Source organism: Sarcophilus harrisii, chromosome 1 (genome assembly GCF_902635505.1).
Source record: "Sarcophilus harrisii chromosome 1, mSarHar1.11, whole genome shotgun sequence".
NCBI lineage: Eukaryota > Metazoa > Chordata > Mammalia > Dasyuromorphia > Dasyuridae > Sarcophilus > Sarcophilus harrisii.
The window spans coordinates 666,200,230-666,340,645 of NC_045426.1; the positions used below are offsets into that span (position 1 = coordinate 666,200,230).

General features: G+C 38.5%; 1 protein-coding gene and 1 long non-coding RNA gene across 4 annotated transcripts; both read left to right on the forward strand.

The window, feature by feature from the left end:
• The first annotated feature begins 7,131 nt into the window (after positions 1-7,131).
• REXO1 (RNA exonuclease 1 homolog) lies at positions 7,132-119,989 on the forward strand. 3 transcript variants are annotated; one of them, XM_031948131.1, is made up of 16 exons: positions 7,133-7,536; positions 49,743-51,589; positions 76,367-76,468; positions 78,521-78,743; positions 91,492-91,652; positions 94,718-94,855; positions 96,122-96,245; positions 100,224-100,337; positions 101,490-101,627; positions 105,536-105,649; positions 107,103-107,176; positions 114,011-114,121; positions 115,395-115,510; positions 116,560-116,698; positions 118,985-119,105; positions 119,776-119,989. In XM_031948131.1, the coding sequence occupies exons 1-16, from the start codon at positions 7,335-7,337 to the stop codon at positions 119,862-119,864; spliced, it is 3,813 nt and encodes a 1,270-aa protein (XP_031803991.1). In that variant the 5' UTR covers positions 7,133-7,334; the 3' UTR covers positions 119,865-119,989. The 3 variants fall into 3 exon arrangements, with proteins under 3 accessions (XP_031803992.1, XP_031803991.1, XP_031803993.1); XM_031948133.1 differs by lacking the exon at positions 7,133-7,536 and adding an exon at positions 26,423-26,547; XM_031948132.1 differs by lacking the exons at positions 118,985-119,105; positions 119,776-119,989 and adding an exon at positions 118,333-118,978 and having other exon boundaries at positions 7,132-7,536.
• LOC116420794 lies at positions 7,543-14,790 on the forward strand. Its single transcript, XR_004231242.1, has 2 exons — positions 7,543-10,064; positions 13,125-14,790. It is a non-coding gene; the product is annotated as an uncharacterized LOC116420794 (long non-coding RNA).
• Positions 119,990-140,416: the final 20,427 nt, after the last annotated feature.

The window sequence follows — 140,416 nt, forward strand, 5'->3', positions numbered from 1 at the left end:
TGGTAGCAAAAAGCTGGAGACAAATAAGAGCATTGTCTTTTCTGTCCTTGTGTTTCCATGCTTAATACAGTACCTGGCGCAAAATAGTCATTTAATAAATAAATGTTTGTTGAATTAAATTGAATGTATGAATCAACATGGGAACAACTGAATGAACTGTCTCTAGAGGTAATGAAATATTACTGCATTGTAAGGAAGCATGAGGGAAGAATTCAAAGATGCCTGGGAAGCCTTGAAGCCAAAGTGATCTCCCAGCAGGATGTTGTAATAGTGTTCAATGATGAGGGTCTTCAGAGAATCCAAAAAGGTGAAATTGACAGGACTTGGCAACAGCTGGAATATGGTGGATGACAGACAGTGAAGAGTCCCACAACTCCTAGGTTGGGAACCTAAGGGATTAGGAGGTTGGTATTGCCCTCAACAGTTAGGCAAGAAGTTAGAAAGAGGAAAGGGGTTGGTGGAAAAAAGATAACAAGTTTAATTTTTTTAATGGTCTTTGTTGTTGTTTTTTGAGACAGTTGTGCTTAAATGACTTGCCCAGAGGCACACAATTAGTAAGAGCTAAGTTTCTGAGGTTCGATTTGAACTCAGGTCCTCCTGATTGCAGGACTGGCGCTCTAACCATTTTGACATCTAGCTGCCCCTATTTTTTTTTTAAATAGTATTTGATTTTTTCCAAATAAATGCAAAGATAATTTTCAACATTCACCTTTGGAAGGAAAGGCACCCACATGTGTAAGAATGTTTGTGGCAGCCCTTTTTGTAGTGGCAAGAAACTGGAAACTGAGTGGATGCCCATCAGTTGGAGAATGGTTGGGTAAATTGTGGTATATGAATGTTATGGAATATTATTGTTCTATAAGAAATGATGAGGAGTGGTTAGAGAACTAGCCCTGAAGTGAGGAGGACCTGAGTTCAAATCTGACCTCAGACACTGAACACTTCCTAGCTGGGTAACCCTGAGCAAGTCACTTAACCCCAATTGACTCAGCAAAAAAAAAGGAAAAAAAAAATGATCAGGAGGATGATTTTAGAGAGGCCTAGAGAGACTTATATGAACTAATGGTAAGTGAAGTGAGCAGAACCAGGAGATCACTGTACACAGCAACAACAAAACTATGATAATCAATTCTGATGGACGTGGCTCTCCTCAACAATGAGATGATTCACACCAGTTCCCATGATCTTGTGATGAAGAGAGCCATAAACCCAGAGAGAGACTGTGGGAACTGAGTGTGAATCACAACATAACATTATTACTCTTTTTGTTGTTGTTCGCTTGCATTGTTTGCTTTCTCATTTACTTCCCTATTTGACTTGATTTTTCCTGTGCAGCAAGAGAATTGTATAAATATGTTTACACATACTGGATTTAACATATATTTTAATATGTTTAACATATATTGGATTGTTTGCCATCTAGGGAGGGGGTGGGGGAAAGAAGGGGAAAATCTGAAACACAAGGCTATGCAAGAGTCAATGTTGACAAATTATCCATGCATATGTTTTGAAAATAAAAAACTTTAAAAATAAAAAAAATTCACCTTTGCAAAAACTTACGTTCCAAATTTTTTCCCCTCTCCCCTATCTCAACCCAAGACAGAAAGCAATTCAATGTAAGTTATACATGTTACATGTATAATCCTTCTAAACATATTTCCATATTCATCATGCTGCACAAGAAAATTCAGATCAAAAGTGAAAAAAAAAAAACATGAGAAAGAAAAAAAAAAGAAGCAAACAACAATAAAAGGTGAAAAAACTATGCTTTGATCCACATTCAGTCTCCATAGTACTTTCTCTGGTTGCAGATAGTACTTTCCATTACAAGTCTATTGAAATTGTACAAGTTCAACTTTGAAAAACATTGAGTTTAAGATGTCTGCCAGAACCTAGTTCATTTGGATTTAGATTTGGCTTGGAGGCAAGCAAAGCAAAGAATGGAAGATGGTCTAGCTGAGACAATTGATATGAGTCCCAGTACTAGAGAAATCAGAGGTACGACAACAGGTTTAGTGGGAGAGAGAAGAGAGAAAACAGATGATAAGACTTGACATTTAGGTTGGCTAAGATTTGTAAGTGGATTTGCCTAAATAAAATCATTGAATCTCTACAACAAGCCCCTCAAGGTAGGCACTATAGGTATGGTTATTCCCATTCAACAGACAAAATAACTTGAGGTGCAGAGAGGTTCAGTTATTTACCAATCTTCAAACAACCAGTTGATGTCAGAAGTTTCACATGTCTTCAAGAACTTTATTCATCTCTATAAACTTTCTTTGATCATCCGTAGTACTTGCTTTTCCTTACACAAAATATCCCATTTCTAATTTCTAGGCCTTTGCACTAGTTGTTCATACCTTTAAGACTCTTCCTTCTTACTGCCTACTCTTGAAATCCTGGGTTTCCTTCAAAACTCAAAACTTCTGCAGGAGGCCTGTGGGGTCCCTCATTAAGATTTTCTCTTAATTAACTATTGCATCTAAATTCTATATAAATATATGTCCATGTGTACATCTGTAATTATATATCTATATAATCTACAATCACTTATTATATATAAATTCTATATAAATATATTTATATATACATATATCTCTCTTGCATTTACCTATTTATAGCCTTTCTTTACCCTTTTACTCTAATGTTGACAGTCAAGGTCACTTCTTTCTTTGTCTCCCTAGTGGCACTAACTAGGTGCTTAATAAAAGTTTGTTGATTAGTTGATTTAAAGTTGTGGGCAGAGAATAGACTTTCAAGGTTAAAGATTTTCAATGTGGGGCAATCCCCAGAGAGGGTGAGGTCTAAATGATGGACTGGAGGCAGCTCCAAGAGGACTATTAAATTTTCAGGATGAGTGTTTACACTTCAGAAAATAGGACAGACTCCACAAACTAGGCCTTGATTTATCCTTCTATTGATTGTCTAGACTTCAGAAAGTGATCCAAAAAATGTTAATAATAGAGATTAAATGTTTTGCCATAGAACTGGTTCTTAAAACACTTACTAGCCCATCTCTGTAAGATGCTGGTGGATGGCTGAAGGAGAGTGGAGAGGGATGTTGGAGTTGGAGTTTGCTGAATTGAGAAGTTAGATTATTTGGGAGATTATTACCAGCAATATTGAAGTCCCAGAGAGCAAGATAAGGAACTAAAGTCACTGAGAAATTTGAAAGAATAACCTGGAGGTAGGGAATGGCAGTTAATCAATGAACATTTATTAAGTCCATACATCTATCAGGAACTGAGAGTACCAAGAGAAAAAAAATGATCCCTGCCCTTAAGGAGCTTCCATTCTAGTGGGGGAGACAACATATAGAAATCATAACATGCAAGAATAATATAGAATAGATAGAAAATAGCCTTAGAAAGGATGGGGTCAGCAACTGGGAAGACCAAGGAAAGGCCAAGGATATTGAGTCCTAAAGGAGCCTGAGGTTATGAGGGAGAATGTTTTAGGCTTGGGGGAATAGCCAATTCAAAGGCATGGAGACTGGAGATGGAATATCATTGAGGAAGAATAGCAAGATTTTGGATTGTTAATTAAATTAATTATGTAAAAATAATTAAATAAATTTAAAAGAGAGAGGTTGTGAAGAGCTTTAGAAGCCAAAGAGAAGATTTTAATAGTTGGTCTTGGAAATTCTAGAGTATATTGAGTGTAGTGGGGCAACATTGTCACTTTGGCAGCTGAGAGGAAGATGGATTGAATGGGGTGAGGCTTCAGACTGGGTGACCTATGAGGAAGCCATTACAATAATCCAGGTGAAAGGGGATGAGGGCCTGGGCTAGGGCAATTATCCAGGATATGAAGAGAAGGGGGCCATAGGAGAGGTACTATAGAGAAGAGGGCAAAACCAAAGTTTTGAACCTGGGTGACTGTGATGTGACAAGAATGGGGAGAGAATTGGATTGCATGAACCTTGAAAGAGACAAGGTATAGTGATGGGGAGAGGTCTGGAAGGGAAGGAAGCAGGCCTTTACCATGGAAGGAAGCAGGGCACCCATGATATGGATGAAAAGGTTATTGAAGCTGGTCAGAGGGCTGGGGAGGATTAAGTCCAATGTGAATGGCGCTGGATGAATGAATTAAAAAACATTTATTGAGGGTTTGCTCTGTGCCAAGGGGATACAAATAAAAAGAGAAAAAGAGAGAGACAGAAAGAGAAAGAGAGAGACAGGGACAGAGAGAGAAAGAGAGAAAGAGAGAGAGAGAGAGAGAGAGAGAGAGAGAGAGAGAGAGAGAGAGAAAGAAAGAGAGAGAGAGAAAAAGAGAAACACACAGAGAGAGGATCTGCTTCAAGAAGCTTACATTCTAATAGGGGATGTCAGGATATATTGGGGAATGGTGTTTGAGGGAGTCACTGGGGTGGTGAGCTGATGTCTATGGCAGTCAGAGTTTATTCCTGTTCCAGCGGTAATAGATTTAATTAAAGTCTTCTGAGCAAGAGGTGGAAGAAAAGGGGTGAGCAGATAACAAGATGGCCTGAGTGGACAACTGGATAGGATGAGAAGTTAACATAGGAGCCCTTCTAGAAACTGGAAAATGAATGGATGCCCATCAATTGGAGAATGATTGGGTAAACTGTGGTATATGAATGTTATGGAATATTATTGTTCTGTAAGAAATGACCAGCAAGATGAATATAGAGAGGCTTGGAGAGAATTACATGAACTGATGCTAAGTGAAATGAGCAGAACCAAGAGATCATTATATACGTCAACAACGATACTGTATGAAGATGTAATCTGATGGAAGTGGATTTCTTTGACAAAGAGACCTAATTCAGTTTCAATTGATCAATGATGGACAGAAGCAGCTACACCCAAAGAAAAAACACTGGGAATTGAAACTGTTTGCATTTTTGTTTTTCTTCCCGGGTTATTTTTACCTTCTGAATCCAATTCTCCCTGTGCAACAAGAAAACTGTTTGGTTCTGCACACATACATTGTATCTAGGATATACTATGACATATTCAACATATATAGGACTGCTTGCCATCTAGGGGAGGGGGTGGAGGGAAAAATTGGAACAGAAGTGAGTGCAAGGGATAATGTTGTAAAAAATTACCCTGGCATGGGTTCTGTCAATAAAAAGTTATTAAAAAAAAAAAAAACATGTCCCTCCTCCCTTTTTAATGATAATTATTTCTCTCATAATGTGTATATATAATTTGATTGGAAATCAATAATCCAAGTTCCAGAAACCATCTGAGCCTGCCACTGTAAAAGTAATGACTTCAACCAAGAATTTCTTAGTTTATGTCATTTGATTTTTTTAAAAATAAAATTACTTACTTTCAACAACAACAACAAGAAACATAGGAGCCCTTGTTTGGGGTCAGTTGGTAGATATAGAGGCAATGTGGAGTAGACAGGGTCAAACTTGGACTCAAAACTTGCCTAAAATACTAATTATGCAAGTTAGTCACTCAATGGCTCTGTACTGGTGTACCTGAGGGATACCTCAGGGCAGTGTGTGACACCATGGATAGAGCACCAGGTGTAGAATCTAGATCTGAGTTCAAACCCAGCCTGAGATATTTCCTGAACAAAGTCATTTGATCCTCCTTGCCTCAGTTTTCTCCTAATGTAAAATGAGCTGGAGAAGGAAATGGCAAATTACTCCAGTATCTTTGCCATAAAAACCTCCAATGGGGTCATCCAGTCAGACACGTCCGAATAGCAGCCACGCTGCCCCCTCAGTTTATCATCTGTAAAATGAGTGCGTTAGACTCAACGCCCTTTAAGAGCCCTTCTGGCTCTAACGTACACTTCTGTGAGACAGGAGGCCAGTTTGTATTGTCACCAATCGTCTGAGCTGAGTTCTAAGGTAGGGGCCTAACAAACATTTCCTGAATAGAACCGAGTCGAGCTGGGATCTCCAGCACAGAACAAGGTGAAATAATTCTTTGGAGCCAATCCCTAGTCTAGGTATCACAAGACCTGGCTGTCTTACTGGCTTTGCAAGGGGGCTGCTGGCTGATCTTGGACAAATGCCTTTATCTCCCTGGATCTTAGCGTCCTCATTGGTTAAAATAAGTTTATTCGATGCAGCCAAGATTAGAAGGCAAGTAAAAGAAAGCTGGGAAATAATCCTTACAGCTAGTGTTTCTGATGAAGGTCTCATTTCTAAAATATGTAGAAAATTGAGTCAAATGTATAAGACTGATAAATGCTCAAAAGACACGAACAGGCATTAAAGAAATTAAAACCATTTATAGTCGTATAAAAATGTTCTCAACCATTATTGATTGGAGAAATACAAATCAAGATAATTCTGAGTGACTACCTCCCATGGGCTAACACGGCAGAAAAGGAAAAATTATAAATGTCGGAGAGGATATGGAAAAATTGGAATACTAGTGCATTGTTGGTGGAGTTGTGAACGGATCCAACCGTTCTGGAGAGCTTTTTTTTTTTTTTTTTTCCATTTCTGGTTATTTTATTTTATTTTTTTCCCAAGAGTATTTCATTTTTCAAAATACAGATAAAGGCACTTTTCAGCGCTCAAGCTTTTTCCCCTTCCTTCCCAAGACAGCAAGCAATCTTTTAGGTTAAATTGGGGCAAGTGGAGAGCAATTTGGAACTATGCCCAAAGAGCCAAACCCTGCGATCCAGCAGCGCCTCTCCGTGGGTCTGCATCCCAAAGAGATTTTACAAAAATGTTCCTTCTAGTTCCGAGTTTTTCATGAAAGAGTGGGGGTGGGGCGGGAAAGGCGGAGTGTAATGTCCCCATTTCATAGGGAAGACTACTGAGGACTCTTAGCTTCTGGCTCCCAGCCCATAGATTTTTCCTTGGATTCTCCAGGTCTCCAAGTTCGTGACCTTCTTCTACCCCGAAGCAGTGTTTCCTCAAACCGCCCCCTAGGGGTTTGGTTGAGAACGGCCATTGCTGCTCGGCCCCCGCACTCTGAATTTCCCGGGTTCCATTACCACCACAAGCCAGAGGGGGGCGCCCCGGGGGAGATATTCAAATATATGACAACGCAAATTGCGGGGCGGGATCCTGGGAAGAGGGCGCGTGCTTAGTGGAAGAAACCCCGCCCCGCTCCTAGCAGCGGAGGGTGCCTTACTTTTGCTCAGGCGCGCCTCAGGGCAGCCCCGCCGCTTCCTGCGTCCTCTAGGGGCCCTTCGTAGAGGGCGGGGACGGGGGGGCGGGCCTCGCGCGGCAAGATGGCAGCCGCGGCTGAGGAGGCTGAGGCGGCAACGCGGCCTGCGGGGCCCCGGAACCCCCAGAGGGACCTGTAAAAGGGGCCGGCGGCTCCGGCGGCTCCGGGCCCCGGCCCGGGCTGTGAGGACGGCGGTGGCGGTTGCGGCGGGGCCTCGGGACGATGCTGCGCTCCACCGGCTTTTTCCGGGCCATCGACTGTCCCTACTGGGCCGGGGCCGGCGCGGGGGCGTCCTGCTGTCGGAGGCCCTACTGCCACTTCCGGCACCGCGGCTCCGAGCGCGGCCCGGCCCGGAGCGAGGCGTCCGCTGCAGCCGCTAACGGCCCCGGCCCTGGCGGCGGGGGCGCGGCCCGGAGTGCGGGAGGTAAGGCTCCGCCCTGGCCCTGGCCCGGGTCCGACTCCTCCGACTCCTCCTCTGTGTCAGCCTCCTTTCCTTTCTCTGCTCCCTGTGCCTGGTCCCCCCTCCCCCCCCTCTAACAGCTCTCCCCTCCTTTTATGCCTTCCTTGTACCAGGGCGCTTCCCTCAGTCATTGACAGCCCCCGCCCCATCCTTGTGTCAGCTCCCCTCATCCCTGTGTCGGATTCCCTCCATGGGACAGCCTCCATTTCTGTATAGGATTCCCTCCGTGTGTCTCTCCGTGTGACAGCCCCCCAACTCAGTATGGCGTTCCTCCATGTACCAGCCCTCCATCTCTGTAGGGATTTCCTCCATGTACCAGCCCTCCATCTCCGTATGGGTTCTCCATGTGACAGCCCCCTCCATCCCTTTAGCAAGACTCTTTGGTCCCAGTGACAACACCCCCACTCCTGTGGATCAATCAGCCCCCCAGCTCCATCCCTTTGTCAGGCCCCTCCCCTTCTTCCCTCTTCCATAATCCCTATTTCAGGCCGCTTCCATCAACATAGCAGATTTTTCCTGTTAGCGCTTTCTCTCTTCCCCATCTTTTTGCAGGGTTTCTTTTCCATCACTTTGCTTCTCTGCTCCTCTTAAGTCTCTTTTTCTTCACTATCCTATGCCTTTAATATATTCATTGACCATTATTTATTGTTGTACCCAGCTCAGGGCTGGGGGTATGTGGAGTTTAGGAAAAAGGAGCCACATGGTCTTTTTATTGGGGGAATTTATAGTCTTAATTAATTCATCACTTTATTGTGTTCCGCTGGAGAGACTGCAGAGTGCATGACCTTAAAGAAATTCGGGAAGTTTCATAGAGGCCAGAGAGTTCCTAGAGGAACTAGGCCTTAGGGTGGATCAGGAAGAATATTTGGGAAGTTTTGTTGAGGGAGGTAAGGGAGGGCTTTCCAGAATGGAACAGAAAATGAACAAAGTCCCAGATATGGTGAAATCACAAAATCATAGATTCAGAGCCAAGCGGGACTCAGAAATTACTTATACCAAAGAACATATTTATAGGTGGAAAAACTGAGGCTTGGAGAGGTTAAATAACTCAAGGTCACATAGCTAAGTAAATAACACAGGTAAGATTTAGCATGACTTCCATTGTATCACAAGGGACAAATACTTCTTTTAAGGGACTGTTTGATCATCTCACGAGTGACAACTTCATCTTGCTTACACTCCTCGGTAACAGCTGCATCTGGTCACTCTAGGCTCTCATTTACAGGAGCCCAGGTCCAGCTGTTTTACCTTTGCACGTTTTAGCCTCTTATTTATCTTTCCTCTTTATCAGTCCTCACATCTACAGAAACTGATCTGTATTGAAAAGCACATTCAGTTTTTCCCTTTCCCCTCTCCATTGCACCTTTCTGTGATAGTAGATAGCTCTTAACTACTTTGGTACCAATTCCATCTCTTTTAATTCTTGGTTTTACCCCTTGCCAGACAAAGGACTACCTTTCTTTGTTTCCAGTTCTTCAAGGGAATGAGTTGTTACCTCTCCACCAGAGGGCTGTCTGTCCTGTGTGAGGCAAGGCCAATTACTCCCCTCCATTCATCCCTAGCCTGATTAGTTCCCTGTTTTCTTATGCTTCTGGCAGTAGTCTCCATTGATGATTGATTTTTTTTTTTTTTTTTTTTTTTTTTTACAGTAGCTTTGGAATAAGTTGGAGATAGAAATGGAAAATGATTCCTCTTTTTATGTATGATTTTATTAATTCTGTAACTTGTATAGTGTTTTTTAAGAACCAATTCATTTTCCTAAGTCTGTTTTGGGAAATATGGGGTCTTTAAACAGAGGGAGAATAGAATTTACTCTTTTTGCTCCAGAGGACAGAACGAGGAGCAATGGATAGAATTTAATAGGGAGGCAGATTTCAGCTCAGTATAAGGAAACACAATAATTAGAGCCTTCTAGCAGTGAAGTGGGTCACCAAGGGTAGTAAATTTCTCCTTCCTGCAGGTCTCTGACCTGAAGCTGAGTGATCACTTATTAAGGATTATGTAGAAAGGAGTCATATTTTAGGAAGGTATTGAACCTAGATACTCTCAGGTCCCTTTAGAAGCATATAATTTTAAACTATGCAGAAGCTACTGATAGAGAATGCTTGTTTAGGTGCCATTGTATGATTTGCCAAATGAATGTTTTACCCTGACATGTGGTCAGTTAGTCTTGTTGTTGACAAAGATAACAAAGTATTAGAGCAACTAGAAATAAGTTTTATTGTACCATTGAGGGCAATTCTATACCAGTCACTTAGGTGGTAACAGTCTGAGAAATGGATTGTAATCCTTCCTTTAATGGCAGTGTCAGGATGTTTGTTGAAAGTGATATTCCTGTGTTTTTTTTGCATCTTTTTTCCCCTAGGTGCAGGCCATTTCACAGATAGGAGAAAACATGCTGTTTGATTAAAAAGACCATGGGCTTAGTAGCTTGATTAGTAACTTCAGGAATTAAGTGTGAAGGAATTTCAGGAATTAAATGTGAAGATTTGGTATGTATATTTAAAGGTTTGGCCATGTATATGCAACTAAGATAGCACTAATTGAGAACAAGTAGTACTTTTCCCTTTTTTTATTACAGTCATTTGAAAGTTTCTCTGCTGTAGGCCTCAGGCTGTGGACTTGATTGATCCCGATTTCTGAAAGACTTTGCCAATAGAGCACAGTTTCCAGAAGTTTTTTTTAAAATCAAATTGGAAGCTTAGAATATGGCCCAGTAATATATGATGTGTCTGTTGCCTATGTGGGGAGAAGCTCATCACCGGAAAAGCTCCAACACCATGGAGTGGAGGGGAGGAGAGTTCATGGTGGACCGGGTACCTTTGATAGTCTTTGCCTTAGGACTAGGATGATTGCCTTTCAGCTCTGAGGAGTGATATATGACATGCCCAGTGCTGTAAGAATTTACACACTTCACTCACTATAGTCCTGTGAAGGAGGGATAAATAAAGTTCTCCTCGTTTTGTAGAAGGAAAATGAGAATTTACTTGGTAAATTGACCTGTTCGGGATCACACATCAGATAAGTGTTCAAATGTTTGCAGTAACCACCCCCTAAGACTCTAAGGGCACTAAGTATCATTATATGAGGTCTGTAACAAAATCTGAAAGGAGATGTGGGTAGATTAATCAGCAAGCATTTATTAAGAATTCTAGGTACCTTTCTTGGCTTTGGGAATACTAAGACAAATGTCAAGCAGCCTCTGCTCTTGAGCATATGATCTATCCACAGGATACATATATAGTTATAAATATATATTTAAATATATGTATATATATATATATTTACATATATATGTTATAAAATCTATGTAAGGTAATTTTTTGGGTAGAATCAGAAGAGATTTCATGTAAAAAGATGGTACTTGATGGACTAAACCTTGAAACAAGCTAGGGAAGGAGTACCTTCCAAACCAGAGGAACAGCCTAGTTAAAGACATGGAGACAAGAGGCTGTGTGTGAAGAAAGGTTAGAAGGCCAATTTAGCTAGTCTTGGGTGTGTAAAGGGGAGTAATTTAGAATGCAGCTTGTAAAAGTAGCTTGGGGCTGGGAAGGGTTTTAAGTACCCAATGGAGCAGTTCCCTTTTGATTACCGAATTGATAGGGAACCCATGGAGTTGGAATGACTCGATAATATCTGAACTTCACTTTGAGAGCTGTGTACAGGGGCAGCTTGGGCAGGGAAGCTCATTTGGGGCCTGGGAGTGTGGCAACTGGGGAGGAGGCCTCACTAGGGGTCTTGGCTCAGGTGAGCAGGAGAGAGAGTTAGAGGTCTGGATTTCAAAGTCCCCTCATTGATGGGGATGTGGCTCACAGCCAAGGGGTTCTGCCTCACTGGGTCCCAAAGAGCAGAGGATGTGTGGGTTCAGTTATGAACACATTCATCCATAAGGGAAAAAGACCTTGACATCCAAGAGGCTGGTCCTGGATTTGATTTTTCTTCTACTGTCTCAAACAGTTCACTTAACCTGTCAGACCTCAGTTTCCTTCTCTCCAAATGACCTTTAGGATTCCTTCTAGTTCTAAATTATAACCATGTCACTTCTCTAGGCCTCAGTTTCCCCCTCTTTAAAATGACACTATTGAACAACAGGATTTTGAAGGTCCTCGGACTTCTTTAAATAGCTTTTGAGGGTCTGAAAGGAGTATTGCTATTTTTATCATTTTTACATTTTACCCTTTATTATTCTACAGCTTGAGACAGCCTAGTATATTATAAAGTCTGAAGCTGCATGTTCATGTCATCTGATTTCAAAGAAGTTCTATGACATTTGGCCTGAATTTGAAATTATAAATCCTGAAAAATACATATGTACATATATGTGGGCAGGCTGTTTGTTTATGGATAAACCGCTTTTGTTGTAGATTAGAGGGATCTTAGAAGACAGCTGTTTTTATATAAATTTAAAATTGAGCCTGTGAAGTAGGGAATGACTATCTTAGTCACAGCTATAAATATTTATGTGCTTCATGCAAGTGAAGTACTTTACTCAGTGCTGTGGGGGATATGAACATGTAACTCAGGTTTGTTCTCAAGGACCTTACCTTTTAGTTGGAGAGACAACAGAGATTTCAGTTTAACAAAAGGAAGAATTTAACTGTTAGTATTGTGCAGTAGTGAAATGAGCTATCTCCTTACAGCTAGATATGTTTAAGGTGAGGCTTTGTGACTGATTGAAGGCTGATTGTTGAGGGCCAGGCTTCAAGGAAGGATTTGGCTAGACTTCTTTCTGGTTTTATTGTTAAAAATGGGGATTGGATTAGATGATTTTTATGGTCTAGATCAGGTTTTCTATAGAATTCGTTGTCTTCTTTTTGGCATTACTACCCTGCAATCCTTCTGTCCAGAAAAGTAAAGGAGGGTAAGTATACAACTGGTAGAAAATAACTTTTTTCTATTAAAAGACTTTTCTGAACTGCTTTGAGATTGGGGGCAGTATATGAGAAATAGAGCCTCCATGGTACTGGCTGACCATTGGTGATGTAAATAGTTTAAGAACACATTGTTTTACTGAAATTGTGGCATATAATTATGAGGTATTCACTGGGGATGGTATGATTTCTTCTCAAAATTATAGTTTCTCCACCCAATACAAACTTGATTTCCTGAAATTTAATTCTAATTGAAGATGAATTGTGAGTCTTCTCAAAGTGATTAAACTAGTATCAGTAAAGAGTAAAAACAAAGCCCAAAGGAAACATGCTAGAGAGACTAAAACTTGGGACATTTGAGGATTTTTAGAAATGGGTCACTAATTATGCTTGGAGTAATAGTTTAAGTTGGGAATTTTTTATCTGAATCCTGGTGCTACCTGTATTACATTTTCTCTCTTTCCTAGTGTGCTGGGATGGGGGTGGAGTCCTGAAAGTCAGGAAGAGCTCAGAGGTCTGTCTGGGACCAGATTGTGGTGGCTTTTAGTAGCAGGAAATGATTGAGGGGATTCTCTAGGAAAAAAAGGAGCCTTTACCATAGCTTGTAAACATACTTCCCCCAACTCTGCATAGCTAAGTTATTCCTTTGTAGAAACTGACATATTATTTGTCCTTCTCTAGCACATGCAGGATGCCCTTGGCTGCTTCAACCATGCCATTCGGAAAGGCTTGGGAATTCTTACACTGAAGATCAGTAAAATAAAAAAAAATCAATTTCACATGTAATGCTGCTGAGAGATGACCTTCAGGTGAACGGTTCTTCACTCTCTGATGTGTCTTCTGGTCACCACAAAGTTGTTTGCTAATAGGAGTTGAAATTCTCAAGAGCTGAATCTCTAAGAGGTCCTGACTCTGCATCAGTATGTACAACCATCATTCACCTTACAACTCACAGAAACAATATCTTATTCAATTTCATTGTTACACATTTTGAATTTACTTTCCCAGAAAGTCTGGAAATACATTTATTTCAGTTGAATTGCTATTAAAATGTCCTTCAAGATAAGGCAGAGAATACTGGAATAGAAATCAGGAAACCTAGCTCTAGTCCTGGCTTTGCCATTTAATAGCTATATGTCAGGGGACAGTAGCTTTTCCTACTCTGGGCTTTAGTTATCTCTCTGTCAAATGGAAAGGGGGAGGTGGACTAGATTATCTTCTAAGATACATTCCAGCTCTAATATTCTATGGTTTTAAATAGTCTTGGATGATTTTGGTTTAGGGCATTAAGGAGATAAGCTGGATTTAAGATATTTAAAAATAATGAGAGTTGTTAAAAAACAAACAAAATCACAACATTTAATTTGAAGTCAGATGCTCTGCATTTGAATCTCAGTTTTATACAGGCTATCCATATAATGTAGAGGAAGTTATTTCTCTTTAGACTTTAATTTCCTCATCTCTAAATTGAGGTGTTTGGACTGCATGAATTCTAAGATTCTTTCTAGATATGATGCTATAACCATAGAAGCATTCTAATGCAATCATTACTCAGAATATGAATCATTTCTACAAAGCTTTCTTGACAGGTGGCTGTTAAACTTCTGTGGCAACACCTCTCAACCCACTCCACTGTTAGATAGCTCTGAGGGTTAGACAGTTTCTAAACTGAACTGAAATCTGGCTTCTTATAATTGCCCCCACTGATTTTAATTATTTCCTCTGGAGCCAAAGGAAAAGTATATTTAATTCCTTTTCCATGTGATAGATGATGCTTTAGATTTTTGCATAGACTCTGGCAATCATGTTCTCATTAGTTCTTCTAATAGAAATCTCATATATCTTACAGTGCTTCACATATTTCAAAAATGCTTTTCTACACATTGAATTATTTGAAAATCACTAAATACTTGCAACTAAAAACTGCTGGGTTAGTATATATTTCAGTAAACCTTTGCTGAACAATACCTGTGTTCTAGGGAAGACCCTAACCTGTAGGATGTCAGAGCTGGAAGGGACCGTAGAATTTAATCACCTCATTTTTTGGAAAATTAGTAGTCAGTAAAAGGAATGATCTTCTCCCAGGTTATGTGATGACTAGTGGCTGAGCCAGTACTGCCTGGACCTCCAGATTCCCAGATTCCCTGGCCTCTTTTATTTCACTGCCTCCTGACGCTATTCTAGGGAGAAGAGATTGGGTGGAGCCATTGTTTCATCTATTTACTCTTATTCCTGGCAAGTGACATTTTACTTGGCTTATCAACATTGAATTTAACAACTATTTCCTTAAGAAGCCTAATTTGCTTAGTTCCAAGTACTTTCTTTGTGGAAGTGTTTCCTCTTTCCATAGATAGAAAGCTTTTAGAATCATAGACTCACAGAGCTGGAGGGTCCTTAGAAGTCATCTAGTACAACTTCTTGCCTGATGGATGAATCCCTTCCACAGCATCTCTGCTCTGCTTATGGTCATCCAGTTTCTGCTTGAACACCTTCACCAGTGAGAGGCTTTTGTTACAGCACCCATCACACAATGTTAAGTAATAAAAATAAAATATTTCGATCTTGGCTTCTGGGCTTTTTTTTAGGGGAGTGGGGAAGCATTAACCAATCAGAACTTTGCATCTAAATGTGTTGCTGCCCGTTCTTTTAAAACTATTGGCTGGCTAGGTTTAATACAGAACCACCTAAGGTCCTGGAGCGGGGTAGAAAAGGGGCTGCCAAAGTTGGCTGCATAAAGATCTGGCCTTGAGCTTGAGTATTCTAGGCAAGTGCTTCCCTTCTCTAAGCCTCCGTGTGTTCTGTATAAATGGGGATAATTCAGATGACCGTGTGGTGCATTGAAAACTTAAGTCAGGAGAGAGCTAGGTTGGAATCTTAAACTGATTTGATACATGGCCCTAAATAAGCCATTCACCTGACCTTTCTGAGCTTTAGTTCTTCTGTAAAATAGGGTTACTGATGACAGTGAGAAGTAGCTGAATCGAAGGATTGTGGGGAACTGCTCCTCTTAGTAATTTTTAAATGTGAAGTCATAACCATGTAAGCATTGGTCACTAGAGAGATCACACAGGACCCTTATTGCATACTCAACTAAGTGGAAAATTGAAAAAGACTAGGGTTAATATAAATTTTTACAGTGCTTCATAATTTTTAAAGATTTTTTTTTTTTTTAATCTAAGATGATTGGATTATATGATTTACAATTGAAAAAGACCTAAAACATTTTCCTGATTTTATACAGGAGTAACTTCTGGCTTAAAGTCTTTTTGCCCCCTTCTCCCTCCCCAAAGATCTAGTCACTTGCCAGTAGTCACAAGGCTAATAAGTGGTGAAGCAAATCTCATGTTCTTTTTGCTTTCTCATAGTGCCTCACGAATTCTCATTTGAGCCTCCTAATACCTCTGAAAGGATCAGCTCATGACTCCTAATGATTATAGCTAGCATTTATGTAGTGCTTTAGGTTTACAAAGTGTTTAGGATCTCATTTGCTCCTCAAAACAACTTGTGAAGTAGGTGCTATTATTAGCCCCATTTTATAGTTGAAACTGAGGCAAAAAAAAGTTGTGACTATGTAAGGTCATAGGTAGAATGCGAAGCCAGATCTGAACTCCAGACCTAGAGCTCTATCTACTGAACAACCTTAGGTGCCTCTATATTGAAATATCTGGTGTTCTTTATTGAAAGCAAAAACTAAAGTGTTTTTCTTTTCCCATCTTTTATCAGAAAAGATAGGAATAGGAGATAAGAATTGAGCAGGTGACTCGAGAAATTGTTTTTTACATTTGAAACTGCAAAGCAAAGTTCCTTTTAATCTCCAAACCTTGATTTTTCTTGAACTTTTGAAATCTTTGAATACTTTGAACTTGTGTAGTTGTCTCCCTAGCTAATGTAAACTCTGTGGGGGGTCAGGCGTGGACCCTATGCTTAATGTCTCTTTGTGTCTTTCTAACTAGTCCCAATAGGATCTTGCACATAGTGGATATCTAAGTTTTAGGTATTTGTTTATAATCTTATCAGACTCGGTCTATGAAGGCAAAGGCTTGATCTAGATTGTTTTTTTCTCCCCCCATCACAGTGCTGGTTGATTAGTTAAAATATCCCTGTGAAACTAATAGAGCAGATATGATTATACCCATTTTCTAGATGTAGAAACAGACTCACTGAGGAAATTGAATGACTTAAGGTCACACAGTAAGTGGTTGTGATGATGTCGGTAGATCACAGCTTTTGTTACTACAACTTTAGTTATCTTTTCTCTGAACCATACCTTATGGATGGTAGCCTTGACTGGGAAGTCTAGCCTTACTAAATCCATGTGTTTCTAAAAGCAGCCTTTCTGGACCTTAGTTTCTTCATCTGTAAGATAGGCTAATAATAACTATTTCCCTTGTAAAGGATTTAAGGGAATGAAATACTTCAGTGGTGGTAATTTTATAAATGGAATACATTATTACATGGCATTGTCCTTGCTCAATAGGATCAACCATTTAATAGGTACTCAGTCAATATTTGTTAAATCAGTAAATTAGTATTTAAAGATGTTGGAGGGTTTTTTTTTTTTAAACTCTTGGATGTAATGATGTTACCTTTAATTTAAATAAAATTACAGAATGTTAGAACTAGAACATTGACTGAGAGGCTCAGAAAGGTCATTTGACAGATGAGGTTACTGCCCAGAGAGAGAAAGGGGAAGCCCAAAGTCACTTGGCTATTTAATGTTAGATGTAGGACAAAAGTTTTAAGTCTTTTAACTCTCACAATACCAGTTACCCTTGTACAATAACCACACTTCCTATTCCATGGCCAGTTCCTTATTACTAACAACATGTGTTTGATGATGCCTAAAAACTGGTAAACATTATGATACATATATTTTGCTACATATGACATAGATAAAATCCTGAGAATTATTAACATTAGCCCAGTAACACATCTGAAAAAAGGCTTTTGGATCCTAAAAACAAGATGCCAGTCTACTGACTTCCTCTTGCTTCCTTTTGTTTATAAGTGTTTTTATTATTAGCAGTGACTAATCTGTGAAGTATTAACATGTGTAGTGTTTTAGCATATGGATTGTTTTGCTTTATCACAGAGCTGAACTAGCACAATTGGGTATAAATTATAGGAAACAGATTTCAGCTAATTATAAGAGAAACCTTAACAGTAATTATCATCAACAGTGTAATGAGCTACCACTAGAGACCTTTAAAAGGGATCAATCGATCATTTCTTGGAAATATTATAGGATGGATTCATGAATTGGACAAGATGTCCTCTGAGGTCTCCTTTAGCTCTGAGGTTTTTTGCTTTGTACCAAAAAGGTAGCAAGCACCTACAAGATTAAGGCTGATTTTCATCTTTGCATCCCATAATTAACAGTGCTTTACAGATTAATAATATTTACTGAATGGAATTAATGCCACGTTTTGAATTAAGCGGGCTTTTGAGGGCCTGTCAACCTAACTGCCATTTATGGAAAAATGTGCCCATTTTTAGACTATTGGAGTTACTATTTGGACATAGCCTGTTGCTAAGCTAAGGGACTGCCTGTAAGAGTGATGCTTTTGTAGTGATGGGCTATTTTCCCTGGTAGCCAAAGTCTGGAATCAGTGTGTTTTCTGAAAAACTTGTGAAGCAAAGCAACTCATTTATCTCTAAGGTTATCTTCATTTTTCTTTTGAGCCAGTTAGCCCAGGTACAAGTGCTATTTGGTACTAATATATCTCCTCAAGATTGAGAAAGGAAAAAGTTGATTTTTTTGTTTATACTCCTAGAGTGTCGACTGGAAGGGGCCTTAGTGATCATCTGGTCTACTTTATTTTACAATCAATGCAGCTGAGTCCCATAGTGGGTACATGACTTATTTATGGTCACACAAAGGCAAACCCAGGTCTCCTGAATTCCTTGATTTGACTTCTTTACATTGTGCTGATTTAGAGCAGTATGAGGTACTTGCACAAAATACCATGACATTTGCTCAGATGATTTCTTACTTTCTTTCTGTGAAATTTTTATTCTGTCACAGTACAACAGCAAATTAGCCAATAACTAACTGGTTTTGATATCTCTTAACAATAGTGAAATGAGCTCTGGACTTGAAGAAAGGAGACCTGGCTTTTAATTTTGGGTTTGCCATTTTCTAGCAGCCATGGGCAAATCAGTTTGCTTTCTCTTAGCTGGAATTTATACATTTGTAAACTAGGTAATTGTGAGGAAAGCATTTTGTAAACCTTAAAATGCTGTAGACATAAATGTGTTATTATTTGGAGGTAGCTGCTTCCAGTTAATAAAGTAAATTAAGCACCTACTATTCTTAAGGCACTGAGGATAACTACAAATAAAACAGTTCTTGTTGTCAATGGTACAAATTAATATTATAGAGTATGCTAATATTGACAGTGTTTTATATATATTATCTGACTTGCTTAGTCATAAAGCTAATAAGTGTTGGAGGCAGGATTTGACCCTAGGTCTTCTAAACTGTAAGTCTAGCATTCTCTCCACTGTGCCCCATAACCTCTCCCAAAGGAACTACTTGAGCTTTCAAATACTGGCAAGGGGAAATTCAGGGTCAAGGAGTAAATTGAAATATGTGGGAATGACTTATGTGCATGCACAGAGATGAGCGATATGCAGAGAATGGCTAGCAAATAGTCTGAATTGGTAGAATCATAAAGCAAGGTGAAATAAAGCTGGAAAAATAGTTTGGAGTCAAATTGGGAAAACCTTAGATTTCAAACTGAGGATTTTGCATTTTTCCATAAAAGTAGTGGGAACTATTGCAAAGAAGTGATATAGTCAGAACTATATATTAGTCAGAACTGTACATTACAAAGATTATTTTCAGTGTTGTGAAAATTAGCCTCAAGGATGAATAAAATAGAAAGAAAAGCTAGGAATCTAATGTATTAGTGTAGATGAAAGCAAATGAAAGCCTAAAGTAAGTAATAGTTGTAAACAGAGAGGAAGAGACTGATTTGAAAGATGATGAATCTATAGGATTCTATAGAATATATAGGAATCTATATATTCATTGATTGGATTTTGGGGAGGAGGGAAGACTCAAAAGTAGCACTGTGCTTTTGGATCTGGGAGTCTGGGAATGTGGTGGCAACCTGAACAGAAACGGAGAAAGGCAGATTTAAGCAAATCATGATTTCTATTTGGGAATATTGAGTTCAAGGTTATGGGACTTGGTTATTGTCCAGCAGGCAATTCGATTTGTGGTGCTGGAATTCAGAAGAGAATTGGGATGAATATATAGTTTGGGGAATCATCTGCTTAGAGGTGATAATTTAACAACAAAAAGCTGTAGGAAATAATTAAAACATGGTGATTGAGTCTACTACAAATTTGTTATCCATTCTCTCTTGGGCCTTTCTTGAGCTCCCTCTTTTCCATATCTCTTTTTACATCACTTGGCTCTGCCATTGTCACCTCCTTTATCCTTGTCTCACATGAAGTGCCCTTTCTCTTTGCCATGCACAAAAGATCCATTCTATTCCTATTTTTCCCCAGTACATTTACCCCTTTATCCTTTTGTCCCCTCATCCCACTAATCTTCAATCTTCCTGTGTCTAGTAGTTGCTTACCTGCTACCTACAGACATGTCCATGGTTCCTACAGTCCTCAAGAAATCCTCACTTGATCCTGCCATCCCCATTAGCTATCTTCCCATATCTTTAATCCCTTTGATTAAACTTAGGCTTTAATTCTCTCTTACTCTCAAACTTTCAGCAGTCTGTCTTCTGACCTCATCATTCCACTAAAATTGCTCTCTCCAGAGTTAACAATGATCTCTTAATTGCCAGTTGTGGTGACCTTTTCTCTCTCTTTTTTTTATTATAATAACTTTATTGACATAACCCATGCCAGGGTAATTTTTTTACAACATTATCCTTTGCACTCACTTCTGTTCCGATTTTTCCCTCCCACCCTCCACCCCCTCCCCTAGATGGCAAGCAGTCCTATATATGTTGAATATGTCGTAGTATATCCTAGATACAATATATGTGTGCAGAACCAAACAGTTTTCTTGTTGCACAGGGAGAATTGGATTCAGAAAGTAAAAATAACCCGGGAAGAAAAACAAAAATGCAAACAGTTTACATTAATTTCCCAGTGTTCTGTCTTTGGGTGTAGCTGCTTCTGTCCATCATTGATCAATTGAAACTGAATTAGGTCTCTTTGTCAAAGAAATCCACTTCCATCAGAGTACATCTTCATACAATATCGTTGTTGATGTGTATAGTGATCTCTTGGTTCTGCACATTTCACTTAGCATCAGTTCATGTAGGTCTCTCCAAGCCTCTCTGTATTCATCCTGCTGGTCATTTCTTACAGAATAATAATCCATAACATTCATATACCACAATTTACCCAACCATTCTCCAGTTGATGGACATCCATTCATTTTCCAGTTTCTAGCCACTACAAACAGGGCTGCCACAAACATTTTGGCACATACAGGTCCCTTTCCCTTCTTTAGTATCTCCTTGGGGTATATAAGCCCAGTAGAAACACTGCTGGATCAAAGGGTATGCACAGTTTGATAACTTTTTGGGCATAGTTCCAAATAGCTCTCCAGAATGGTTGGATTCGTTCACAACTCCACCAGCAATGCATCAGTGTCCCAGTTTTCCCACATCCCCTCCAACACTCATCATTATTTTTTCCTGTCATCTTAGCCAATCTGACAGGTGTGTAGTGGTATCTCAGAGTTGTCTTAATTTGCATTTCTCTGATTAATAATGATTTGGAACACTCTTTCATATGAGTAGTAATAGTTTCAGTTTCACCATCTGAAAACTGTTGGTTCATATCCTTTGACCATTTGTCAAATGGAGAATGGCTTGGTTTCTTATAAATTAGAGTCAGTTCTCTATATATTTTGGAAATGAGGCCTTTATCAGAACCTTTAACTGTGAAGATGTTTTCCCAGTTTGTTGCTTCCCTTCTAATCTTGTTTGCATTAGTTTTGTTTGTACAGAAGCTTTTTAATTTGATGTAATCGAAATTTTCTATTTTGTGATCAGTAATGGTCTCTAGTTCGTCTTTGGTCACAAATTTCTTCCTCCTCCACAAGTCTGAGAGATAAACTATCCTATGTTCCTCCAATTTATTTATAATCTCATTCTTTATGTCTAAATCATGGACCCATTTTGATCTTATCTTGGTATACAGTGTTAAGTGTGGGTCCATGCCTAATTTCTGCCATACTAATTTCCAATTATCCCAGCAGTTTTTGTCAAATAATGAATTCTTATCCCAAAAGTGAGGATCTTTGGGTTTGTCAAACACTAGATTGCTATAGTTGATTATTCTGTCTTGTGAACCTAACCTGTTCCAGTGATCAACTAATCTATTTCTTAGCCAATACCAAATAGTTTTGGTGACTGCTGCTTTATAATATAGTTTTAGATCAGGTACAGCTAGGCCATGTGGTGGCCTTTTCTCAACCTTCCTCCTCCTTCTAGAGCAGTCTATGACCTTTGATGTTCTTGCTCACCCTCTTCTTGATACTCTCTTCCCTTAAGTTTTCAGGGCTCTGCTCTCCCCTGCTTCTTCTCCCAGTCTGACCATTCTTCAGTTCCCTTTGGTGGATCTTCATCCAGGCCACAGTTATTATTAACCCTAGGTTTTTGACTGCCTGCTTTCCATCTTTCCCTGCACATGTCACCAGAGGGAAGGCTCCAGTGCTCTGGCCCAGTCTTCCATCTGCCCAGAGCAAATTCCACCTGAACCAAGAGTGTTTAGATTGAGTGCTGTCTCCTGATTATCTCCTCAGGTGAGAGGAAGAGCCAAACATTCCTCTGATTGAGCACCTTCTGTCTCCTTTTATCTTTGGTGGGAAGATGTGTGGGGGGGACTTCTTTCTGTTCCAGCGCAAGGTAATTCCCAAGTCCTGCTGCATGTCTCATCTTCCAACCTTTGGTGCACCTAGGAGCAACTTTCCTTATGACCTACGCCCTTCAATCCCCTGCTGTGTCTGCCCTTCGAGGGAAGAGGAAGAGGAAAGTCAGTGGGGGTGTGTGTGTGAGGCTTCTTTCTCATGCTGTGTGGTTCAGCTTCCATCTGCTATACTGTTTTCCTGCTTAATCTCCAGTCTTCAGATAAAAAAGTAGTAAATTGGGCCTCCCATCTGACCATCTGAGTTTTTGCTTTCCTCTCATGCTACATTTGTCTCCAGCTTGATCTCCGTACTGCTTTGGAAAAAGGAGTGATGCCTTTCACTGAGTGATGAAGTCTCACACTTGGTCATCCCTTACACATCCTAAAGATTCTGAACCCCTTTGATTATCCAAATCCCATTCACCCACTACTTGAGTCTTTATTTCCAATATTCTCCAGCTACAAGTCCTAACTCTTTTCTACTGTGCCTTCTGCAATTCTTGTTCCATAGGCAATGAACTTTCTTCCTAAATCTTCCCAAATGGTCCATGTGAACATTTGGGGTAGCTTCTCTAATTTTGTGTATTTTGTGTTTCCTTTGGGGTAATTCAGTTCTGCTTTGCTCATAGAGCACACCATTTTCCTTAATGAGGGCACGCCATACTGAGTGATCCTGTTTTAGTATCTCCTGTGTCATACAATTGATTCTAAAGTTCTTGAGACCTTGAGAGTATTCTTGCATCACTTTTTCTGACCACCTTGTGAGCCCTTGCCCTGTGTAAGTTCTTCCTTATATAGCTAGTAAGCTTTAAGTGTCTGAGTCTGAATTTGAACTTCTCCTGACTCCAGGGCCAGTCCTTTATCTTTGGGTCTACTGGCTACTTCCCTACTGTTTGCAAAGATGTTCATGGCTCCCTACATTGTCAAGAAATCCTCATTTGATTCTTGATAACTTTTATCTTTTTTTCTTCATGGCTAAATTCTTTTACAATAGATGTTTCCTCTTTGTTTCCTTATAACTGGGTGCCTACCTCATGATTTCATCAAATTGGTTCCAAAGTTACTAATATCTCTTAGTTGCCAGATCCAGTAGCCTTTTCTGAAACCTCATTTTTCTTGCTCCCTGTGGCCTTTGACATTGTGGGTGACCCTCTTCTCCTTGATACTCTTGCTTTAGATTTTCAGGACAGCATTTTCTCCTGGTTGCATTGGAATGCTCTTTCTCAGCTTCTTTTGTAGAGTCCTGATCTGGATCCTGGCCCCTAACTATGTAGGTGTCTCTCAAGCTCCTGTCATGGACTCTCTCACTTGGTGATCTCTTCAGCTTCCAAGGAGTTAAGTATGAACTCTGCTGCTGATTTGCAAAACTGCCTGTCCTGCCCCACCTCTCTGCAGGCTGTCCAGCCTCAAATCTGCAACTGCCATTCAGACATCTCAAACTGGATGTCCAGTAGATAGATGTCTTAAAACTCCCCATGCTAGTCCCCAGTTACCAAGTTTTCAGATCAAGTGATTTTCCTAAATTGCCAGTCTAATCATGTAATCTCTAGGAAAACTCTAGGGACTCTATAAGCCTTCGAGATCAAATACAGAATTGTCCAGTAGCTCCTCCTGCCTTTTTAGTCTTCTTGATGAGGTTTAGCTCCCCTCGATTTCCGGTGGTCAGGGAACCAAATGATGAGGTTAGTGGCAGGTTCAGGGTTCAGGGAACCAAATGAAGAGGTTTAGGATTCCTGAGGTCAGGGAGTCAAATGATGAGGTTCGGTGCAGGATCCCCTTGATTCCCCTAGGATTCGGCGCAGAGCAGGGAGTTGTGGGAATCCCCTTCTGGCAGCGCAGAGGTCCTTCATAAAGGAATTTACAAACCTGAAAAACTAGACTGATAAAAGTTTATTATTGACATTGGGAAGTCAGCCTTTGCTGTGCATGAATAGAAAGACTGAATTCCTTAGTGGCAAGGTCCTGACAGAGAAGTAAAGTTTCTAGCAGAGAAATATCCCAACAAAGAGATATAAAGTCTTGTTAGGGAAATAGGTGAGAACAATAAAGAGAGGGTAACTCTGAAGGAGTATCATTTTAGCGGGCAGAGGGTTGCTGCTATGCCAAGGAGAGGCAGAGGTTCGTTGGCATGGCATGTTAGGTCCTCTGCAAGGACTGAGCCCCAAGTTGGCTCATTTTATTGCTAGAAGCTGGGGGTTGCTCTTGATGGGGGCTGGGTGCAGTTTGAGCTGGAATCTGAATAGAAAATCTTGGAATTGAATGAGTGTCTCTGGGCTAATCTTCACCTTCATAGAGAACTTAATAGTGATATCAATAGGGGTGGTGTTCTTTCAGGATAACAGAATGAAGCTGTTTCCCTCCAGCAGGGTCTTTTACTGAGGCCAGAATTCAAGGAGACTTTGTCCTTGAAGGAGTTTCAGAGAGAGTTTGGGGGAGGGCCCTTCAGTTTCAGGCTCCCCTCCTCATTCTGATACTTTAGGCTAGTTCAGGTGCTCTTTGATATAGTGACAGTGGCTTCCTTATTTTGTGAACAAAGCACTTTAGTTCTCAGCACTGGGCATTCTCTCTGTCTTCCATGCTTGGGACACTCTCCTTTCTCCACTCCCAACTGCTGATCTCCCTGGATTTAAGTCCCAAATCAAATCCCATCTTTTATGGGAAATCTTTCACAACCCCTCTTAATTCTAGTACTTTTTCTCTTAGTTATCTTGTATACCACTTGTTTATATGTTTGTTTGCTTGTTACCCCCATTAAATTGTGAGCTTCTTGAGGACAGCAACTGTCTTTTTCATTATCAGGGATTAACACGGTACCTAGTACATAGTAGGAGCTTAATGTTTATTGGTTGTCAGATCTTTGTTCAGACTTCTCTTTTCTCTCAATAAGTTCATTAGCTTTTGTGGATTCAGTTTTCCTTGTGCTGTTGATTCTCAGATCTACTTACCAAGCCCTGATCCTCCAATCTCAAATTTCCAATTGCCTATTGGAAATCTTGAACTGTGTGTACTATAGACATTTAGGAATTAAGCTCAAGATGTTTAAAACTGAACTTAATTTCTTTCCTCCACCCCTAGTCCATCCCTCTTCTTAACTTTCCTTTTACTGTATAGAGTACTGCTTCATAATTTACAAATAGTTTCTCCCTAGAAACTCTGAGAGGCCTAAGATTCATTGATGTAGATCTAAATGGACCCCTAAAGCCAGATGGGGGAAGTCCAGGGTCTTCATTTTATAGTTGAGGAAATTTGAATCTCTGATTCAGACTGTGACAGACTGTGATTTTCCAAGTGGATACACCAATTTAGGGATTTCAGGTTTACCTAGTGCTTTCTGTTTGTTATCTCTAATCTTCACAATCCCAGAGCCTGGATTGGTTACTTGGTTACTGACTGAAAGATCTTGGAAGGGTCATTTATTTTCTTGGACCATAGTTTAAAAACAAGAGAATTGGACTAGGGCATCTCTAGGTCCCTTCTAGAACTTCCCCTCCCCCTTGTTTTTACACATAAAGAAACAGACCCAGAAAGGGAAGTGACTTGTCAGAGCCGCTATTAAGCCTTGCTGCAGATCCAAGTCCTCTGGCTCCCAGAACAGCGTGCTTTCCCCTCCCCCCCTTCACCCTTGCTCTTGTGCTGTCCTGAGAATTAGTCCAATTAAACTTGTTTTCCTAAAGTGCTTCTCGATGAAAATCCCCAGATGAATCTCTTTACTTAGCCCAGTATGTTGTCCTCCCAACTATAGTAACTCAGATCATTAGGAGAATCTCTTAAATTTATAATTTCTAAAAGCTTAAAGCACCTTCCTGGCTTCCTTTGCTAAAAGCTCCCCAGTGTGTATGTCTGAAAGCCACTCCTTTTTAATGGGAACTAAGCTGTAGGCAAAGCATTTTTTTTTGAAGGGTCTCTTAATTCCGCCAGGCCCTCTTTGGAGCCAGCCTACTGGCTGATACTCGCTCTCTAGGTACTGAATGTGTTTGGAGAGTTAGACTGTGGGTGGAGGGGACCGACTCTGTGCCCTCCCCTTCCTTATAATTATCTTAAATGCTCTGGAGCAGCTGAATGACTATTGGAGACCCAGGTCAGCTGCTTGTGGCGGGGTGTGTATGCAGATGCAAAGTATGGTTCTCTGGGGTGAGACTGAACCCGAGTTACTAAGCTGGAAGCTTTCCCATGAACAAATACCTTCATCACTTGTTGGCCGAAGAAGTGTCAGGTAATTCTTTAAAGATTCAGTTCCATGCTTTCAAACTGGGAAGTCAGCCTCGTGCTCTTGGTAAATGGAGTTTTGTTTTAATATTCTTTGGCTTTATTCTTTGAGATGCTTAGTCTCTCCCTCTTTCTCCCCCTTTTCCAGAACCCAGCCCTGGACGCTCTCCTGGTTGTGGGGCTGTTCCTTAGAAGCTTTGAGAGCTGTCAGACTTTGCTAATTACTACCTCCTTCTGTGGCAGTTGTGGACTGTGGCTGGAAATTGAGTGCTTTTTTTTTTTTTTTTTTTTTTTTTTTTTTTTTAAATATAGCTATTGTTTGATTAAGCTAAACGAACTTTATTTCCAGCTCCTTAACTTGTTTATTACCTTAGATACATCATAGAATTTTAGAATGGAAGGACCTTAGAGACCTATAACAATTCTCTTGCTTTACCTAGAGCTGAAGTGATTTGCCCCAGAGGTAGTTCTGCAGTTTTGGCAGGGCTGGGTCTCAGATCCAAGTCTTCACATGAAGTCTCTCCGGAGGCTTCCTTCCTTAGATGCACCCCAGTGTATTCTAGACAACACTGACTGAACTTGGCTCTAGGAGATCTAGCTCTGAATGCTAGTTGTAGCTCTTGCTACCTGAGAATAGATAGGTCACTTAACATATCTTGATTTTTCTTTTTAAAAACAAGCAGGATAATTTCTGTGTTTTAAAACTTCTAGCTTAAAATATTTTTTGAGTTAGAAAAATGACACGTGAATATTTGCCTCCTCTCTGCAAAAATGTCCAGGATTCTGGGTAATTGAGACAAATTTCCTACATTTTAGACATATTTTCCAATTTCTACTGTTACTGATTTCGATGTGACTGATTTAGATGAGATAAAGACTCCTGCGTTTAAACTCTTTTGAGGTATTTATGTTTGAGAAGAATTGCTAAGTACTTTTTGGTACTTTATTTCTGGCTAATGTATTTAAAACTCATCTATTTACACTTCACAAGGCTGGCACTTGAATTCATTTTAGTTTGTCGTGTACTTTTTGAAGCCAACTTAGTGGCAGATAATTTCTCTGACCTTTTATCTGAACTAAGAATTTGGGATAAAGGATGTATCTTCATTAAAGGGCAACTTTTTTTTTTTTTTTTGAAATGGGATTGTTCAGGAAAATATTTAATTTCCTTTGGTAAACTTAATTCCTGAGGGCTTTGAAATAATTATATGACCCTATAATAGCTCACATTTACATAGGACTCTTAAAGTTTGCAAAATGCTTTCTTTTGAAAAGAAAACCCAGTGACTCTTAGAATTTTTCTCTTTGCTTAGGACTCCCCTACCCTTAAAAAGCTCTGGATTTCTCAGAGCATAGAACTGGATTGGAATTTGGTTTCTGTCATTTGTGTGACCAAAAATAGGTGAGTCACATACTACACCCCTTCTCTGGGCCTCATTTCCCCATCTATAAAGTGAAGAGTTGTTGGATGATCTAAGATTTCTCTTTTAACTCTGATACTCTTCATGGTCATCTTCCCTCCCCCTCCCCCCCTTCAACTTTTGTTTTGTTTTCAGTTCCAAATTTTCTTCATCCTTCCATCCTTCTCCCAACGATTTAGAAGGTAAGAAATGATACCCATACAAAATTTGTTAGCCATTTTTTATTTTAAGGTCATCTTCAGCTCTGATATTTTGTGACTATTCTTTGAACCAATTTTAAGTTCCAGACTAGACAGTTGGTTCCAGACTAGACAGGATAATTGAGAGGACCAGACTAAAAGAAAAGTCATCCTTTTTTCTACCGTGAGAATTTTAAACTGTGCTTCAGTCCCTTCCTTTTTAATGGATGAATAATAGCTAGGGGCTGGTGGGAGGAGGAGTCTTTGGTTAGGTCCTGCTGAAGAACTGAAACTTTCTTGATGTTATTAAAAGTACTGTTTCAGAATGAAATATATTTTCAGGAAACTTGGAGTTGTGGTCTGAGAGAGATCTAAATAGTTTGTTTTCATTCAGATGGTTTTTCATTATTGATTGCTAGTTTCTTTTTAAACTAAATCTGCACTCTTGATATCTGGTTTTAAAAACTGACTTGGGATATACTCATGTTACCACCTATTTTCTGAACATCTGCTGTATTTCTTGAGCAGATTGCCCAATTTTTCTTTCCACCCCCTTTCACTAATTTTTGATTTTTCCTTGTCTAGTGACTGTTTACCTGTTCCTGCAGACATGCCCATGTCTCCCCCAGTCTTCAAAAAACCCTCACTTGATCCAGTCATTCCCATTAGCTAACTTCCCATATTTTTTCTCCCTTTTTTCCCGGGAGTCTAAACTCATGGAGAATTGGTGCCTCCATTTCCTCTCCTCTTATTCTTTTAACTTTCAGCAGTCTCTCTCCTCTGACCACAGCATTCCACTGAAACTGCTGTCTTCACAGATTCTAGTGACTTCATAATTGCCAATTCTGATGGCCCTTTCTCAATCCTCATCCTTCTTGAGCTGCCTGTAGCCTTTGATATTGTTGATCACTCTCTTCTTCCTTCTATTCTCTTGCCTTTAAATATTTATGGCTCTGACCTTCCCCAGTTCTCCTGACAATCTGATCGCTTCTTTATTGGATCTTCATTCAGGCCACAAATTATTATTCATGGATGGACCCACAAGATTCTGCTCTCTTTTCCCTCTATGCTATTTTTCTTAGCGATCTCATCAGCTTCTAGGGATTAAATTTTCATTATACTGATGATTCTCAGATTTACTTAATCAGCCCCAACTTTTTCCTGACTTCTAGTTTCTTATTTCCAACCTTCCTTTTGGAGATTTTGAACTGATTGTCCCCTAGACATCTTTAACCCAGTATGTCCAAAAATAATTTATTATCTTTCTCCCCCAAATCCTCCCCTATTCTTAATTTTCTTTTTACTATCAAAGGTATGACCTTCTTTCTAGTCATTCCATTATCAACCCGTGGGTCTTGCTTACAGGAAAACTTTTCACATCCAATCTGTTGCCAAGTCTTGTAGTTTCCATCTTAAAATCTCTAATATACTCTCCCTTCTGGCCTCTGACACTGTCGCCACTCTGCCTCAGGCCCTCATTGCTTCTTACTTGGACTATTGCATTAGGTTTCTGGATGATCTTCTTGCAACAAGTGTCTCAGTGCTTCAGTCTATTTTCCACTCAGCTGTCAGGTCTTTCTAAAATATAGCTGACCATTTTACTTCTTCCTCCTACCCTTCATTTAGGAGGGGTCCCTATTAACTTCATGACCAAATGTTATATCATAGTGTCATCCTTCTTACCCTTATTCCTCTTACTCAGCCCTCTTACTCCTTATTCCCCTTCCTTGTACTTTGCTATTCAGTGATACTGCCCTCCTTGCTGTTCCTTAAATCAGATATTCTTATTTCCCAACTCTGGACATTTTCTCTGGCTGCCCTCCATGCAGGAGTCTCTCCCTCTTATCTCTTTCCCCTGCTGGCTATTCTGGCTTCCTTCAAATCTCAGCTAAGGTCTCATCTTTGGCAAGAAACCCTTCTATTTGATGTTCCTTAATTTTTGTGTCTTCTCTTTGTTAATTATCTCCAATTTATCTTATATAGATACTATAGAGATAGCTGTAATATGTTATCTTCCCTACTGAACTAAGGACTCTTGGATCTCTTTTTGCATTTCTTGGTATCCACAGACCTTATCCCAGTGCTTAGTATATTCTAGGTGCTTATTAAATGTTTGTTGACTGACCTCACTGGGACAAGACTTAGTAGGCTTTGATTAACTAGGAACCCTAGGTTCAAATCCAGATTACTGAGTTTACAAGGGACTTCTCTTGCCTATGCTTATTTATCTATAAAAAGATGACCATAATTGCCTATTTCACTGGACAGGTGTGAAGAAAGGGCTTTTGAAATATGAATTGCTAACTTCCTGGGAAGATTAAGGATGCCAAATATTTCTGACTAGAATACCCAAATCTTTCTGACTGGAATATCCTTATGGAATGTAGAGGTCTTACTCGGATTCTGGTGTAGGCTGGCTCTAGATTACTGTCATTCTAGTTCCTGGTCCCTGATTCTTTAATAAACAAAATCCCCCTGGGAAATGGGGATGGAGGGTGGGAAGAGGAAGATATATTTGCAAAACAATTAAAAATAAAAGAATTTAATGACAGTGCTAATTTTGTCTCTGCTAGATAGTAATTTTTTAGGGGAAAGATAAAAGAATTTAGAACTGGAATGAGCTCTCATTTTCTATTAGTGTTCTCTGTAAAAATCAGGAAACTGAGGCTCTGAGAGGTCAGTATGCACATCATTTTATTCTTACTACCTTATGAGCTTGGACAAATAATTTTGTCTCTTTGGACCTTGGTTTCTTTTGTAAAATGAATAGGTTGAACTGGTTGCTCTAAGGTTCTGTGCAGCCTAAAATTTATGGCCAGGATTTGAACCTGAATATGACTGACTTCATCCACATCTTGTCACTTTTGCTACTCTACCACGCCTTTTCTTAGGAACCTGACTTTACAGATGAGGAAACAATGCCCAAAAGTTGGTAAATTTTTCTCTTACAGTTTTATTTCCTTCCCTCAACCCTATTCCTTGTTGTTTTCCAGAATTTGCTATAAAACTTAGTGGGTTGAAATGTGTGAAATGGTGTGGGAGGAATGAGTTTATTGAACTGTTCCATGTGGTTTCCCAGGAAACTTGGGCTGAACTTTGAAGAATTTGGGCAAAGTGAAATTTTTTGAGAAGAAAAGAGTGATGAGCATTCTGCTGTCAGGCAATGATGTAGATGATGAAGAAGGTTAAGATTGGAATGTTTGATGAATATTAGGGAATAGGGACAGACTTGGATGTTGTTGGAAAGATAGCAAGACAAGCCAGATTGTAGAGGGCCTTTAAAACCCATGTAGGATGATCATATCATGTTTTAATACTGTAGAATGTTTAAAGTAATAATAGCCTTAAAGATTGTTGAGTCTTGGGGGTAATCAAAATTTAGAAGAGAGAGCAAGTACTAGCCCCAGATTTTAGTAGCAAATTAGTGGCAGAAGGCAGAAATTCCTTTTCTAGGTTCAGTACTATTAAATGGGGTGTAGAATAAAGTCTTAGTGCTAAACGAAGGATTATTAATCTTTTTGTGTTGTAGACCACTTTGGTAGTGAAAAAATAAAATTGATATTGTCTTCTTTGGTAATTGATTCTATTCTGTATCACCACTGATGTTTTATATATTGCCTGAGTGACATTTCTTTGTCTCTGAGTTAAAGTTTTTCTCATAGTTAATTAAGTTGAGAAGTTCAGTTTTCCATTTTATTCTTGTCAAGGAAATCTACTCTCCTTGAAGCATGTAAGTGGACACAAGAGAATCTGGTCTAGAATCTCAATACAATGGTGCTCCTTTAAGAAAATCTTTTGTTTTATTCCTGTGACAAAACCTACTTATGCAAGTGGATACCTCCAATAAACTTTCCATAGTGGCAAGATGGAAGGAGGGGTTTGCTGCTATCCTGCATTCCTGATTTCCAACCAATCATTATGCCCCAACTGTGAGGCTTCAGATTTTGTAACTAATAGTATTGTTCCCTCCATCTGTGATGCTGCCTTCTAATCTTTATATGTGCCTATTGTCACTAAAAGTGATCTGTCCTCATTTAGGGTTTGTTTTGTTTCGCATGTTTTTGTTTTGCTTAGGAGTTGAGAGATCCCTTTTAGTGGTAAATGTTAGCTTTGCTCAGAACTTTGTTCCTCAGTTTATTTGGTTCCTAACAGTAGTCTAGTGAAACTTACAGACAGCTGCCCTTTTGCCAAATGATATTTTTAAATTCATAAAATAATACATAGAATTGCAAAAGAAACTGGTTATATTGAAATGGTTACAAATTTTTTTAAATTCATAGACTTCAAGTAAAGAACTCTATAGCTAAAAGGATTTACTTTTATCCTCCTAACCTAATAGTAATAAATAACTCAAATTTAAGTTTTGGAAAGTATTTTCCTCTCAGTAATTCTGTAAGTTAGGCAGTACAAATTCCCATTTTATAGATGAATAAACTGAGGATCAAATTGGTGAATGACTTGCAGTAATTACTGGAACTAAGATCCAGTTGGTTGAAAGAAGTGAGGGATAAGGATTTGGAAAGGGTCTCTGACTCTCCTTGCTCAATTTTCAATCCCTTGAAATCTCTGATTTTTGATCAGAGACTCGGCTGCAGCTGCTGACACTTAAGATGACTCTTGAATCATGTAACTTCTTAAATCAATGGCTTTTTCTCTGTTCTCATCTTATTTGACTTCTCAGAAGCTTGTACCATTGTTAATCACCTGCTCCTGCTGAGTACTTCTCTCTTCCTTTGGCTTCTGGGATACCTTCCTTCTCAGTAAGTGTCCTTTGCTATGACATCATCCATCTCTTACCCTTATGTGTAGCCTATGTTCAGAGGTATTGAAGTAAAATATATGAATAATAAATATTTCCTGATTCTAGTCTTTTGGGGAGAGGAGGGTAAAGTTTACAAAGAAAGAGTAAAGCTGAATTTTGAACTTGTATTTCAAAGGTCACAGAACTGGAAATCAAGAGCTGGATTCTAGGGCTTGTTATGCTGTTGGGTGACCTTGGACAAATTACTACCCTGCTTTGAGCTTTGGTTTTCTAAAATATGCGGGTGGACCAGATGATCTCCAAGGGTCTTTTCAAATATAATATTGCTGCTTGTTTTCACAAAGCCATTAGATAAATCTTTTTTAGTTGCTTACATTGATACAAAACCCCCAACTCTAATGAATGAAGAAAGACTGAAAGAATAAGGATGGCCCTAGAGAAGTTTTAGAGGCCATAGTCACTGTTGTCAAATATCAGAAGGGATGATAATGGGAAGAGGGAGTACATTTGTATGGTCCTAGAGACTGTATGTTCTAAGATTAAGAATGTTTTTGTTCGGTTGTTCATCCATATCTGAGTCTTTGTGACCTTATGCACCTTATTATGTCAACACTGTCCATAATGTTTTCTCGGCAAGAATACTGGAGTGATTTGCCATTTTCTTTCTCAGAGGCAAATAAGTTAAGTGACTTAGGCAGGATGGGGCAAGATTTGAACTCAGATCTTCCTGACTTCAGAGACAGGGCTATATTCACTGAAGCGTCTAGCTATCTCAGGATTAGGAATACTCTTCTACTTCTGACTTATTAAAGAGGCAGTCTTGGGCAATTTCAAATTGCTTAACCTTTCTTTGAGCTCTATTTTCTTTACCTGTAAAATGTAATCCTTGTAGAACTTGCCTTATAGGGTTGTCTTGAAGTTTGAATAAAATAACTTTCATATACCTCTTTCTAAACTTTAAAGCTCACTACAAATTAAATTTATCACTATTGTTATTATAATTACTGTTACTGTTGTTATATGCTTTCCTTAATAACTTTTCCCTGCTGTTCCTATTTAATAATTAAGTTCCAAAGATGCAGATTTTTACTCTTAAGAAACAGGAAACCATTTAAATTTAGAATGCATTTATTAAGCACTTACGATTGTACAGTATTTGACACAATATGTTTATGATATAATGCCATAGAAATATTAGTAGTTATGATTATTACCATTTCTACAGGCATTGTGCTGGATAGTAAAGACAACAAAACAATACCCTCTATTTAAGCTTTATTGAGAAGATGTAAAGTACATAGATAAATATATGCAAAGTAACTTTTAAGAGGACAAGAGAACACAACCACTGGAATCAGAAGAGTTAGAGATCTTGTAAAGACACATTCTCCTAGCTGAGCCTTAGAGATGGATAGGAATTGTAAGAATGGGGGGGGGGGCGTGGAAATGAAAGGGAAAAACATCCCAGGCATGAAGGCAGGGTTTGCATGTGTAACTTGTAAGGCATCAGGTAGTATTAAGACTTATGTATACCCCATAATTGAAGGTATTCAAGCAGATGCTATAATTGAAATTAAGGTAAACCGAGATAACAAAGTGTTGAGCACATTCAGTTTCTTGGTCAGGTTAGCACTAACCAATAAAAAGGGTTTTTAACTCCTCATAAGCCAGAAAACCCTGAGGTGGGGTTTATAGGACTTAGTTTAGGGAAAGGAGATAAAAATAGAACAGTACCTAGGCAGGATATAGGGTTGTCACCTGATTTCTGGTGGTAGAAAGGATGAGATTTTCTTCCTTGTTGTTAGGGAAAGCTGATTGGTTGTGTCCACCTGTATCCTCACAAGGACACATAATGGTACAGAGATAACAGGTTTTGATATAAAGATAGAACAGTGATTTACAGGAAGACTAAACTTAGAGACTTCTGAACTTAACTCGGAGACAAACATGACAGTTGGCAATTACACAAAATGTTAGTGATTAGTATAGAATAAAATTAATTACAGAGTGGAATCATTTTGATTTTGTAAATCCCCCACTTTGATTTTTGAGACATGTCTCCTATGAATCATTTATTCTTACTCTAATTCTGTAATTTAAAAATTTTTTAATAAAGTAAATTTTAGTAGTGTGTATTGCCATAAGCTTTTCTGTGGCCAGTCTGGAATAGGCTTTAACACGGTAATTAAAGCAAACACAAGAATGGCTAACAGACCATTTCCCTGTAGCCAAAAGAGCCAGTGATTCCACCATAGGTCATTTGGGAGTGGTAGTTGTGTTTTTGCTGTAAATCATTGGATCTTAGTAAGATTGTCACAATTTCTCCTGCCTGGTTAATGTAAAAACCCCCAAACTGATTATTCATAACCCCAAGCCTTTCTCTGAATTGCTGTAAGAATATCTAAAACTATATAATTTTGTAAAGGTATTTGGGCTACAAAACCTACATCAATCTAGGAGGAAGTAAACTCAATTTGTGACTTGTCAACTTCTCAGTTTTAAGTGAGAGATTCAAACTACTTGGAGGACTCACCAAATCTGATGGTTTGGCAAATCTGAGAGAAGAGATTTATATGTCACCAGGATAACCAGTAAAATTCAGCAAACATAAATACCATGAAATAAAAAGCCAAAGTAGTACAATAATGATGATCAATATTAACATCAAGTCTCCTTATATCTCATTCCCAATGTCCACTTACTCAGCACATTTTATTTCATCTTGAGCCCCCAATTTCCTAAGTAGTCATCTGTTTCTTGGAAACATCTACTCTTGGACATTCTGGAATAGGTCTTGTTCTCAGTGTAGTTCTAAAGGGTGTTTCTTCTAAATAGATTTGCTTCTCTTGTTACAAGTTATTTTCAGAGATTTCTAGGTAATTTTGACAGTAACAAGACTGAAAACAATTTAGTACAACCTCTTAAATTTGCTTTTCTAATAATTAGTTCATGTGGTAAAAAACAGATCAAGCCTTTATGATTATGATTTTATTAACAATAGAACTATAAGAATAGCATCAAATTAAGAATCCATAATTCAGAGAATTTCCGTTATTACATGCCATTTGCTATTTCTGTCTTTACATATCACTTCACTGTTATTGATAGGCTAAAAAAGAATTTCTAAAAGAATTTGAGTTCTCGACTTGTAAAATGAGCCCTTTTGTTTCTTTTTAATTTTTAAAAATTTATATTCCTTTATATAAATAAAAACTTATAATCCTTCCTCAGAATTATCAGACACTTAAAATAGGAAAATAACTTCACCCTTTTTATAATTATCAGTGTAATCAAAAACTTATAATCCTTCCTCAGAATTATCAGATACTTAAAATAGGAAAATAACTTCACCCTTTTTACAATTATCAGTGTAATCTTACATGAGAATCCTTAATTCAGTTTTAAAAATGGATTGTGCCATTAGAAACATTTGGAAGCAAATGATATACATTTATGTATTCTAGTTTTTAGAGGAAATGGTTTGATCCTGTTGTTTTCTCAGTTTACTACTCCATTTAAATAGAAAACTTAAATTCTGTGTCTTATTATAAAATTTTTCCATCTTTTCCTCTTAGGAGAATGTTATCCCTATATCATGACTACTATTAAAGGAGTGCTAAACATAAGAACTCGGTTTCTTTGGATAGATTGGAAACAAATCTTTTATATTTATATCCTATAACAGTAGTACAGAAGTGCTGGATTATTGCAGCAACAAAATTCATTGCTAAAAATATTACTACTAAGGTTTTTCTGAGCCATGATCATTTTATTGCCAAATAGTAAATACTTTTCATAAAGGCCCAGGAATAACCAGGAAACAGTCCTGTTCAAAAAGGAAATAATTCCCAGTGAGGAAATTGAGCCAAGAGGATCCTACCTTCAGCTATGCCAAAGTTAACGTTTAGATCTCATTTACTTTGAGCAACTTGTGCTCTTTCCTTTGAATGGAGGATTTTTGATTTAATGCTCATTCAGACATTTATACCTGAATTCGGAACTCAGAATATTATCAAATTATAATTCCAAGAGATTATACCCCAAATAGCAAGTTTCACTAATCATAGCTTAGGGTCAGACAGTTATATTATTTCTCTCATATTGTTGCAATAATAGTTAACAATAAAAAAGTGTACTAGATCTTTAAAAAATATCACTGAATATCCCTTTCTTCTTCACATACAATCTGGTATAAAAATCAGTCATTAGAAATTAAGAATATGATTATATTCTGGAATTCTACAGAGATAGTGAATATATAAGCCATTCAAAACTTGACTCATTATTATAAATCTCCACACTAAAAATATTTAGTTATTAAATTTAATAATTGAAGTTAACTAGAATCATATGAAAAACGCCTAAATCACTACTGAATAGAGAAATTAAATTGTTTTGAATCACTTCATTGTTGAAAAGAGCCAAGTCTATCACAGTTGATCATCACATAATCTTGTTACTGTGTCTCTTGGTTCTGCTCACTTCACTCAGCATGACTTATGTAAGTCTTTATAAGCCTTTCTGAAATTATCTTGCTTATCATTTCTTACAGAACAACATTTTGTCACATTCATATACTGTAATTTATTCAGCCATTCTCCAGCTGATGGACATCCACTCAGTTTCCACTTTCTTGCCACTACAAAAAGGGCTGCTACAAACATTTTTGCACATGTGGGTTCTTTTTCCTTTTTTATGATCTTTTTGGGATACAGGTCTAGTAGTGACACTGCTCAGTATGCACAATTTGATAGCTCTTTGGACATAGCAAATTAAATAAATTAATATTAATAAATAATTAATAAAAAAGTAAATAATTAATTAAATTAAATAAATAAAAATTAATAAAAAATTAATTAAATAAATTAATATTAATAAATTAATAAATAAATAAATTGCTCTTCAGAATAGTTGGATCAGTTCATAATTCCACCAACAAGGTATTAGTATCCCAGTTTTTCCCTATCTCCTCCAATATTCATCATCTTTTCCTGTCATCTTAGCCTATCTGAAAGGGGTCAAGTGTTATCTCAGAGTTATCTTTGTTTGCATTTTTCTAATTAATGGTGATTTAGAACATTTTTTCATATGACTAAAAATGGTTTTAATTTCTTTGTCTGAAAATTGTCTGTTCATATCCTTTACCTAGTGATTATTTTAGAATTTTATAGCATTTAGCAAATTCTTTCATATTTAAAATCTTATCCAAGCAGAAGGTCCCAAGAGCTTGGCAAATTTACAAATAAGGGTATTTTACAAGGTTCTCTTCCCCTTTTTCTCACAAAGCAAGTAATTATTATTTTTCCCTCTTAAGATAACATAAAAATTTCATATGTTTTATAATTCTAATAATAATTTAACAGTGTGCATATCAAAAGTACCTAAATTTTCCAACAATACAATTTCATCATTTTTTACTAGCATCTTTTACACAATGGTTCGTAATACAAGAAAATGTATAAACACAATAACAACAAACACAATATTATATATTTAAAACCTGAAACAAAACTTATTGCCAATCAAATAACATTAGTTCAGTTGAATGCCTTGCCAAATTATCTTACATAGAAAATCATTTTATCTCTTCTAGCAGTTTATACTCATTACATTTAAAATTCAATATAAAGTTACCCAGTATAAAATAACAGTAATTAACATTTACATAGTGCCTACCACATGCCAGGCACCATGTTAAGCATTGCATAATCATATCATTTTGATCCCTATAATAATCTTTGGAGATAGGTTATCCTTCCCCTTACCGATCAGAGAACTGAGATAAAGAGGTGAGATAACTTGACTAAGGTCACACGGCTAACAAATTTCTCAAACTAGATTTTGACCTAAGGTTTTTCTGAGATATGCTCATTTTAATGCCAAATAGTAAACTTTTTTCTCCAAGAGAGACTTCGTGGCTCAGACTGAAGAGCAATCAAAAGACACAAATCGGTGGTATCCCTTTAGGGAAGTCAATTATTGCCAAATAGTCTCAAGAAATGTGAAACACTAAAACATACAAGCTAAGTTCCAGCTTCTCCAACAGTGTAGGGGCTTTATTATGTCTTGGATAACTTTGAGACCAAGGAGGAGTCTGACCTTCAGGGCAGCTTCTCACAAAGAAGTCCCTGGTGAAAATACCACCAGAGTGCTTTTAGGGATTTCCTCAGAGACTATCCACAGGGCTGGCATTCCCTCTTAACACCTGGCTGGCTTGCCAGTTGTAACAATTAAAATTAAGGCAAATTGGGGCAACAAAGTTCTGAGCATGTTCAGTTTATTGGTAAGTCCAACAGTTACAATAAAAGGGGTCTTTAGTTCCCCAGCAAGCCAAAAGATCTTGAGGGAGGGGTTTAATGACTTCTTGTAGTGTATGGAAAATGGATAAAAATAGAATAGCACATAGGCAGGTAGTATGATTGTCATTTGATCTCTGTTGATAGAAGGAAAGCTGATTGATTCTGTCCACTTGCATCCTTACAAGAATAACTAGTGGTACAGAAATCACAGATCTCCTTGACATAAAGATAGGAAGGACAGTGATTTACAGGAATTTTTGAACTTAACTCTGAGACAAAGAAACATGATTTAAGAAGTTACACAAAATGTCAGTGAGTTTTACAAAATATAATCAATTTGATTTTCTCACAGGAGTTGGTTAATTGTCAGGGACATTGCAGAAATGATTCTTGCATTAAGTAGGAGTTTAGATTATGTTAATGATAGTAAAAACTCATTTCTTAAATGCTTTAAAATTTATTAAAAGTGCTTTCCTTACACTGTATAAGGCAGACAATACAAGCATTACGTTCATTCCATTTTGTAGGCAAGAAAACAGACTCAGAAAGATAAATCAACTTGCCCACAGTTACATAGTTCTTATGTAGTTTCTAGCCTGTAGAATATCAAGGTGGAAGGAATTTCACTATTTCCTTAAAATAGGAATCCCTTTTTAAAGCTTTTCAACGTTTTTGTTTGTTTGTTTGTTTTTCCCCTCAGCTACCTTATGCTATTTTTTGTGGTTTTGCTTTAAGAGCTTCAATGATAAGAAACCTAGTACTTACCATTGTATCCTATTGTACTAAATTCTGCCTGGATTATAAACCTTGTAAAATCTGGCTCCATTCTACCTACCTAAACTTTTTTTCCCCTTGCCCCTTAACACATATCTTCTATATAATGCTGCCAGAATGTTAAAGCTGGAGGGATACTCAAAGAAGAATGTCTGGCGAGTAGTAATCCATTCTTGTTTCAATCAGCATCCTTCTTTACTCCAAGCAGGACAGGCAACCATAGCAAAGAGATAGAGACTGAAGACAGAATATCACCTATGAAGAATAACAAATAGTCCAGTTTGGTTGGGACCCCTGTGTTTGAAGGGGAACAATGTATAGTAAACCTGGTAAGGTAGGTTATGTTATGAAGGACTTTAAATGTCAAACTGAATCTGAGCATATATCTGGTCAGCAGTAGGGAATTACTGGCTAGGGAATGACATGGTCAGACCCGTGCATTGAAAAGGGAGATCTCAGCAGCTTTGCAAATGGATGGGTCAGTGTGAGTAGTGACTTGAGTCAAGAAAAAAAAATGGAACATTTTGTGGCAGTAATCCAGGCAGGAAAGTATGAGGAACTCTATGGGTATGGTGGCTAGTTGAGTGGCATGAGGAAATAGATTTGAGAGATATGGAGGTGAAATCTCTAGAATGGTTGGATCAATTCATAACTTTACCAGCAATACATTAGTATTCCAATTTTCCCATGTCCCCTTTAACATTTATCATTATTCCTGTTATTTTTGCCAGTCTGATAAGTATGGATAGTACCTCAGAGTTGTTTTATTTTTAATTTCTCTAATCAGTATTGATTTAGAGCTCTTTTCATATGATTATAAATGGCTTTACTTTCTTCATCTGAAAATTGTTTATTCCTATCCTTTCACCCTTTGTCATTTGAGGAATGGCATATATTTGACTCAGTTCTCTGTGTATTTTAGAAATGAGGTCTTTATCAGAAACACGGGCTAAAATTGTTTCCTAGCTTTCTGCTTCCCTTCTAATCTTGACTGCATTGGTTTTGTTTGTGCAAAACCTTTTTAATTTATTGTAATCAAAATGATCTATTTTGCATTTCATAATATTCTTTATTTCTTGTTTGATCACACATTCCTCTCTCCTCTAAAGATCTGAGAGGTAAACTATCCCTTGTTCTCCTATATAGCTTATAATATCACCCTTTATGTCTAAATCATGTACCCATTTGGACCTTATTTTGGTATAGAGTATGTTGTGAATTCACTGTGAGTGAATTCTTATCCCAGAAGCTGGAGTCTTTGGGTTTATCAAACAGTATATTCCTCTAGTCATTGATTATTCCTGCACTGATCCACCTCTCTATTTCTTAGTCAGCAACAGATGGTTTTGATGACTGCTACTTTATAATAATTTTATGTCTGGTATAAGCAGGCTTTCATCCTTTGCATTTTTTTCATTAATTCCCTTAATATTCTTGACCTTTTTGTTATTTTTCTAGTTCTGTAAAATAATCTTTTTGGCAATTTGGTATGGTATTCAATAAATAGACTAATTTAGGTGGAATTGCCATTTTTATTATATTAGCTTGGTCTATCCATGAGCAATTGATATTTTTCCAGTTATTTAGATCTGACATTTATTTGTGTGAAAAGTGTTTTGTAATTGTGTTCCTGGATTTGTCTTGGTTGCCTTGGCAGATAGACACCCATTAGCCATTCTTTAATGAGCAGCATCTACTTTATTTCCAGTTCTTTGCTACCACAAAAAAGTGATGCCATAAATACTTTGGTGAGTATGATGCCTTTATTTTTGTGTTTGACCTCTTTAGGACATATTTTAACAGAGGAATTTTTGGGTCACTGAGTAGAGCATTTTAGTCTTTTTCTTTTTGTAAGTTCAAATTGCTTTCCAAAATGGTTGGACTTATCCACAGCTTCATCAGAAACCATGACTTAGTGTATCCACTTTTCTGGAATACAGGCTAGTTCCTTGTCATCTTTGCCAAATGACTAGGTGAGAGATCAAACCTTTGAATTATTTTGATTTACATTTCTATTATTATCAGAACTGGAGCATTTATTCTCATGCATATTACTTGTTCTTTTGAGAAATATATTTTCATATCCCTTGAACATTTGCCTATTGAGGAAATGAACTTTTGGTCCTTCTTTTAGTTGTCTAACTGTTTTGGATAATGCATCTTATTGGTGAAATTCCCTATAAAAGATTTTTGCCCTCTTGATGGCTTTCCATTTACCCTTATTGTATTTATTTTGCTCAAGTGAAAATGTCCTTCATGTAATCAGATTATCTGTGTTATCTTTTGCAATTACATCTATCCCTTCTTTGGTTAAGAATTCACTTCTTTTCCATAGCTATGAAAAATGCATGTATTTGTTTCCTAATTTTTATGATTAAAAACTTTAGTAGATCTGGTATCTATTTAGAATTCATTGTGGCATATGGCAAAAAGTATAGTTTTAAATCTAATTTCTTTCATATGTCTTTTATACTGCAATTCATAATTTAAAAGCAAGTCTGACTATGTCATTCTCCTGCTCAAGAAACTTCAGTGATTCCTCATTTTCTCTGGAAGCAAATTGTAATATTCTTTGTTTTGGTTTTCTTGGAGGTCTTTGGACCAGCCTTCCTTTCAGTTCAGTAATGACCACAAGTGCAGCCAGGTGTTAAAGTGCAAATCCTTTATTGTCTCCTTCAAAGTCCTATCTCCTTCACTTGGGGCTCAGCTAGTTTTCCTGGAGGCCTTCTGGAGTCTTGATTTCGGTGGAGAAGCAAAGGAGGAGAGCCTGCCACCAAGGTGGTGTGAGATGAAGTGAATGACTCTGAGTCCAAAGGTTTGTGCTTCAGCCTTCAGCCATCACAAAGATGGATGAATGGATGAATCTGTTTCAGCCTTTACTGGCTGTTATATACTCCATTATCATAGGTGTGAATCTTGTGGAACTATGTTAAGTACTAAGTACATGCACTGAACTAGAGAACTATTAAGTGAATTCCACTGACTTAACACCTTGTAAGAATCTTTGTTTCAGAGTTTTGGCCCATAACAGCAAATATAAATTCTTTTGGTTTTCAAAGCCTTTATATTCCTAATACTTCTTGACCTCTCTGCAGTACTTGACAACTTTTTTTAATAATAACTTTTTGATCTTTTAAAATACATGCATAGTTTTAACATTCACCTTTGAAAACCTTGTGTTCCAGATTTTTCTCTCTCTTCCATTCACTGGGCATCAAGCAATCCAATAGAGGTTAAATGTGCAGTTCCTCTAAACATAAATCAGATCAAAAGGGAGGAAAACACACACACACACACACACACACACAAAGTCAAGCAAACAATAACAACAATAAAAAATACTATGAAAATATTATGCTTTTGTCCACATTCAGTCTCCATAGTTTTCTTTGGATGTGGATGACTCTATTAACAAGTCTATTAGAACTGCCTTGAATCACCTCATTGTTGAAAAGAGCCAAGTCTAATACTTGACACTTTTAATCAGCTTCTTCTGGGTGGGCCTTTTTTCTCTAGGTTTTCATGGTTTCTTCTTATCCCCTTTCCAATAATAATAATAATAGCATACCTATAACACTGGATATGCCTCAAAGTTCTGCCCTGAGCTCTCTTTTCTATAGAATTTCACTTGGATTTCATTAGCTTCCATGATTTTTCAAATCTGTTTATCTAGCTCTTAACTCCTGAGCTGACCTCTAGCCCACAGGCTGTTGGACATCTTGAAATTGATGTCCTCTAGACATTTTTAAACTCAACATGCCCCAAACTGGACTCATTTTCTTGCCCTCCAACCCTTTCCCTCTTCAGAACTTCCTATTACTACAGACGAATCACCACCCTTCCAGGTACACAGGCTTACAACCTGGGAGTCATCCTTACCTCTTCATTCTTTTTTATCTCCCCCATATCAAATCTACTCCAAGGACTATCAATATTGCCTTCAAAACATCTCTGATACATACCCCTTTCTTAACTTTTGCCTTGGCAACACCTGTATACTCTCATCATCTCATTCCTGAACTATTGCAACAGCAATAGTTCTGCCATAGTTCTGCCAAAAGGATCTTCCTAAATTCTAGGTCTGATCATGTAACACTCCTGCTCAGTAAACTGGTAGCTTTCAGTCACCTTTATTATTAAATATAAAATCCTTTCTTTGACATTCAAAATCTTTCATAACTTGCCCCATTTCCCATCTTTCCAATCTTTTAATAACTTCCTTCTCTACCCCTAACTACACACTCTTTGAGGTACAGTGATACTGACCTTACTGTTCTTTGTACAAGACATTCTTTTTCCCAGGTTTGAGTATTTTTTTCTGGCTGCCCCCCCCCCCACCATGTCTGAAATGCTCTCTTTCCTTGTCATATCTTATCTTCAAGTCCCCATTAAAATCCTGCTTCCTTTAATAAGCGTTTCTCAATCCCCTTTAATGCTACAAGTACCTTCCCTCTACCGAAAATCTCTGATTTTTCCTGTTCTTGTTTGCATATAATTATTAAAGCATATTATTTGTCTGTTAGACTGTTGACTTGCTTGTGAGCAGGGACTGTCTTTTTCCTTTCTTTGTATTCCAATGCTTAATATGGTGCCTGACATAGTAAACTCTGGTAAATGTTTGGTGACTTTTGCTTGTCTTTTTGGACTGATTACAAAAAATCTCATTCATATATTTTATGCTGTAGTTAAATTAGCGTGCTTTCTATTTCTTATATATGACATCCATCTCTATATCTCTGCATAGGCTGTACCCCATATATTGAATACTTTTCTGCTTTGACTTCTTGGACCTCATTAGCGTCTTTCCAGATTCAACTCATGTGCCACCTTTTACCTTCTTCAACTTTTTTAGTTCTCTCTCCTCACCCCTAAATTACTTTGAGTTTTTTATTTTCTAACTGTATACATATTTTTCCCTAATAGACTATAAGTTTCTTGAGGGCAGAGACTGTTCCTTGTTTCCTCAGCACAGTTCTGTGTGTGTGTGTGTGTGTGTGTGTGTGTGTGAATGAGAATTGGACTTAAGTGACTTGCCCAGGGTCACACAGCTAGGACATGTTAAGTGTCTTGAGGCCAGATTTGAACTGGAACTTCTGACTTCAGGGCTGGTGCTCTATCCAGCTGCCCCCCTTTAAAAAAAATTTTTTTTTTTTTATATATTCAGAATTGAATGTAGTATCCAGTTTTGGTTTTCTCAAGTCAGAGGGAATGAGGACTCTCGTCTCCTTTATTCTGGACACTAAGCATCTGTAGCCTGATATAATGAGAACTTTTAAGATTTCCATAACATTATTGATTCATTGAACTTAGAGTCTACTAAAACCTCCAGTTCTTTTTTAGATGAACTGCTGTCTAACAATGTCTGCCTTATTTGTATTTGTGAAATTAATTTTTTTGAATTCAAATATAAAAATTTACATTTATCCCTATTAATTTCCATCTTCAAGAATCTCAGAATTAGAATCTCCTCCTACTTCACCAGTAAAATACCAAACAGTACCAGACAGTAAAATAAATCTCTCATTACAAACTTGCATAATTCAGCAAAGTAAATTGTGGTATTGCAGTGTTCAAAAAATGCAGGTCTCATTCTGGATTTTAAGTTCATTACTTCTCTGGCAAGAGGTGGGTGGCATGCTGCTTCTGGCTTCTGGACTTGTTGATTTGTCATTGCATTAATTAGAAAATTATTTCTTCCAGCACATACTTGAAAGAAAGAATTCCTTTTTTTTTATTATAATTTTTTTTTCTGGTTATAACATGTATATTAACTTTTTAAAAATACACACTTCTTATGAGTCGTGTTGGGAGAGAAAAATCAGAACAAAAGGGAAAAATCATAAGAGGGGAAAAAAGTGAACAAAAAATTCTTTTCAACAACATATCGAACTAGTGGGTTATCTAGGCCCTTGCTTGAAGATTTCAGGAAAGGGAGTCATTAATGGCATATGAATTTTGTTTAGGCCTTGATAGTCACTTCCTCTCATTCTGTGCTCTGCTTTTCTCTCTTTCCTCTCCCAGTTTCCTCCCTGTTCCACCTCTTTGTCTATATACATATTCAGCTTCATGGAGAAACACTCGTGAAGAGCACTGGACATAGAGAAGTAGATCTAACCTCAATTTCCATTTATGCCAGTTACTATCTGAGTGACCTTTGACAAAAATCACTTAATGGCTCTGGTGTTCATTACATTTTCTTAAAATGAGAGGATTAGAATAATTGATCCCTGATATCTATTTTACTCTTACTTGCTTTTTTTCAATATTCAAGACTGTCAAGATTTTTTTGGATTTTGATTTTGTCATCTTTGTGTTAGTTATTCCTCCTAGCTTTGTGTCACCTTAAAAATTTAATACATTCCATCTGTGCCTTTAAGTTAATTGATAAAAAAATGCCAATAGCATAGAGCCTAGCACAGATCCATTAGAGACTTTTTTCCAAGTTGATATTGAATTATTGATTATTTTTTGGATCTGACTTTTCACATAGTTATTATTCTACCTATGGTCTAGCCCATTATCTCTCCATTTTTTCCATAAGAAAAGTATGAGGTATTTTGTCAAATATTTTGCTAAAATTTAGGTCAGTTGTATCTACAGAATATTTTCTTGAACTAGTCAAGTAATCCTGGCCAAAAAAGAGTTAGGTTAGTCTAGAATAATCTATTCTTGATGAATTTACTGGTTGGCTCTTTATGATCACTGCTGCTTTTTTTAGATGTTTGCGAACTATTTCTTTAATAACAAGATCTGAAATTTTGCCAGTAATTAAAGTCAGATTTAATGGCCTTTAGTTTGCTATTCCTTTCACTTTTTTGAAATTTTTTGAAAATTGGAATAGTATCTGCCCTTCTCCAGTCTTAAGGTACTTCCCCAGTTCTCAGTGATCTTGCAGAGATCCATGACAGTGACTTAGTAATCATATGTATCAGTTTTTTTTCCACATCTTATAATGAGTTTAATATGGACTTGGTATCTTGGACTCAGCAGCAACAGCCAGGTCCTTTCTTAGCATCTTACTTTTCTTGTCTACTTAGTAGCTGTTTTTGTTCTATCATTACCTCAGCCATCCTAAGCAGTAATTCTCTGCTTTATTTAATCCTTTGCTTTTCTTTTTAGCTGAAAATACAGAGAAACAACCATAGTTTATGATCTAGAGAAGTTAAAAAGTACTTAATGTGGTATAATAGGCATGCCATTTTAGTGCCGGTAAGACTTAAAGGAGAATCAGCCTGGTATAATGGTTAGAGAGCTGGCCTTGCAGTCAGGTTCAAAGCTGCCTTTGATATACTTTGGCTTTGGCATCCTGGGCAAAGCACTTAATGTTTCTGTGACCAAGAAAATGACTTTCTACACAGATGAAATCACAGCTCCAGTCAAAACAACACCAAAATATTTCAAAAATTTAACCCCGTTGGTAGACATAGCTGATTTGATCTGGTACCACAGTCACACAGTTTTTAGTGGGCCTATATGCAGAGTCTTTTTGGATTCTTAGGATCAATCAGTGCTCACACTTTAGTATAGCCTTTGAAAATCCAAGATCCCCTTCATGCCACAGCGAGGAACTGAGGTGGACTTTAGTGGAGGATTACAGGAAAATCACAGAAAATGTAACCAGTGGAAGGAAATTGTTTATTTCCTGTTGTAGTTATTACCCCTTTTCTGTTTTGCTATTTCTTTTCTCTTTCAACTGTGAACTCACTTCATAGAAGAGCATATATCCTTTTTCTTTTCTTTATCTGTAGTGCTTATAATACAAAACATGAATCTTGACCAATGAACCCTTCACCCAGCCCATTTGTTCCTATACCCTCTTCTTGTACTGATTAATAGTAGCAAACATTCTTTGTGCCCCAGCAAGTTAAGTGGAATGAAGTGGGCAGGGAAGATGTACCCAACTCCCTGTACTGAGTAAACTCTAATTTGGGTCACAGTTTTAATTTGAATCTCCGTGGGTCATTTCATTTATCAGACAACCTCAGAGAAGGCAATGCTCCCCTGAAGTAAAGATTTCAGATAATCTAAGCTGACCTGTTCAAAGAGCTTACCTGCCCACTTCAGTCCTTTCTCATATGGAAGACATAAATGTGATAAATAAATCTGAAGTTCCTATCGGTCCATAAATGCGAAGAGCACAGGATAAGTCAGAGGGACCGAGTTCATATCCAGGTTTTGCTACCCTTCTTGCTCTCATCTCCAGAATCGTAGGGTTGCATTAGATGGACCTGAGGCTGTTTCTTTGCCAGAATCTGTGCACCTGTGGGTCTTTTTCTTAGGAATACTGGTTTTTTTTTTTTTTTTTTGGAACATCCTGTTAATGTGTAGTACTTTAATGCCATCCTACTAATAGCACCTGAAGACATGCATGGAGGCTATTTACCCCTATAGTCAAGGACAAACAAACTGTTAAACTGAATTTAGGTGTTTTATTTGTCATCTGTCAGTTCTCATTGTTAGTGTATCAGCTTCTAGCATTATATCATAGTTTATATGTATTCCCTCTTCCCCCTTTGAAATGAACTATTTTCTGTATGCCAGGAGAACAGATAACTAAGAATCTTTGAATTGTGTGGAAAACAAAGTCATTAGGCCCTGAGTGAGGGCATGTCTATTAACAGCTTTGTAGATTTTATGAAATTCATTTTTGTTCCTCAAGAGTCCTTTGTTTCTTCTTTTTGGGTCTTTGAACTTTCTAATAAGAGATTGCTGGGAAATTGATTACTGGATGCAGGAGATATTACTCTTTTGAACATATTTGATAACATCTTAATGTTAATTCTTTATTGAACTAGTCTGTTAAATTGGGATTTTTAAAGATGTGTACATTTTAATTATTTGTAATGTTTTATTCTCAACTTGTTACTCTTTAATAAATTCATTCAAATACACGGGGTAAAAACAATCCTGTAAAGAAATCATAAAGTACAAATCATTTACAGTTTCTTAAATCTTAACTCCTTCCCCCCCTCGCCAAGAGTAGCAAAACCCTACTGTTTATTTTCCCTTTTTTTTTTTTTGTATTTTTAGTTTGATGTTTTTATTTTAGTCATAGCATAGATGTTCTTATTTTTCTTCACTTTGTTATTTCATATAAGTCTTTTCTGTATTTATTTGTATTCTTCATATTTGCAGTCTCTGACACATTATTGAATTATATTGATATGTTATGATTCAATTTCATTATTTGCTATTGCAAGAGCAGCTGCTAACTTTGTACATTTAGGTCTTTTGTTTCTTACCATTAAAAAAAAATTAAATTATTATCTTATCTTGCAGCCCCCTCCGCCATTAAAAAATAAAACAAAAGACACACACCGAAAAATAAAACTCGCATAACAAGCTTGACATAATACAGCAAAGTGAATTCCCATATTGTGAAATCCATAAATATATGTGTCTTTCTGGAATTGAAATCCATGATCTCTCTGGCATGAATTGGGTGGCATGCTTTATAACTTCAGTTCTCTGGACTGGTAGTTCATCTTTGTATTTAATTAAAATTCTAAAGTCTCAAATTTGGTTTTTTTCTGTAACATTGTCATTGTGTAGATTGTTCTAGTTCAGTTCAGTTTACTTTGTATATCAGTTCATAGAGTTCTTCTAAGTTTTCTCTTAAAACTATCCATGCCATCACTCCTTAAAGTTTTCTTCTTAAGAGTTCTCATGATTTTAATAGTTATAGTAATGGAATCAAAAGTATACATTTTTTATAGTCTATAAAAACATGGGTATTTATTGTTTCCCTCCTCCCCCTTTCATTTCAGAGCTTGGCTATGACCCATATAACCCTGACCTTCCGAAGCCTTCAGTTGGAACTGAACATGGCTCCCTGGGGGATGTTCCAGAACCCAGCTCTGGCATTTTGGAGCTAGAGTTAGTCAACCAGGCCATTGAGGCTGTCCGGAATGAAGTGGAACGAGAGGAAAAGAAATATAAGGAGCTGCTAGAGACAACCAAGGAATATGGCACCACAGAGACCTCACTTGTTTCACAAAGCCCCACTGGAGTTGGAGTGCCCAACCCAGACTCCTTTGCCACATCCTTAGAATATAATCCAGGTAGCTACAATCTATTAAATAATAACACAGACTATAACCCTACCCCCTTGGCTGCTGCTAATAAATGTAACAAGTATACTTTGGATTCTTTGGAGAAATCCAAGGCTAAAGGTAACTCTCTGGAATATGTTCCAAAGTCTGTGATCCAACCCAAAAAATATAGCCGTGCTGTTCCCAACAGTAAATATGTGATTGACAATTCTAAGCCATCCACAGATTTGGAATATGACCCCCTTTCAAATTACTCAGCCAGGCTTTTAAATAAGGGCAGTCCGAAGGACCAGAGGGGGGTCAAAAGGAGAAGGGACTCAAACCAAGATGAGTCCTATACTCCTTCGCTCAAGAAGCATTGCGATGTTTTTAGCAATTATGAAACAGATGCCAGATTTTCTGACTCAGAAGATGAGGACCCCAGCTCAGAGAACCAGCCAAATCCTGCCAGCCCCACAAAAGCTAGAACCAGTTCAGAGAGTCAGGCCAGCAGTGGGTCCTCCCCTGCTAAGGGAAAGCCTCTGGAACCTGAGGAAAGTAGTTTGAGGGAGACAAAGGAGATTGCTGTGCAATATGACATGGGGGATATCCAGCGGCGGCAGAGTCCTATTGGAAAACCCCCATCAGAGAAAAGTGGAAAAGGAAACAAACACTCTTCAGAAGGGAGGGAGAAAGTAGCAGTCGGGGACCTAAAGTGTAAAGGCAGCCTGAAGGATCACAGAGTCCAGAAAAGAAAATCACATGACCAAAAGAGTTCAGGCCATCAAGAAGTGGAGAGTCAGAAAGAAAAAAGTAAATCGTCAGAGAAAGACAAAGGGAAGAATAAAGACAAAGCAAAAGGGAAATTAGGGGAGAAAAATCATAGAGAGAAGAAACTCTCTAAGGTCAAAAGTGATGGACACATAAGTAAAATGGAGAAGTCCAAGTTAGAAAAGCAAGAGGTGACCAGGAAGGAGAAGTTATCTGCTATGTCAGTGACCAGCTCAGGGAAAAGGAGGAATGATGGCCTTGGTAAGAGACCGAGCACAGGGAAGCTGGGGAACCATAAGAAGGAGGCCAAGCTGAAGCCAGCAGATCCTCCCAATGGGAAAAACATGTCCACTAGCAATAAGCTAAAAGACAAGAAAGGCAGTAAAACCTCTTCGGGTAGGCTGAAAGACAAGAAGTCTCTTTCTCTAGATGAAAGCAGTTCCCAAGGCTCCCCAAAGCCTAAGAAGAGGACGTTGAGCCATATTGATCTCTTTGGAGATGAGAGTGGGGATGAAGGGGAAGGGACATCCCCAGTTCTTCCTGCCACCCTCCCAAGTCTAAGCTCAGACTCAGACTCAGACTCAGATGATGGAAGCTGTAGCCTCCCGAATGAGAGTAAGGGACCAAAACGCCTCCGGGGTGCCCAGATTGCTACCTCTTCATCCTCATCTTCTGAGGCCTCCGATGACATCGACTACTCTATCCTGGAGAAGGAATTGGATTACGATTCAGACCCCATGGAAGAATGTCTTCGGATTTTTAATGAGTCTACAGATGTGAAGACTGAAGACAAAGGGAGGCTCAACAAACAGGTAGCCATCATTTTGCTTTTAGCTGTAGGAATTGCACTCTACACTCAGCGATTTGTTCCCTTGATAGATTTTTGTTCCCTTGATAGTTTTTGGAAGCAAAGATTTGAAATTGGCAGTTAGGCTAGCCAGATGGATCAGTCATTACTTTGCTCTTTTAGGACATAGAAAATCCCCTTGGTTTCCAACTGGGGAAACTGAGGCCCAGAGAGGGAAAAAACTTACCAGAGCTGCCCAGGGAGTCAGTGGCATCTAGGATCATTGGTTCATGGCTCCTAATCACCATGCCTCTGTTCTTTCTACTTTGACTCACTGAGAAGTCTGATGGGAGGAATATTTTTTGGGGGGAAAAGTGTCCTGACTGCTGGCCCAGCTATTTTCTTCATCCCCATTCTCACTTAGTTCCTCCCACTGGAACCAAGTAGAAAGAAGAAAGTCTGCTGTATTCTCCATGCATTTATGTGGTGTACAGTGGAAAGAGCCCTGGGCCTGGCAGTCAGGAGACTTGTATTTAGAGTCTGGCTTCAGCATTTGCTATGCAAATCACTTATCCTTTTTGAGCCTCTGTCTCCTCTTCTGTAAAAATAGGATAATCTTTTTACTATCAACATCATAGAGAAAGAGAAAGTGTCCCTTTAAAACATTTTAGAGATTTAAGCTTTTGTTAGAATGTTATTATAAGATGCATTTACTGATTTCTTCTTATGTGAAAAGCCCTGTGCTGGGATATTTAAGAAGAGACCCTGGTGGTTAAGAAGACATAGTCCCTCTAGGAATAGTTATAATTGGGGAAATGCAGGAAATAGGTAACTGTGCTAGGAAAAATGCAGTTAAATATCATAGTAGAATAGACACAGGCTTATGGAGAGCAGGGACAAGTGAGACCAATTTGGCCATCAAAGGTCAGGGAATGCTGTGGGGAGGAGGTAAGAAACTTGAGCTTTGTGCCTGAAGGATGATGAGGATTAGGGGAGAAAAGAGGGAAGAAGTATTCAAGTTGGGAGAAGCAGAGGGGAGGGGAGAGGCTAGCAATGGGATCAAAAGAAAGAATCAAACATTTAGTTAATAAGTATATTTTATGTTACTGTACTCAGCTAGGCTGGCCAGCATGGGATGTGCAAAAAGACTGAGTCCCTTTTCTCTTGGAGTGAACTGGGGAAAAAGAAGACATGCATAGATTTTAAAAGGATCACTAATATTAGCTTCTGAGGGATTCTAAAATGCCATATGTTTTTTAAGTATTCTAATCCTTAAATCTTCAGAAGTCACAGCAGCAAATGGGAGAAATAATTCTCAATTCATTTCAATCAAGTTTTAGCCGCCTGGAAGAATAGAATCCTGGCTCACTGTGAACCCATAGGAAAATCATTTTGATCTTTCTGTGTCTTATTTCCTTTATTCAGTAAAATAGGAACGCTTACACCTTCCTGAACTATCTCACTGGATAATTGTGAGGAAATTCTTCATAAACTTTAAATCTGTGTGATCTAATTCATATGTATGTATACTTTATTAGACAGTGGTAGACCACAGGGGCCAGGACCAGGGTAATATTAATTTGAAGGTAGGTGAAATGAAGCTGAGGATCAGGGGCTGCTTTCTCTAGTGCCAAATTATTCTTCTGGGACACACATTATTCCCACTGATTCAGGCCTTGTCTGTAAGCTAGCCTTTCATTGGCTGAGAGGATGTGCCAGAGTCTCTGGGGTCTGATGTTGTTAGAGCTGGGGACAGGGAAGAGATGGAGAAGAATGATTGTGGAACTGGAGAGCTGTAGCTCCTAAAATGGGGAAGAAGAAGAAAAGCTTTCTCCCTAAGGTCACCCCTAGAGCCAGGAAGCATCCAGAGGCACAGAAACTGCCCCTCTCCCCCCCAGTAGATATATACTCCTGGAGCAAATAGCTCCTTCCTGAAGAAGCCACATATGTAATGGAAAGAGCTCTGGGTTTAGAGGCTCAACAACTTGAAGGAGTCACCCGGGTTGTTGATTTCAGGTCCCTCTTTTTGTAGAAGAGATCTAATAACTTATTTAGAGTCATTTATAGCGGGGTGAAACCCTGACCCCACAGCACTCTGCAGTGCACCACATCAAAAGATCTGGGTTAATATCTCTGTTGTGGGGTTTAAATCTGTTCTGATCTTGGCAAAATCTTTTTGAGCTTTTTGACTTTGTAAAATGAAAAGGTTGGACTGTGTGGTCTCTATGGGTCATTCTTCAAAAGTTTAGAGTGTTGTTTAAGAACTACTTAAGCTAAACTATTGATCCCATTTTATGAATGAAGAAATTGAGGCTTTGAAGGATGTGACTTATCTGGGTCACTACAGAGGACAAATTTGATGTTCTTTTCTCCATTTCTTCTCTCTAGCTAGTTTGTGTTGACTCAGTATCATTGTCTTTAAAATTTCATTATCCTTCTGCTTAAGTTTTCAAATTTCAAAACAAAATACTCAACACTTAAGTCTGTGCCTGGCACTTTGCTGAAAATACAAAGACAAAAATGAAACAGTTTGCTCAAAGAGCAAACTTTCTGATGGAGAAAACAAACATATTTGTAGGTATAAACACATGTAAGCACATATAAAGTAGACTCAAGATAACTTTGAATGCATTAGTAGCTCTCAAGGGATTAAAAAATGCTCAATGCTGGAAGCTGACTTTTAAAATCAGGCATTTGAAAAATAGAGGTGGGGAGGGGGAATGCATGGCAGGAATGAGGGCATAAACAGTGCAAGGCTTGAGGACTTGAGATTAAATGTCATTTGTAAGTGCAAATAGACCAATATGATTGGACCATGGAGGTTGTAGCGGGGGAGTAATATTGTAAGAAGGCTAGAAAGGAAAAGAAGATAGAGTTGTGAAGAGCCTTAAGTTGCAAATAGCAATTTATAGGGAAATTATATATTTCTAAATGTTTCTATCAAAAAAAAAAAAAAAGAACAAATCAATGAACTGGCCATGAAACTTATTTAAAAAAAAAACTAGAAAAAAGTTATTTTAATTCTCACTTAAACATCAAAATAGAAGTCCTGAAAATCAAAGAAGAGATGAATAAAATTAAAATTAAAATAAAAAAATTATCAAATCAATAAATAAAACTAGGAGCTAGTGTTATGGAGGGAAAGCCATAAAATAATTTTGGTTAATTTGATAATATTGGTTAATTTGATAAAAAGGAAAAGAAGAAAACCAAATTATCAGTATCAAAACTGTGAAAAGGGTGAATATACAATCAATGAAGATGAAATTAGTGCAATTTTTAGGAACAATTTTTCTCATTTATCAAGTTTATCAATAAAACTGGTAATTAAAAAAAAAAGGAATATTTATAAAAATTTGTCCAGATTAAGAGAAGAGATAAAATACAAAAATAACTATCTTGGAAAAAAAGAAACTGAATAAATCATAAATGAGTTTCTTAAGGAAAAAAATTCCCAAGTCTAGATTTTTAAAAAGTGAATTTTACTAAACATTTGAAGGACAATTAATTCTAATATCATAAAAACTATTTGAAATATTAAAGAATTGTCTGAATACAGACTGAAGCATTCTATTTTTTTACTTTGAATTTTTTATTCAAGTAGTCTTGTACAAAATAATATGGAAAAGTTTTTACATAATTGTACATGTATTACCTATAACTGATTGCTTACCATCTTAGGGAAGGGAATTTAAAACTTAAAAAAAGTTTAAGAAATTGTTTTTACTATGTAATTGGAGAAAAATAAAATATTCTTTTAAAAATTAGCTAAAAATAGCTAATCTTCCAGATTCCGTGTGTGACACAAATACAATTCCCTAAACCAGGAAGACCAAAAACAGAGAAAGACAACAAGAGACCAATTTCCTTGATGAATATTGATGTAAAAACTTTTATGGGACAGTTCATTCCATTTACATTCACAGTTGTGATTACTAACTCTTTCCCTTCATCCTATTTTTCCCAAGTTATACTTTTCTCTTTCCTTTTACCCTTTCCCTCCTCACCAGTGTTTTGCTTCTGACCCCTACCTCTCTCAATCTACCCTCCTTTTTTTTCAGTCCCTTCCTTTTCTTATCCATTTCCCTTCTACTTCTTCCCTGCTTTCTATTAGCCTTCTCTCTCTCTTTTTTTCTTTTCTCTCTTATTTTCCTACAGAGTGAGACAAACATTTATACCAAACTAATATGTATATTATTCCCCTTTTGAGCCAAATCTAATGAAATTAAGGTTTAATGTTCGTCCTCTTTTCTTCTTTCCCTCAACTGTAATAGGTCTTTTTTGCCTCTTCATGTGATGTAATTTACCCTATTTTACCTCCTCTTTCATCTTCTAGTACAATCACTTTTCTACCTCATAATTTTTTTTTTAATATGATCATATTAAACTTGTTTAAAAACTATGTCCTCTAAGTATGGCTCTTCTTACTGCCCTGACAAAGATACAGTTTTCAAGAGGTACCTATCATCTTACTCTGTAGGCATGTAAACATTTTAACTTTGAAAAAACATACTTTTTTCCCCTTCCTTTTTTACATACTTATGCTTCTTTTAAGGCTTGTATTGAAGATCAGATTTAGCTCTAGTCGTTACAAAAAAATGAATACAAGTCCCCTATTTCATTTCTTATTTTTTCCCTCTGAACAATAATGCTTAGGTTTGTAGGGTAGTTGATTTTGATTCTTGGTTGCAGTTTAAGCTCCTTTGAATTATGGAATATCATATTTTAGGCCCTTTGATTCTTTAAAGTGGAAACTGCTTCGGTAATCCTGATTGTGGCTCTTTGATATTTGAATTTTTTCTTTCTGGCTGGTTGGCAGTAATTTCTCCTTGACTTGATAATTCTAAAATTTTGTTAGAATATTCCTTGGAGTTTTTCATTTTGGGGTCTTTTTTAGGAGATGATCATTGGATTTTTTTCAATGACTTTTACCTTCTGATTCCAGAATATCAGGGCAGTTTTCCTTGGTGATTTCTTGAATGTTGCTAGGCTATTTCTTTCTGGCTTTCAGGTATTTCAAAAATTCTTAGATTATCTTTCCTTGATCTGTTTTTCAGGTCACTTGTTTTTCTATGAGGTATTTTACATTTTTAATTTTTTTGGTTTTGTTTAACTAATTCTTAATGCCTCATTGAGTCATTCATTTTCATTTGCACAATTCTAATTTTTAGTGAATTATTTTCTTCAGTTAACTTTTTAACCTCTTTTTGTATTTGGTCAATTGTGCTTTTAAAAGAGTTGTTTTATTCAGTGCTTTTTTTTTTTTTTTTTCATTTCATTAATTGTATTTTTCTAGAAGTTGTTTTCTTTTTCTATTTCACCAAATTTATTTTTTAGGAAGTTATTTTCTTCAGTAATTTCTCTTATAAGCTATTGGTTCCTATCCCCAAATTATAATACTTTTTGTGCATAGCACTCATTTCTTTCTCCCATTTTTCTTCAGTCTTCTTTTTAAGATCTTTTTTTTTTTAAAGCTTTTTATTTTCAAAACATAATTTTCAACATAATTCCAAATTGTTTTCCCTCCTTTCCCTCCCTTAGATGGTATGTAATCCAAAAAATGTTAAATATATGCAATTATTCTATACATATTTTCACAATTATGCTGCTGCACAAGAAAAATTAGATCATAAAGGGAAAAAATAGCAAAACAAAATGCAAGCAAAAAACAACAAAAAGAGTGAAAATAGTATGTTGTGATCCATACTCAGTCTCCATAGTCCTCTGAGTGCAGATGGTTCTTTTCTTTTTTTTTTTTTTTTTTTTTATTTAATAGCCTTTTATTTACAGGATATATACATGGGTAACTTTACAGCATTAACAATTGTCAAACCTCTTGTTCCAATTTTTCACCTCTTACCCCACCACCCCCTCCCCTAGATGGCAGGATGACCAGTAGATGTTAAATATATTAAAATATAAATTAGATACACAATAAGTATACCTGACCAAAACGTTATTTTGCTGTACAAAAAGAATCAGACTCTGAAATATTGTACAATTAGCTTGTGAAGGAAATCAAAAATGCAGATGTGCGTAAATATAGGGATTGGGAATTCAATGTAATGGTTTTTAGTCATCTCCCAGAGTTCTTTTTCTGGGCATAGCTGGTTCAGTTCATTACTGCTCCATTGGAAATGATTTGGTTGATCTCGTTGCTGAGGATGGCCTGGTCCATCAGAACTGGTCATCATATAGTATTGTTGTTGAAGTATATAATGATCTCCTGGCCCTGCTCGTTTCACTTAGCATCAGTTCGTGTAAGTCTCTCCAGGCCTTTCTGAAATTATCCTGTTGGTCATTTCTTACAGAACAGTAATATTCCATAATATTCATATACCATAATTTATTCAGCCATTCTCCAACTGATGGACATCCATTCAGTTTCCAGTTTCTAGCCACTACAAAAAGGGCTGCCACAAACATTCGTGCACATACAGGTCCCTTTCCCTTCTTTATAATCTCTTTGGGATATAATCCCAGTAGTAACACTGCTGGATCAAAGGGTATGCACAGTTTGATAACTTTTTGAGCATAGTTCAAACTACTCTCCAAAATGGTTGGATTGTTCACAACTCCACCAACAATGCATCAATGTCCCAGTTTTCCGCATCCCTCAACAATCATCATTATTTTTTCCTGTCATCTTAGCCAATCTGACAGGTGTGTAGTGGTATCTTAGAGTTGTCTTAATTTTCATTTCTCTGATTAATAATGACTTGGAGCATCTTTTCATATGACTAGAAATAGTTTCAATTTCTTCATCTGAGAATTGTCTGTTCATATCCTTTGACCATTTTTCAATTGGAGAATGGCTTGATTTTTATAAATTAGAGTTAATTCTCTATATATTTTGGAAATGAGGCCTTTATCAGAACCTTTGACTGTAAAAATATTTTCCCAGTTTATTGCTTCCCTTCTAATCTTGTCTGCATTAGTTTTGTTTGTACAAAAACTTTTCAGTTTGGTATAATCGAAATTTTCTATTTTGTGATCAGTAATGATCTCTAGTTCTGCTTTGGTCATAAAGACCTTCCCCTTCCACAGGTCTGAGAGGTAAACTATCCTATGTTCCTCTAATTTATTAATAATTTCATTCTTTATGCCTAGGTCATGAACCCATTTTGACCTTATCTTGGTGTATGGCGTTAAGTATGGATCAATGCCTAGTTTCTGCCATATTAGTTTCCAATGTTCCCAGCAATTTTTATCAAACAGTAGGTTCTTATCCCAAAAGCTGGGGTCTTTGGGTTTGTCAAGACTAGGTTGCTATATTTGTTGACTGTTTTATCCCTTGAACCTAATCTATTCCACTGATCAACTAATCTATTCCTCAGCCAATACCAAATAGTTTTGGTAACTGCTGCTCTATAATATAATTTTAGATCTGGTACAGCTAAGCCACCTTCATTTGATTTTTTTTCATTAATTCCCTTGAAATTCTTGACCTTTTGTTTTCCATATGAACTTTGTTGTTATTTTTCTAGGTCATTAAAATAGTTTTTGGGAGTCTGATTGGTATAGGCTAAATAAATAGATTAGTTTAGGTAATATTGTCATCTTTATTATATTTGCTGCCCTATCCAAGAGCATTTAATATTTTTCCAATTGGTTAGATCAGACTTAATTTGTGTGAAAAGTGGTCTGTAATTTTGCTCATAAAGTTTCTGATTTTCCCTTGGCAGATAGATTCCTAAATATTTTATATTATCAGTAGTTACTTTAAATGGAATTGCTCTTTGTAACTCTGACTGTTGGATTTTGTTAGTGATATATAAGAATGCTGATGACTTATGTGGGTTTATTTTATAACCAGCAACTTTGCTAAAGTTGTGGATTATTTCTAATAACTTTTTAGCAGAATCTCTGGGGTTCTCTAAGTATACCCAGATGGTTCTTTTCATCACAAGTTCATTGGTACTGGCCAGAATCATTAAGATCCTTTTTGAATGCTTCTAAGAGAGCCTTTTGATCTGGAGACCAGTTTATGTTCCCCTTTGAGGCTTCACTTAAAGACATTTTGCCTTTGCTGTCTTCTGGTTTTGTGTTCTGGTCTTCACTGTCTCCATAGTAGCTTTCTATTGTCAGAAATCTTTTTGCTTTTTTGCTCATTTAAAAAATTTGAGCTCTGCTCCTAGAGCACAGGGATATTTTTCTAAGCTCTTTTGGAAGGGTACAGGGACCTCTCACTAACTGCGCTGGGCTGGGGCTGGTTGTACTGCAGGTTTTCCCACTGTATGGGGTGGATCTGGCCAAGCCCCACCTGTTATGCTGGGCTTTGGAGGCTCAAAATTTGCCATCTTTGGTTGAATTGGAGGTCTCACAGCTGATCCTCTGGCCTTCCCAAACCAGGATAGAGTAAGCAAGGCTACAGTATTTTGGCTAAGAGCCTCCCCCTAGATTCCTGGTGCCAGGCCTCCATGCTTTTTTGTGCTGTGCCTATGGTGGACTGTGTACCCCTTGCCCAATGAGGCAGACCTTTCCTGAAGTCCTTCCAGGATATCTTAAGCTGGAATATTATTATATTTTGGATATTTATGGGTTCTAATAATTAAATCCATTTAGATTCTTGATCTAGCATTGATTTTTAAGGGAGATAGGGAGAGCTTAGGCAATGTCCTGTCCACTCTTTGCCATTTTGACTTCAACTTGGAGTTTATTTATTTTTGCTGAGACAATTGGGGTTAAGTGACTTGCCCAGGGTCACACAGCCAGGAAGTGTTAAGTGTCTGAGACCAGATTTGAACTTGGAACTCGGGTCCTCCTGACTTCAGGGCTGGTGCTCTATCCACTATGCCACCTAGCTGCCCCTAAAATTTATTATATATATATATATATACACACACACACACATACACATATATATATGTATATATATTTTAAATTTGCATTTTCCCCCAATTACATGTTAAAACAATTTTTAACATTCATTTTTAAATTTTGAATCCAAATTTCCTCCCTTCTGTCCCCTCTCATTGAAGAAGACAGACAATTTGATATAGGTTATAAATGTGTAGTTATACAAAACATATTTCCATATTAGTCATGTTATTAAAGAAAACACAAGACACTCCCCCTTCTGTGTCCCAAATCCCCCACAAGACAAAACAAAACTCCAACAAAAAACAAAGCCATGAAAAATAAAGCAAAAAAAAAAGTTTTGATCTGCATTCAGACTCCATTAGTTCTTTCTCAGGAGGTGGCTAGTAGTTTTCATAAGTCCTTCAGAATTGTTTTGGATTGTTGTATTCCTGAAAGTAACTAAGTCATTCCCAGTTGATCCTGTCAAGGTATTGCTATTACTGTGTATAATGTTCTCCTGGTTTTACTCATTTCACTTTTTATCAGTTCGTATAAATCTTTACAGGTTTTTCTGAGCTGCTTTTCATTCCTTCTAGTATAATGGCATTCCATTACAATCATATACCATAATTTGTTCACACATTTCCCAGTTTGAAGAGGATCCCCTCAATTTCCCATTCTTTGCTGCCACTAAAAGAGCTGCTATAAATATTTGTATCTTTTTCCTTTTTAATTTTTTTGTCTCTTTGAAAATGGTATTGTGGTGGTATTGCTGGGTCAAAGGGGATACATGTATTTTATATCGTTTTGGACATATTTCACATGGTTCTCCAGAATGGTTGAATCAGTTCCTAGCTCTACTAACTGTGTATCAGTGTCTCAATTTTCCCACATCCCCTCCAACATTTGTAATTTTTCCTTTCTGCCATATTAGCCAATTATAATAGAGGTTATTAAGAGGTGGGGTGGTTAAGTGGAAAGACCTTTGCTTGCATTGAAGTGGGCAAAGGCAGGGGAGTCACTTAGGAGGCTATTTTATAGTGGTTTAGGTGAGAAGTGAAGAGGATCTGCACTAGGATTGTGTCTGTAAATTCAAACAAAAAGGGAAGATTTGTTGTGGCAATAAAAATAAGATTTGGTAGCTTAATTGGATATGTGGAGTAAGTCAGGGTGAAGAGTAGAGGAAGACACTGAGATTGCAAAACTGGTGCCTGGAAGCATGGTGGTGTCCACGACAGTAATGGGAAATTTGGAAGAGGGGTGAATCTGGGAGGGGTTGAGGGAGAAAGAGTTCTGTTTTGGACATGTTAAGTATTAGTTTGAAGATGCCTAATAGGGAGTTTGTGGTGTGAGAGTGGAGTTAAGGAGAGATTTGAAGATTGGATATTTAGATCATGAGGATCATCTGCATAAAAGGAGGAGCTAAAAATGATATTTATATAGAAATGATAATTAAATCTATAGTGGGAAGGGAAAGGAACAAGCTTTCTGTGTGCCATTCACTGTGCTAAGTACTTTACAAATATTATCTCATTTGATTCTCATGACTCTGGGAGGTAAGTGCTATTTTTTTTTTTTTTTTTTGGTGGAGGTGGGGTAGAGATTTTTTAAATAATAGCTTTTTAAAAATTTTTCAAAATACATGTAAAGAGGGGCAGCTAGGTGGTGTAGTGGATAGAGCAACAGTATTGAAGTCAGGAGGACCTGAGTTCAAATTTGACCTCAGATACTTAATACTTCCCAGCTGTATGACCCTGGGCAACTCACTTAACCCCAATTACCTCAGCAAAAAAAAAAAAAAAAAAAAAAAAAATTACATGTAAAGATAGTTTTCAACATTCACCCTTGCAAAACTTTGTGTTCCATATTTTCCCCTCTCCCTTTCTACTTCCTCTCTCCTCTAGATAGCAAGTAAAATCTAATATAGGGTAAACATGTGCAGTTCTTCTAAACATGTTTCCACATTCATCATGCTACACAAGAAAAATCAGATCAAAAAAGGAAAAAAAAAATGAGAGAAAAAAACAAGCAAGCAAACAACAAAAAAGATGAAAATGCATTGATCCACATTCAGTCTCCATAGTTCTCTCTCTGAATGTGGTAAGCTCTTTCCAAGTCTATTGGAATTGCCTTGAATCATTGTTGGAAGAGCCATGTCCATCACAATTGATCATCACATAATCTTGTTGTTGCTGTGTACATTGTTCTCTTGGTTCTGCTCATTTCACTTAGCATCAGTTCATGTAAATCTTCCAGACTTTTCAGAAATCAGGCTGCTGATCATTTCTTATAGAACAATAATATTCCATAACATTCATTATACCATAACTTATTCAGCCCTTCCCCAACTGATGGATATCCACTCAATTTCCAGTTTCTTGCCACTGCAAAAAAGGCTGCTACAAACATTTTTACACATGTTAGTCCTTTTCCCTTTTTTATGATCTTTTTGGAATACAGAGCTAGTAGAGATACTGCTGGATCAAAGACACTACTGGACATAGCCTGATAGCCCTTTGGGCATAGTTGCAAAGTGCTTTCCAACATGGTTGGATCAGTTCATAACTCTACCAACAATGTATTAGTAACTCAGTTTTCCTACATCCTCTCCAACATTTATTTTCGTTTTCTGTCATCTTAGCCAATCTGAGGGGTATATAGTAGTAGTAGAATTATCTTAATTTGTATTCTCTAACAGTAATGATTTAGAGCATTTTTTTAATGACTAGAAATGGCTTTAATTTCGTCATCTGAAAATTGTTCATATCCTTTGATTATTTATCAATTGGGGAATGGCTTGTATTCTTATAAATTTGAGTCAGTTCTCTATATATTTTAAAAATGAGGCTATCAGAAAACTGGCTAGAATTATTTCCCAGCTTTCTGCTTTCCTTGTAATCTTGGCTGCATTAGTTTTGTTTGTACAAAACTTATAAAGTTAATATAATTAAAATTATTCATTTTATATTTCACAATGTTCTTTTAATTCTTTTTTGGGCATAATTTCTTCCTTTCCCACAGATCTGAGAAATAGACCATCCCTCATTTTCCTAATTTGCTTATAGTATTACCCTTTCTGTGTAAATCATGAATACATTTTGACCATATCTTGGTATAGAGTATTAGGTGTTGGTCAGTACCTTGTTTCTGCCATGCGATTTTCCAGTTTTCTCAGAAATTTTTGTCAAATAATGAGTTTTTATCCCAGAAGCTAGAGTCTTTGGATTTATCAAACATTAGATTACTATATAGTCATTGAGTATGGTGAGCTCCACTGATTCACTATTTCTTAACCAGTACCAAATGGTTTTTGATGATTGTCACTTTAAATATAGTTTTACGTCTGTTACAGCTAGTTCACTTTCTTTTGCATTTATTTTTCCTAGCTCTATAAAGTAATTTCTTGGTAGATTGATTGGTATGGCACTGAATAAGTAGATTAATTTAGGTAGAATTGTCATTTTTTAATATTAACTCAGCCTATCCATGAGCTTTTGATATTGTTCCAGTTGTTTATAATTAACTTTATTGTGTGAAAAGTGTTTTGTAATTGTGTTCATATAGTTACTGGCTTTGTCTTGGAGGTAGATTCCTAAATATTTTATATTACCTACAGTTATTTTAAATTGGATTTCTCTATCTCTTGGTACTAGGTTTTATTGGTAGCATAGAAATGTTGATGATTTATGCAGGTTTTTCTTATAATCTGCAATTTGCTTAATTTGTTAATTGTTTTTAGTATTTTTCAGTTGATGTTCTAGGATTTTCTAAGTATGCCATTATATCATCTGCAAAGAGCAATAATTTTGTTTCCTTATTACCTACTCTTAATTCCTTCAATTTCTTTTTCTTCTCTTTTTGCTAAAGCTAACATTTCTAGTCCAATATTGAATATTAGTAGTGATAATGGGGAATTATATTTCACACCCTGATATGACTAGGAATGCTTCTAGTTTATCCTCATTACATATAATGCTTGCTAGTTTTAGATAGATACTATTTACCATTTTAAAGAAAACTTCATTTATTCCTGTGCACTCTAGTGTTTTTAATAGCAATGAGTGTTGTATTTTATCAAATGCTTTTCCTGCATCTATTGATATGATCATATTTGTTAGTTTTTTTTTATTGATATGGTCAATTATGCTGATAATTTCCTTGATTTCTTTTTATGTGACAAAAGAATGATTTATTTGACCAATCTATGATAAAATTATATAAAATAACCCATTTTCTTAAAGACATCTACCTGGGAATCATATGTACAGATACTGCCTCCAATCCAGACAAAATAAATTACCACTCAGTGGGAAAGGGAAAGGGGAACAAACCAAACTGAAAAGGTGTGAGCTTGTGAAGTCCTCCCCTCCAAAAAAAAATTATACAACTATCATGGAGGAGAAGTGGGGTGGAAAACCGGAGAATCAGTCAGTGGCAGAGCAAGTCAATGAGTGAGGAGAGATGGACATTGATCATTTATAAGGTACATGGACACACTCATGCATATGACTGGCCCAAGACAGAGGATATAGCCATCTCTCTCATTATATATACACCCAATGGCTGGGTCAGCAATGAGGAAGCGCCAGACAGCAGAGAACGTGACTCCTCCCTCCCATAGGCATGCTTCAGACTAGACAGTCTTGCAGAGGACCACAGAGGAATATGAGTTTAGGCAAGCATACTCCAGAGATGCCGCCAAGGATGAATTTCCTTAATATTGAAGCAGCCCTGCATTCCTGATATAAATCCCACTTGGTCAGATTATATTATCCTGGTGATAAGTTGCTGTACTTTCTTTACTAATATTTTATTTAAGATTTTTGCATCAGTATTCATTAGGGACATTGGCCATAATTTTATTTCTCTGTTTTGGCTCTTCCTGGTGTAGGTATCAGTGTATCTGAGTTCATAAAAGGAATTTGGTAGGACTCCTTCCCTTATTTTTCCAAATAGTTTCCAAATAGATATAGTATTGGAATAGTTCCTTAAATGTTTGGTAGAATTCCTTTGTAAATCCAGGTGCTGTTTTATAGTTGGGGAAATTAAGGAGGAGTTAAGGGGGGTCACACAAACTAGTAAGTGTCTGAGGTAGGATTTGAATTCAAGACTTCTTGAATTTAGGAATAGCATATAGGCCTAGAGCCCTATCCACTGGGCCACTAGCTGTCTCAAAGAACAGTAGTCCTGTTCTTTGAAACAGTTTGAGGAGTTGGTCTCATCTTTTGAATAAGAATGCTAACGTTCAGAAAAAGAAAGGTGTCTTTGCCTTGGTTCTGATACTAACTAGTAAGTGGAAAGGCCTTATATGTCTACCTTGTCTTGCTGAGTTCCAAGGTCTTAGAAACAGACACACAGAAAGGAGGATGGGGTGGGATTATAGAAGTCATCTAGTTCACTTGTTTCAGTTTACAAAGAGAGGAAATATAGGCCTGGGGAAGTAAAACAATGTTCCCAAGGTCATTCACCTAGTAAGTATCAGGTAATTTTCTGGCCTTTTGATGAATAAGTTTCTAGGTTTTTGTTTTTTCCTTTAAAAAAATTTTTTTTCCCATCGTTACCATAGTATAATGGAAGGAGTTGCAAACTTAGAAGCAGGAAAGACATAGGTTTGAATTCCTGATACTTAAGAGTTATTTGAGCAATTCTTTCATTAGACAGTTTTGGGGAAAGTCAGATGTAGCTCCCTCTAACCTCTATAACCTCCTAGGGAGGGAAACTTCCTGACTTTTTTTCTATTTCATTATCACTTGTGATCATTTTAACTTAATTTCTCCAGTAGTGCTGGTAGGCAAAGCCCCACAACTCCAGGGACAGCTCCATTGCAGGGTATTATAGACCAGAGATACACAGGTGTCCTTTGCTTTGTATCACAGATGCCTACTGAACAACCAAGCCTGTCATATTTGTGACTGGGAAATTCCATTGTAATTTCTGGAAGGAATGTTGGTTCTGAGAGGGAATGAGAAGAAGCTAGTGAGTTTTGTTTTGTTTTTTTAAATATGCATTTAAAAGAAAAAGGAGCAGAAATCTTGGTATCACAGGCTTCTCATTCTGATTGACTTCCCTTAGTTTATTTACATTGGGAAATTTAGGCAGGTTGTGACTTTCACAATTAATGAGACAGCAATAGCACAATGCAAGAAGCAGCATATTGCTGAAGTCTTCTAAGGCGACTTGAAAAATTGGACACTAGACTAGAATTGGTCCTAGCTTGGACATGCGATACATATTTTTCCCCACATTTTCAAAATTTGACATATGTAATGTTTCACACCTGGGGATCTCTCCCCATTGCTTCTATTTCTACAAAGTTATAGGAGCAGGTGGCTTCTTTGAGATTCCTTTTAGCTTTGACATTCTGTGTGTCCTTTTCTTCTCTGTGCCACATTTTCCCCATTTCTTGACACATTTAATTTCTAAGACTTGACACATAATTTCTTTTTTTTTTAATTTTTTATTATATTTTTTTGTTTACAAGATATATTCCTGGGTAATTTTTCAGCATCGATCCTTGCAAAACCTTCCGTTCCAACCTTTCCCCTCCTTCCCCTACCCTCTCCCCTAGATGGCAGGTAGACCAATATATGTTAAATATGTTAAAGTATATATTAAATACAATATATGTATACATATCCATACAGTTATTTTGCTGCACAAAAAAAAAAATCGGACTTTGAAATAATGTAAAATTAACCTGAGAAGGAAGTAAAAAACGCAAGGGAGGACAAAAACAAAGGGAGTGGAAATGCTATGTTGTGGTTCACACTCATTTCCCAGAGTTCTTTCGCTGGGTGAGGCTAGTTCTTTTTGTTATTGGACAAATAATTAACAAATAAATAACAACTGATTTGGTTCAACTCATTGCTGAAGGTGGCCATGTCCATCAGAATTGATCATTATATGGTATTGTTGTTGCTGTGTATAATGTGTCCTGGTTCTGCTCATTTCACTCAATATCAGTTCATGTAGGTCTTTCCAAGCCTTTCTGAAATCATCCTGCTGGTCATTTCTTACAGAACAATAATATTCCATAACATGTATATACCACAATTTATTCAGCCATTCTCCAATTGATGGGCATCCTTTCAGTTTCCAGTTTCTAGCCACTAAAAAGAGGGTTGCTACAAATATATTTGCACATACAGGTCCTTTTCCCTTCTTTAAGATCTCTTTGGGATATAAGCCCAGTAATAGCACTGCTAAATCAAAGGGTATGCACAGTTTGATAACTTTCTGATCATAGTTCCAAATTGCTCTCCAGAATGGCTGGATACATTCACAATTCCACCAACAATGTATCAGTGTCTCAGTTTTCTCACATCCCCTGCAATATTCAGCATTATCTTTTCCTGTCATCCTACTCAATCTGAGAGGTGTGTAGTGGTATCTCAGAGTTGTCTTAATTTGCCTTTCTCTGATTAATAATGACTTGGAGCATCTTTTCATATGGCTAGAAATAGTTTCCATTTCTTTATCCATACTAATTTCCAATTTTCCCAACAGTTTTTATCAAATAGTGAATTCTTATCCCAAAAGCTGGGGTCTTTGGGTTTGTCAAACACTAGATTATTAAAGTTATTGACTATTTTGTCCTGTGAACCTAACCTATTCCACTGATCAACTAGTCTATTTCTTAGCCAGTACCAAATGGTTTTGGTGACTGCTGCTTTATAATATAGTTTTAAATCTGGTACAGGTAGGCCACCTTCATTTGATTTTTTTTCATTAGTTCCCTTGAAAATCTTGACCTTTTGTCCTTCCAGAAGAATTTTGTTGTTATTTTTTCTAGGACATTAAAGTAGTTTTTTTCAGAGTCTTTTTGGTATAGCACTAAATACATAGATTAATTTAGGTAGTATTGTCATCTTTATTATATTTGTTCGACCTATCCAAGAGCACTTAATATTTTTCCAATTGTTTAGATCTGACTTTATTTGTGAGTAAAATGTTTTGTAGTTTTGCTCATATAGTTCCTGACTTTCCCTTGGCAGATAGATTCCCAAATATTTTATATTATCGGCAGTTACTTTAAATGGAATTTCTCTTTTGATACATAATTTCTAATCCCAGTTCTGACATCCAGAGTTTTAAGATTCCTCCCTGCTCTAATATCCTACTGTATATTCTAAGGGCCCTGAACCTCTGACATTCTATGGTAACATAGTAGATAAGAGTACTGAACTTGTTCAGATATGGCTTAGACCTTTTCTAGCTATGTGACATCTTAGCCTCAATTTATTTATAAAAATGAGGATAACACCACCTATCAAGGCCTGTGATTTTATTGGCATAGGGAACTTAGGGATGAGGAAACTACCAATGAAGGCCTTTACCTTCTTTGCAATTTACACTTTTAGAGTTGCCAAGAGCATTGAAAGGCTGACTTCCCGGAAGTTCTATAGACAGTATGAGGCAGGATTTGAAACCACAGCAATTCTTGGCTTCAACACCAGCTCTTTATCTACTATGAATGAGACTCTACTTCTCTGTTTCTCTCCCTCTCCTCTCAGCACTTGTCTCACACACACACACACACACACTCATATGTAAAATCTTAATAGCATATGCAAATACTATATATAGCATTTGTAGCTATATAAGGAGATATTAAAATGATATTGTTTTCCTGGAAACTGAATGGATGTCCATCAGTTGGAGAATGGCTGAATAAATTGTGGTATATGAATATTATGGAATATTACTGTTCTGTAAGAAATGACCAACAGGATGATTTCAGAAAGGCCTGGAGAGACTTACACGAACTGATGCTGAGTGAAATGAGCAGGACCAGGAGATCATTATATACTTCAACAACAATACTAGATGATGACCAGTTCTGATGGACCAGGCCATCCTCAGCAACGAGATCAACCAAATCATTTCCAAAGGAGCAGTAATGAACTGAACCAGCTATGCCCAGAAAAAGAACTCTGGGAGATGACTAAAAACCATTACATTGAATTCCCAATCCCTATATTTATGCACACCTGCATTTTTGATTTCCTTCACAAGCTAATTGTACAATATTTCAGAGTCTGATTCTTTTTGTACAGCAAAATAACGTTTTGGTCATGTATACTTATTGTGTATCTAATTTATATTTTAATGTATTTAACATCTACTGGTCATCCTGCCATCTAGGGGAGGGGTGGGGGGGTAAGAGGTGAAAAATTGGAACAAGAGGCTTGGCAATTGTTAATGCTGTAAAGTTACCCATGCATATATCCTGTAAATAAAAGGCTATTAAATTTAAAAAAACGATATTGTTTTCAGTCTTATTCAGTTCTTTGTGACCCCATTTGGGGTTTTCTTGGCATAGATACTAGAGTGGTTTGCCATTTTCTTCAACTCTTTTTTTTTTTTTTAACAATAGCTTTTTATTTTCAAAATAAATACAAAGATAGTGTTCAACATTCTTGTGTTTCAAATTTTTCTCCCTCCCTCCTCCACCACCTTCTCTAGACACCAACCCATCTAATATGTGTTAAACATATGCAATTGCACATACCACATTTATCATGTTGTACAAGAAAAATCAGAACAAAAAAATGAGAAGGAAAAAATCAAATAATAAAAAAAGGTGAAAATGCTATGTTGTGATCCACACTCAGTTCCCACAGTCTTCTCTGTGGGTGCAGATGGCTCTCCATCACAAGTCTATTGGAACCCAACTGATCATCCTATAGTCTTGCTGTTGCTGTGAATAATGTTCTCCTGGTTCTGCTCATTTCACATAACATCAGTTCCTGTAAGTCTCTCCAGGTCTCTCTGAAATCATCCTGCTGGTCGTTTCTTACAGAACAATAATATTCCATAACATTTATATTCCATAATTTATTTAGCCATTCTTCAATTGATGAGCATCCATTGATGGCATTCCAGTTTCTAGCCACTATAAAAAGCGCTGCCACAAACATTTTTGCACAAGTGGGTCCTTTTCCCTCCTTTAAGATCTCTTTGGGATATGAGCCCAGTAGAGACACTGCTGGATCAAAGGGTATGCACAGTTTGATAGCCTTTTGATAGCCAAATTACTCTCTAGAATAGTTGGATTAGTACATAACTCCACCAACAATGAATTATTATCCCAGTTTTTTTTAACATCCCCTTTAACATTTATCATCTTTTCCTGTTATCTTAGCCATTTTGAGAGGAGGAAAGAGGTACCTCGAAGTTCAACTCATTTTACAGATAAAGAAACTGAACAGAATTAAGTGACTTGTCCAGGTCCATACAGTAAGTGCTTGAAGCTAGATTTGAACTCAGAAAGTTGTCTTCTTGACTCTAGATCCTACACTGTTATTTACTGTGCCACTTAACTGCCTGTTGTATTATCACACTCTCATGGAAGCAAAAATTTTGTAACAAACATGTGGTTAGTTAAGCAAAATCAAATCAATTCCTGTATCGGCTATATCCAAAAAAATGTTTTATTCTGTAATTTGTCTGGAGCAGTGGGTACAGTTTAATTTGATGGTTCTCTGCAATCATGTTTAGTTATTGTATTGATTAGAGTTAAAATTTTTTAGATTAAATCTTTTTTTTTTCAATTATCAAAGACATTTTATCACATTGATTATTTAACAACTACAGTCACCTTCAACTTTTTACTTTTTATTACTCGCTTTGTCTTGCTTTACTTTCTTTTCTTTTTTACCTTGAATTCTTCTAGTGAATTATTTTCCAGTAATTTTCTTCTTTCAGATTGAAATATCAGCTTACATTGGTGTCCCTTATCTCTTCTTTACATTCTCCCAAATTTCTCCTCCCCAGATCCTCTGGCTTTTTTCTCCCACCAATCTCTTTTAATCAACTTTATAGTTTCTTTCTTAAGCGGCTTATTCTTTTTCTACAACTTTCTCCCAAAGAAGCTGATAGTAGGAAAGGGAAAGAGAAGAGAATAAGCATTTATGTATTGCTTGCTGAACTAGATGCTATACAAACATCAAACATTTGATCCTCACAATAACTTTGTAAGGCAGGTCTTGTTATGATTCCCATCTGTGTCCTGTTAGGATCCCCATCTTACAGTTGAAGAAATGCAGGCAGGGGTAAAGTGACATGTCCAGATTCAATAATTAGTGTCTGAAGCCATATTTCAGCTCTTTTTCTGATTCCTCTGTGCCTCCAGCTACCTGGGTGGGACTTAAAAACAGAATCCTAGTCTTTAATTGTTTTTGTTAGAAGTTCCTTTGACTGACTCTTGGAAAACTTTGGTCTGATTAGCCTCTTCTTTCTAGAGCCTTTCCACCTGTTTAGCTCCTTTCTTATTTTTTTAATTTTTTCTCTTGTTCACCTCACCTGGTTAACACCTTGAAAGGTAGGTAACTTTTTCTTCTCCTTTGCAACTGTGTTCTTTTCCTTCTGCCCAACTTCTTTGGTTTCCTAGTCCTATTTATATTTGTCTATTCTGGTTAGTCATTTAATCAAAAAAGGATTTATTAAGTGCTAGGCTCTGTACCAAGGGCTCAGGATATAAAGAAAAGCAGAACATATATCAGATGGTTGCTGTTTTGGGGAAAAGAGGAAGAAAAATTTGGAACACGAAGTCTTAAAAAAAATGTTGAGAACTACTTTTACATGTATTTGGAAAAATAAATACTATTGAGAAAAAACAAAGAAAGGCAAACATAATTTTCCTGACCTAAGGATCTCACTTTCTAATGGGGGAATACAATATATAAATAACGATATACATGTGGGATACTTCCCTTTTGCTCTGTATTTCCCTTGTTTGTAAATTATGATGTCCACACACCAGAGTTAATGGGGTTACTTTCCCTTCTCTTTTTCTGTGTTTGTATACATATTTGTGGTGTTTTTCTTCTTTAAAATAATAATGGTTCTCTCTGGGAGAAGGTTTCTCGGGAAGGTTTTCTGGAGACAGCCTTAGTTTCAGTTACAAATAATAATTACCCAAATACAGCCAGGTGTTAAAAGTTCAGATCTTTTATTGTCTCCAATATAGCTTGGTTAGTTTTCTTAGAGGCCTCTCTGTCTCTCCTTGGTTCTAAGAGCTCATGCAGCTTTGTCCCTTGCTTCTGCCTCTGCTTTCTTCAGCCTCCAGCCAGTACCTCCTTGCCTGGGGCTGGGCAGCTTTCTGGAGAGCCTTTCAGACCAGCATTGGTCTCAGTGGGGGATGTGCAGGAGCCTAGCCACCACAGTAGTGTGAGATGAAGATGAATCTGGTTGTACCTCCGAGAGAGTGCTTCTCCTCAACTGAACTGATGCTCCCTTCTCAATCTTCAGCTGAACTCTCTCTCAATGTCTTCAGCTCAACTCCCTGAGAGAGCCTCTGCTATTTCTTATATATGATCTCTTCTGAGATATATATATATATATATATATATATATATATATTATGGGTTTCTCCCAGAGTGCTCTCTGGCCCTGAGAGCTTCAAGGGAGGTGTGAATTCAGATATCTCATACTAAACCCTGAAATCTCCCAAACGTGTGAACTCCAATGAGTACTTAAATACTTCTTGCTTATAAAGGTGTGAACACAAGCATTGTTTCTATCAGTTGTACTTAGTACCTTGTTTCAAGTTCTGGCCCATAACATCTCCTTGTAAGATCAAATCAATCATATTGAACTATGCTAAATTAGATAATTATTGTCTCTATCGACTCTAATGACTTAACAGTTTGTAAAGATTCCAACACATATTTATGTGTGTGTGTATATATATATATATATATACACACACACACACCTTGTTTGTAGCTAGTTATTTACATATTGTGTCCCCCATTAATAACATATGCTTATTAAGGTCAGAGGTAGTGTTTTGTTTTGTTTTGTTTTGTTTTGTTTTTTGCCTTTTTTGGTATCCCCAGTTCTTAGCATTGTTCTTGGCACTGCTAAATCAATTAATAAATGCATGTGTGGACTGATTGTTAGAATGGCACTGGTGTCTCATTGCAGAGACCAGGAAAGGCTCCCTGTGAAAGGTCATATTTGAGCAGAGCATTAAAGCGTGTGTGTGTGTGTGTGTGTGTGTGTGTGTGTGTGTGTAGCGGTGATGGAGAAAGCCAGTGATGTCTTCTAGGAGCAATAAAGGTAAGCCTGTGTTGTTCAAGTCTTTCTACCAGTCTTCTCTTTCATTTTTCTCCTTGCTCCCTCTCAAATTTTCCCTACTTCAGGCATGTCCTGTAGTGATAGGAGATAAGGTGGTGGGTGGGTAAAAAAACAAAAGTAAATACAGGGGAGAAAATAGGATGGAGGGAAATACAGAGCTGGTAATCATAACTGTTAATGTGAATGGGATGAACTCTCCCATGAAACGGAAGCAAATAGAGTGGATTAAAAAACAGAATTCTACAATATGTTGTTTACAAGAAACATGCTTGACACAAAGAGGCACATACAGAGTAAAGGTAAAAGGCTGGAACAGAATTTAATATGCTTCAGCTGAAGTAAAAAAGCAGGGATCCTGTTCTCAGATAAAGGTAAAGTAAAAATACATCTTATTAAAAGAGATAAGGAGGGAAAGTACATCTTGATAAAGGGTACCATAAATAATGCAGTAGTAATGATACTAAATGCATACGCACAAGTGGTAGAGCAGTCAAATTCCTAGAGAAGCTTTTAATTTAAGCCAGTTACAGGAAGAAATAGCAGAAATGCCCCTTCTCTCATTTGACACTCCCACCACCCTGAGGAAGCCCTAAGCCTCTTCTATCTGGATTACTCCATTAGCCTGCTTGGTGGCCTTCCTGTCTCAAATCTTTCCCCACTTCATTCTGCTCTCTGTTCAATCACTGACATGCAAGTCGAACCATGTTACTCTCCCCTACTCTATAAACTCTAGTGGTTCTCTGTTGCCTCCAGAATCATATATGAAAACCTTTGTTTGACTTCATGACCCTTCATGACCTAGCCTCTTCCTACCTTTTCTAGTTTTATTACCCCTTATTCTCCTCCATGTATTATGTGATCTGGCACCACTGCCTTCTAAGGCTTATTGGATAACTGTCCTATATATACATGCCCCTGTTCCTTAGCCACAAGTCTCCCATATTTGTTGTTTCCACCTATTAAAATGTAAGCTGCTTGAAGGCAGGGATTATTACTTTTGTATCTGTATCCCTAGCTTTAGCCTGGCATATAATTTAGTGTTTTTATTTTCTGTTTATTAAACGTTTTTCATTTTTAAAATGTGCATTTTTTAAAAAGAGGGGTTTGGCCAAGATTAGAAGGGAACCAAAAAATTGGGGAAAAAATGTTATATCAAAGGCTCTGATAAAGGCCTCATTTCTAAAATATATAGAGAATTGACTCAAATTCATAAGAATACAAGCCTTTCTCCAATTGATAAATGATTAAAGGAGATGAACAGACAATTTTTAGAAGAAGAAATTAAACCTGTTTCTAGTCTTATGAAAAAATGCTCTAAATCACTTGATTAGAGAAATGCAAATTAAAATAATTCTGAGATCCTGTACCATTCAGATTGACTTCGATGACAGGAAAAGACAATGATAAATATTAAAAAGGATGTGGGAAAACTGGGACACTATACATTGTTGGTAGAGTTGTGAACTGATCCAACCGTTTTTGAGAACAATATGGAACTATGTGAAAAAGGGCCATAAAACTGTGCATGCTTTGATCTAGCAGTATCTCTACTGGGCCTGTATCCCAAAGAGTTCATAAAAGAGGGAAAAGGATCCACTGTGCAAAAATGTTCGTAGCAACTCGTGCGCTCTTCTCTCTCTCTCTCTCTCTCTCTCTCTCTCTCTCTCTCTCTCTCTCTCTCTCTCTCTCTCTCTCTTTCTTTTTTGCTAAGGCAATTGGGCTTAAGTGACTTGCCCAGGGTCACACAGCCAGGAAGTATTAAGTGTCCAAAGCTAAATTTGAATTCAGATCCTCCTGATGGAAGGGCTGGTTCTCTGACTACTGCGCCACCTAGCTGCCCCATGTAGCAGCTCTTTTTTGTAGTGGCAAGAAATTGGAAACTGAGAGAATGTTGGAGAATGAATAAGTTATTGTGTATGAATGTTAAGGAATATTATTGTTGTAGAAGAAACGATTAGCAGGATGATTTCAGAGACCCAGAGAGACTTACATGAACTGATGTTGAGTGAAGTGAGTAGAACTAAGAATATTGTACACAGCTATAAGAAGATTATGTGATGATCAATTCTGATGGACGAGGCTGTTTTTCACAATAAGGTAGATGATTCGGGCCAGTTCCAATGGTCTTGTGATGGAAAGAGTCATCTGCACCCTACTGTGGGAACTGAGTATGGATTGCAACATAGTATTTTCACTTTTTTGCTGTTTGCTTGCATTTTGTTTTCTTTCTTATTTTTTTTCCCTTTTTGATCTTATTTTTCTTGTGCAGCATGGTAAATGTGGAAGTATGTATAGAAGAATTGCACATGTTTAACCTATATTGGATTACTTGTTGTCTAGGGGAGGAGGTGGAAGGAAAGGAGGGAAAACAATTTGGAACACAAGGTTTTGCAAGGGTGAATGTTGAAAACTATCTTTGCATGTATTTTGAAGATGAAAAGCTGTTATTAAAAATTTTTTTAAAAGAAAGAGGAATTTGGAAGGAAAGAGGAAAAATATACATAGTAGCATTGGATAGCAAACAGATGAACATTTCTATTTCAGTTTTATTTTGAGATCCCATAAAAGAAAGGAGGTAGTAATGTTACCTCATAAGGTAGTAAAAACACTGGTCTGGGTCTCAGAAGTCCTAATTGTAGCTCTCTAGTGATTTCTATTCTCCTCCTATATAAAAATGAGGGTGTTTGATGCAGTGATCTCTCTTTAAGACACATTCCATTTCAGACTTTCAATATTGAGGGCCCTTGTAGCTCCATCTTTCTGTTTTTTAAAAGTTACTTGTAATACTGACAGTCTGTGTTCTATGTTATATGGCCCTTTTCCAGCTCTGATATTAATTCTAAGGTCTTTTCCAGCTCTATCCTGTGATAGCTAAAATTGGGTTCTCCTAGGAAACTTGACCCTTTTTGTGTTCCAGCCATCCAAAGAAGAGAAGATTGAGGGAAAGTCAGAGGATAGTTTGACTACGTTGTTTCCAGGCCAGAAGAGGAGGATTTCCCATCTCTCCAAGCAAGGAAATGTAAGGATCTTTTATCCCAAATTAGGCATGTCAGCACTGGGGGGTCAGGGGAAGGAAGGGAGGTAAATGCACAGCAATGGAAGGGTATGAAAAGATGTTCTTTTAGAGATTCCACTCTCTGTAAAGAGTTTTGACAGTTTCCCAGGGAGAAGGCAGCATAATGCTATAGCTGAGCATGAGAGCTAAATCATTTCTTCTCTTCATTTATAGTCATACTTGTGCTATGTGTGCCTCAGAATCTCAAGAGGTTGAAGGCTTCTTAGTCCAAACTGTGTCTACATTGAGAAGGGACTTACTCATCTATTTTTGCTCCTTTTTTTTTTAAACATTAATCAGCAAGCATATATTAAGTGGGTGCTATGTGCTGGGCACTGGGTTAAGCGCCAAATAAAAGGAACTGAAATTCTGAGAAGTAGCAGAATTGGGATTTAGAGCCAGATCTTTTGGCTTTAAATTTAAGATATTTAATGGAAAATTTAATGGAAAATTAGCCATTTTCCTCTCTTCCAAGTCATTTCCTCCCAAGTTATTAGCCTAACTTCAGTTAGGAGGAAATTGTATTTCAAGAGTACTGTACCATTATATTCTTTATTCTTTCCCTGCCCATCTCTTGTTTTCCTTAGGTCAGAGCTCATCGCTTCTAAATTTAATCATTCAAAGGTCAGAGCTCATCACTTCTAAATTTAATCATTCAATCACTTAATCACTTACTGGGCAAGGATATACTAAGTGCCTGCTAACTACTGATTAACAACAGTTCCTACTTTCAAAGGCTTTCAGTCATGAATGACATCTTGATGAAAGAGAGAATTTTGTATATAGACTAAAGAAAATCTTTACTCTGATCCCTTACCAGCTCTTTGAACTAGGGCATATCATTTCTCTGTGATTCAGTTTCCTTAATTGTAGGAATAAGAAAAGAGGGCAGAATTTGGAGTCAGAGGAGTTGGGTTCAAATCCTGGACCTTTTTGCCCCTGTATGATCTTTAGCAACTCACTTTTCCTTTCTGGGTCTCAGTTTCCTCATATGTAAAAAGGAGGAAGTTGCTCTAGATCCACTCTTTAGTATTCCTTCCAACTCGACAACCTAAGAGTAAATTCTGCCTACCTCTGGATTTTTAGTAAGATCATATGGAGATAATATATTTAACAGGTTCCGTAGGTCCAGCCCAAGCTTATGTAGTTCATTGTTTAGATTCTGATGACTTAGAATGAGTGTAAATAGCAGTTTTCTGTTTTGACCAAAAACTCTGGGGGTCTTCCCTCCTAGATTGATATCTTTGTAATGATGAATTGCATCATTTGTTTTGGTCTCAGTTCTTAGTCATTGAATGAGTATGGCTTCAGACAGAGACCTAGGAAAGACTTTAATTTAGAAAGGCCCAGGTCACCCAGTGCATGTTGGGCCATCATCATTTGCCCTGACTTTTATCTTACAACTGGAGAAGAGAGCAAGGCTAATGACTTTGTGAAGCTCTCATTCAAATCTAATTCAAGGGTGACTCTATACATCATCACACTTGTGATGTCACTGATTCTCAAGTATTATTACTAGACTTTAAAATAAGGACATTCTTTTAATTGATGAAATCAAGCCCTCTCCTATTTTAAAGTTGTCAATCTGCTGCTTGGGCCTGGGTTATAAATAAGCTACCTTGTAGTTGGAGTTTTTCTCTTGGGACTTTTGACTGTTGCTTGACACTTTTTCATCTGAGCCCCCTAAAATTTGCCCCAAACCATCTTCAATTTTTTTTAAAATTTGGAAAAAGAAAAAGTCTAAAGTAACTTGGAATTTAGATGCTTTCTTTTTTTTTTTTTCTCTCATAAACTTGAACCATGCTGCAGCTTGTTTTTGTTTAGTAGGCCCCAATTTCTCATTCCTTGGAAATGGAGTATTTTTATTACCTCTCCCATGATTTTAGCTGCCCTTATATGGTCCCCTGGCTTCTAGACTACTATAGATTGTCTGTCATGGGTTTGGTGCAGGGGGACAAGAGACTGTCACACTCTGGAACAATAGGATTCTCCACTGAAAGTTATCTGATCCAACAGGCTGAAGTCCCAAGCAAGCCAGTCATTCGGCCCTATCGCCCACCCACCGCTCAGGAGGCCTGCTACCGACGAACCCAGCTTGCCCAGAAACAGGCCTCAGACATTCTGGCAGGAAGACTGGCAGCCCAGAAACATTCTGTGTCTCTGCCTGAGGAGAAGAGGAGAATTGCCCATGTGCCCAATCCCCGCATGGCCACAGCACTGGCAGCAGCAGCCAATTCAAGTAAGTCAATAGTGAGTTCTGTTTATCTTTTTGTTTCCCTAAGATGTACTGATAGGGTTTGGGATAAGTGGATTGGTCCTCATTTTCTATGCCATCTCTGTCCCTAATTCATTATAACTCAGTACATGTCATTTTAATCATCTAGTATATGGTCAGTCTATAAACATTAACTGCGTATTGAATGCTAGGTACTGTGCTAAGTGCTGTGGGTTCAAAGACCGTCAAAAATAGTCTTTGATGGTCTTTGCTCTCAAGTGGCTCACAGTCTAATGGAAGAAACAGTTATGTATTAACAGGGTAATTAAATTGCAAATCATCAATAGAGGGAAACCATTAGTAATAAGAGTTAATTAGGAAAGGCTTCTTGTAGAAGATGAGAGGATTTGAAAGGAAACGGGGAAAGATAGAAGGTAGAAATGAGGAAGGAGAACATTTCAGACCCGGGGAGCAAACAGGGAAAATGCCCAAGGAAATTGCTTGTTTCCTTTGTTATTCAGTCAGGAGACTAGTGTCACTGAGTTTTACAATATGTATGGAATATGAAATTTAAGGAGATTGAGAGAAGGCAGGTTATACAAGGGCTTCACACACACACACCTTCCAAATATTTTTCTCTACACACACACACACACACACACACACAAACACATACCCCTTCCAAATATTTTTCTCTCTACCTCCTCCCTGAGGTCACATTGAGAAGGCAAGAAACTCTATATTTATTATACATATGAAATCATACAAAGCTTATTGACACATGTATCATGTTGTGGGTTAGGAAAAGCAAGAAAAATAAAGTTAAAAAAAATAAAAGTAAGTATTGTCCCTTGAATAAGGCATCTTAGTGTGCAGCAGAAGCTTCAAGGTAGTTCACATATTTATCTTTGTTTCCCGATCTCTTTTCATTGTTGAAATGGTGAATGATTAGTTGGTGCATAATGTCCTTTCTTTCACTAGAAGCTAGATTACTAAAGTAATATTGTAGTGCTAACTGCATAAAACTTTTGGAGAAAAGAACAAAATAGAGATATTTAAAGGAAATTTAAAGTTGAATTGCTTGCAGATTTGATTCAGAAATCCTGTCATTTTCTGTCATGGACCTTTCCTAAAAGGACCCCTTCTAAGTATGTTTTTTTTTTTAAATGCATAAATTAAAAACATATATAACTTCAAAGGAAACCAATTAAAAAAAATTTTTTTAAATCATGTTCACAGACTCACCAGACTGCTTTAGAGGATATCCGTTAATATTGTTAAAGTCTTCAAAAACTGTTAGTCAATGTAAGCTTGAAAAATAGCATTTACAATGTGTAAACAAAGTAAAATTTAACAATGTTAAATTAATAAAATATATTTTCTTAGGAAAAAAGTTTAAACAAGTTTTCAATCTCCGATTACATTAATTCTCTCTGTAGATTCTACTAATCATCTTCTGAAAGAAATCCCAAAGTAAAAACTCTTTAAGTAATATTGTTGTAACCAAATTTCAAAATCATCAGGTTAAGGAGAAAATACTGCAAAGCAGCCAAAAAGAAACAATTCAGATATCAAGGAGCCATAATCAGGCTTGTGATTTAGAGGATCCAGCAGTTTCTAAATTTAGCCCCTTGAGTAGAGGGGCTTACACTAATACCTCTTGATAAAAAAAAAATGAACTAAGAAATAAGCCCATCATAGAAACTTACTATGGGAACAGGGAAGATTGGAGTTCATCTTCAGAGGAGGATATTAAAGTTAAAAAAAAGTTCTACCCCAAAGAGTAATGTAAAATAGCTTCCTGCTCAGAGAGAATTTATAGAAGAACTTAAAAATAATTTAGAAATCAGAGAGACATTGAAGAACTAAAAAAAACTAAAAACCATCTGAGAAAAACAAGAAGATTATGAAAAAAACAGTTAACTAGAAAAAGGAGAGTCTCAAAGATGAAAATAATTCTTTGAAAATTAGAATTGGAAGGCAATTCTAGGTAAGGGGACAAGGCAAGGGGGGAATCTATGAGAGACCAAAAAAAAAAAAAAACAAAAAACCCCTCAAAACCCCAAACAGATTATAAAGAATGAAAAAGTAGAACAGAATGTGAAACATTAAAAACAAACAAACAAACAAACAAAAAACAGATCTGGAGAACAGATCAAGAAGAGAAAATATAAGAATAATTGGACTGCCTGGAAGTTGTGACCAAAAAAAGAAGGTTGATACAATAATCCAAGAAATAATTGAATAAAGTAAAATTGTCCTGGAATGAAGGGGAAAGTAAAAATCCATTACTCACCACCTCAATGAGATTTATAGAAAACACATAGAAGTAGTATTGCCAGTTTTGCAAGAAATAAGAAAAAACAATTCAAATATGCTGGAGCTACAGTTAGAACTGTACAGGACTTATCAGCAATCACAATAAAAGATCACAAGTACTAGAATCATATTTAATGACAATCAAAAGTACTAGCCTGCGGGCAAAAATATCATCCAGTAAAATTATCTGTAATATTGAATGAGAAAAACTGGACATTCAATGATTGAACTTGCAGATTTTCAGAACTTTCTATCAGCCAAATCCAAACTTTAAAAAATTTAACATATAAGAACCAGTGTCAAAGATCAATTTCAAGGAACTCAACATAGACAAATTTTTTTTTTTAAACATGGGAAATATATGCCATATGTTTAAGATTGACATCCACAATAGGGTAGATCAAAAAAAAGATCTGGGGCGGAGTTAAGGTAAAAATAATAATGTTAATGAGATACAGAGGAAGAATAGTCACAGACATTAGAAGGGGGATGAAGGCTTATAGTTATGAAAACCTATTCATAACTGAACCAACTATGCCCAGAAAAAGAACTCTGGGAGATGACTAAAAACCATTACATTGAATTCCCAATCCCTATATTTATGCCCACCTGCATTTTTGATTTCCTTCACAAGCTAATTGTACAATATTTCAGTCTGATTCTTTTTGTACAGCAAAATAACGTTTTGGTCATGTATATTTATTGTGTATCTAATTTATATTTTAATATATTTAACATCTACTGGTCATCCTGCCATCTAGGGGAGGGGGTGGGGGGGGTAAGAGGTGAAAAATTGGAACAAGAGGTTTGGCAGTTGTTAATGCTATAAAGTTACCCATGCATATATCCTGTAAATAAAAGGCTATTAAATAAAAAAAAAAAAAAGAAAAAAAAAAGAAAACCTATTCATATTGGGAATGGATTAAATAGGCAACTGCTTATATACCATGAAGGGTATAACACCCTTCAAAATCTATGGGGAAACAAAGAAAAAAAATTAATAAAATATAAGAACAATGAGTGGGTCAAGCAACAAATTATAGAAACAATAATTTCATCAAAGATGATGCAATAATAAGTTCAACATGCCAAAATTTATCGAATGCAGCCAAAGCAATACTTAGGGAAAATTTTATATCTCTAAAAGCTCACATCAATAAAATAAAGAGCAGATTAGTGAATTGGGAATGCAACTAAAAAAATCTAGAAAAAGAACAAATTAAAAGTTCTCAGTTAAAAACCAAGTTAAAAATACTGAGAACTAATAGATAAAACCTAGGAGCTGTTTTTTTGAGTGAAGAAAACAGAATAAAATAAATAAACTTTGGTTAATTTGATTTAAAAAAAAAAGAAAATAGAAAACTAAATCACTAGTATAAAAAATGAAAAGGGTAAATTTACCACCAATTATAAGGAAATTAAAGCAATAATTAGGAGCTTTTTGCTCAAGTTTGTGCCAACAAATTTTACAATCTAAGTGAAATGGATGAATATTTACAAAAATATAAGTTGCCCAGATTAATGAAAGAAGAAATAAAATGCTTACATAATCCCATTTTAGACAAAGAAATTGAACAAGCCATCAATAAACTCCTTAAGACAAAAAATCTTCTGGGGCTAGATGGCTTTATAAGTGAATTCTACCAAACATTTAATGAAAATTTTGATTACATTATGTTAAAAGTTTTTTGTGCAAAACTAATACAACCACAATTAGAAGTAAATCAGAAAGCTAGTAAGTAATTTTTACCCCCAGTATTTTTTATTTTATTTATTTGTTGCTGAGGCAATTGGGGTTAAATGATTTATCCAAAGTCACACAGCTAGGAAGTGTTGCATCTGAGGTGAGATTTGAATTCAGGGCTGGTGTTCTGTCCACCACACCACCTAGTACCCCTACAGCAGGTATTTCTGATATAGTCTGAGGCCTTCTCAAATATATGGAGAATTGAGTCAAATTTATTAAAATACAAGTCATTCCCCAATTGATAGTCAAAGAATATGAGCACAGTTTTCAGATGAAGAAATTAAAGTCATGTATAGTCTGAAAAATGCTCTAAATCACTACTGAGTACAGAAATTAAAACAACTCGGAGGTACTACTTCACATCAACTAGACTGGCTAATATAATAGAAGAAGAAATGGGAAATATTGGAGAAGATGTCAGAAAACTGGAACACTAATGCATTGTTGGTGAATTGTGAACTGATCCAACCATTTGGGTTGCAGTTTAGAACTACGCCCAAAGGGCGATCAAATTATGCATATCACTATTAGGTCTGTATTTCAAAGAGATTTTTAAAAAGAGAAAAGGTCTTACATGTACAAAAATTTATAATGGCTCTCTTTGTGGTGGCAAAATAATAGTAATTCAGGGAATTCAGCTAAACAAATTGTGGTATTCAAATGTAATAGAATGTGATTATGCTATAAGAAATAAGCAGGCAGATTTCAGAGAAATCTGAAAAGATTTACATGAACTGAGCAGAAACAGGAGAACATTGTACACAGAAATAGCATTGTGTGACGATCAGCTGTGATAGACTTGGCTCTTCTCAGCAATAAAGTGATCCAAGACAGTTCTAAGACTCATGATGGAAAATGCTATGCACACCCAGAGAAGAAATTTATGGAATCTCAATGTAGATCAAAAGCATACTTTTTTCATTTCTTTATTGCTGTTGGTGTTTGTAGTTTTCCCCTTTTGTTCTGTTGCTTCTTTCACAATATGACCAGTGTGGAAATACGTTTAACGTGATTGCACCTGTATAACTTATATCAGATTGCTTGCTATCTTGGAGGGAGAGACAAAAATTTGGAACTCAAAATATTTTGAAAAATGAATGTTAAAAACAATCTTTACATATAATTGGAAAAAATAAAATACTAGCAAATATAAATTTTTTGCATCAATATTCATCAAGGAAATTGGTCTCTAGATGCCTTTCTCTGTTTTTAGTCTCCCTGGTTTAGGAAACAGAACTATATTTGTGTCACAGAAGGAAGTTGGTAGTACTACTTTAGCTGTTTTTAATAGAATATCTTATTTTTCCCCAATTTCATAATAAAAGCAAACTTTTAAACTTTTTTTTTCCCTTTTTAAAGTTTTGAGTTTTAAATTCCCTTCTCATCCTTCCTTGAGATGGTAAGCAATCACTTATAGATTGTACATATACAATTATGTAAAAACATTTCTATATTATTATATATATTTCTATATTATTAATTTTGTAAATTATAATGTTTTATAATGTAAAATATAAATTTTGTACAAGTAAAAAATAGAGTGCATCAATCAGTATTCAGACAATTCTTTATTCTTTTGAATAGTTTATATTGTCCTTCAAATGTTTAGTAGAATTCACTTTTAAAAATCCATCTGGACTTGAAATTTTTCCCTTAAGAAGCTCATCTTTAACTTGTTCAGTTGCTTTTTTTCCCTCTGAGGCAATTGAGGTTAAGCAACTTGTTTAGGTTCAGCTTGTTCACACAGCTGAAAGTATTAAGTATCTGAGGCTGGATTTGAACTCAGGTCCTCCAGACTTAAGGGCTGATGCTCCATCCACTGCACCACTTAACTGCCACTCCTTTTTTTCTTAAGATAGAGTTATTTATGTATTTTATCTCTTCTCTTAATCTGGACAAGTTGCAGTTTTATTTATTATTCCTCTATTTTGTTTAGATTGTCAGTTTTCTTTCTTTCTTTCTTAATAATTATAACTTTTTATTGACAGAACCCATACCTGGGTAATTTTTTACATTATCCCTTGCACTCACTTCTGTTCCGACTTTTCCCCTTCCTCCCTCCCTCCACCCCCTCCCCCAGATGGCAAGCAGTCCTATACATGTTAAATATGTCACAGTATATCCTAGTTACAATATATGTGTGCAGAACCAAACAGTTCTCTTGTTTCACAGACAGAATTGGATTCAGAAGGTAAAAATGATTGTTCTTGACACATAAATGGGAAAAATAGCTCCTAACAATTGCTTTAATTTCATCTTCATTGATTGTGTGTTCATCCTTTTCAATTTTGATACTGGTAATTTGGTTTTCTTTTTTTTTCTTTTTTTTCAAATTAATGAATGGTTTATTTTATTGTTTTCCTTCCATAACACCAGCTCTTTTTATTTATTAGTTTATAATTTTTTTACTTCTAATTTTATCTTTACTTTGATTTTCAGGATTTCTATTTTGATGTTTAAATGGTAATTTTAAAAACTTTTTTTTTCTGTTTCTTGTTGTTTTTTTAGTTACATGCCCACTTCATTGATTTGTTCTTTCTTTCTTTCTTTCTTTTTTTAATTATTTTAATTTTTTAATTAATGGAAGCATTTAGAGATAAAATTTTCCCTATGTATTGCTCTGGCTAGCTCTCACAAATTTTGGCATGTTGTCTCATTGTTGTCATCTTATTATCTATTACTTATTATTATTATATTATATATTATATATATATATATTATATATTATTATATTATACATTATAATATATATCTATTACTTAAAGCAATGATTACTTTATTTAGTATTTTATATATCCCCAGTTATATATAAGAATCATTTTTAACATTCATTTTCAAATCTTTGAATTCTAGACTGTCCCTCTCATGCGTACTCCTTCCCGAAACTGAGAATGAGAGCAATTCAAAATAGATTATTCATATGTAGTGATACAAAACATTTTTTTAGTAGTCATGTTGTGAAAGAAAATATAGCCTATGAAAAATAAAGTTTTTTTTTTTTTTTAAATATATGCTTCAGTCTGCATTCAGACACCATCAATTCTTTCTTTGGGTACAGAAAGCATTTTTCATCATGGCTCCTTCAGCTTTGTCTTGGATCATTATCATTAGAGCAAGTAGGAGTCTTCTTGGAAGGCATGAAGGTAACTCTGTTATGTTGTGATGATCTCAAAAGAAAAATGGAAATGTGAAAAAGAATAATATATTAGGAGAAGGGGAAAGGGAAGAAAAGTAAGAAGTACTGAATAAAAGAGGCACACAAGGAAGAGTTTTTACAATGGTGGTGGTGCAGAAAATGTGGGAGAGTAGGCAATTCTTGCACCTCTCATTTGAACTGATTCAAAGAAGAAAGATTATATACACATACACATTTGAATATAGAAATTCATTGTACCCAGAGAAGTAGAAAGAGAAGAATCTAAGAGAAAAGAGGGTAGAGAACATTACAAAGGGGAGGTTATAGTAAGGGAGTCAGAAACAAAACAGACTTTGAGTAGGAGACAGGATTTAAAAAAACAAAAGATGGATGAAGATACATAATTAGCAATTATAGTTATGAATATGAATGAAAGGAACTCATTCAAAATGAAAGTGGATATCAGCATGGATTAGAAGCCATAATCTAAAAATCTGTTGTTTACAAGAGATACTTGATAAAAATAAGGGGATAGAGTAGAATCTATCATACTCGAGTAAAAAAGGCAAGAGTAGCAATCATGATCTTAGACAAAGCAAAATAGACCTAATTGAAAGAGATAAACGGGGAAATTTTTGAGCTTCACTACAAAAAATTACCAGCTCTAATAGTATGTGAATCATTTTGTTTTATTCCTATGAAAAGTAAAGGACATTTGAGATAAAAGAAATAAATAACATATAGGTGCCATGCTATAGCATCCAGATTCTTGAAGGAAAAATTAAATGAATTATAGAAGGAAATAAGAGATCAAAGCTATACTATTACTAGGGGACCACAATTTATTCCTCAAGACCTAAATAATTTTTTTTCTTTTTTTATTAAAATTTTTTATTTTCAAAATATATGCACGGATAATTTTTCAACATTGATTTTTGCATTCCCCTCCTTCTCCCCATCCCCTCCCCTAGATGACAAGTAATCCAATATATGTTATACATGTTAAAATATATGTTAAATCCAATATATGTAAATAAATTTGCACAATTATCTTGCTGCATAAAAAAGATCAGATCAAAAGACCTAGATAAATTTAATCACAAAATAAGGAAATTAAGGAGAATAGAATTTTAGAACTTAGATATAATAGAACTGGAGAGTACTGAATGAGAATAGAAAGGAGTCTATCTTTTCTCAGCTACACAAGGCACTTTAAAAAAAAATTGATCATGTATAAAGCATAAAAACCTCAAATGATACAGAAAAGCATAAATAATTAAATATACCCTTTTCATACCATAATGCAATGAAAAAAATTACTTTTCTTTACAGCTTTATAGACATTCTCATTTTATACTCAGGAAACTGGGACTCAGAAGTGAAATGATTTATGTCAGATTATTATAGGTGGTAGAATGTGGACATGATTGCTGCCATTATTGTTTGATCTTTCAATAATCAGCAGTCTTCCTGCCAGTACTGTCAGCCTTTTGGGATGGAATCTATCTGGACCAGGTGACAGCTGGTCAAGCACAGCTGGTAACTCTATTTTATTTCTCTTGGGTACCAACACATTATTATTAATTTTTTTCCTGCCCTTTCTAGTCCAAAGATAATTATTTTTGGCAGAGAAAGCAAGTAAAATAAAAAAGCCAAAAACTTGTGCTCTCTCCCAAGATTACTATTCTCCCTTTTCTCCAATATCTATTTTATCCCCCTGGGAACCCTTCCAAGGCTGAAATTCTATGAATTGCAAATGGAATTATTCTGTTTATAAAATAGGTTGATTTATAACATTAAGAAATAGAACTTTAGATACAATCCTCAAAATAGCCTGTCCCTCAAATTATGATGCACTTGATTCATTTAGAAAGTAAATAGACCATGTAGCTTTATAGAGCAATTGATGATAGTGGGGTTGGAAGAAAGAGTTGAAAATTTTGTTTTGAATGGGATCATGACTAGTACGAGTACATGGACTCGTCCAGAAACTCATTTGGGTCAATTCTTTATTATACCCAAGTATCTAAACCAGAGACAGTAGGCAGAACTATGACAAGTGATTAGAAGTGGTATCGTTTTCAGCTCAGTCTGAGGAAGGGCCTCTTAGAGACTGGCCAGAAGTAAATTTTGGAGGTATTTACACAGGGGTTGTTTGAACACTTTCTTATTAGGGTCTGTGGAGAGGAGAAGTAGCATTGCATGGAAGGTTCACTAAAAAACCTCTCAAGTCTTTTCCAACTAGAGTTAATAGCTCTCTTTCCTTGTATTGGAGGCAAAGGTGGTGAGGTAGTTAGAAAGAAGGCAGGGTCAGAGAGAATTTATGCTTGAGGAAGTAGAAAATTGAATAGCAGAGGAAGAAAGTTTGCAGAACATTGATTTCAATATATAAATGACTGGATCTTAGTAAAATAGAATTAAAGTGGCCATTTAAAAGCAGCTATACTCTTCTCTGTTCTTAAGGCACTGTTAATTGGCCTCGTGAAGATAAGAAAAGCCCTTATCTCCCAAGATATGTTTTCCTTTTTAGATGCCCACATCCCAGTACATTTTCTATAGAGATGTTATATTACTTGTACAGACTTGAGTCATTCATTGTTGTGACATTGAGGAAACTTGATTCATCTGTCTATAGATATTGAACACTTGGTTGTGTATGATTCTGTGCTTCCTAGGCTGTTACCAGCCCTTGCTCTCTTCACTTTCCTTCCCCTTCACTCAGCTTTGGGGTCTATGAGAGACCAGTTTTCAGTGGCCTACAGGTTTATCTTGATGGAAGAAAGGACCTTCCTGGTGGAGTTGAGAAAAAATAGAGTTCCTGGGCCTAGAAGGCATTCAGGAAACTTTGTCAGCATTCCCAGTTAGTGAGGATTTAGCTGGCTGTCATCCATTTTTATCTTCTACTGTGGGAATGTTTTTCTACATCTAAAAGAATTTATGCTGGACCGTGTAAATGTGCCATGTTTTTTTCTTTAGGCTAGAGCTTGAATGTTTGTAGGGCTTTGCAAGGTTTTTACCTTAGGCCCAGAGAGTGAAGGAGACTTGCCTAAAGTAATACAATCAGTGAGTGGCAGAGGTAGGTTTAAAACCCAAGCCAACTGGGGTCTTCAGTTCAGGGTTCTTTTAGACTGTCATGCTCTGCCATCTGCTCTGTACTGTGATGCTGCTTGGACTGCCTTTGTTATTACTTCTTTAGCTTTGAGCAAATCATTTCTTTGTCTTTTGAGTCTCAGTTTCTTCATTTGTAAAATGAAGTAGTTCTAGAGAATCTCAAAGGTCTCTTCCATCTCAGTGCTATGTGATCAATTGGAAAAACTTCTCCTCATTTAATACAATTTTATTGTTTTCTAATTACATATAAACATATTTTTCAACATTCACTTTTATAAGATCCTGAGTCCCAAATTTTTCTCTTTTGCTCCCTCCCACCTTCCCCAAGAAAGCAAGCAATATGATATGTTACACATATATGGTCATAATAATTATATTTCCACATTAGTCATGTTGTAAAAGGGGGGGGGGGGGGGGGGGGGGGAGGACAGAGAGAAGTGAAAATAGCAAGCTTTGATCTGCATTCAGACTTCATGATTATTTCTCTGGATATGGATAGAATTTTTCACCTTGAGTCTTTTGGAATTGTCTTGGATCATTGTATTGCTGAGAAAAGCTAAATCCGTCATAGTTGATCGCCACACAATATTTTTGTTACTGTGTGCGGTTTTTTCCTGTTTCTGTACTTCACTCAGTCTCAGTTCATGTAAGTCTTTTTTTTTTTTTTTTTTTTTTTTTATAACTTTATTGACAGAACCCATACCAGGGTAATTTTTTCAACATTATCCCTTGCACTCACTTCTGTTCCGATTTTTCCCCTCCCTCCCTCCACCCCCTCCCCCAAATGGAAAGCAGTCCTATACATGTTAAATAGATTACAGTAGATCTTGGATACAATATATGTGTGCATCATGTAAGTCTTTACAGGCTTTTCTGAAATCTGCCCATCATCATTTCTTATAATACAAAAGTATTCCATCACATTCATATGCCACAACTTGTTCAGCCGTTGCCCAAGTGATGGACATTCCCTCAATTTCTAATTCTTTGCCACCACTAGAAGAACTGCTATAAACATTTTTTGGGTCCTTTCCTATTTTTTATGATGTCTTTAGGATACAGACCTAGGGATAGTGTTGCTGGATCAAAGGGTATGCACAATTTGATTGCCCAAATTGCTCTCCTGAATGGTTGAATCAATTCACAACTCTTTCAACAGCATAGTATAGAAAAGCTTTTTTTAGCGAAGCTTTTTTTTTTTTTTTTTTTTTTCAGTTTTTTGTTATTTCTCAGGTAGTGAGTGACTAGGTGTGGTGGGGAGGTAGGGAAAAACTACAGAAACAGATAAGCCAAAAGTCCTTGCCTTCCAGGATTTTGATTTGGGGAGATAAAAAATAAATGGAAAAAAACTCCTGCTATAAATGAATGAAACAGTATGTGCTTTCTCTCTTGAAAGAAGGGAGAGATGATTATAGGCTAGCGAGCTGAAGTAAGTTGGGCTTTGAAGAATGGAAAGTTAGATGGGAACCAGTGAGAGGGGATTCTAAGGAGAGGTAAACAAAGGTGCAAAGGTGGGAATACTTGGATCTAGGGACAGTATCACCCACTGTTTTGTCCAGAAATGAGATCTGTATAGGGAACTAGTGGGACATGTAGTTCAGAATTGTAGTTGGGACTGGAGTACTGGATTATGTGGTTTAGTCTTTGAATCAGAGGTTTTCTGCAAAAGCAGTAAAAATGGGAAGTAACAATGGAAGGGGTATGAGGAGTCATGTTAAATTTAACAGAAGAAAATCCTGGTGGTAGAGAGATAGAGAGGCCTGAGGCTTTTCAGGCTTTTCCTCCCTCCAATCCATCCTGATTCCTAGTCAGGTTGATTTTTCCCTTAGTATATATATCTTATTCTTTCAAGTTGACTCCATGGTGTGATCATTATTTTTCTGTTAAAACAATAACAACCATAAATGTTTGTTGTTCCTATGATATTGAGATTGCTAGCCATTTGGTCTATTTTCCCACCTTTGAAAACAAACCCGCATAAAGTAGTCCCTTGTCTAGGCTGCAGGGGACTATTTTATTTGTGACCTCATCAAAGGGAGTGGAAGAACATAGAGCTGGGAGCAAGTAGTCTTGTCACAATGACCAGGAGAGCAATGGCATAACCCCTGGGTCCTTTGCTAAGGAATCAAGGCCTTTTCTAACTCAGATCTAAATGCTTCAAACTGAAGGACCTGACCATGTGGCAGAGGCTATCAGAAACCTATACCTTTCATTGGACCTACAAATTGGTGACATTGCCTGATCTGACCACTGAATATTGACTTTTTCTCTCCATGGCCTTGCCACAGAACAGATCTTAATGTCGTCATTCCAAAATCCTAGTTCAAAATCCAGACCTTTCCCTCTGTGCACCCAGATGCACATTTTGGTAACATTAAATGACCGGAATTACTTGGTTCTCCGGAGCTCGGTGATGGGAATTTTGTCTTCCTACAATCATGTGCCCTGTACCCTGTCAGCCCCCACAGGTGCCAAGAAAAGTAATTCTTTGAACACCGTTCAAGTCGCAAATGGCTCTGAGCCAAACATCTCCTTGAAGTCCCGAACGATGTCTGGGATGGCTTCTAAAACGAGCACGACATCCGTGCAGAAGAGGATAGCACATATGCCCTCCCTACAGGTAATGCACGTTTTCCCACATTCAATTCAATAAACATTTATTAAGTGCCTGTTGGGTGCCAGGCACTGAGAATATAAATACAAAACCAAAACAAACCCTGCTTTCAAGAGGTTGAGGGGAAATGATAAAAATAAGGACATAATAGACACAGACTTAATCATTACAGGGTGGTGAGAATATGAGTGGGCAGTGGGGAGGCTTCTTTGCAGAAGTTGGTGTTTCATCTGAGGCTTGAAAAGGGACCTAAGAGTCTAGGGTGAAGATGATGCTTCATCTCTCTCTCAAGTCCACTTCATAGACTTCACATTTCTGGGACTGCATTGAACCAAAAGGCTGGGAGTCCATTGGGGAGGAGCTGTTGGGATGTACTGTTAAGTTTCATTAATACATAATTAAAAAAAATAAAGGAAGAGCTTTTTAAATCTTTCCTCTAGTCTTGCATTTACTATTTCCACCAAAACCACCAAGGGCTGTTTTATCCCCCTTAGCCTTGTAATAATCTTGTCCCTGGCTTATAAGGAACAGGTGGCCAAAGATTTTGAACTGCAGGTGGACCCTCACTTGGTCTTTACTTTGACTCTAGGAGTTATTGAGGATCATAAAACATTAGGAGACAAGTCAGATTATTTGGGGGGAGATTAGGAAAACTTGGAAAATATGTAACTTAATCTTTTTGTTTGACAGTTCATAAAGGCCTAGACAAAAGTTAGAATGTCTTCTAGGAGAAATAAAACAGACTATCCTTGGTCTATAATGTGGTCAGTTTCTCTTTTTTACATTTAACTTTTTTGAGGGAAGTGCAAGATTAGGACTTTCTAATGATCCCCAAAGCTATGGAAGGTGGTTAGGAGTGGAATTTTTACAGGGACTTCCAAAATAGCTTTCATACACACTCTGGTTGTCCCTGTCTAACCACTTGCCTAGCAGAGTGCTTTGAGACCTGATTATGAACCCCCTTTTTTACAAGCAAATCCTCTGCTCCACCTTTATAGGTGGAGCATCATTTCTGACTTCCTTTGGAGTTAGCAACAACCTCCTCCTCTGGATCCTTTGTCACACATTCTCATGTGGCATTTGTCATATTTTGCCTGGGGATGTGGTTATCTATGCCCATGTTAAATCTCCCTAATAAACTTTCCCTTTTGTCTTTTTGCTACCTGTCTTCCTCTTCTCCCCCCTTTTCCCCCAATCCACTCTTTCCCCTTTCCTTCCCTTTCCTTCACCTCGTTTTTTCTCCTTTTCTCTATTTTCCCCTTCTTTCCATATATTTTTCCTCATATTATCTCATGTCCCTTCTTCTTTCTCCTTATTCAATGGGAAAAGAAACAATTCAGATATTATCCATGGCCACCAGGAGATCACAGTCTAGGAGGAAGTTAAGATTCAAACAGAAAAAAATGATAATACATTGCAACCTTGAATTAAGTGCTCTAAGTTTTGAATTGGAAGGTTGACAGGGCAAGAAGTTGCATTTGAGTTGAGCTTTAAAGGATAGACTAGAAAATCATGAAACTGTTGATATGACAGGAATTATTAAAGATACTGAATTGAAATTTGTTGAATTGAAAAATTCTGCTGCTGGCAGTCAGTAAGCATTTATTTAAATTCTTAGTATGCATCAGCCACTGTGATAAGTGCTAGGGATACAAAGAAAGACAAAAGCATTCCTTATCCTTAAGTAGTTCAGTTGAATGGAAAAGAAAACATTCAAACAATTATACAGACAGGCTACATGCAGGATTAATAGGAAATAATTAACTGAGAGAAGGCACTAGAATTAAGGAGGACTGGGGAAGGCTTCCGGTAGAATTCACTAATCATTCTTTGTAAACTTAAACAGGCCAGTCATTCCAATTGAATTTGGGGCCAGGGTTTCCACCAACTTCCAACAACTATCTTTAATGGAGATAAAAGTAGTACTTGCCTTTCAGAATTGTTTAGGACAAAAATGCTCTTGAGTTTGAGGGTAAAGTTGTTATTGACAGAGCAGGAAGTATCATTTGACTTAAGCTTCACATGATAGATTAGAATTTAGTAATGGGGGAAGGGAACTGATGGGACACATTTCAGACCAATGGCACATTGTGAACAGAAAAAAAAAATTAGTGGGCAGGTGAGCTCAGGCTGCATTCTGGGGATTCTTCTTTGCAAAAAGTTTTTAAATTAATAAATGAAAGTAGTCTAGCTCTTTGAAATCCTACAACAAGATTGATAAATCCATAGATGATAAAGAGAAAGTCCACTCTCCTATTTCTCCAACATAATGGTACCAACTGGCTAAAAAATAAATTTCAGCTTAGAAAATGGCAATAGTCGGTTGTTCCCTGCCCCCATCTATTTAACAAAAATAAGCCCAAGCTCTTCAAACTCCCTAATACAACCCTGCTGCTCGAATAACACAGTTAGTCTGAGAACCCTCCACTCATTTCATGTTCCTTGGTTTGATTGGGGCTGAGAAGAGGCAAGCATGGACTCGTGGAGGTTGAGCATGTGGAACCAAACTTTGGGTGGCTTCCTGTGGAGTTGGGAAGACTTTGAGAGCGGCCCAGCTCCACTCCCTCTGATGGTCTGTGGGACATGAGCTAACCTGGGCCAACTTCAGCAAGACTTCTCCGGGGGAAGACTTGAGTTTTGAAAAAACCAGAGCAACTCATAAACCAGCTTCCTGAGGTGTTAGAGGAGGCTGTGGGCTGTCGCTGGAGGGACAGCCGGCACTGGTAGAATCAGCAATGGACCATAGAAGTTTTGGAATTGGAAAGGAGTTATAGCACGGTGTCAGAGTTCAAATAGGTCTTCACAAAGAGGTCAGGCAGGGAATCTTAGAGATGTCATTTGTTGAATTAGAAAATTCTGCTGCTGATAGCTAATAAGCATTAGGTTCTGCTATGTACCAGGTGTTGTGCTAAGTGCTGAAAATGCAAAGAGGGGGGAAAAAAGACAGTCCTTTGACCTCAAGAAGCTCCTAGCTGGGTACAGCAAGCTGGGATAAATAGGAAATGATTGGAGTTAAGGGCTGGGGAAGGCTTCCTATAGACCACTTACTGATCTTTCTTTTGTCTTTCTAGAGTGTAAGCTTAAATAGACCAGTCATTCCAACTGAGTTTGGGGCCAAGGTTCCCACCAACATCCGCCAACGTTATCTTAATCTTTTTATTGACGAGTGCCTGAAGTTTTGTCCATCACCCCAAGAAGCTTATGACAAGGTCTGTATCCATGATATTGATGATTTTGCTGTGTGGTGAAGTTGGGGGGCTGACAGTGGGGAGAGGGTTAGTTTGCCATAGTCTGACCTGTTAAAACTAGGTTATCTTGGCTAGGAGTTAGATGCCTCCACTCCCTTCTTCTTTCTCTTAAGAGCTGGTTTCTGCTGCTCTGCCTCTCATCTTTTGTTCATCTTCCTCTCTTGAGTGATTGATCAGACTTCCCAGGAGGGGGCTGATAGAAGCAAGAGCCAAGGCTGTTCTTCCTGTACTTGGAGTTAGAGAGGAGAACTGTAGAAGGTCCTTTAGAGCTTATCTCGATGATTTCCTAGGAGGGGACTGCCAAGAACTCTGGGCTCAGGTCGGAAGGCTGTCCTTGGCTCTCTATCACCGGCCCATCACTCCCTGCTGGGCTCACCAACTTGGAGTAAGGGGATTTCTCTCATGACCCATGCAGTGCTTTCTGATGATTTGATCAGTCCTGGACCAATAAAAGATGAATGGGGAAGAAGGGCCTGGTCAGTCTGTGGAGAGGGCCAATGCTGGGGTCTTGGCTCAGGAGCTAACTGGCAAAGAACACCTGATTGAGGCAGGGGGTCAGGGTGGCCATGTCTGTAAAATGGAGGTGAAGACCAGTGGCTCAGTGTAGGGAAGGAGCATCGTATACCTGGAATCTTCACTACAACGGTTGTGCGTGTTTTTATTCTTGCTGATCGCCTGAAACTCCATCCGAGGGAACTGAAGCTCAGGGGAGCTTCACCACTTGGTGACGCTCTGGACAAATCCCGATTCTTGTTAGGCCCGCACCTGTGGCAGCCACCCAGACACCTCGGAGCAAGGTCCTACTGCAGTCTGTCAGCTTGTCTGAGGAGCTAAGCCCACACAGTTGCTCCCTGAGCCTGAGCTCTCTTGGCTCTCCCTGACTAGGATTTTAGGGAAACTCAAGAGTTTCTGTGCTGCCTCCTTCTGTCGGACCCTTATCTCAGGAAGCCCACAGAACTGAGTCATGCCATTGGAGAAGAATGATGGACTGCTTTAGCCCAAGTGTTCAAATATACTTTTCTTACCTCCCAGGCTCTGTCCACTCTAGGAAATGAGGAAGCTCCTTCCCCTCAACATTCTGATGTGAGAACACCAGTCCTAATCTTGTTCTTGATGTCACTTATTTGATCTAATTGCATTGTGTTCTTTGTCTTAGCTCCATCCACTCCTTCCCTCTACTTAATTCTATGAAAGTTGAGATTAAATCTCTGCAACATGTTTTCCCAGGCTTTATCGGAGGAGAAGGTGGCCTATGAACGGAGTTCAAGCAAGAATATCTACCTGAATGTGGCTGTCAATACCCTAAAGAAGCTAAGGAGTTTAGGACCTGGTTCTGTACAATGTGTAAACAGTAAGTATGGCTGCAGTGAACTTTTTTCTTCTCTGATCCTGAAATTGAATTGAAGCTCTTCCCTAGAGGGCTATAGCTCTAACAACATTAGCTTTCTGGAAGCTATCTGAAAACGGGTGAAAAAGCACCGATTTTTGAGCAGCCTTCCATGCCCACTTTTCCCAAGAGTGCTTTGGATCCTATATCAAAGCCCATTGACTCTTTCTTTGAACACAGTTATAACAAAGATCTCTGTTGTTCAAGCCCACAGTAAAGAAGAAAAGCCATGCATATTTAACATGAATAGGACTTCTTGCCATCCAGGGGAGGGGGTGGAGGGAAAGGGGAAAAATTGGAACAGTAGTGAGTGCAAGGGATAATGTAAAAAATTACCCTGGCATGGGTCCTGTCAATGAAAAGTTATTATAATAATAAAAAAAAAATCATGGCAGGGCATTGCTAAAGAAAGCAGCAAGAAGTGACTGTATGACGGGAAAAAAAAATGACAAAAACAAGCTAGGTCTTTTCCTGGGGAGTATAGCATACTTAGAAGTTCACAGTCATGATTGTGGCTTTTCCCAGGCATGAAGGTAATAAGTATCAAAACTAGAGTTTAGAATCCAAATCCAGTGCTTTTTTCTAATATCTCATTCATTCTGTGGCAGATAGCCTGTCAGGTTTCACCTTAACTATAATGCAGGAAGTATATCTATAGGTCTTCAAAAATTAATAGCTGGAACAAGATTATTTTTCCACATTATTTATTATAAAAATCAAGAAAATGAATAATCGGTTTCAGAAGGATTTCTATCTAAAATAACTATAAAAATTGTCATAATAGTTTTGTCATTCAGGTAACTTTAGTTATCTGGAAACTTCTTTCGGTGGTATCCTGGGATGCCAACAAGATGTTAATGTGATTTGATATTACTAGTTGAGCTGAATCAGTGGGAGAGAGGTCAGGGTCTTGGGAGATGCTGTGACTGCTTTGTTGTATTAGTCACTCTAGGACTTGGCACTAAAAGGACTAGGGCCATTAATTATCATTGTACTTTGAAGTAAAAGATTTCATTCTGCTCTACCATTTTTCTTTTTCTTTACGATTAAAAACATATCTTATATCAGTTGAGGCAGCTTAGTCTTTTAAAATAGTTTAAATCTGGTCATATCTATGCCTTATTGAGACATGGTGGCAGGTAAAAAGAGTTTTACATTTGGAATCAGGGCCTAGGTTTGAATCCTGGCCCTGGGACTGAGGGGCTTATCATCCTAATATTCAGCAGTATATGCAGTAGAACTTATGTTATCATCCCTAGGGAAGACAACCTGTGAAATAATAGAGAATAAGAATGTTTGATAAAGAACTAAGTGAGAGGCTACTAAGAGTGGTAATGAGGAAGATGATAACAGCTTTCATTTCTCATTACCTCATTATTTGTTTTCTATTTACAAATCACTTTACATTCATTATCTCATTTAGTGCAACAACTTTGTGAGGGAAGTTGAACACCCAGAACAGAGAGAAGATATTACTTAAGCTCTGGTAATCCATCTAGTAAGTGTTAGTGTTGGTATTTGAATTCTTTTGACTGTAAATCTAGTGCTCTTTCCAGCCTATCATAGCTGCCTTTCAGTCATAGAACAATAGTAGATAATAGTAATAATAGTATATAAATTAGTATATCATGGGCTAATTATAGGGCATAGAGAGTAAATGCTGAGAGTGATGATGGAGAAAGATGACTAGGCTGCTTGGGGTCTGATGTAGCAGTGTTTGGTCACCAAGATAGTGAAATTTATGATGTTCTTGGAACATCCAGTTACATAGATTCATAATGTTGCAGATGAGAGGTGCTTTGGAATATATTCAGAGCTGAGAATGATTTTATTATGTGGAGTGTCAGAGCTGGGAGCATCCTTAGGACATAAAATGTCAGGGATGAGAGGTCCCTTAGAACACAGGATATCAGAGTTGGGTTGAAAGAGTACTTGCATACATAACACTCTAATTGATTCTGATTATTTTATAGCTGGAGACATTATGACCCAGAGAAGGGAAGGAACAGTGCTAAGGTCACTCATTTTGGGCCTGTTGAATTTCAGTATTCATTTTGCTATTATAGTATAAAGGATGCTCTATAGCTGACTGAGGATGAGAATATCTGAAACCCAAACATGAAAGCCACAAGTCCAAACAACATTTGTGCCAAAGAAGTGTCCCTCTTTTCCCTTTCCATCAGTAATTAAGGCCTTTCAAATCAAACCTTTGTGATTCCCTACTGTCATATTATCTGAGGGGAAGGGAGGAGGGAGCCATAATAGAAATATAAACTAAGTAGCTGCTTCTTTGACAACATTGTATAGGCCATGTTAGGAAGTGGATATGGAGAGGGAAGGACCAGGGTACTTTAGTGACTCTCACCTTATCTGAAATGGAAATAGCCTCCATTCCCCAAAGCATGATGTTTTTTCTTCGTTCTCTCTTATTCTTTTCAAAGCTCCTGTTTTTAAAAGGTAAAGGACCACTAATGGAGTAACTTTTGAATGTCTTCAAAGCACTAGACTGGCCTTTAAGGCATATTTCTGTTTCACACATTAAGCCTTCGAGAAGAAAAAAGAGAAGGTTAAGACATTTCATTATTGGCTCTCAAGAGGGTACATTAAGCAATCAATTTGTGCTGTTCTTCTAATTTTTTTGATCTCATCTTCCTCACTCCCTCCATCTCCATTATCTTTGCAACCATTACTCGGAGAGAACTTGGGAAGGTTAGCTTTAGAATGGCTGCCAGTTAATGATTACCACAAAGTACCTGTAAACCATTAGATAATGTGTTAAATCTATTCCCCAGTGAAGGCCTCCAAGGTCCTTATTTTCTAGTCCTTCCCTTCAGTGTGAAAACCTGGCCTGCAGGGATCTTTCAAGGATGAAGAGAATGAAGTGGGCTCTGAAGAGGCACCATCTGGAACCTCTGGCTAATGGAGCTTAGCACTTGCCAGTGCTCTGTCTGACTTAGACACACCCCTTTGCTTCTCTGTCTCCTTGTTAGGGTTAAGGATTTTGTTGTTTGTTTGTATAGGGAATTCAGTTCTCCTATTAGCCCTCAACTGATTTTTCCTTTTTAGACTACCCAGTGAAATCAGTAGCACTGACTAAAGGAAGGGAAAGTGGGTCAAATTAGTCCTTTGATCATATTTCACTGGTCATACCTCAAATAGAAAAAACTGAAAGCTAAAGGAGGTACCATGGTGGGTTGGGGTAGAACTATGCCCAAAGTCCTGGTCTTTCATGTGCAGTCCAAATGGTACACAGTCCCCACCCATAAGAATGAATGGCAAGGGGTTAATTCTAGAGTAGAGGTCAGTAACAGCTCCTTACATGAGCTCTTCTAGGAAAAGAAAAGGCAAAGAAGCTGGGAGCAAAGGAAGAAAGGGAGAGAAGAGAAAGGTCCAGGTACACACACACACACACACACACACACACACAAAAGGCTCAACGATACATAGACTACAGTAGAAAATCAGAAAAGGGGAGATTCCTGTGAGTTGGAGTCATTGGAAACCTTCACAGAGATATTTTAGATATTATAGCAAAGATAAATTTGAACACTTTCCTGCCATCAAGAAGTTTATTGTGTAGTTAGGAGCTGGTGAGTGTATGTGAAACATAAAATAATGCCCCCTTGGTTATTTAGTGTAGAATGATTGGTAGAGAACTTTAAGTTCTAGATCAGGTCAGGGGAGAAAGACCTAAGTGTGGGCTTTGCTCAGGAAAGGCTTCCTGGAGGGGGTGGGATGAGCTGTACCTCAAACTACAGGAGGAGAAGGGGATAGTATGGGAAAAGGAGGGATGTTCCAGGAGTGTTGGGAACCCTGATGTGTCAGAGCTCATCATTTTCTTTTCTTTATTCTTCCTTCCCATTTGGGTTCAATCCTGCCTACTGAGTGTGCCTCCCCAGTAGTGAGAGTAATAGCTCAGGTTGTTTCTCTTGCCCCTTGCAGAGAACAGCAATCGGAAGGTGGTGTCCCATGAAGCTGTACTGGGAGGGAAACTGGCCACAAAAACAAGCTTTACACTGAATCGATCTGGAAACCTCAGAGCAGAAGATTTGACAGGTGAGAACCTTGTTTCTGCACGTTCATGCTTTTAAAATATCTAGGGCTCCATATAGCAGAAGGGAAAGACTGGAAGGTTAGCTTTCCACTTGTAAATTTTAACCATTCATCCTAGAATACTAGAATATCAGTGGTGGAAGGAACTTTAAGACTTAAAATGTAAGCTGAAAGGCACTGGGAATCTTCTAGTCCAACTGTCTTATTATGCACAAGAGAAAACTAAGGTCTAGAGCAGGGGACTATGGCCCGCGGGCCAGATGCGGCAGCTGAGGACGGTTATCCCCCTCACCCAGGGCTGTGAAATTTCTTTATTTAAAGGCCCACAAAACAAAGTTTTTGTTTTTATTATAGTCCGGCCCTTCAACAGTCTGAGGGACAGTGAACTGGCCTCCTATTTAAAAAGTTTGAGGACCCCTGGTCTAGAGGGACAAGGTTTCACAGTTAAGTCAGTGGCAAAAATGCAAATAATATCTTTTTTTCTTGTTTTCTAATCCTGGGATTCCCCTGTCCCCCCATGCTTTATCTTTGCTACCTCCCTTCATTTGTTACAAGTTAGGTCTATCAAAGAGATGTCCTGATAAGAACTCAGAGAAGACACATACTGAGGTATACAAATCAAAGAGGGACTCAGAAGTCCCTTCCTTCCCCCAGCCTATCACTGAGCCCCCTCAGCCTCCTATTCCATGAGCTTATTGTGATGCTACCCTTGGCCTGTTGTGAGAGATTGAAAATAGTGCATTCAGGGGTTTTCTCTGGTCATCCTTTTCTTTTCAAGATTCAGTTCTGGCTGATGATTACAAGCCCTACATCATAGTTATGCGACCATTTGGTTTAGGTGGCCTTTTCACTGACCTGGCTCACAAAGTACATCCTTCTCCCTGGTTGCCCTGTTGGAGATTTGCTTTCATTGGTCATGTTGGTCCCAGGGCCTCTTTACACTTTCAGATATTATCAAGGACTCTCCAAAGAGCTTTTGTTTGTCATTCTGTTTATTGATATTTATCATTTTAGAAATTAAGAGATCTTAGTAGATTGCTTGAAAAGGAACTCAGTGATCCCTGACCACACTTTGAAAAGCTCTATTCTGCTGGATTGGTGGTACCCTCTTTAGGAAGGAGAAAAAAATTTAATTCTGACTTTCATTGTCCTTAGGAGCTGCCTTGTATCGAAGATTAAAGGACTACATTCTTACAGAGGATCAACTGAAAGAAAACGGCTACCCTTTGCCCCACCCTGAAAAACCTGGCCGAGCGGTGGTCTTCACCACCGAAGAGAAGAAGACCACAGACTGTGAGTTGTTCCCTTTCCACTGGCTCCCATCTCTGGTGCTCTATGGTAGATTAAATGCTTTCTTCCCCAACTCTGTGAGGTGGCTGTGGCACAAATATTGTTCCCTCCACTTAATATTGGGGCTCTTAAGATGACCAAGATCAGGTTAATGAGGGTCAGCTCTGAGATTTGAAACCAAGCCCTCTGTGCTTTCTGACTATACCACTCAGCTTTTCTTGTCCCTTTTAGTCTCTGACTTACTGGTTTCATCCCTTGTTCAGCTGGGATCTGGGCCTCTGAGCCTAATGATGTTTCCAGGTGCATTGTGGGTACATAATGGAATTCAGCCGAATTCTGCATTCTCTACCGCCTCAGAGCTCACAACAAGGCGAGGCTTTTTGTACTTTGCAATCACATTAGTAATGATTAATCCACCCCATATAACTTTGGCTAATCCACATTCCCAGTGGGCAGACCTGATTTAAATTCCCCTGTTTTCTTGGTGCTCTTTGTTGATGCTAGTGCTTCTATTCTATCTGAACACTGTGCCCAAGGGGACAGAGATGGGGCTTAGAGAAGACAGAACCCACTTGCAGTGTTGTCCTGAGCCTTTTGTGCAAGGGCTTATTGCACCCAGAATGCAAGCAGCAGTGGTTCAGTAGAGCCAGATAGATCGATACACAGAAGGCAGCTGTTGCCTCATTGACTTTACACGTTGAATAGCTAGCTCTCTCATTCTCCTGCTTGGCAGTACAACCCTGGTTAGGTGGCTCTACATCCCCTTTTGACTCTCCTCCAAAGGAAACTATGTGCCATATGGTGCTGTATGTAGCTAATATATCACTGTTCCCTGACTGTTGCTTTAGGAGGGTTTAGCTCACTTTAGCTTCTCTAGACATTTAGAGACAGAGCGTGGTACTTTGGTTGCCTTTCTGGCCTGAATGTTCCCTTGGATTTTGGAAATAGTTTGGGTATTGTCATGGCAAAGGAGAGCAAGATAGGCATTCTAGGTAGACAAAGCAATGGTTGAAAAGATGGAAAGAAGTAGATGACAGACAAGTCCACCTAGTCATTTGGCCTGTCATGGGAAGGTAGTGGGAGAAGAGGCTGAATAAGAAAAGAACTAGTCAATGGAAGGCCTTGAAGACCTCTCTCTGCTAAAATTTAAGAAGCCTCAAGTGTTGGAAGATAGGAAGAGTCACTGGTTATCTTCCCATGTGAGTGGAGTCCATGGCTGTGGGCCTCCTGCCATAAATACTCAGATCAGTGGTGGTGATTAACTATAATACCCTGGATCTATTGTTAGTATTTTGTAAATATTTTGTCTTGAATGAATAAGTGACATCTTTAGTGAGGCTGTATTCTCTTGGTAAACTTGGCTATGGAAATTCAAGTTATCTTTAGTACTCCGAGTCATTAGTGGATTGTTTGGTGGCTGCTAGAGCAATCCAGGGAGAGGGGCACAAGGGCTGAAGGGATGGAATTCAGGGAAATTCTGCATGCCCAATGCCTCAGAGCTCACAACAAGGAGAGGCTTTTTGTACTTTGCAATCACATTAGTAGTGATTAACCCACTTCTTATATCTTTGTCTAATTCACATTCCCAGTAGGTGGGCCTGATTTAAATTCCTCCATTTCTTGGTGCTCTTTATTGAAAAGAGATGCCGACTCTCCCATTGTAGCTGAATACTTTGCCCAAGGGCATAGAAAGATGAGACTTGGAAAAGGCAGACCCCACTTGCAATGCTGCCCTAAGTCCTTTGTGCAAGGGCATATGGTATATTGCCTGTTTTGCTCCCTTTTACCAAGCCAGTACCCAAATTCCTTTCAAAGTCCAATTTAAGACTTAGGCCAGAAAAGCAACCAAGGTGCCTTCTCTACCTCTGGAGCAGCTAAGCCTTTTCTCTCCATCTAATAAAGCTGCTTTTTCTGCTTGTCAGATGCACTATTGTCTCTGAACCCTTCGGAGTGCAAAACTACCAGAAACTCTATTGCTTTTGTCACATGTTTGAGGAAGGTAGATTGCTTCCAGTACATCAATAACTTCCTAAGTGAACCAGAATGTGCTGGAAAGAGTTTGAAGCACTCTTTGATTACATTGAAATCATTTGTACTATGAAAAATGTTGATATTCTTCAGACTCTGTTGCCAGAGAGTGCCATCTCCCTTCTCCATGTTAACACATAGCATAGAATATAGAAATGGTGTTCTTGTAGAGTAGTGATGTCTCTGGAGGCATTCCCCGTAATGCCACAGAAACAAGTTGGCTCCCAGGTTCCAGAGATGGCAAAAAACTTGAGAGTTCATTCATTTTGTTGAGTGTGTTTCTCTGTCTGCTGCTGCATCCTTTATGGTCCCTGGACCTGATTGCCTCAAGCAAACCTGGAAAGTCATGGCCTCCTTTCCTTCCACCCATCAAGTTCTTTTCAATTTCCAGATCCTGTAGAAATTACAAAAGAAGCCTGCACTGGGACTCCTGAATATAAAGATTGGTTTTAATACTCCTAGTAGTGTTAGGACTGAGTAGCCACATAGACTTGCACAGGTGGCTCTGACTCTAAGCATCAGCTTTCTCAGTTGTAAAATGAGATAAGTAAAGCAAGTACCCAGTGAATGTGAGTTAGGATCATCACTTATTTCTTAACACTTTAATTGTGTCTCAAAAACAAATGGTTATTTGTGACTACTAAGGAATATTCCTCATTGGGAGCTCAGGGTTGGGACGTCCCCCTCCCTCTTGCCAACTGACTTTTTTTTTCTGCTTGTCAACAGTGCCATGTTTTTTCCCATCTCTGGGATTTTCCTCTTCCTATTCCCTGTTCTCTGCCTGCCCCATGCAGCCTTCTGTAGCTCTCCAGATTTGGGTTCATGTTTCTGAATCAGGGTTTTAGATTAGATTTACAGAGCCTAGACAGTCGTGGTTTAAAAAAAGAAGCCTGTTTGCAGCACCATGCATTGATGGTACCAGGCAGTAGAAGTTTGATACTTTCTGCAGGACCGTTTCAATTTGATTTTAGCATCCTGCCTACTCAGTGGCCTTGCTTCTTTCAGGGCCATGGGTCCCCTCCTGATTATTGTGGCTGTTGAACAACCCTTCTGTGTAATCTGTGCAAAGAGTCTTCCCTGGGACAAAAGAGGATGCATCCTATAAGCTTGATAAATGTAGTACTTAACAGTGGTGGTGGTTCAGACCAGATTAACTGTTATAATTCAGGAGGGAAGCAACAAGTGGGGGAGGGTTTGTGGAGGGAACTCAGCTTTCTGAGACATCCTGATTCAATTCTGGGGGTACAGTGATTGCTTTACAGCATAACCACTACATACTCATCCCTTCAGGTGCTCTAGGCTTGGGGCACATGTTGGAAATGTGGTCACCCAACATCCCACCACACCATGACCTTCCCAATGTCAGATTAGTACAGAGAGATCATGAATCTACCTTTCCTTCTTTCACTTTTTTTTTTGGCTGAGGCAATTGGGGTTAAGTGCTTTGCCCAGGGTCACACAGTCAGGACAGTTAAGTATCTGAGGCCAGATTTGAACTCGGGTCTTCCTGAATTCAGGGCTGGTGCTCTACCCACTGTGCCACCCAGCTGCCCCATGAATCTACCTTTCTTGATCATTTCTTGTCCCATTCCCTTTTAGCTTTTAACATCTCTATTTATACTCCTCATTAAATAAGTGTCTAGTTGCTTCATCCTATTCAGAGTATATGCCTTTTGGTCTTCTGTAACTTCATTTTTTTTTTTTTTTTCTTTGTGTCTTTGGTGTCCCCCACCTCGTCCCTAGAAATTTCCTTAGCTCACTTTGGAAGATTCCTTGGGACTGGGTGGACCCTTAAGCCAAGATGAGGAAGTGGTGGGGTTGGTGTGAGGACTTGCCTCAGGGCTCCCATTCTTCTTCATCCATCTCTCTCTCTCTCTCTGCAGCATCCTGCCGTATTTGCTGTCGCTGTGGCACTGAGTACCTAGTCTCGCCCACCGGCAATTGTATCCGGAAGGAGGAGTGCTGCCATCATTGGGGGAGGCTGCGTCGGCAGAGAGGTCAGTGCCTGCCGCTGGATCCCGATGCTCGACTGGTTCAGGGAGTGGCTCAGAGAGATTTACCTTCCTTTATAACGGGACACTTGTGCCTCCCCCCAGGAAAAACAGCCTTGCTTGCACAAAGGAGCTTTTAGTAAGATTGCCTTGTACAAGTGGCAGACATGGGGCTGCAGATCTACAGAGCTTCCACCAGGGGGTGCCACATCCCCCCAAATCACAGAGAAACAACTGGACTCCTAGAGAGTGTGAAAAATGTAAAAGTGGGGTCAGATATGCGCACTGAAATGCTCCCGAATTTGGCCTGAACCAGATTAAAGAGTCAATGGGAAATACTTAACAAAATCTTAACAAGATAAATTAAAAAATGGTAAACCATAGGTAGCATTCCATTTTAAAACCAAGTCACCATGTGGCTCCCAAGCTCGTTTCTATTTTAATTTAACACCACTGATGGAGCATAACCCCCTCATTTTATGGAGGGAGCAACTGAGGCCCAGAGGGGGTCTTTCCTGAGGAACAAAACCACAGCTGGGCTGTGATGTTGCTGATTTGGCTAGAGTAAGTTCCTTGAAGCTGGAACCCATTCTTAGACAAGCGGTTTGAAGGAGCCATTTGCTTTTTAAGGCCAAATATGGATCTGTGTGCTGGTGCCCTTAGGATGGCTTAGAGCAAGGCGAGATACCCCAGAAGCACCCACTTGTGCCAGTGACAAGTGGCTGGAAGAGTCAAGTGTGCATATCTTTTTGATTGGGCTTAGCAGAAAGAGCTCTGTTGACCCAATTGTCATTGTGCATTTTCTGATGAGCCTCTTAAATATAATTGCAATCCCTCTGGACTAGAAGTCCAAAGGATCTGGGTTCCATTCCCAGCTGTGCCACTGATTCTGAAGTGTAACTTTGGGTAAATCCTTTCTCCCTTCTGTATCTTCACCAAAAAGATGAAGAGTTTAAACCTACTTCTAGGGTCCCTAGAGTAGTTCTAACATACCATGATCTTCCTGGGATAGACTTGCCTCCTGGTAGATTTAAGAATGTCATCAGTAGACTATGAGAAGCTGTCCTCAAGCCCTGTCCCTTGTCTTCTAAAGCTCAGCTTGATTCATAGTGTGTAAGCGCAGTGATGATCACCCGACAGATGAAAACATTAATCTGCAAAGACATCACCATTGGCTCTGGTTTAATTAAATAAATCCTTCTAATTGGCTCTAAAACTCTAGCAGCCCATTAATTTAGTGAGGTTGTCTTGACCCACAGTGCCTTGCTCTGAACCAAGGGGACATCTTCTTACAATACTACAGTGGGTATGATTAGCAGCCTTTTCTGCTGATGTTGCCTGTAGGCTTTTCCCTGCCCCCTATCTCCCTGTTTTACCTGCCCCTAAGTGCCTAGTCCCTGTTCCCCTTGAGATGACTTTCCTACCTGACTGCATCTCCTTGTTCTCTCGACTCTCTTAGTGGCTGGTGGATGGGAAACCCAGTATAGTTGCTGTTCAGGAGCTGTTGGTTCTGTTGGGTGTCAGGTTGCTAAGGTAAGTGCTAAACGGGGCTAGGTCTCCTGGGTTGGGGGCTCTTATTCCCCCCTCAGGTATGATCATCCTTGATTGTCTGGAAGATCATAGAACCTAGAATTTTGGAACTGAGGAGGAAATCAGAATATAACGTCACAGGTGGGAGGAATCTCAAGAGCCTAGAAAAAAGAAGCATAAAGGTGGGAATGGGGGCATGGACAGGAAAGAGCACTTGTCCTCTTAGCCTCAGAGAATAGGCCTGGGAGTTAAGGGAAATTACCCTGCCAGATTTCAGGGAGATCCTGGAAGTGGGGGTGGGGGTGGGGGTGGAGGGGAAGGAAGGAATCATAAGAGCTGTACTTGGATGAAAGGAGAAGCTCATCTGGGTACTGGGTTTTCTCTTCTTTGAAAATTATCGAGGGCAATTCTGTTTAGGTGCTGGTAGGGGGAGCTGCGGTCAGTGGTAACCTGTTCCAGCTTCAAGACACAGTTGTTCTGTGCCTGTCATTTTCTAGTGAAGAAAATTTTACAGAAAAGGCAAGCCAGTGAACTTGATTTTGATTTCTGGGAAAACTCAAAATGTTGAATTATACTCTTAATTTTTATAATAATATATTATTATATTAATTATATAATTATACATATGATATATAATTATATTATATAATTACTATATTAATAATTATACTCTTAATTTTTCAATGTTAGTGTCTTCCTTGAGGAGTTGGGAACTTACCAGCTCATTATCTCAGCTTCATAGGTAGGCAAAATGGGTATTAGAAGTCAGAAGACCTGGCTGTGCCTCTAGTTTGTTGCATGATGGTACTAAAATTGCCCACTAGTGCTGTGCTTTGGTTTTCCACTTTGGAAGTAGGGATAAAAGTAGTGTGCTGTGAGACTAATCTGAGTTGCGAGAGTGTGTGGATAAGGTTAAGAATATCTTTGGAGCTTCTGTGGGGTAGGGGGGTCTCTTGAAGAGTTAATGAAAGATAGCATTTAGGAAAAACCTCATAGCCAGTCAGAGATGGTTAGAAAGGAGAGCAGCAATGAAAGATAGTCCCATATCAATATTGATAGAAATCTTCATAGAACCTTTTAGAGTGAGGAGAGAGCCACGTCTTTGGGCATTGGAACCTTTTCAACTATAAGTCTACTCCCTTGCCTCCAAAAGTATAATTCCTGTGGAATCATCAACTCTTGGAAGGAACACAGGATGTCACAGGTGGAAAATCTTTTAGGTGAGATCCGGTCTAATTCTTGCATTCTCTTCCTAGGCAGGCTAGAAAATCTTGCCTGAGGCCCTGTGGTAATAAAAGCAGAGGTCTAGGAGATGCCCTGCTGCCCTTCCTCACTCCCATTCTTCCACTTCCCTCAGTGGGGATTGCATAAATTTGTCAGGCCATTCTCAGAGGTCCTCAGCAGAGAGCAGAGGCAAGCCAGGCAGCAGAGTGCAGGTGCAGTTCTTCAGGAGCACTCCTTGTATGGTCCCTGCAAGAACCCGGATCTAGGTGGTAGAGGAATCCATTGTGACTGAAAAGGGATTGGGGCAGCTAGGGAGAAGCTGATTTTTAGTGGCTTGAGCTAAACTGGTTTTAGCATTGTTTCCTGGCTCTGAGAGACATTTATCTTTCAGTGCATATAGATTTTTCATTTTGTGGTATTGGTGGGTCCAGTACTCATATGACTCATTTGCTTAGAGGTTCCAAACCAGAGAGCTCTGATGATAGAATGCTAGAATTTTCCAACTATAGGAATTCTTAGAGAACATCTCATTCAACTACTCACATTTAATAGGGAAATAGGCTTAGAATAGATTATAAGCTTCTTCCTTGTTTTGTGCTAGCTCCTATACTAGCTAGGGCACCTAAAGGAGAATTTTTATTATTATAAGTATTATATAATTATTATTAATTAATAACACAGTTACCATTATATTAAAGGATAATTATTCTTAATAATTATTATTGTTCAGTGCTTTAGCTATTTTGGAAGCCAGACTTTTTTATAGCATAAGACTCCAATGGTCCACGTGTGATACCCATCCTCTGTTTTTGTCCATTGACAAGGTCAGTGTAATTTTTATAAGATCTCGTTAGTGGTGCTGGTGCTTAGAACCAAGGAGGATAGCTCCCATGAAAATAAGGCATGTCGGTGGGGGCAGAGCAGTGTTGGGTACAGGTATTGTAGTTGGCCCTTGTGTTTGGGTCCAGATTGTTGGTGGAGCCTGGCACCTTGGGGGTTTGCTTTGCTAGTCGACAAATAAAATCCCAAAGACATACCCAAACAGAGCATCCGAAATAGAATTTGGGAGATCTCTTAGTCTAAACTCCCCATCTGAAAAGAGGAGGAATTGGGGTGTGAGAGAAGCTTACTTAAGATACATAGCAAGCAGCAGAGTTGAGATGAAAGCCCTGGCTCTCTGATTCTGCAGGCTTCCCATGGCAAGTCCTGCTAGGGAGGTAGCTGTGGGAAGGGGATAAGTGTCACTTTCCCCTGGTGCAGTGCTGTGAGCAGGAAGAGTCAGGACCTGGGCTCTGCCTCTGCCATGCACTTATGTGACAAATTGCAGATGGAAGGATGGACTAGATGATCTCTCTGGGTCCTTTTTAGTGCCAGCAATCTTGATGGGGCTAGGGGTGTGAACGTGAGTTGTGTATGGTGTATGAGATACACCAGTGTGAGTATTGATGGATGGTTAGAGAACGAACACTAACAAGTGTTGCACTGTGTGCTGCAGATGGGAAAGACCATAGTAGCAATGGAAGGAGCTCAAAGAAGCCAGGGAGTTCCAAGAGGATGAAGGATCCAAGTGGTGTCTTAAAGGGTGGGTAGGCTATGGAGAGAGAGAAGAATTCTCAAACTTTTTTCCTTATTATTCTTTGCTCTGAAGAATCAGTACACAACAGGGAGACTAAGAGATGTTCAAACATAAATTCCCTATAATTTTATAGGACAAAAGTCAGAGTTGGGAGAAGAATAGCACAAATGGAAGCCATAGTAGACTCTAGACACAAATTTTTGTGCTCTAAATAAGATGTGAAGATTTCTTTCCACTGGCCATTAGGCATTTGAGACTGGAACTCTCCCTTTTGCAGAGGTCATTTCAGAGGCTGTCCTCCTGTAGAGAATTGTAAAAGGGGTCTCCGTACCTTTGTGTGAACCTTTGTGGAGGGGAATTCCCTGTTTCTAGAGCAGATGAACAACTGCAGAGCCTTTTCCTGGGGCAGCTTTTCAGGAGCACTTCGGTGACTCCTGGGCAACCTCAGATCTAGGTGGAAGAAGAATCCACATGGCTGGAAGAGGGATGGAGGAGCCAGTTGATTGAAGCGACTTGAATTCAACTGGAGATAGCATTGTTTCCAGGCTCTGAGAACAGGCCTCCATTTGTCTTTCAAATGCATATAGATTTTTCATTTCATGGGTTTGGTGGGTTTAGTCCTCTTAAGACCTGTTTACTGCCATCACTTTGTTTTATATTGTAGTGCTCTGTGGTTGGTCTCTAGAGGCTATTGTCTTTCCCCTGTCCAATCTAGGGAACTTTGAGCTGAGAGGCAACTTTTTCTATTTTGGGGTAACTCTAATTGTTAATTTTCAAGACTGGCTGACTCCTTTATCTCATTGTCAGTTGGGATGACCTTTGGTCTCCTCCTCATTCTGATCATGTTCCCCTGGATATTCCTGGTTTGTCAGTTTCTGTCTAAAATGTATTTTCAGAACAGAGTGTTCCAGATAGTATCTGACCAGGGTGGATGAGAGCAGAGTAATTGTCTTCCTGGACAATATCACAAAATAAACCTCTGTGTTCTGCAGAGACTGGAATTTTTGATATTATATTATTTCCTATTTCTTTAAAAAAAAATCTTCCATTTAAAAATGTCCTCTATGTTTCTAGTCCCGGGCCCTGCATGATGATTTGTGGGGCCTAGAGGAAAACATTGGCTGTGCTCCCCTGAATATGCTTAATCTGGTTTGATCTTAGATGCAGAGTGGATCTTAGTCTGTAGTTGGATGGGAGAGTACCGGGGAATACCCACTGACATAGGCTTTAGTGCAGCCAGATGGCCCTTGTGTTGGATTTGGAGTCACAGCTCTTATCCACCTATTATCCATTATCAGCTGTGTGACCTTGAACAAGCCACTTAACCACTTTGAGTGTTTGACTAGAGAATCTCTAAGCCTCATTCCAACTCCATTAGGATTCTGTGATGACATGGCTGAAACTTTTGGGGAGGGGATGGGTTAGAGGACTTGACAAAAATTAGGCTCTTCCCCCACCTCATTCAAGTGTTTCTTGTTGTTTGTCCTTCCTTCTGGAAAAGGACCATGATACAGGAAGGTGAGGTCACGACTTGCAAGTGAATTGGATTTAAGCGAGGGAGGGCTGTGCAGTTACAGCCTCACTTTCTCCTCCAGCACCATCTGGATCATACTGTTCCATGTCTTGCCGCTGCACCCGAGCATTTCTACCACGTCCGTGGATAGCATTGTTTTTAGTTGTGGAATTAAGAATTAGTCATGCAGATCATATCGTTGTTGATCACCAACAAGCATTCCCATTGTTTGTCATCCTTTAGAAGGTATTATGGGTAAGGAAGCCATTGAACCATTCCAGCATGGGCTTCTCGTGTTACCAACATTCTTTGGGCCAGCCTCAGGCAGGCTTCCAAGGACCAGGTTTCTGCATCTGCCTGAAGAACTAGCCAGACTGTAAAGTGGCTTCAGTTTTTTGAAAACCACATCCAATTTAGGGGGGGGCTGGATGGACTAAAATAATTGTCTTCAGTCACTCAGTTCCCTATGCACTTAGGAAGGGTCTATCATAGGCCAGAAGCAGGGAGTGCACAGCCAAAAGTTCAATTAGGTCCTTCCCACACCGAGCTGGCAGTCTAGCATCTGCACAGGCATTGAGCTTGCTCTGAGGACTTTCACTGGTAGAGGAGTTCCTAGTAAAGAACTTCTTCTGCTAAAGCAAGTTTTAAAGGTCCAAGAAAGCTGCGTTGGGCCCTGACCAGTGAGGAGGCCCTGTCTGAGGTGGGGCTCCGGGTCTTGGGGCTTTGCCACATTGCCCATCTCCACAGAAATGTACACAGAATACATCCCGAGGAAATACAGACTCATTAGGGAGGGGAATGGGTTTGGGGGGAAGTGGTCAGGAAGGGCTGATGTAGGTACTTCTTGAACTAAGTCTTAAAGGAGATGAGGAATTTTGTGACATGGAGGTAAGAGGGAGAAATACACCAGATGGGAAAAGGTGAGAGGGGTGTGTATTTGTGTGTGCGCACGTGTACATGCAATATGAATACATTTGTATATTAAAAGCCAGGTACTGTTCTAGGGTCTCACTGAATACTGTAATACATTGTACAGCTATCAGAGATAGGAGAACTCTTAGAACCTAAGCTTTCAGAGCTTGAATTCTAGTGATTAGAAGATAAATGGGTTTGACTCCTGGTTCTAATCTGACCAGAGGTGGGATGTTAACCTTTCTGAGCTTCCATTTCCCAGTTTGTAAAATTGGGAGCTAATATTATTTGCACTTTCTACCTCATACGGTTTCAGTGAAAAAGTGCTCTGTTAAACCTTAAATCACTTAGATATGTGAGGTTCTGTCTTTACTTGGAGCTATTTTAGAGCAGAGGTGTCAAACATGAAGTTCACAGTACCATCTAAATCTAATGAAAATGTCTTTGGGAAATATTTAACGAAATAAATAAAATTATATTAAAATGCAGTGTGTTTTTCTGAGTCAATATGTAACCGAGGGGATCCTTATGTAAATTGGTGACCTCATTTTTTTTTTTTTTTTTTACAATTTTCACAAATATTTTTAATAAATCCACACAGTTTAAGAATCTCTGCAACCTAAGATTTTATCTAGTTCTGACATTTTGTATTCCCTAATTCTATGTTCTACCATCACTTTTGGCTTTTTAGTTTATTATGTAAAAACATCTTTTTTTTTTTTTTTTTAATAGCCTTTTATTTACAGCTTATATGTATGGGTAACTTTATAGCATTGACAATTGCCAAACCTCTTGTTCCAATTTTTCCCTTCCTCCCCCACCCCCTCCCCCAGATGGCAGGATGACCAGTAGATGTTAAATATATTAAAATATAAATTAGATGCACAATAAGTATACATGACCAAACCGTTATTTTGCTGTACAAAAAGAATCGGGCTCTGAAATATTGTACAATTAGCCTGTGAAGAACGTCAAAAATGCAGGTGGGCAAAAATATAGGGATTGGGAATTCAATGTAAAGGTTTTTAGTCATCACCCAGAGTTCTTTCTCTGGGCGTAGCTGGTTCAGTTCATTATTGCTCCATTGGAACTGATTTGGTTGATCTCATTGCTGAGGATGGCCAGGTCCGTCAGAACTGGGCATCATATAGTATTGTTGTTGAAGTATATAATTATCTCTTGGCCCTGCTCGTTTCACTCAGCATCAGTTCATGTAAGTTTCTCCAGGCCTTTCTGAAATCATCCTGTTGGTCATTTTTTATAGAACAATAATATTCCATAATATTCATATACCACAATTTATTCAGCCATTCTCCAACTGATGGGCATCCACTCAGTTTCCAGTTTCTGGCCACTACAAAGAGGGCTGCAGTGACCTCATTTCTACTTGTGTTTGACCCCAGTCCTTCAGAGTTTATAACTCTGGGAAAGCCCTAACAAACCTTTCATCTGCTCCAGCTTCTTCAGTGGGTTCTTAGGGATACCTCAGCTAAAGTCAAGTTGCTTTACTTATTTGTAGACCATTTAACAACCTTTTCCAGAAGAAAAGTCTATGTAACCATGATCAGAGTCAACCTGCATCTTAGTGCCTTTCTATCTGTCTCCCTTATAGCAACATGTGCAAGATGGCCGTAAAGACAACCTTGAAGGGTTTGTGAAAACCTTTGAAAAACTTCCCTCTACAGATGGATATCCAGGAATATATGCCCTCGACTGTGAGATGGTAAGACCCTGGGGCTGTGACTGGTGTCACCCTATCCATTGTACCTGGACTTTTTCCAGTAATTGTTGGCACTGCGCTTTGCCCCTGTTTCCGTGGTAAAGCCTGTGTTGCTTGGCCTGGACTTCCTGTCCTTCCCCTGCCATACCCAGGACCAGCTCTGCCTTTCAAACAGGGTCTCTGGACCTTAGTGGGCCTGCAGCTGGCCCTGAAGTTAAGTAAGGTGTGTTGGTTACTGCCTGAAATTCAAAGTTTTAATTTTCTTTCTGATAAGTTGCCATGAAACTCTCAATGTTTCAGGATAAAGAAAAGCTAAGGAGCCATTAATCTGTATTTACAATTAAAAGGATTGTGAGTGTTAACTTTGCAGCCCCAAATTTATTACTACTGACTTCAGAACTTCTGGAGTCTTTTAGGCTTTCTTATCCTTACCTCTCTTTTATTTATCTAAAACTTAATAAAAGAACAAAAAAAGAACATTACCAAGTACACTCTTCTCTTCTTGCCTCTTTTTCCCCACTCTTTTCCCCTATGGATAGCTTTCCCTCTTCATTTCTTTCTCTGCTGTATTGGCTTTATTTCTTTTTCTGGCCACCCCCACATCATTGACTTTTGCGTTAAAGTACATTTTTTAAAGAATGATTGTTTCTTTTAGACAAAGTGGCATATTTTTTAAAAATTGATTGTTTCTATTAAACAAAATTATGTTTCTTGATATCTGGTGACAGTGATCAGAATTCATAATACCAATATTTTCTCCTCAGGGTTTACTGACTCCTTTTGAAGGATAGGTTTGGCTGTTTGAGCATGAAGTTCCTTCACTTCTGGGGTCAAAACCCTTGATTTGTTTCCTTTAAATTGTTTGTAGCCTTCCCTCTCCAACTTTGGGTCATGATTGCTCTCCATATGGAAAAGGTTCTCCCACATCTGCTTTAAACTTTGGCTGGCATAATCCTTCGCAGAAAAATTGTATCCATTTCTGCTTTATCTTTAAATACAAGTGGTTCAAGATGCCTCCTGGGATTTCCCTATATTGATTTTTTTGTTTTCCTTAAGTCTTTCTTGGGATTGGAGATAAGTTAGGAGCAAGGGGAAGGAAAAGCAGCCAGTTGTGTGACCAGAATTTTTTTTCTGTCTCTTTAAGCTTTTGTGTTTAAAACTCTCCTGTTATCAAGTCTAGTGTGGACCTGGATCCCAAGAAATTGTTTATACACCTGACATATTGAAATGAGTTGTTACATTTGAGCCCTTCCCTGTTCGTTTGCTTTCCTTTTAGTGTTATACCAAACAAGGCCTGGAGCTAACAAGAATAACTGTGATCAACTCTGATCTGAAAGTTGTCTATGACACATTTGTGAAACCAGACAACAAAGTTGTGGATTACAACACGAGGTAAGTGAGAATTTTTGCCTGCTGTTTCAGAGGTTCTCTGGGCAGACAGAATTGACTTGATCTTTCCTTGCTCAATTGGAGTTTTTGTCTTTTTAAACTCTCTGCCAGTCTCACTGATGGGGGAGATAAAGGTCTCTTTGGGGGAAGTCCAGGCATTTTCCTTGCTGATCTCATTCTTCTCACATTTATCTTTTCCCATTAGAAAGGTAATGGTTCCCTGTTTGTTGTCTAGGACATTAATTCCCTACTTTGAGACCCACCATCATCTGACTCTAGGCCCCATGTTTAAACTTCTTCCTAATCTAGATTAATTCATTGTCACCAATACATACATCTTGTTCATCCCGCCCCCCATCTTTTCGTTGTATATCCCTGACTTGGAATGCCTTTCATCCTCCTTTTGATCTTTCAAAAGCCTGTTCATCATCAGAAGCTCCTCTTAAGTCCTTTTCTCTATGAAACCTTTCTTTGCATTGCCAGTCCCTCTCTTCTCTCTCCATCTTCACTGAATTCTCGAGTCTTCTGGGACATTTTAACTCTTTAATTCTTGCCTGACTGTGCCATGGAGGTTAGAATGTAAACCTCTGTGATTTGGTTCAACAAGTGCCTGCTACTGGCAAAGCCCTGTGCTAAAATACTGTGGTTACAAAGAGTACAGGACATGTCCCAGATCCCAGGGAAGGGAGGAGGGGACAAGTGTGCTTCCGTAGAGAATAGCGTGGAATAAAGAAAAAATCCAGGTACAATGGTAGGTCAAGCCTGAAGAAGAGCTCACTCTCACTCATCAAGATGTCACCTGAACTGAACCTGGAAGCTTATGTAAGGCCTAGAAATAGGAGCTGCTCAAATTAGCAGAGGACAAGGAGCTGTCCACTTGGGTTGGACTGTAGGCTAGGCAAAGGGGGATATGTCCAGTGGCATTCTTATTCAAGTGAAGTTTGATCTCGATGCCCTCTGGGAACCCCCTCTGGCTCTGGTTCATAGAAAGTTTGCTAAGATATATTTCTTTAAAGGACTGATGATCTCTGCACCTCTGTCTCTCCATGCAGGTTTTCTGGGGTGACAGAAGAAGACTTGCAGAATGCGTGTATAACCCTTCGGGATGTCCAGGCGGTATTGTTGAACATGTTCAGTTCAGACACCATCTTGATAGGACACAGCTTAGAAAGTGACTTATTTGCTCTCAAGGTAGGAGTCTACCCCTCATTTCCTTTCTCCACCCTACTCCATACATCCCATCCTCAGCAACTCCTTAGACTGGTTTCTAAAAAGAACAAAAAAGGAGAGCAGACTGGTGGGAGGGATATTAGGTGGCTAACTTCAGCTCAATATGAGAAAGAAATTCCTGCTGAGCAGAGCTATTTGATCCCCGGCTTGGGCTGGGTTGGGAGGTGGTCAGGCCAGGAGCTGGATGTCCACCTATCAGCGACACTCGCCTTTAACACGTCAGCTCCCAGCCTAATTCAAGTGCTGGACTTCTCTAACTCTAAAAACTCTGGTTACAGTTTTGGGGGACAAAGCTAGAAACCAGGGCAGGAGAATCTCGGGGAAGTCAAGGTTTCCTTTCTAGGTTCCCCAGAGCACTGTCCTTTTGGAACTCTACCTCCAGCTTGATAAAGTCATCATTGCCAGCCTGCATTGCTAGCAGGGAAATAGTCTCCATTTTCTCTCATCAGGAACAGAAACACAGTCCTATTACTAAGAAATTCAGCCATTTGTCTTTTTTGTTGTTTTTTCCCAAACCTAGGTAGTTCTTGGAGGGAGGGGATGACCTGGAGCTGTGGAGCAGGAGAAAAGATAAAAAAATATATATATATATATATAGATGTAAATATAGACAGACAGAGGGCAGTCTCCTTGGCTCTTGTATCTCTTGTCTCCTTGCATGCATGTGTACACACTGTATATGTACACATGTATGTGATTGTGCGCACACACGTGTGTGTAAATAAGTCTGGCAAGATAGGTGGGGGCCCAGATGTGAAAGGATCTAAATTCAGACAGAAGAATTTCTATTTACTCCTGGAGGTAATAGAGTATCATTGGAGTTTGTGGCTGACATAGTGAGAACTGAACTTTAGGAAAATCACTCCGGCAACTGTGGAAGTTTGATTGGAGAGGGAAGAGACTTGAGGCCAAGAGAACTGCTGGCTGTCACCACTTCCGGGCCAAAAGGGAGGCAGCCCCGGCCTGGGGATATCTTTGTGAAGGAGGGAAATGGGAGGTGAAGATGAGGAGGGGAAGACAATGGGAGGTGGCAGTAGGGGGACCTGGTGACAAAGATAGGGAAGTCTGGAAGAAGAGCAGGCTTCGAGGGGACGTGGAATTCTGTTCCGGACATGTCAAATCTGAGCGTGCCATAGTCAGCTGTGAGAGAGGCCAGGACAACGTGGAGGTAGGCCGGGCCACCCACGCATCTGCTTTAGCAGAAGGAAATTGTGGTCACTGAGTAGTTTTACTGTAGTCATCTTGACTCTGACCTTAGGCAAGTGAGGCCTAGATCTGAAAGCCGGCTGCTTCTGGGAAACAAGGACAGTGATTTGTGGTGAGGAAGCCCTACATACCCATAACTTAGCAGAGAAAAGCTGGATTCCAAACCTGGTCCTGCTTCTCCTTCCTAGTGTCATCTGTGTCCATTTTAATCCCTGGGCCTCAGTTTCCTTGTTGGTACCTTGTGGAGTTTGGACTCAAAGAAGCTCTCAATCTTTTAGTCTCTTCCTAGGACCTGTCAGAGTATTGTGAAGCCCCTGACACACTTTGGAAATGGGAGCCGGCTGAGAAGTCAGATTTTCCCTTTATTCTTTTCCACCTGTCCCCACTAGAGGGTCCAGTCAGCCACCCGGGCAGAGGGATGCGTGCGGATTAAGATGAGCAGGGCTCACTTGTGCAGACAACAGGAAAAGAGAAACTGCTGTTTTGCCTTCTAAAGGATCGGCCTTCAGAAAGCTGACAGTTTGTCCCTGGTTGGGTCTCTGGCTGGCACCTGGCCCAGTTGGTCTCGGTTTAACATGTCCCACCCTGCGGGAAGAAGAACAGTGGAGAGATTGTGTGCGTGTGTGTCTGTGGTGCTGGTGTGTTTTTTTTTTTTTTCAGAGTTCTTTTAGCGCTTACCAAAGAACTCGCCCCCTGCCGCTGCTGGAGGCTGCTCAGGCTCTTGGGGAGCGTGGGCATCATTAAGGAGGGAGGAGACATGGTAGCTGACAAAGAACAGGCCTCTGCGGGTGGTGGGGCCTGTGTCCCGGGGCTTCTCAAGCTGACTCCTACAGGAACTGGTTTGGTGGGAGCTTTTGTCTGGTGTGTTATTTCAGAAGGGCTAATAGATTCTGCTCTGGAACTGGGCTGATTCAGGGGAATGGAATAAATCCCTAAAGCCCAGACAGAACCTGAGACCTGACTGGGATTCCAGAATGCCTGTACACATGGGCACCTTCACGGTCACTTACACACTTGATTCCCTTTTCTTCTCTCTTGTAGCTTATTCACACCACAGTAGTGGACACATCAGTGGTCTTCCCTCACCGCCTTGGGCTCCCCTATAAGAGAGCACTGCGGACGCTGATGGCCGACTACCTCAAGCGTATTATCCAGGACAATGGTGAGTTGTTCCACTGTGCCATCCTCCTGCCCTGCCACCAGAGCCAGTGGAACAGGATGGCCTGGGTATGAGATGGACCCTCAGCTGGAGCCTCACTTTGAGTCATAACACTAGTGGTCAGATCTTGATTTTGTGATCTGCATGGACTCAAATTTCCCAGGGTCGAGCTGGATCTCAGAAGCCTGCCTCTCTCTCTCTCTCTCTCTCACTCTCTCTCACACTCTCACTCTCTCTCTCTCTCTCTCTCTCTCACACTCTCTCTCTCTCTCTCTCTCTTTCTCTCTCTCGGAGGGGGCAATTGGAGTTAAGTGACTTTCCCAGGGCTACACAGCTGTTAAGTGTCTGAGGCTGAACTCGGGTCGTCCTGACTCCAGGGCTGATGCTCTCCACCTCACCATCTAGCTGCCCCCTCTTTTTTTTTTTTTTTTCTATAAATGGCTAGAAGCTAATTTGGGTGTGCTCTGCAATGGTGCAAAGAGGGCTTTGGTGGGCAGGGTGTTATAGGTTCTGCCATTGCCAGCTGTGTAGTCTTGGCCAAATCCTTCCTCTCTCTGGGCCGCGTTGGGCTTAAACGAGGTGCTCTCCTTTCCAGCTCTGATGCTCCATTCATTTGTGCTTGATTTCGTGGGTTGCTGTACACTGACTCTCCCTCTCCCCTCTCTCTCCACAGTGGAAGGCCATGATTCAAGTGAAGATGCCAGTTCTTGCATGGAACTGATGATTTGGAAAATCAAAGAAGACTCAAAAGTCAAGCGATGACTCCTCTCTCCTCCCTTCCCTTTCCCTTCCTCCTTAACCATCTCTATCTTCATCCCCTCCATCACCATCCCAGTCCCCTCACTTCCTCCAAAGCAGTGCAATAAATCCTCAGAGTTAACACTGTTCACCTTGCAAACAACAAGAGCCTCCCCTGCCCACCCCCCACCAGAGCCCCTCCCTCCTTCCCTCCCTGCCCCTGCTCCCCCCTTAGCCCCAGCCCAGCAGCATGCTTTCCCCCGGCGTGTCTGTGCACTTTGGGGTGCTCGTGGAATCTAGAGACTTGTGCCAGCTCAGCACAAGGGGCTGGGCTCCCCGGCTCCTGTACCTCTTGTCTCCATCAGATGAGCATTTCTGATTCTTGCCTTTCCGGTCCCACAAGGTCATGTTGAGCTGCACACCCAGAACTAGGTCCTAATTCTCTGCCCCAGAGGCAGTTTGATCAGGTCTGCAAAGTACTGTTTCTTTTTACATGATGTTAAGGGGGAGGGCGGGTTGGGTGGGCAGGGGAGGGCATGTAGAGTTACCGGGTTTATTTAGGAGGGGGCACTAGGGTTATTATTTTTTATTATTTTTTATCATTTTTAATTTAAACCTGAAGAATTGCACAGCATCTGTCTGCCCGCCTGCCGCTGCAAGGATCTGGTGCTGCGCCACCTTTGGGGCTGGTGGATGGTTGGAAGAGAATCTGGCAGGGCCCTGTCCAGCTGCTGAGGGAAAGAGCGGGATCCCAGCAGGATGGCGTTTCCTAGAGGGCACAGGTCACATTCCCTTGAAGCCAACATCGAGTGAGGCAGCTTTCCATGATGCTACCCCCTAGCCACTGTCCTTGGGGGAAAGAAGCCACTGGTGTCTTAAACCCATCCGTCCCCTCATGGGACAGGCCGCGCTGCTGGAGTCCCACCGAAGGCCTCAGCCCCTGGCTGGTATGGAACTTCTGAGCATGCCGCCTCCCACCTCCCCAGTCACCCCTCCTCCCTGTAACACGCATAGGGACCTCGGCCTTGTTCTGGGTTTTGTATTCGGCCCCCTTCCCTTGGTTTGTTCCTCTTGGAGAGAAAGCGTCACCTCCCATGGAGGGGGATTGAACAGCATGTCTTTTGGCGCATTCTGGTACTTTGGCCCCATACGCTGGGGCTTTTTCCCTTTTGTGTCTTCATGGAGATGAACCAACCGTGATCTAGGTATTCCCACTCTGAGCTCTGGGAGCGACCCAGGAGTCCTAGACACAGCTTCAGTTTGCTCAGCCGATGATGGCGGCCTGTGGTAGCATCCTTGGCCCTTTCCCTGAACATCAGCGTCTGGCGTGGCGCTGGAATCAGTGACACGAAAACATCGGCCTGTTCTTTTGTAACTTTTTTCTTATTTCCACTGAATTTATGGGGTTTGTTTTTATTAAGGGAAATTTCAGCAAGGCTGCATAGGTACTGTTCTCCACTGCCTAGTTTTCTTCCCCTTCCCTCTCAGCTGGAAAAAAATAAATGTTTGTATAGATTTCAGCTTTTGTACAGATGTTATTGGTGACTGAATGAGGAGGTTAGAATCATGTGGAGTCAACTTTCGAAATGGCTCCGACGGCCAGGGATCCTTTGCCATGGGAGAAGGTCCTGGAGTTCGGCCATGTGCTCCCCTTCCAGCACTGAGATAAGAAGAACTCTTTTGCCTTAATGATTACCAAGTTCCTCAGCCTGGCTTAGACATGGGAGCAGTGCAGGGATCCTGGGGCTTTGTGCATGTGTTTTTTCTTTCTTTCTCTCTCTCTCTCTCTCTCTCTCTTTTTTTTAAAGGGAAAAAACAAACAGGATCCACTCTAGGAGATTGGCTGTGACCCATCTCTCAGTGTGACACAAGTTGGTGGGGGGCACCAGCTAGCCTGAGGGGCTCAACTCACTCTTTCTCCTTAGGGTCCTGCCTGGCAAGGCCCTTGGTCCAGTGTCATCAGGGTGGTTCTTGACAAAAGCCACTACATTCTGGACCAAAGTTGTCCATGCACTTCCTTCCAGCATGGAGCATATGATTCTAGAGGCTTTTATTGATCCTTTATTCAATTGCTTCCTCTCCCCAGGAGGAGAGATGGATGCAGGTATCCTTCTGTACCATATGTGAAAATAAGACTGTTTGCCCTCTAAGCAAAACACTGTAAATCTGATCCAGTTTTCCCATTGACTTGAATTATCTGGAGGGGTATGTGTTCCAAGGTTGGCTGTTTAATGTGTGGGAGTTATTGTGTGGGTGAGGGGATGGAAGCTCTTCATTTAGGAGGGTGGTTCTCAAATCTGTTTGATTTTTTAAAGGTAAAATCGGACACCCTCCTCCTTTAGCTCCCACCTTGCCACACCCTCTGCCCTGATTCTGTTTCCCCCAGTGACTGTTGGGTTATCTCTGATACCAATTCTTTTAAAAAAAAAAAAAAGTGGGGGGAGTGATTGCTGCCAACCCCCTGCTATGAGCACATGCCCTGATGGCCTTTGGGGGGACCTTGGCCTGAAAATGTCATGACTTTGAATCTTCAGGTTATGTCCAATGAGATCTGCTGCCTACTTTGTGAATTACAGCCTGGTGGAATTTTATATGTTGGGTTTTTGGACAGCAGGAGATCTATTTCCCTATATTTCTAAGCCTCTCCAGTGGCCAGGACCACTGTAAGGGGCCACATTGTTCGAGAAGAATAGGGGAGGGATTTTTTTTTAAATGTAGTGCCCTGCATTTTCTCGTTTCAGGGGCTTTTGATTTCTTCTTAAGTATGAGTGCTGCCTCCACACTTCAGTGGATGTAGATGTTCTTCCTTGCTGACCGTGGCCAAAATACCCACCATTATCTGGTGGCCAACCTTTTAGCCTCCCTTTAAAGGAAACAAAGGGGTCGGAGGAAGAAAGAAGGTCAACAATAAAACCCTTGCAATCTCTGTGGAGCCACTGAGTCCCTTTTTCCACAACTTTTGGGAACCAAATACCTGGAGCTGTTGGGCCCTCAGGGAAGTGGTGGCCTGGGGGGGGGCTAGCCTCCTGGAAGCATTAAAGAAACAGCTCCTCTCTGGCTTTCTTCTTCCCAGGAGGTTTAAATAGACTCTTCGATTCACTGACAGCCCGGGTCTTCAGCTGGTCACTTGGGGCCACGGTGTTCTGCAGGGTGGTGTCTGTCAGAGGCCTCCAGGACACACATTAAAGAACATCTCACGCTTTAAGGGTTGGTTTGGGTGGCGTGGGCCTGCAAAAATCACTTGGGTCAACTTGAGTGAAGAAAGGAAAGAGATGAGAGGTTTGTGTCCTCCTCCCCCAGATTCAAATAGGTTTTAAGGTCGATGCCTTCTGAAGGAATGTTAATTAGCCATTGGTTTAAAGCCTGTGACTCCCTGGAGGGAAGAACACCTCCTTCCCCATAAAGCCTGTCCCCCTGGGAGAAATTAACTGGCCCTGTGGAGGAGGCCGCCCCCAGCTATTTCAGCTGAGGGAGCAGGGGTAGCCAGCTGAGATGTACTGGACAGTGAGTCCCCATTCCCTCCCTGCTTGTCTTCAAAAAGAGCAACAAAGCAGGAAGGAGTCATTAGTAGATGATGCTTAGCTCCTGGATTTCAGCCAGTGGACAGTTAAGAAATTTAACAGGTCCCTCTCTTCTTAGAGAAGAAAACAAAGGGCTCTGCCAGTTTGGGGCAGGGGCCATTGCTGCTAGTAGACTGCTAAAGGAGACCGACTATTGTCTTTCTCTTTTTTCAAGTGCCCCACTTAGTCAAGAACTTTCCTGGCTGGATATTCCTTCTCTATGAATGGGCCCGATGCATCTGGTCCCTTCTCTTTTGAGAATTCTTTGAAGCATTTAACTTTCAAAATTTTTCCAGGCTTTCCCTCCTCCCTTTCTCCTCCCTCCTCCCTCAGGCTTGTGTCATCCCCATCTTGAGCCTTAGTTTGCCAATTTGTGAAACGAGGGATTTGAACTAGATGCTCTCCTAGCTCTCCTTTCTATCTAAATCCTTACCTTGTCTCCTAGTTGGATATTAAATTGGGATGGATTGGAGACCTCAGTGGGCCAGAATGCCCAGAGACCACAGGGTAGTCATGAAGTAGGGGCCCTTCCAGCCACAGCTTTGATGTCCTAGCTTCTGTGATGCATCAGGCACCCATGGGAGAGAGTCCTAAAGTGCTGGGTAGCGTTGGGGACTGTAATATAGATATTGTAACTGTTAATTTCTTTTTTGTAACTATTAACATTTTTTAATAAAAGGTGCTGAGCTTATTCACAAAATGCCTTGTTTGTTGTGCTTTCTTGGGCAGATAGAGGTTGAAGCTTTAACCTGTTGGCTTGCCAGGGACATTTATCTTCTCGGTTAGGGAAGTACCACGACAGGAAGATGAACAAACCAAAAAAACCCAAAAAAACTTGCATTTCTGGGGCACTTGACAGGCTAAAGAGCAGTATCTTCACTATCACAACTTGTGAGTTCGGTTAGTGAAAGATTATTGTCCTCATTACATTTAATTTAGGAAGGAAAGAAGCATATATTAAATACCTTTACAAATTTTTCATTTGAGCCTCTCAACAACCCTGGAAAATGGGTGCTCTTACCATTCCCATTTTACAGATGAAATTGTCAGAGATTAAATGACTTGTCCAGAATCACATGGCTAATAAATATTTAAAACCAAATTTGAATTCGGGTCTTCCTGAAGGCCAGGCCCAGTGCTTCTCAGCTGCCAGGAATTGGAAAGGAAGAGGATATAAAATGAAAGTTTCTGTCCTCAAAAAGATTACATTGTTCTGACAGGAATATGTCCACTGAGACAGTGTTAGATGTTTCGAAGAGGTCAAGAAAGATCAGGATTGAGATATGACAGGCAAAGATAAAATTGGTTTGGGAAATAGTCATTTGCAAAAATATACAGAGAGGAAGATGGTGTCAAACTATATGTAGTATTCCCTTATAAGAAGCTGTGGAGATAAATCTAATGAAGACCTATCATTCAAAGACTTATTTAGAATTTTAATTAGAAGGAGAATAATAAGCAGATGAAAAATTGAATCAATCAGTTGACATTTCATGTCCTTTAGTACTTTATAATCCTTTAGTAGGACTATAATTTTCATCAGGGACAGTGGGACTACCAAACTTGGAGTCTTACAGATCAGTCTCTTAAAGTGCTAAATTAAGAAGTAGAAATCATTAGCAAAGACAAAGGTGATTTTTTGATCTGATTTTTCTTGTGCAGCATGATAAATGTGGAAATATGTTTAGAAGAATCACATGTTTAGGGGAGGGCAGAGGTGGGGAAGGAGGGAGAAAAATAGGGAACACAAGTTTTTGCATGGGTGAATGTTCAAAACTATCTTTGCATGCATTGTGAAAAAGTGTTCACCGAGAAGTAGATACAAACATCTACACAAAGTAATTTGGAATAAGAGAAGGCCAGGAAACGGCTTAGCAAGGATATGGCACCTTTGGAAGGGTGCTGGAGATTCCAAAAAACAGAGAAGAGAGAGCAAACCAGAATTGGGGGATGGTATGTTTGAAGCTTGGAGGCCAAAGATGGAATATTTTGTACAGCAACAGTGAGAAGGCCACTGGAGAAGACAAGCTGGAGTGAGACTATTGAAGGGCTTTAAATACTACATCAACTGAATTTATATTTTATTTTGGAGACATTAGGAATCACTGAAGATTTGGGGGCATGGAGGAACATAGTTTTGTAGTAGTTTGGAAGATGGATTAGAGACATGAGAAGCTGGTCTGAGCCCACCTTAGAGTCATTTCTAGGCACTCTTAGGGCAACTTCTCAGTTACACACTTTGTTGTGCTGGTGGTTCAGCTGTTTCAGTCATGTCCGACTCTTTGTGACCCCATTTGGGCTTTCCCTGGCAAAGATACTGGAGCGGTTTACCATTTTCTTCTCCAGCTCATTTTATAGCTAAGGAAACTGAGGCAAACAGGGTGAAGTACCTAGCTAATAGGTATCTCAGGCTGCAATTGAACTTGCGTCTGGCCTGGCATTCTATCCACCACTGCTCCACCTCGCTACCCTATCATATCTACCCTCTCCTTCCACAGGAGACAGTGCCAGCCAGGTCCATGAGTCATCTAAGCTAGTATGGCCCCCAATTATGTCAGCCACTTTTATGGACCCTGATGTGATAAAAACAGTTACAAAGTCAGGAATGTTTTTAATGAGACTTGTATGTGATTTAGTTGTAGCATTAGATCTGTGTAATCACTACGTCAAATTGCCATTTTGGGGAGAAAGAAAAATTTGGAACTCCACATTTTTTTAGTGAATATTAAAAATTGTCTTCAAATGTAATTGAGAAAAAATACTTTTTAAAAAAGTTTATATAAAATGAACATAACACCTACTTGGTAGGATTGTGAGAATCAAATTAGATAATGGAGGTAAAGGCTGAATAAATGAGAGCTATAAAGCCAGTTCTTTGACCTGAATAATGAAGGGGAATGAGAGTGGAACATTTTCTGGTGCTCTGACTCTTAAAGTAAGGGAGAGACTTTGATCCAGCAGTGTTACTACTGGGATTATATCCCAAAGAGATCATAAAGAAGGGAAAGGGACCTGTATGTGCACGAATGTTTGTGGCAGCTCTGTTTGTAGTGGCTAGAAACTGGAAACTGAATGGGTGCCCATCAGTTGGAGAATGGCTGAATAAGTTATGGTATATGAATGCTATGGAATATTATTGTTCTGTAAGAAATGACCAACAGGAAGATTTCAGAAAGGCCTGGGGAGACTTACACGAACTGATGCTGAGTGAAATGAGCAGGACCAGGAGATCATTACATACTTCAACAGCAACACTATATGATGACCAGTTCTGATGGACCTGGCCATCCTCAGCAATGAGATCAACCAAATCATTTCCAATGGAGCAGTAATGAACTGAACCAGTTACGTCCAGAGAAAGAACTCTGGGAGATGACTAAAAACCATTACATTGAATTCCCAATCCCTATATTTATGCCCACCTACATTTTTGATTTCCTTAACAGGCTAATTGTATAATATTTCAGAGTCTGATTCTTTTTGTACATCAAAATAACGGTTTGGTCATGTATACTTATTGTGTATCTAATTTATATTTTAATATATTTAACATCTACTGGTCATCCTGCCATCTGGGGGGAGAAGGAGGGGAAAATTGGAACAAGAGGTTTGGCAATTGTTAATGCTGTAAAGTTACCCATACATATAACCTGTAAATAAAAGGCTATTAAATTTTAATGAAAAATGAAAAATTTAATGAAAAATAAAGTAGGGGAGAGAACCTCAGCAAGGATTTAGAACCTTTGAGTTCAAGAGCCTGTTCTGTCACAGACAGACTGCTGTCACTGGGCAAGTCACTTCCCATCATCTGGGTCTCAGTTTTCTTTTTTGTAAAATGGGGATCATGTCAAATAGCCTTTCTTAAGCAAGAAGAGGTGCTAATAAAGAGCATGTAACACAAACACTAGAATATTGTTAATTTTGTCTAACCCAATTCCCACCCATGATACTATGAGCCTACATAGAGAGGAAATCCTATCCAATCATTTCTGCAGTGGTTCATCACCTCTCACCTGGACCACTGTAATATGCTTTCCTTGTCTCAAGTCTTCTCCTGTTTATCTCATCCTCCACGGTTTCAAGTCCAGATCTAGCCTGGTTGCTCCCTGTGCTAAGTCGAATCAAATGGCTCACCATTACCTCTGGATCAAATACAAACTTGTTTGATATTTGGATCTGCTCGTAATTTGACTCTCCCCTTCCTCTCCCATATTCCTTCTCCCCCACCCCCTTTATGCACCAAACCCAAACCAGTCTTGCGGTTCTCCACATCTGAAGTATACCCCCTCATCCCTGCCTCTTACAAGCCCTTTTGTGTTTTGTTGTTCAGTTGGGCAGTCAGGTTCAATCTTGGCACGCCAGGCCATAATATTCTTTACTGTCTCTGAATTCTGTCTAAGCTCATGTTCATTGCTTCTGTGATAACTATGCATCTCACCCCTGCTGCGTCTGTCTCCTTTTGCCTTCAGTCTTGCACAATATCAGAGTCTTTTCCATTGAGTCCCCTCTTCTTGTTCTGTGGCCAAAAGTATTTAAGCTTAAGCTTCAGTATTTGATCTTCCAGTGAATAGACTGAATTAAATATTGATTGATTTGATCTCCTTGCTGTCCAAGAGACTCTCAAAAGTCTTCTCTAGCACCATAATTTGAAAGTGTGATTCTGTAACACTCAGCTTTTTTTAGAATCCAACTTTCACAGACATACATTTGTTACTGGAAAAACCAAAGCTCTGACTATACAAGACCTCCATTGGCAGGTGATGTCTGCCTTTTAGTATGCTGTCTGGGTTTGCGATGACTTTCCTTCCAAGGATCAAGGATCCAAGGATTTCTTTTTAATTCCAGGGCTGCAGCTGCTGTCTGCAGTGATCTTTTAGCCCAAGAATATAAATTCTGACACTGCTTCCATTTCTCCCTTTATTTGACTGCAAGTGATGCGATACACATACAACATTCCCATGGTTGCCCAGTCTAACAATTCATCCCATTGAAAACGGAAAAGAGATTCAATTGGAGAGAGAAATAGTAAAATTATAATAGTGGAAGTTCTCAAGTTAGACAGATCTAGCCAAAAAATAAGAAGTAAGTTAGGAAGTCTGGGTCATGTCTGAAATGGAAGATTCAATATTTTCTTTTATTCTCATGACCTTTCAGACATCTCCAAGATAAGAAATATGTGTGAGAGATAAAGCTATTTCAGCTTTCTCCAGGATCTGGCACCAAAAACCAGGGTAATAATTTGAACTAACAGCAAAAGCTAATCCCTAAGGTACTTGGCAACTTTTTCCCCAGCAGGCCCCATACTCTGGCATGGCTCAACTGCTTACTTTAGAACTCAGCTAGGCTCCTCTCCCTTTCTCCTACCACAAGTACATCCAAGGCCATCTCCAGTCTTGAGCTATATCTTGCAACTGGATCCAGATGCCTCTGGAGACAGGTGACCTTGCACAGTCCTCTCTCATTTAAATCCAATTCACTTGCATGTCCTGGTATCCCCTCCCTGATGTCAGGGTCCTCTTAAAGAACAAAGGAGAAACAACAATACATTATAGCAGAGGTAGAGGTGTAGGAAAGGATTCCATATTGCCTAAAGAAAAGGCTGACATTCCCTTAGAAGTGATGAAGGAGAGACTGAAGTGCTGAAAAAAATGACTTCTCCTGTGTGATGGAGGACGACAAAGGTTTTTGGTTCCACACTTGAGAAGAAAGCTTCAAGAGGAGCTGAGGGTAGAGCTAAGATAGTAGAATGAAGCCAGGAAGCTGCTCCAGCTCTCCCAGTTCCCCTCAAAAACCACATGAAACCAAACCTCTGCACAGAGTCTGATGGGATGAAACCCCTCTCCTGCTCAAGATAAATTGGAAGGACTTAAGAAAGGTCAGTCTCATTGGGGTGAAAAGGGTATTCATCCCAGCTCAGATGGTGTCTAGGAAAGTCAGTGAGAGGATCTTAATCACAGCAGATCAGCAACTGAGACCCTCGGTTCTGACTCAGTAGCAGAACAGACTAGTGGGGCAGCCTCCAGTCCCAGCACAGAAGACAAAAAGGCAATCTGGGAAGTCAGGTTTTGCTTGGAGACAGCCGGTAGGGCTACCCTCTGCTGTGAGCAAGACACCAAACACAAGGGGCCCTGTGCTCAAAGCCAAGGCTCAGAGCTGCACAAGAAGCCCTTTTAATATTTACTCCAGGAGCAGAACTTGATCATAAAAATCACAAAATGGGGGAAGGGGGGGAATGAAAATGAGCAAGAAACAGAAAAGAACCTTAATCATAGAAAGTTACTGTGATGACAAGGAAGATCAAAACACCAACTCAAGACGAGGACAAAATGTCCACAGCAAAAATCTCAAATATGAATTAGTCTCAAGTCCAAAGAGGCTTCTTGGAAGCATTCATAAAAGATTTTAAAGGTAAGTAAGAGAGGTAACAGAAAAATAGGGGGAAGAAACAAAAAGTATGCAAGAGAGAGTCAACAGCTTGGCAAAGGAAGGACAAAAATTAACTGAAGAAATTCTTTAAAAAATACAATTGGAGGGGCAGCTAGTTAGTACAGTGGATAGAGCACCAGCCCTGAAGTCAGGAGGACCTGAGTTCAAATCTGGCCTCAGACACTTAACATTTTGTGGTTCTGTGACCCTGGACAAGTCACTTAGCCCCAACTGCCTCAGGGAAAAAAATCCACTGAAGAAATCAGTACTTAAAAAAAACATAATTGACCAAATTCCAAAAAAAAAAATCATTGAAGTTTTCTTCAATGCCCCTTGAAAAGTAAATAATCAAATGGAAAATTACAAAAGCTAACTGAAGAAAATCGCACATTAAAAACTAAAACTGGACAAATGGAAGCTAATGATCTTATGAGACATCAAGAATGAGTCAAATAAACTAAAAAGAATGGAAAAATGGAAAGAAATGTAAAATACCTCATTGGAAAAACAGTTGACCTGTAATATAGATCCGAGACACAATTTAAAAATTATTGATTGATCTGAACACCACAACAATAATAACAACAAAAAATCCTATACAAACTATTTGAAAAAAATAGGGAAAGGAGTCAGTCCTATTAAATTCCTTTTATAACACAGATATGGTACTGATATCTAAGCCAGGTAGGGTGAAAACAGAGAAAGAAAATTATAGACCGATTTCCCTGAATATTGATGCAAAAATATTAAAGTATTACCAGAAAGATTACAGAAAGTTATCTCCAGGATAATACACTATGACCAAGTAGGATTTATACCAGGATTTCAGGGCTAGTTCAATATTAGGAAAACTATTAGTATAATTGACTATATCAATAACCAAACTAACAAAAATCATAAGATTATCTCAATAGATGCAGAAAAAGCATTTGATAAAAATCCAACATCCATTCCTTTAGAAAACAATAGAGAATATAGGAATAAATGGGGTTTTCCTTAAAATGATCAGTAGCATCTATTTAAAACCATCAGCAAGCATCATATATAATGGGGATAAAGTAGAAACATTTCCATTAAGATCAGGGGTGAAACAAGGTTGTCCACTATCACTATTTACTATTCAATATTGTATTAAAAATGCTATCCTTGTCAACAAGAGAAGAAAAAGAGATTAAAGGAATTAGAGTAGGTAATAAGGAAACCAAATTATCACTCTTTGCAGATGATATGATGATATACTTAGAGAATCCGAGAATCAACTAAAAAACTATTAGAAACAATTCGCAACTTTAGCAAAGTTGCAGGACACAAAATAAATCCACATAAATCATCAGCATTTTTATATATTACCAACAAAGTCCAAGAGCAAGAGATACAAAGAGAAATTTCATTTAAAAGAACTGATGATAATATAAAATATTTGGGAGTCTACTTGCCAAGGCAAAGTCCTGAACTATAAAAACACAACTACAAAACATTTTTCACACAAATAAAGTCAGATGTAATTAATTGGAAAAATATCAAGTGCTCATGGGTGGGCCAAGCTAATATAACAAAAATGACAATACTACTTAAATTAATCTACTTATTCAGTGCCATGCCAATCAAACTCCCAAGAAATTATTTTACAGATCTAGAAAAAATAATAACAAAATTTATCTGTAAGAACAAAAGGTCGAGAATTTCAAGGGAATTAAGAAAAAAATGCAAATGAAGGTGGCCTTAGTTGTGCCAGATCTAAACTAAAAAAGAGGTCATCAAAACCATTTGGTACTGGCTAAGAAATAGACTAATTGATCAATGGAATAGGTTAGGTTCACGGGATAAAATAGTGACTATAGTAATCTAGTGTTTGACAAACCCCCAAACCCCAGCTTTGGGGATAAAAATTCACTATTTAACAAAACTGCTGGGAAAATTGGAAATTAGTATGGCAGAAACTAGGTACTGACCCATACCTAACACCCTATACCAAGATAAGGTCAAAATGGATTCATAATTTAGACATAAAAGAGTGATACTATAAGCAAATTAGAAGAACAAAGGATAGTTTACCTGTCAGATCAGTGGAGAAGGAAGGAATTTGTAGCCAAAGAAGAACTTGAGCACATTATGGAATGCAAAATGGATAAGTTTGATTATATTAAGTTAAAAAGTTTTTGTACAAACAAAACCAATGCAGACAAAATTAGAAGGGAAGCAATAAACTGGGAAAAATTTTTTACATGCAACGGTTCTGATAAAGGCCTCATTTCTAAAATATAGAGAGAATTGACTCAGATTTATAAGAATTCAAGCTATTCTTCAATGGATAAATGATCAAAGGATAAGAACAGACAATTTTCAGATGAAGAAATTAAAATCATTATAATCATGAAAAATGCTCTAAATCATTATTGATCAGAGAAATGCAAATTAAAACAACTCTGAGGTACTACTACACACTTCTCAGATTGGCTAAGATGACAGAAAAAGATAATGATGGATGTTGGAGGGGATGTGGGAAAACTGGGACATTAATACATTTGGTGTATGGGTGTTGGTGTTGGTGGAGTTGTGAGCTGATCCAGCCATTCTGGAGAGCCATTTGGAACTGTGCTAAAAAAGTTATCAAACTGTGCATATACCAAGATAAGGTCGAAATGGATTCATGATTTAGACATAAAAGAGTGATATTATAAGCAAATCAGAAGGATAAAGTATAGTTTACCAGTCGGATCGATGGAGAAGAAAGGAATTTGTGGCCAAAGAACTGGAAATCATTATTGAACAAAAAATAGATAGTTTTGATTATATTAAGTTAAAAAGTTTTTGTACAAACAAAACATGCAGACAAGATTAGAAAGGAAGCAATAAACTGGGAAAACATTTTTACATTCAAGGTTCTGATAAAAGTCCCATTTCTAAAATGTATAGAGAATTGACTCAAATTTAGAGTAATTCAAGCCATTCTGCAATTGATAAGTGGCCAGAGGATATGAACAGACAGTTTTTGGATAAAGAAATTAAAACCATTTAGTCCTACTAAAAGGTGCTCTAAATCACTATTGATATGAGGAATGTCCCTTAATAGATGCCCATCAGTTGGAGAATGGCTGAAAAAATTATGATATATTACTGTTATGGAACATTATTTTTCCATAAGAAACGACCAGCAGAATGATTTCAAAAAGGTCTGGAGAGACGTACATGAACTGATGCTGAATGAAATGAGAAGAACCAGGAGATCACTGTACATGGCAACAGTAAGATTATACTATGATCAGTTCTGCTGGACCTAGCACTTCTCAACAATGAGACAATTCAAGCCAGTTCCAATGATCTTGTGATGAAGAGAGCCATTTATATCCAGAGAGAAGACTGTGGGAACTGAGCATGGATCACAACATAGCATTTTCACTCTTTTTGTTGTTGTTTGCTTACATTTTGTTTTCTTTCTCATTTTTTCCCTTTTTGATCTGATTTTTCTTCTGCAGCAAGATAATTGTATAAATATATATGCATATATTGATTTTAACATATATTTTTACCATGATTGACATAAAAAAAGAATCCATCTCTGGAAAAATTTTCCCACAAGGAAAATCCTAAAAAACATTGTTACAAAACTCTAGAACTATAATCTCAAGAAAAAATTTTGTAAACTGCCAGGAAAAAAACAAAAAACAATTCAAGTATTGAGGAACAATGGTCAGAATTACCCAGGATCTGACAGCTTCTACAAGAAAGGATCAAAGGCCTGGAATACAATACAGGCAAAGCACCTGGGATTACAATCAAGAAATAACTCCCCAGTGAGACCCAGCATCATTTTTCAGGGAAGGAGATGGAACTTCAATGAAGTAAGAGACTTTTAATCATTTCTATTGAAAAAACCAGAAGTAAACAGAAAATTTGATCTTTAAACACAAAACTCAAGAGAAGCATAGAAAGGTAAATGGAAATATATATATTATTTAAAGGTTAAACTATTTACATCTCTTGATGGCAAAATGATATCTGTAACTCTTGAGAACTGTATCTGTTTTGGGGTGAGTTAAAAGGGGTATACATGAATGGAAGGTCTGGTTATGAATGGACTCTTATGTGATAATATCAAAGAAAAATACATTAAGGAGGGGAAAAGGATTGTTCTGGGAAAAGAAAGGAGAGGTAAAATGGGACAAATTAGATCATGTAAAGAGATACAAAAGACCTATTACAATACAGTGAAAGAAGGGAGGAGGATCAGCGTTGTCTGAAACTTAATTTCATCAGTTTTAGCTGAAGAGGGAATAACATTTACTCAGTTGGGTATAGACATTTATCCTACCCCATGAGAGAGGAGGAGGAAAAAAGAAAAAGAAAATGGAGAGGCTGGATAGAAGAGAGGACAGAAAAACACTAGGAGAAAGGGTAAGAGATGGGAGATGGAGTGATAGAGGAAGGGGTGAGTTAGAAACAAAACACTACAAAGGAAAAATGGTACAAAGAAAGAACAAAAGTATATACAGGGGAGAAAATAAGGTGGAGGAAAATACACAGCTGGTAATCAGAATTATGAATGTGAATGGGATGAATTGTCCCCTAAAATGGAAGTGAATAGCAAAATGGATTAAGAAAAAGACTCCTACAAGATGTTGTTTACAAGAAACACATTTGAATCAAAGGAGCAGAATTTATTATTCTTCAGCCAATTAAAAAAAAGCAGCAGTAGCAATTTTGATCTCAGATAAAGCAAAAAGTAAAAATAGATCTAATTAAAAGAAATAAGGAAGAAAACTATATCTTATTAAAAAAAATTAAAACTATACCCTAGACAATGAAGTAATATCTATACTAAATGTATATGCACCAAGTGGTACAGCATGCTAATTCTTAGAGAAGATGCTAAATCAGTTATAGGAAGAAATAGACAGCAAAACTATACTAGCAGGGGACCTCAACTTTCCCCTCTCAAAATTCGATAAATTTAGCCACAAGAAACTCTGGAAAAAATTGAATAGGGACAGAAAGGAATATTTTTTTCTCTCAGCAGTACATGGTACCTATGTAAAAATTGACCATCTATTAGGGCATGTAAACCTAACAAAAGAGAAGAAAGCTTTGAGGTTTCACCCTTAGGAAAATTATCAAAGAAGAAGTCAGAAAATGAGTAATAGGAAAATATAAGGGCTGGGGAAAACACCCTAAAATTACCAAAGATCTCATGAGGGAGAAAATTCAGGCAAAAACCTTGAACACAAACAAATGAATCAACAGGAAAGCTATAACAAAATGGAAAGGGATTCCAGATCATGTAAACTATTTCAAAAATTTCTGAATAAGCAAGGCAGAGAAATGAATCAATACCTGCTAAGGCAAGGAACCTATGGATTCTAAAGAAAGCATGGAACTATAACCCAAGTTTATGAATCCACAAGGGCTTCAAGAAAAAAATAAGAATTTTGAGAACAGAATTTAAGGGCTTCACAACAGAAATAGTGGGTAGAATAGAAAAACTTGAATCTGTGGCAAATATTAACAAAGAAATAAGCGAGAACTGATTGGGAATGCAAAGCCACAGAAGCAAAACAAAAACAAAAACCAATCTGGAAGAAGGAAAGCAAAAAGCAACAATGTTAAAAGAAAATATCTCCACATAAGCAAAAGATAATGATCTTAAAGACATGATGCATAGAGTAAAGATTACAAGTCTTCCAAAGAATGTGACAAATCAAGTACAAAAGAAAACTGCTCAGTACTTCTGAAAACACACCAAAAAAGTGCCAGTTGAAAATATCTCCAGATTGCCTCCAGAAAACAAAACAAAATGTTATTTTTCATACTCTAAGGATTCAACTTAACTATTCCAACATCAAATAACAAATTTTGCAAATGACCATATATAAAGGAAGAGAAATTAGAATATTATAAAACCATTTTGTATCTATCAATAACCACAGAAAGGATTGAAATATGAAGTGCAAAGTGGCTCAAGATGCAACCCTAGATGGCAGACTCTGAAAACCTCATGAATTAATCATCAATGAAACAGATTTTTGGTATAACTAGGTGGTGCAGTATATAGAGTAATGGACCTGAAGTTAGCAAGACCTAAATTCATATCTGACTTCAGACACTTACTAGCTGTGTGACCCTGGGTAAGTCACTGAACCTTGGTTGTCTCAGTTTCCTTATCTGTAAAATGAGCTGAAGACCAATCTAGCACTTTTGCTAAGGAAACCCCAAATGGAGTCAAAAAGAATCAGACATGATTTAACAACAAATTATGTGCCACTTTACAAATATTACCTTATTTGATTCTCACCACCAGTTTGAGAGATAGGTACTATTATTATTGATATTTTACAGATGAGGAAACTGAGGTAGAAAGGAATTAAGTGACTTGTCCACATTAAACAGATTGTGTCTGAGGCTATATTTGACTCAGGTCTTCTTGATTCCAGGCCAAGCGCTCTATCCACTGCTCCATCTAACTGCCTACAGATAAATTTATTGTTCTTTGTGAGACTGGACTGTGGAATGGGAGGGTGCATAAAAAGCACAGGAGAAGAAAAAAATTAAAGCAGCAGAATATGAGATTACCCTCAAAAGTAAACAATGAAGGGACAGTTCTCAAGGGAAGAAAGCCAGGCCATCTGTAACTGATAAGTGCAGGGGTTGAATCCCCCAAATATATTGGCATTTCAGGAAGTGTCTCAAAAGAATTTGTAGGCTTAGACCACCCCCAAATCAAGAGGCAAAGATTTTATTATGCTATTGGCAGTGGGCTAAATTCCAGAAACTGAGTTTAGTGATAAACGAGGGAAAGGAGTGGGCTAAGTTCCCTAGCAGGACTCAGTTAATGGAGAAGAAGATGCCATGAAAAGGGGGAAGATGCTATAGGGTGGGAAAGGTCCTGAAACGAACTAGCTATTAACGAGGGAGAAGATGCCATAGGGAAGTCAAAGTTCCTAATGAATCTGATATTGTAAAGCTTAAAAGGTGGGCTAAGTTCCTAATGAGCTACCCATGGTGCTGCTTAGTGAGCGGGCTAAGTTCTTTAAAGGAATTAGTGAAGAAAGAGAATATCAGTAAGGCTCTTTTATAGGAGAAAGTTAGCCTGACTTTGGCCTTCTGATCTGTTGGGGTCATGATCATTTTGTCGATGTAAGGAATTCAACAGGGCACCTGCTGCAACAAAGACCCACGACAAAAAGTCCACTTAAGAACAAGATAATCTCGTCAAGTTCTTGTCAAGTTCCCTCCCTGCTTGTCTCAGCAGAGAGCAGGTTGACCATCCTGATTGTTTACAATAAATTCAAGAAAGGGCCAGGTAGGGGCAAGAGGTAACACCCCCTCCCCCCCACTTTCTCTGGCAGAATGGACCAAAGGAGGAGTCAGAAAATGAGTAATAGGAAAATATAAGGGTTAGAAGGACAATTTGTTCCAATGGTCTTACAGGTGGCTGAAGCAGGCACTGTGGAATACTTAGAGCTTGTTCGTACATTGAAGGACATACATGCTTTCCCCGGCCATTGTCAGTTATTCAATTTTTGTCTTGTTCTGGGACTTTGATAACCTTGGAAGAAAGGAGGCTGATAACTGTGCAACTCTGCCTCACTTCACATTCAAGTCATCACCCCATTGATGTGATTAGTTCTTTTTGAAAATGAAGAATGAACAATCCAAAGGAGATCAAAATCAATTAACAACTGTGTATTAAGTGCCTACTATGTGTCAGGCACTGTGCTAAGTTCTGGGGACAAAAAGAGGCAAAAGACAGTCCTTGCCCTCAAGGAGCTTACACTCTAACGGGGAAGACAAGATTTAAACACATGTATACAAAGCAAGCTGTGCACAGGATAAATAGGAAATAATAATTGGAATTAAGAGGGATTGGGGAAGGTCTTCAGTCAAAGATGGAATTATAGTTGAGACTTAAAGGAAGCCAGGGAGACCACAGCAGAGAAGTGAAAAGATTCCAGGCATGGGAGATAGCCAGAGAAACTGCCCAGAGCCAAGAGATTGAGGACTATGTATTGGGTAGTAAGCCTGGAAAGAAAGGTCAGAGGAAGCTAGGTCTTGAAGGACTTTGAGTGCTAAACAAGAGTATTTTGTATTAATCCTGGAGGCAATAGGGAGCCACTGGAGTTTATTTAGAGAGGTGATATAGGCAGATAAGGACTTTAGGAAAAGTCATTTTAGTGGCTGAATGGAGGATGTATTGGAGTCAAGAATAGATTTATTTAAGTTGGGAAGATCTACTAGAAGCTCATTCCAATAGTTTAGAGATGAAATTATGAGGTGTCAGTGTCAAAGAGAAGGATTCAGGAGATGCTTGCAAAGGTGAAATTGCCTTGGCAATAACTTAGGTATGGCAGGTGAGAGATAACAAGGAATCCAGGACGGCTCCTAGTCTGAGGAACTTGGGAGTATGATGTTACCCTCTAGAGTAAAAGGGAGTGCAGGGGGAACGGTGAGTTCTGTTTCGGACATATTTAATTGGAGATGTCTACTAGACATCTGGTTTGAGATTTCTGAAAGGCAGTTAGTGATGTGACAGTGGAGGTCAGCAGAGAGCTTGGATAGGATAGATAGACTGAACATGGCAATTAAATCCATGGGAGCTGAGGAGTTCACCAAGTAAAGTAGGGTAAAGGAAGAAGAGCAGAGGGCCTAGGACAGAACTCTTAGGGACAACCGATGATTAGACAGCGAGAAAGAGCAACAGGCCTTTTATCTATAAAAATATTTATAGTAACTTCTTTTTGTGGTGGCAAAAAACTGGAAACTAAGAGGATCTTCAAAATCAAGGAATGACTGAACAAATTGTGGTATGTGAATGTGATGTAATAGTTATCCTGTAAAAATGATGATTTTAAAAATTTATAGAAAGACTTTTAAGAACTGATTCAGAGTAAAGTGAGCAAAACCAGAAGAATGATTTATGCTATGACATTAATAGTATAAAAATGGACAGTTTGGGGTATTCTTTATAAACTGTGAAGAATGAAATGAGTACGCCCAGGAGGGCGTACATTTCAGGAGAAAAATGTGTACCATAAAAACAATACTAAAATCAAACAACTCTGAAAGAGCTAAGAACTATGATCAATAGAAAGACCATTCGCAATTCCAGGGGACCAATGATGAAAAATGCTATCTATTACTGAATAGGGATAGATTTAGGGTTCTGAAGAAGACATATAGTATTTATTTTTGTATGCAGCCATTAGGGAAATTTAAATTTTTTTCTTGACAATGCATATTCATTTTAAGAAATTTCCTTCCTCCACCCTTTTCTGTTTTTAATCCAATAGGATGGGAGAGAGAGAAAACAGAGAAAGAGAAATGGGGACAGTGCTGCAAATGTGGAATGTTGCATGAACTTTCAAATGAGGTCATTATATTTTTAGTTTTACTTAAATTACTATTTTACTTTGATACAGAAGACCTCTCAGGAAGTGGGAGTAATCTGTAAATATGCTTAATATATATATATTTTTAAAAAATCAATAAACTAAAAGTGAAAAAAAATAAACAATTAAGGAAAAATAACTCCTACAGTCTTTCAGAAAGACAGCCTCCAGGAAAATGGGTGAAGTGGCAAAAAAAAAAAAAAAAAAAAAAAAAGGATTGGAAAAAGGAGAAAGTAAGGAGGGAATTTTGAATTAATGATGGGAAACAGTCCTAATGAAGAATGGCCCATGGAGGGAGAGGAAGATTCTATAATGAGAGATGAAGACCTTATAATGAAAATCATTTTTAAGGACTTGATACTTAAAACAGTCTGCTCCCCTTCACAGAATTTTGTGTCTTTTACAGTTAGGTATCCCAGTGTTTAGAGTATTGGGCTTGGAGTTAGGAACACCTGAGTTCAAACTCATCCTCAGACACTTCTTAGCTGTGTGACCCTGGACAAGCCACTTCATTTTACTTGCCTCAGTTTTCTCATCTATAAAAGAAGATGAAGAAGGAAATGGCGAACCACTCCGCTTCTTTGCTAAGAAAATCCCAAACGGTGTGACAAAGACTTGTACATGACAAATGACTGAATATCAACATGTGTTTCCATATATAGCATCCTGCTTCAGAAGAGGGAGATTCAGAGGTCCTGAGGGGCAACTGATATCTAGGAGGTTGGGAGGGTATCAACTCAGGGAGGAGGCATCATGGCAAATGAGGAAAAAGAAATTATCATGAGTAGAGGAGGGGATAGTAATAAACTACACAATTAGGAATAAATGAAATTTTCTATCATGGGGTACGACTTCTAGTCTTTCTCTTCCAGGAACTGATATTTCAGGGAGCAAACCGTATGTAACAGTAACATAGAAACTGTTCTGAAGAGGAAACTCAAAATAGGTACCTTGGAATTTTTAATTCCATAAGGAACATAGGAGAAATAAATAAATAAATATAAGAGCCATGTATCAAGGTATAAAAATCTAGAATAGATAGAAAGGGAAGAGAAATAATAAAGAGAATAAGGACAAAATCTGTTTTAGAAAAAAAAAAAAGTTCAAAAAATAGGGGAAGCAAAACAAATTGAAGGAGAGGAGAGGAAGGAGAATTTTTACTTAGCTATTTAACCAGGAGGAGGAAAAAAAGCAGGAGAAGAATTAG

Excerpts from the sequence above, each read along its gene's own strand:
- REXO1 (XM_031948131.1), top strand. The coding sequence starts at position 7,335 with ATGCTGCGCTCCACCGGCTTTTTCCGGGCCATCGACTGTCCCTACTGG. Across the intron at positions 7,537-49,742 it reads CGCGGCCCGGAGTGCGGGAG|AGCTTGGCTATGACCCATAT; the intron begins GTAAGGCTCCGC and ends CTTTCATTTCAG. Across the intron at positions 51,590-76,366 it reads AAGGGAGGCTCAACAAACAG|CCATCCAAAGAAGAGAAGAT; the intron begins GTAGCCATCATT and ends TTTGTGTTCCAG.